The sequence below is a fragment of the Lotus japonicus genome, chromosome 1 (assembly GCF_012489685.1).
Source record: "Lotus japonicus ecotype B-129 chromosome 1, LjGifu_v1.2".
NCBI lineage: Eukaryota > Viridiplantae > Streptophyta > Magnoliopsida > Fabales > Fabaceae > Lotus > Lotus japonicus.
The window spans coordinates 46,116,116-46,260,294 of NC_080041.1; the positions used below are offsets into that span (position 1 = coordinate 46,116,116).

Genomic DNA, 144,179 nt, shown 5'->3' on the forward strand with positions numbered 1-144,179 from the left:
ATGCCAAAATAATCCTCCCCTTGAACTTCCTCCATTAATGTTATCCTATACTAGCTTTCTACTACTAACCTCAAAATTATTTTAAATGAATTTATTATTATTTATTTTGTATGATTTATGGAATGTCATAGAGTACACTTAATATTAAATATGATATAACCCAAAAATATTATACATAAATACCAAAATAATATCACAATATCACAAACATGTGATGCAAAAGAAAAAATCGACTAATGTCAATAAAACCCCCATTTCTATCTCTTTCCCCTTGAATGTCCTCCCTCAATGTTAGTTTTTAACTTTCAACTAATTTATTATTATTTAGTGTATATGATTTATGGAATACCATAGCGTAAACTTAATATTAAATATGATATCACAAAAAAAATATACAAATCTACCAAAATAAATATCACAAACATGTGATGCAAAAAGAAAAGGAAAACCATCTCTATCTCTTTACTTCCTTCATCGATGTTAGTCTTATAACTTTCTACTATTAACCTCAAAATTGTTTTAATTGGTTTTATTATTATTTAATTCATTTGAGTTATGGAAGGTCATAGGACAAAATTAATATTAAATATTATATCACCTAACCCTTCCTCTTGATCTTCCTTTATCAATGTCATTCTATGAACTTATACTATTAACTTCAAATTGCTCAAAAAAACACTATTAACTTCAAATTATTATAAATAAATTTATTATTATTTATTTCAAGGGTTATAAACCTCGAAAAGATAAACTTAATATTAAATAAGATCTTTAAAAAAATCCAACTTCTATCTGCAAAGTACAATAAAATTGTTATATCAAAAGAATAAATCCAAAACATCAATTAGATAAACAAGGACAAACAACAACAAAAAAAGACAAGTACACTCATAAAAAAACCTACAACAAAAAAACACAATTTTAAAAACATATATTAACACTTCGAAAAAAAACCTAACTATCACAAAAAATATTATTTTTTCTCTTTTTCATATGAATAAATAATTTTAAAAAAATATAAAAAAACACAATACAAAATAAAAAAGAATGTCCCCGTGCAACGCACGGGTAAAAAGTACTAGTAATTGCATAAAAGATGTTTTGACTAAGAGTAAAATCAAACTAACATCATTCCAAATATAAAAAGAGAGTCAAAATAAAAATAGGTAAAGAGAAAAGCAAAACCCAAAATAGAACGGAGCCATGGACGTCCGGAGAAGCTGTCACCTCCTCCATGGCCCTGACACCGGCCCTCAAGGGAATTGCCTCCAAGTGTCCCAAAGGTTTTTTATTAGGTTTAGGAGAAAAGAAAGATGAAAAAGATCCAAAAAATAGGTCAAAAACGGAATTTATAGTGATTTTCGTGTTCTGTGCGTTTTTGTCTTTTTCTGCAGCAACTGATGATCTGGTGCGGTTAGGTGCACTGTAACACGGTGCACCCTCACGAATATGGAGCGTTGATGAAAATCAAACGTGTGTTGCGTGTCTGGCGTATGGCTTATGGTGTACCGCGACGCACCGTATCGGAGTCCCATGGATCTGGTACGTTCCTCGCCTGGACTTAACAAGTGGCGCGATCTCACCGTAGGTGCACGGTAATCTTGTGCACTTGCGCCACACAGGATCTCAGCGTCCATATATATGTTTTTTCATGATTTCTTCATTTTTTTCACTAAATCTTCTTCTAAAATAAAACAAATAAAAATAGATAAGAGATAAAATAAGATAGCACCTTAAAATAAAATTATATAACCCTAAATTAAAGTAAATAAATCCTAATAATATATAGAAAATAACATAAAATATAGAAAAATACTAAAACTAAATAAAAATATTAAAATGCATGAAATAAGTCTAAAGTGTCATAAAATGACTAAAATATCTTAGATAATATATTAAAATTCATGCAAATAAACTAGAAAAATAGCCTTAAATCCCGGGTAATCACTCCTTAATATATATATATATATATATAGATATTTTTTATTTAATTTCCCAAAAAAGTGAGGAGTACTTATTAATTTGTATAAAAAAATAAATGGATTTTTACTACTAAATAATTGACATATAATAAATCAATTGTTTTCAAATGTAATCAGACAGTCAACAAAGCTTAGCAAAGTAGCCTTTTCAGCTTTTTTCTTGTAACAAAAGAGTATCCTTTTCAAATAGCAAAAAATGAATTTTCAATTAAAAGATGGATTTTTGTTAAATTTTGTACAAATAAGTTGAAACAAACTCAATCGAATGAAATTATTTACTAGAAAGCAAATGTTGTGATAGATAAGATAGAAGATAAGAAAGTGGTATTTCATTAGTGTAGCAAACACAAAGGGGATTTAGGCTTACGTTTGTTAGTTTCATTACAAAGCGAGGAGGAGCGCAGAAGTATATATATGGTTTTAAGCAAAGCTGCTCTTTGTCATTCCATTTTTTTTGCTGTCGAGATCTAACTTACCAACCCTTCCTAAATGACTCATGGCAACCCTCCTGTTCCAAAGCAAGTCATAACATAATTCAATCCCTTTTGAAACTTTGTTGCCCTCTTGTTTCCTTACAAAACATCTATTCAAAGCGTGGAGGAGCACAGGAGTATAAATATGGTTTTAAGCAAAGCTGCTCTTTGCCATTCCATTGTTGTGTTGTCGATATCTAACTTGCCAACCCATCCCATAAATCCCTAATTCTCCATACATGTCTTCTGCTGATTAGAGTAAGTATTTCACACCCTTCTTTTCTTGTCAATTCATAAAATTTATTTCGTGTTGACAATATTTGATTTCCAATTTTCAGTTTCGTCGTAATGAAAAGTTTGTAATCGTACACAGATGGGTAATCTCCTTTCTCTAATTCGTTATGTATGCCACAACGGGTGGCTATTGTCGTTATGTATGACACATCCTTTTTGTGCTAATAGGTCGCTTCTGACTATTCCTATTGTTGCAAGTAAGCATGATTGTCAACTCTGTTAAGTCCATTTACATATTTTTACTTGCCCGTTTAGATATTTAAGTTGGTTTGTTAAGTCCCTTTAACTATATTAGACAACCAATGCAACTTTTTCTCAAATGGACTTCTGTAAAGTAAACTTAGTTTCTATTGTTTCCGACCCCTTCGCTATAGTTTTCTTTTTCCAAACCAAGCCTCACTTTCTCTATATAAGGCAGTGCAATGACAATAGACAATTCACACATCTCACTCAACTACTTGTCACTAAGAAACAATTGTACTCAATAGAATTGTTGGCTGCCACTGACAATGTGATGTCTCTTTTCCCACCAAGGCACAACTAGTATTTCAATTCAAATTTAGAGTCATACATATGTGGACCTTACTTTTGGAGGATTGAACTGAGTCACCTTCAAAACTGGATATGGTTTTCTTGGACCATGATGTACATTTATCATTGCAACATATTGTTAGTTTTTTTATATTTCAAACAAACCAATTTTTCTTCTCAAGCACTCTAAATACTTATCTTATATTCCAATCTAATACATGTAGGGAGAAAAAATACAAGCTTCATTGGGAGAAGGGAATGATCAGGAAATGAGCTAACATATTGTTGAAGGAAATGTGTAATCTCATCACATTTTGCCACATTTGCCCAATAATGGATTATGTCATGCCACTAAGCACCCCTAAAAGGTGTTGTTTAGTGGGAAGACTAAAGTTGTTCCAGTAGAGGGTGATTTGATACCAAGGTGGAGGTTATCTTTATCTGACCGAGTGCATGTTGTTGATGTCGAAACTGAAAATTTATTTAGTAAGTCTATCTAAGTTTGGCTACTTAATACATGATATTATACTAAATTTCAAAGTTCAATGACAATTGTTTTGAAAGAATTTTGTTGTGTGTTTTATACCATGGTTTTGCTTATGTTTTGATTGTGAAAAGCATATATGATTGGGTTGTTGACTGCTATGTCTCCTAAAAGAATCTATACATAGGATTAGAGAGTCATGAATCTGTTAAGTTCAAACGCTATATATATCGTCTATCATATTTTGCATGTACCTAAATAATTATTTTTAGCCAACACGATTCTCCTGGTAGAATTGTGAACCCAAAAAAAAAACTATCTACGTTAAAAGAACTGGGCTGGAGGCCCAACAACTTAACACACACACACACTCTTTTAACATAGGAAATTTTTTTTTTGGGTTCACGATTCTAGCGGGGTAATCATGTTAGCTAAAAATCATTCTCCATACAATTTTCTCAATATGTGTGGGATTTCATCAATCTCACATCATCCATAGTAAAAATTGACAAGTCTGTGGAAAAGTCACTTACTCTAGAGGAACACCAAAAACTCTTTAAGGAGGAGAAAATGATATTGGATTACACCAATGATGGCCTTGCTGAGACTAGGGGTGTTCATAACCAATCCAATCCAATTAAAACCGAAAAACCGATTCAAAAAAACCGAAATCCAATCAAACCGAAAACCGAACAGATCCAAAATCAGAAAAACCGAAAATTTGTATTGGATTGGATCAGATTTCGGATTTGATTATCAAAACCGAATCAATCCAATCCAAACCGAATATTTGACAATACATAAAACATGTTCAATATTTGGACAACATCAATAACTTGAGTTTATCACTTGAAATGCAAATTCTCTCAGACATTCTGCAATTGTCCAATTTCAAGCTCGCACACTTATGCCAATGAAATATTTTATCGGTGGAATAAACGTATTTGCTTATCAGTTTTATAATAGTTTATAATAACTATTTCTAAGAGTTATATTTTTTTGCACCACCCCCCTCCACCACTTTCCCGCCACCTTCCCAACCCTCTCCGACGACACCGCTTCCACCTTCTTCCTCTCCAAACGCATCGTCTTCCTCATCACCCCACCGCCACTCCGACCAACTGAACCCCTAACCCCCTTGCTGTTCCAAATCGGCCAAGACAACGATGGAACTCGCCTCTACGACCCTTTCTCTTCTCATTATGATTCCCCCGTCTCTTCCTCGTGTGTTCTCAACTTCTACAACCTCCTTGTCCTCGATCTCGGTTTCCGGAGAGGCTTCAACTTTGCTCACCATTCAGATTTTTAGAATTATACATATTTTACACTAATGTCAATAATAGATTGTTAATAAAAATTTGTTTATATTATTTACTATTTTTTAATATTATTATAAATTAAAATTATTTTAATTTTAGTTATTAGTCAATTAATAAGGGTGGGTCCAATTTAAAGGTAAAAACTTTTCCACTTCTAAAATTTAATTTATATGGGCTATATATAATATATAAAATAAAAAAACTATTTTTAACATGTTACTTCATTTTATTTGTAAATTAAAATATAAAATTGCAAAATAAAATAAACTTACTTAATTTAGAGCCCAACGTTTGTCATTTCCCCAAATTTGGTCTCTCACCTAATTGTATTACATTGATGTTAATAAAAATTCAAAACTTACGCAGGGTGGCATCAAAACTTACCCAAGGTGGCATCAAAACTTACCCAAGGTGGCATCATAATTCAAATTCAAAATTCAAACTTACGATTCTTTGTCGCAACTCTTCGACGATTCGTCTTCTCTTCAGCGATTCGGTGGCATAAATCTTCAGCGATTTGTCTTCTCTTCCTCACATTCGTCTTCTCTTCAACGATTCAGTGGCATCAATCTTCTTTGCTATGATGACAACTGATTCTCTCTCACAGGTATTCGATCACTCCATAATTACTCAGAACCAGGTTTATTCCACTACGTGAGTCTGTTCAATTAATTTCCAAAGGAATGCATGTTTGAAGAACTGGCCTTTTCTTGTTTCTATTTCTGTTATGTTTTGAGTTTTAATTACAAAACTATCACATTGGATTCATTTTGTTTCCTATTTTCACATTGTAATTTTCATTTTGTTTACTGTCTCTGAAAGCTGAAAATGAAGCTATGTTGTTTTTATTTATAGAGACTGATCTGTGACTTTGTTTGATGATCTGATATGTGACTATTTGATGGAACTCATTTTCTTTTTAGAATTTTGTTAGTAGTTTAGTTTTGAATGCGCAAATAGTACATGATGTGCTTGTTTATCCTTATAGACGATGCTTCAGAAAGGCGTTGAATCCTTGAGTCTTCAATAGAAGCCGTTTAGATAGTACAATTAGAATTTGTGCTAGTTGAATGTATTTAAAAAATTATTTGCACCGTGATTGTATAGTCAATAAACATGACTAGTACAATTATAATCAGTGTTGTATTTATGTTGGTGTAAATAAATGCAGTGGTTGTTACTGATGAGTTAGGTCATTTATCTTTCAATTCATGATGGCAGTGTGTTGTGATTTGAAATGTATTACGATTGTTTGAACCCTAATGGAAATGGTTGTTTGGATAATTTTGAGAATATGAGATTTTACTGTTTTTTGAGTGGATTTGTATGTGGTCTACATACCATTTTGTTCAAAGAGATTGGATGATTTTGCAGTGGTTTCTTGATAATATGATGGTGGTTCTGTTTTCCTGTTAGCTTTGCCTTTAGTTGTTTACTTGAATTAGGATCTTTTCGGGATAGTTCCATTTAGAATGCATGTTTGAAGAACTGGCCTTTTCTTTTTTCTATTTCTGTTCTGTTTTGAGTTTTAATTACAAAACTATCACATTGGATTCATTTTTTTTTCCTATTTTCACATTCGATTTATTTTGTTTCCTATTTTCACATTGTAATTTTCATTTTGCTTACTGACTCTGAAAGCTGAAAATGGAATCGAAAATGAAGCTATGTTGTTTTGATTTTATAGAGACTGATCTGTGACTTTGTTTGATGATCCGATATGTGACTATTTGATGAAACTCTTTTATTTTTAGAATTTTGTCAGTAGTTTAGGACTGAATGCTCAAATAGTACATGATATGCTTGTTTATCCTTAGGCGATGCTTCAGAAAGGTGTTGAATCCTTGAGTCTTTAATAGAAGCCATGTAGATAGTACAATTAGAATTAGTTCTAGTTGAATGTATTCATAAAAATTATTTGTACCGTGATTGTATAGTCAATAAACATCACTAGTACAATTATAATCAGTGTTGTATTTATGTTGGTGTAAATAAATGTTGTGGTTGTTACTGATGAGTTAGGTCATTTATCTTTCAATTCATGATAGCAGTGTGTGGTGAACTGAAATGTATTACGATTGTTTGAACCCTGATGGAAATGGTTGTCTGGACCATTTTGCGAATATGATATTTTACTATTTTTTAAGCGGATTTGTATGTGGTCTACATACCATTTTGTTCAAAGAGAATTGATGATTTTGCTGTGGTTTCTTGATAATATATTGGTTGTTCTGTTTTCCTGTTAGCTTTGCCTTTTGTTGTTTACTTGAATTAGGATCTTTTCGGGATAGTTCTAGTTAGAATGCGTGTTTGAAGAACTGGCATTTTCTTGTTTCTATTTCAGTTCTGTTTTGACTTTTAATTACAAAACTATCACATTGGATTCATTTTGTTTCCTATTTTCACATTGGATTCATTTTGTTTCCTATTTTCACATTGTAATTTGCATTTTGGTTATTCTGAAAGCTGAAAATGGAATCGAAAATGAAGTTATGTTGTTTTCATTTCAGATCTGTGATTTTGTTTGATTATCTGATATGTGACTATTTGATGAAACTCATTTTCTTTTTAGAATTTTGTTAGTAGTTTAGGACTGAATGCACAAATAGTACATGATGTGCTTGTTTATCCTTATAGACGATGCTTCAGAAAGGCGTTGAATCCTTGAGTCTTCAATAGAAGCCGTGTAGATAGTACAATTAGAATTGGTGCTAGTTGAATGTATTCATAAAAATTATTTGCACCATGATTGTATAGTCAATAAACATCACTAGTACAATTATAATCAGTGTTGTATTTATTGTAAGATCAAGTTTTGATCTAGTAGTACAACTCTATGTTTTGATGATTACAAGTTAACCTTTTGATATGAACAATTATGGTACTCTAACGTGTTTTTCTGAGTGTGCTATTTACAGGCTCTGACCTTGATTCAGTCTCACACAAATCAGAAGCACTGTGCATAAAGAGTGACCCAAGCAACGCTTTCGCATTCTCCATGTTCATTCTGAACAGTGGAAAAGCTTCAGAAGATCTAAAGTAAATCAAACTCTGATAAGGACTCAGCTCACTTAAAGCTCTGATGATCCAGAAGATCTGACAACCAAAAGACTCTGAAGACTCAGAAGCTCTGATGGTGTAGAAGACTCTGACAATCCAGACTCTGAAGAGTGAAGACTCTGATGTCCAGAAGCAAGAAACTCTGAAGACCATGTACTTCCCTCTGAGTTCAGAATCAGAAGATACAACGGTCAGAGGATCTGTGCTTTCCCTCTGACTCTGATCAACCGGCTTCACAAGTTCCAATACGAAGCGCTCCTCTGATCAGAAGTCTACGAGGTAAAGGTCAAGTCACTATCCAAAGTACAAAAGCAAAGTGTACTATCCTGACGACCTACCTAACATCCTCAGCCACAACAGAAGCTGGAATTTCCAGAACTGCCCTCCAACGGTAGCATTTCCATGCAACGTTCAACCCTAATCCTTGGAGTATAAATAGTGACTGAAGATTGAAAGAAGCGGCTAGAAGCATTTTACACACGCGCAAGAAATATTCAAATCCTTCTAAGCTTTCTTTCATCCTGAATTTCATTGTGTTTACTATAAGCTTTTTAGAAGCACTTTCTTTGTAAACAAGAACCTCATATACAGTTGTATAGTTTTCCTTTAGGAGATCAAGGTTGATCGGATCCTAGAGAAGACTAAGAGAGTGAATCTTAGTGTGAGCTAAGTCAGTGTATTGTTAGTCACTTGTATGTTTCAAGTGCAGTTGTAACACATACCTGATTAGTGGATTGCCTTCATTCTAAGAAGGAAGAAATCACCTTAACGGGTGGACTGGAGTAGCTTGAGTGATTTATCAAGTGAACCAGGATAAAATCCTTGTGTGCTTTTCTATCTCTCTTCTTTAGCACTTTGTTCTCGAAAAGATTTGTTAAAATCTTTTAAGGTGGAAGTTTTATCTTGAAAACGTTATTCAAACCCCCCCTTTCTACCGTTTTTCATACCTTCATTTATGTTGGTGTAAATCAATGATATGGTTGTTACTGATGAGTTAGGTCATTTATCTTTCAATTCATGATGACAATGTTGTGAACTGAAATGTATTACGATTGTTTGAACCCTGATGGAAATGGTTGTCTGGATCAGTCAAAGCTAGTTGAGAAGTTTGCAGATTTAAGCATAAATGTTTCTGACAAAGGCAAAGCTCTAGAGGAAGTTGAGCCAGAGGAAGATGAACCAGAAGAAGCTGGTCCCTCTGATTCACAATCTCAGAAGAAGAGCAGAATCACTGCGGCTCATCCTAAGGAATTGGTTCTGGGCAACAAAGATGATCCAGTCAGAACCAGATCAGCCTTCAGACCCTCTGAAGAGACATTGCTTAGTCTGAAAGGATCAGTGTCCTTAATTGAACCTAAGTCAATTGATGAAGCTCTTCAAGACAAGGATTGGATTCTGGCCATGGAAGAAAAATTGAATCAATTCTCCAAGAACGATGTTTGGAGCTTAGTGAAGAAGCCTGAGAGTGTCCATGTAATTGGAACAAAATGGGTGTTCAGAAACAAACTGAATGAGAAAGGAGATGTAGTCAGAAACAAGGCAAGGCTAGTTGCTCAAGGCTACAACCAGCAGGAAGGAATAGACTACACAGAAACATTTGCTCCAGTAGCAAGACTAGAAGCAATCAGACTGTTGATCTCCTTCTCAGTGAATCACAACATAGTTCTTCATCAGATGGATGTGAAGAGTGCCTTCCTAAATGGTTATATTTCAGAGGAAGTCTACGTTCATCAACCCCCAGGTTTTGAAGATGAAAAGAAACCAGACCATGTGTTCAAATTGAAGAAATCACTCTATGGTCTGAAGCAAGCTCCCAGAGCATGGTATGAGAGACTCAGCTCATTCCTTCTGGAGAATGAGTTTGTAAGGGGTAAAGTAGATACAACTCTCTTTTGCAAAACTTATAAAGATGATATCTTAATTGTGCAAATCTATGTTGATGATATTATATTTGGTTCTGCTAATCAATCTCTATGCAAAGAATTTTCTGAGATGATGCAGGCTGAATTTGAGATGAGTATGATGGGAGAACTTAAGTACTTTCTGGGAATACAAGTTGATCAAACACCAGAAGGAACATATATCCATCAGAGCAAGTACACTAAAGAACTTCTGAAGAAGTTCAACATGCTGGAATCTACAGTGGCCAAGACTCCAATGCATCCTACATGCATTCTGGAGAAAGAAGATGCAAGTGGTAAAGTTTGTCAGAAGCTTTATCGTGGTATGATAGGATCTCTTCTATATTTAACTGCATCTAGGCCAGATATATTATTTAGTGTTCACTTATGTGCTCGTTTCCAATCAGATCCAAGGGAAACCCACTTAACTGCTGTTAAGAGGATCCTAAGGTATCTGAAAGGCACCACTAACCTTGGCTTGATGTATAAGAAAACATCAGAGTATAAGCTTTCAGGTTATTGTGATGCTGATTATGCTGTAGATAGAACAGAGAGAAAAAGTACTTCTGGAAATTGTCAATTTCTGAGAAGTAATCTAGTCTCATGGGCAAGCAAGAGGCAATCAACCATTGCACTATCCACTGCAGAGGCAGAATATATCTCAGCAGCAATATGCAGCACCCAGATGCTCTGGATGAAACATCAGCTGGAGGATTATCAGATCCTTGAGAGCAATATCCCAATCTATTGTGATAACACTGCTGTAATATCATTGAGTAAGAATCCTATCTTACATTCAAGAGCAAAGCACATTGAGGTAAAGTATCACTTTATTAGAGATTATGTACAGAAGGGCGTACTTCTTCTGAAGTTTGTTGATACTGACCATCAATGGGCAGATATCTTTACAAAGCCCTTAGCAGAGGATAGATTTAATTTTATTCTGAAAAATCTGAATATGGACTTTTGTCCAGAGTGAAGATGGATTTGAACCTCTGACTATGATACTTCTTGATCAGAAGATGTCTAGTCCAGAAGGTAACTCCATCAGAGTGTATGTACCCATTGGTGCTGACTCTGAAGCTGAGGCAGTAACACGTGTGTCAGTATCTCTGATGCATAGTTCCTTGTACCCGTGTGACAGTCTGTCATAATGTGTGTAGATGTGCTTCTCTCCTGTGTGTGATACGTGTATTTACTGTTACTATGATGTCTTTAATTTTTAACCGTTGATTTTAATTTGCTTTTTGAATTAACAACGGTTATTTGTCAAAACCCACTATACACACACGATCTCCTACACTATCGGTTTTACTCTCTCTCTCTCTCTTCAGTTTTTCAAAACCTCTCACCCACGATCTCTCTCTCTCTCTCTCTATTCATCATCTTTATCTTCTACCCAAAACCTTTAACCACTCCAACAATGGTGAGACAAACCAGAAACGAAGCTGCCGAAGCAACCAGGTTCCCTCACATGGTAGTGGGTCAAGCTACAGGCCAACTGGGTCCTGAAGCTCCTGCTCAAGGTCAAGGTCAAGAGCAAGTTATTCCGATTGCAGAACGGGGCTGTGCCGTTCATTGTGTGTATGCTCCTGAAGAACTTCAAGTACTGGCAGAATGGAGATTCGACCTCGACAATCTTGCTGCAAATGGGTATGATCTTCGTCTTGAAGTCCGTGTTCAAGGCTGGGAAAATTACTTCAACAGGCTTCGAGGACCGGTGTACGACAAATTGGTCAAGGAATTCTGGAAACACGCTGACTGCGATGACAGTCAGGTGGTCTCCCACATTGCTGGTAGGAGGATCATAATTACTGAGAAGTCATTCGTGAATCTGCTGGGTGCAGAGACTGCACATGGGTATCGATTCCAACTCACTGAATCGAAGCTGAAACCCAAAACGAAGGATGAGACCAACAAGGCCCTGTACACCACATACAAACCGGGCAAGACTGATTACAAGGTGGTGGATCTTCATCCCAAGCTCAGAATTTGGCATAAGATTTTGCTGCACTGTATCAACCAGAGGCCAAAGGGCAGTTCCCCAGATTACATCAACTTCAGCCAGAAGGGGATGTTATTTTTCATCCAAGACAAGCAGAAGATCTGCCTTCCCTACTTCCTGTTCTCTTACTTAAGGAGTGTATCAAGAAGTCTAGAACTACTGCCTCCATCAAGTCAGCAATCAAATATATCCCTTTTGGGAGATTGCTATCAGATCTCTTCATTGAGAGCAACCTTGTGCAAGACATGGTCAATACTGGATGTTGTTGAGACTGACGTTTAGCTCCTTCTTCTCCAGAATCTCTTAGGTTGTCTTGAGCTTCTCTTCTATGGTCTTCCTTTCTTCCAGTAGCCTCAGCTCAAGCTGGCTGAGTTCTTGAACTTCTTCCACGAAGGCTAGAAATTCCTTCAAGTCGTTCTTCAGCTCTGGACGAAGGTCCTCCTCAAGCAGTGTCCTCGTTAGCTCTGATATGGTCGTTGTACCCTCTGGATGCCTTATGTTCAGGAACAAGTCCTCCTCAAAGGCCTTCCTTCTGAGCTCCTCAAGTGCTTCCATGTATGATGCCATTTTTTTTAATTGTTCGAGTTGTGAAGCTTACCCTCCTTCTCCATCGCTTTATATAGGCTTCACTTTCTCTCTGAAAGTTAATGCTTCTACAGTTTCTCGAGGTTAAGTTCCTGGTAACTGACCCCTTTCATTACTTCCTTGGCCGGTGGTAAACGTTCTTCTTTTGCATTAACTCTTCTATTTATTTTGCCTAACTCTGATTCATGCATCATTTTATTTTTCTTCAAACTTAGACCTTCTCTAAGGGGGAGTACCTTGTACTTCAAGCTAAGTTTTTCACACCCCATGCTTTTTGCTTATGACAAAAAGGGGGAGTACACCCAGTTTTTGATGTGTAAGCTGTGTTAGTGTGATTTATTTTTTTCTTTTGGAGAATTTAAGAGTTCCACCTTTATGACCATAGATGTGTCACTGGGCAAATACAAGGAATACATTTCACTTCTTCTGAAGTGATTTTAGTTTGACTCTGATACCCAAGACTCTGATACCTTGTCTGTTGATTATGAATACTTATGCGCTCTGATTATTCCATTTCATCTATGTCATAAGTTTTTCACTCTGAACTCTTATATTATTTAGCTCAGAATCTATACTTTTCTAACGTTTTCATCAAGTATTAGATTCAGGGGGAGCTAAGCTCAGAATCAAGCTGTGACTTGAATTCAGAATGAGCAAGATAAACTATTCACATCAGGATAAGTTGTAGGATCACGCGCTTACCACTACGCCAAAACCAATTGGTGTTAGTGAGGGCGCAACGTTATTTCTTATAGCGTAGCAGAAGCGCCCCGTTTCGAATGCTACCTGCAGGCAGGATGCTGGCCCACCTGGACCCAACAATCCCCCCCCCCCAGCACCTGCCAGCCAAACTAGCTGCACAGCATGCCTTCTGTGGGATTCGAACACGGGACCTGGCTCTGATACCACTTGTAGGATCACGCGCTTACCACTACGCCAAAACCAATTGGTGTTAGTGAGGGCGCAACGTTATTTCTTATAGCGTAGCAGACAGCGCCCCGTTTCGAATGCTACCTGCAGGCAGGATGCTGGCCCACCTGGACCCAACATAAGTCCTATTCTATATCCCTAAACTCTGAGTGAATTCAGTTTAATATTTAAGAATTGTTCATTAAAAATCTTAGTTTTGTCATCATCAAAAAGGGGGAGATTGTAAGATCAAGTTTTGATCTAGTAGTACAACTCTATGTTTTGATGATTACAAGTTAACCTTTTGATATGAACAATTATGGTACTCTAACGTGTTTTTCTGAGTGTGCTATTTACAGGCTCTGACCTTGATTCAGTCTCACACAAATCAGAAGCACTGTGCATAAAGAGTGACCCAAGCAACGCTTTCGCATTCTCCATGTTCATTCTGAACAGTGGAAAAGCTTCAGAAGATCTAAAGTAAATCAAGCTCTGATAAGGACTCAGCTCACTTAAAGCTCTGATGATCCAGAAGATCTGACAACCAAAAGACTCTGAAGACTCAGAAGCTCTGATGGTGTAGAAGACTCTGACAATCCAGACTCTGAAGAGTGAAGACTCTGATGTCTAGAAGCAAGAAACTCTGAAGACCATGTACTTCCCTCTGAGTTCAGAATCAGAAGATACAACGGTCAGAGGATCTGTGCTTTCCCTCTGACTCTGATCAACCGGCTTCACAAGTTCCAATACGAAGCGCTCCTCTGATCAGAAGTCTACGAGGTAAAGGTCAAGTCACTATCCAAAGTACAAAAGCAAAGTGTACTATCCTGACGACCTACCTAACATCCTCAGCCACAGCAGAAGTTGGAATTTCCAGAACTGCCCTCCAACGGTAGCATTTCCATGCAACGTTCAACCCTAATCCTTGGAGTATAAATAGTGACTGAAGATTGAAAGAAGCGGCTAGAAGCATTTTACACACGCGCAAGAAATATTCAAATCCTTCTAAGCTTTCTTTCATCCTGAATTTCATTGTGTTTACTATAAGCTTTTTAGAAGCACTTTCTTTGTAAACAAGAACCTCATATACAGTTGTATAGTTTTCCTTTAGGAGATCAAGGTTGATCGGATCCTAGAGAAGACTAAGAGAGTGAATCTTAGTGTGAGCTAAGTCAGTGTATTGTTAGTCACTTGTAGGTTTCAAGTGCAGTTGTAACACATACCTGATTAGTGGATTGCCTTCATTCTAAGAAGGAAGAAATCACCTTAACGGGTGGACTGGAGTAGCTTGAGTGATTTATCAAGTGAACCAGGATAAAATCCTTGTGTGCTTTTCTATCTCTCTTCTTTAGCAGTTTGTTCTCGAAAAGATTTGTTAAAATCTTTAAGGTGGAAGTTTTATCTTGAAAACGTTATTCAAACCCCCCCCCTTTGTACCGTTTTTCATACCTTCATTTATGTTGGTGTAAATCAATGATATGGTTGTTACTGATGAGTTAGGTCATTTATCTTTCAATTCATGATGACAGTGTTGTGAACTGAAATGTATTACGATTGTTTGAACCCTGATGGAAATGGTTGTCTGGATCATTTTGAGAATATGATATTTTACTGTTTTTTGAGTGGATTTGTATGTGGTCTACATACCATTTGTAAGACCAAGATTTGGTCATGTGGTACAACTCTATGTTTTGATGATAACAAGTTTATTATTATGTATGAACAATTGTGGTACTCTAACGTTTGTATGTTTAAGTTTAGACAAACAGACTCTGACTCTGATTCAAAGATGATGTACTAATCAAAAGTTGAAGACCAAGAGTAACCAGCACAACGCTTCTGCAAATAACTACGTTCTTCTAAACGGTAGCAAACGCTTCAGACGCTCTGAAGATTAAAAGCTCTGATGTGGACTCCGAACGATCCAAGCTCTGAAATTCTGAAGACCAGATGTTCTGAGGAACGGTCCAGAAGCTGAAGACTCGAAAGTTCTGAAGTTCAAGAGTAAGCAGGCTCTCAAGACCAGAAGCACTTCATGCTTTGAAGGCCAGATGTTCTGATGAACGGTCCAGAAGCAGAAGTTCTGATGATCTGAAGATCCAAGCTTCCCTCTGACTCTGATCACATAAGCTTCACAAGTTCCAACATGAAGCGACGCCCAAGATCAAGAGTCAACTAGGCTGAGGCATTATCATTGTCATTCGTACAAAACCTAATGTACTATTCTGACTGCCTCACCTACGACGATCAGCCACAACATGCTCTAGAAATTCCAAAACTGCCCTCCAACAAATGGATTCTCTCAACGGAAACATAACCTAAACCTTGGAGTATATAAAGGGCTAAAGACAGAAGAAAGAGACTAAGAAAAACCATTGCATACTCAAGAGAAAATATTCAAACTTACCAATCTTTCTTCACTATTCTTATTTGTGTTTACCTCTGCTTGTTTAGAAGCAACTCATTGTAAAGAAAACCTTTTATCAAACGATTGTTTGATTTCCTTAAAGGACCAGGTCGGTCAGGAGCCCTGAGAAGACTAAGGTTGTGAATCTTAGTGATAGCTAGTTCATTGTATTGTTAGTCACTGAGCAAGGTTGCTAGTGCAGTTGTAACAATCATTGAATAGTAGATTGCCTTCATTCTAAGAAGGAAGAAATCACCTTAACGGGTGGACTGGATTAGCTTGAGAGATTTATCAAGTGAACCAGGATAAAATCATTGTGTGCTTTTCTCCTTCCCTTAACTCTTACATCTTGTGATCTTTAGTCCGAAAAGATTATCCTTAATCTTAGAGGGAAATTTTTAAAAGCTAAAAACCCCATTCAAACCCCCCCTTTCTAGTGTTTTTCATACCTTCACCATTTTGTTCAAAGAGATTGGATGATTTTGCTCCAGTTTCTTGATAATATGATGGGGGTTCTGTTTTCCTGTTAGCTTTGCCTTTTGTTGTTTACTTGAATTAGGATCTTTTCGGGATAGTTCCATTTAGAATGCATGTTTGAAAAACTGGCCTTTTCTTGTTTCTATTTCTGTTCTGTTTCGAGTTTTAATTACAAAAATATCACATTGGATTCATTTTGTTTCCTGTTTTCACATTGGATTCATTTTGTTTCCTATTTTCACATTGTAATTTTCATTTTGCTTACTGTCTCTAAAAGCTGAAAATTGAATCGAAAATGAAGCTATGTTGTTTTCATTTTATAGAGACTGATCTGTGACTTTGTTTGATGATCTGATATGTGACTATTTGATGAAACTCATTTTCTTTTTAGAATTTTGTTAGTAGTTTAGTACTGAATGCGCAAATAGTACATGATGTGCTTGTTTATCCCGGTAGTAGCCAATTGTACTATTGTGAAAGTTAGCTTTGCAAATAGTACATGATGCTATCAGTACTAAACTAGTCCTATTGAGGAGAATCGGTATTTGATAGCTAGCGCAAAAACCATTTTGGGGATGCTTGAGGTATCAGCATAATTTTCACTGCACATTACTTTCAATCGTGGGAGAATACAAAAGGCTTTACCTGTTGGTTATCTTGATGCAACCACACTTGCTGATTATCTTGTCAAGAAGGTAATTCACATTTTTTATTGGCCGCATTTTGTTTGTGCTAAAACTATGGTCAATAGTTAGCAGTTGTAAATTACATGCGCTTTTACCATTCTGTCTATTTTTAGGATTAGATATAACCTTACCGTTTTATTATGCATTAAGAGGTGATGGAAAATATAAACATATTGCACTTTTTGTGACTAGCTTATAACATCTCTGACTTATTTCTAGGTTGAATTGGGTTCATGTTTCACCTTTTTAGCTTTACAAATTTGCCAGATTCTTACATATTTACTTTTGCGACTGAGAGTGCCATTCAGAACGTCTCATGAGAGCAGGGGCTCCATATTTTACCTTCATTTGTTTCTGATTCATTTCTACTGCTCCAAAACTAAACCGCACTTCCTATCAAGCTCTCAACGTCGTGCTGCATTCACTGATTCTGATCGGAAGTAGGGAAAACATGGTGGAAAGGATTAACAGGTTATCAGATGAACTCCTCTGTCACATTCTCTCATTTCTCCCAACTGAACAAGCAATTGCCACTAGTGTTCTGTCAAAGAGGTGGTTGCCTTTGAAGTTGGAATAGTTTGGGTACCAAAGACTATTTAAAAAAATGAGAGGCCCGTCAGATTCATCAAATAGGCCAGGATGAGCCCAACGACAAAAAATAAGAAGAAGAAGGCAACAGACCAGCCAAAAAACTCATGAAAAAAGAAAAGAAAAATATAAAAGGGAAATAGGATGGGCCAAAAGCCCGTAACACAATCACTCCCTAACCCTGAACCTGACAAAAAAAAAAACGTAAACCCGACACCATCAACAATCAAGCTTCCGGTGGCCTGGGTTCACTCGATCGCTTCTTGTTCACGGCTATCTCTCAGGTGTGTTCAATTCTAAATCACTCCCTTTTGCATTTTCTTTCAATTTCTTCTTTAGGTCACATTTGCTTCAAACTTCATTTTTTTCGTCTTGTATCAAAATCATTGAATCGATTGAACGGTGCAAACGAATGACTATGATGACTTTCTAATTTGACTTCAGTTCTCAGTCAAGAAATTACCACACAGTCAACTTTCCGTGTCAAAGATCTGTGAGTTTTTTTTTGCTCTATCCTTGCTTTTGTTTGACCAATTTGATAGCTTTATCAACTGGGGTATGATGCATTGACATTTGAGAGCTTTATTACTAGGTGGGCAAGTAGATAAGTGAGTCCCTGCCATGATCATGTTTGAATCAGCTTATTTTTTGTATACAGAAACTTTTTTTTCATTAGAATTGATTTTAGCTCAATGTTAGATAAATTTCCAAACATGCTAACAATCAATGAGCATTGCATCTTATGCTAAGCCAAAATAAGGCAGCACCTGTTGATTGATCAAAGGAAGGGACTAGTTTAGTACTGATAGAATTGTTTCTGAGGTTGCCAACTCCCTTATTGAAAAGGAGATGAAGAAAATGAAGAAAAAACTGCATTCAAAGAGATTCCAGAAACATGTTTCATTTGGATTTGCTCTTGTTTGTTTGATTTTGGTAGTATGGGGTTATTTTAAGGGGAGGATTTGATGTAAGTTGTACTGATTTGGAATTGTTTTTAATTTTATTCAGGGACTTAATGTTAATTATGACATGTTATTTTTTTTATTACACGTGATTCATTAAACGTAAAGAAAAATAGCAAAAAGACATTAGGGAGGGTCCTTCTCAAAGGAGACAACATAACTTGGATGATGAACATGGGGAAGTGATGATAAACACATTTGGACAGTGGAAAATCCAACAAGAATCCAGATTTTTCTTCCCCGTTTTAGTTTAATCATTATTTCTGCCATTAGATAAGTACTTAGTTGTGCTGCTTAAGATGTTGGTTTGTTGATCCACTTGACTATATGCCTTCATTATGCCTGTGTGTGTGGCGTCCCTCTTTCACAAGTGACGTATTCGCCGAACTCCTATCACTTATGAATGAGCGACCCGATTTTTTTGTGTGCTGTATTAGTATTACCCTTTCTAATTACGCATCGATTCGGAGACCACTTACGACCTTTCACAGTCGTAGAGTTCCCCTCTAAGCTTTTCAGATGGATGACCGTATCCTAAGAAAAGCAAGTTAGCAACAGATAAAACATCAAACACGACTTTGTGCAAGGGTGAGTCAAACACGACTTTGTGCAAGTCACATGTCAAACAAATAAACGATAAAGTTCAAGATAACATACTATTAAAAACAAGCATGTTAACAAGCACATACAAAATCACACATAGTATGAGGTTTCACCGCCTTATACCTTTGTCTTTCGAATTGACTTCTCTCACTACTTCTTTGCGAAATGGTGAGTTCATCGCCAACCTTTTTATTTATGTTTATCATGTGATGAGTACGTTTTTATAGGGCCCGAAGCCTTGGATTCTTTAATCTTTGGAAAGTCGTCTCGGGAACATGGACACTCCTTACAGTCCACTCTTTACCGGACATGATCGCTCAGTAGCTCACGGACAGAAATACACAACTTCGCGACCCTTGGTACGTTGCATCAGGCCGGCCCTCCGGACCCTGTCGGTAGCTGATGGAGAGGTAGAGTCATTGTGTAAGTCCCGGGTCTATTCATCTCTGAACAAGACCACCGTTGGCGTCTCTGTATTCCCACTCTCATCAGTGGTAGTGACAGCACTTTCCTACCCCTTGTCGCTCCACGAGTTCGTTTACAAACATCATCCATCGCCCCCTTATTCTTCTTAATAGTTTCTAGCAGTTAGAAACAAACATCTGTACCTTACTCTTCAAGTAAGTACGCCTCAATATGATTGGAGGCGAGATCCATGGGGACCAAGTAGTTGGGTTTTAAGGTAGGAAATACTTATTCATTCCGGTAATGGTTATGTACTTTTCATAATTGATTTAATAAAAGGGGTTGTCACCTATCGTCTATTAATTTCATTTTATGATTATTATTATCTATCTCCCTAAGGTAATTCCTAGCATGTGACGGGTAGGTCAAGTCTCAAAACTAAGTAACAATAACACATTAAGCCGGTGAATTATTTCCCTGTACCCTCCTACCTCAGATGTTTTTAATTATTATATTGTCATAAGACAAATCCTTTAATCCGGCCACTAGGACAATTTCCTAAGTATCACCATATCCCATGGTATACTTTGTCTCCTTTCTAATAATGCAGCAATACAACATCCACAAGCAATTCACATATGAATCACAAGCAAACATTCAGCATCACTTCATAAAATTCAACAGTAATTGTAAACAAGCGAGTAAATGATAATATGTCTACTATCGCTTTAACGGTTACTTATTCGTCATGTACCAATACAAGGTCTTGTCCAACTCCCCTTACCTGTGACTCAATGGTTTTTGGAACTCAAGAGCCTGATTCTTCACTCTTTGCATCATGGATTATGGTCGGGTTATAATCCATTAAGCCAAAAATATTAAACTAATTCATGGACTAATTTTATTTTCTTTTTATTACCCTTCTACTCTTAGACTTAATCAATTCCCCTTGCTGACCTGATCATGTTATTTTACTCAGCTTCTTAAGTCAATAATTACTTCTAAACTTCTTAACTTAATCCTTAAGCCATTTGTGCTAAAATCACTTATTCATTAACTTACTTAACTTAACTTTCTAATTCATTATGCTAGCCTACTGACCTCTGACTTATGGTTTTTCATTATTCTATTTCTAACACCCCTAACTCATAATCAAGTTCAGAATCACTTAATTAAGCTGATTAATCTAGCTTAAGTTCAAATTAATCCCAAGTTTACTTGCAAATTAAGAAATTAACAAACTAAGCTAAAACTAACTTCTGATACTCTATTCCTATCGTTTCCAACCTTCTGAATTCATCTAGACCATTTTCAGAAGCATCTGAGTACTGTAACTACCTCAATTTGCCAATTTTCCAATCGGCTGAGGTGAAATTAGGGTTTTTCACCTTAGAGCTCTATCATCGTTCCTACCTATCCTAAAAGGCTCTACCGTGTTCCAGAAGCATAAACTAATCAATTTGGCACTCTAATTCGAGGCTTGAAGCTCAACCCGATAGCATGCTCGAGCTTGAAAATTCAAATATTGGTTCCACTAATTCATGTTGATTCAAGGCTCTAAACTAGTCTAAAGCTTCCTAAAAATGTCCTAACATGCTTAAGGGTAGGTTTTGGATTGAAAACAACGTGAAAATGAGGGAGTTACAGAAACTCACTCGCCGGAGAAGACAAAACTCGCCGGAGAAGATGATCGGAGATGTCTAAATCTTCACCGTCGTGATGTTCTGGGCACTGGGACTTGATCTACAGGTTATGGTGATGAGTTTGGTGCCAATGGGTGTTTCTATGGAGGTCTGGAGCGCGAGGAAAGTCAAGTTTCAGGTCGGAGCACTCGCCGGATTCTGGGAAATGCTCGCCGGAGTTGCAGGTTGCTCTCGGTTTTGGGTTTTTCTTGCTCAAAACTTCACAAAACTAACCCAGATCGAATCCTCACCCTCTCAGGAACTCATTGGACCAAAAATTACTCTCTAACACTTAGTAATTTGGGAGAATCGAAGAGAAGAAGCTTGTGAAGCTCTTCTCGGTCTCTCACTCACTAAGAGCTCTCTTGGCACTATCTAAGGAAGCTAAGTGTTGGAATGGAATGTCTGAGGCTCAAGAGGTTCGAATGGTACCATTTTATAAGCTGTAAGTGGCTAAATTAAGCAAATCAAGATTAAGAGCTTAACCACGTTGCTCCACCTATGGAATTGCATGCAAGCTGATTATCACAAGGTTCCAAGGGCTGCTGCAGGTCTGAACACGTCCAGGCATCATTCAGGAGGGGTTTATGGGAACTAGAAGTCATCATGGTGCTTACTATTGATGAATAGTAGTGTGTCATCATGGATGAATAGTAACCTAGGGCACCGACATCTTATTGCTCCTTCTCTGTCTCTCCCTTCATTCTTGCATATCAATGTGTGTTCTTCTTTTTCAGTTTCTAAATCTTTACTTCCATTCAATTTCTTGGATATTAATCAATGCTCATTTTGTTTTCCCTTGGTTCTGAGTTGCTCAATTGGGCTTCTATGTAAAGCTTTCGGCCTTATCTGTATGTTTTAGATATAGAGACCCAATTTGTTTAAGACATCGAATGAATATTTTGATTCTACACCTCTGCTGCAGTTAGAGAGGCATTTTACTTGTATCAGTGCAGGAAGCTCTAAACTCCACATCTATTTAAGGTTAGTTTTGAACTTCGAACTCTATATTCTATCTTCTGCTTGGAGACTGATATCTTTATTTATACTCTATATTCTATTTACGTTTAGATTGTTGTGCATATGCTGTAATTTTCATCTACCAATAACTGAATTTTGTTTTCTTTCTTTGTATTAATTTTACTGATTTTATTTTCATTGAGCATTGATGCTGCCATATGCTTATTAATTCATGGTAAATCTTGGCTCTTGGATCTAATGGTTACTTCTTATGAGACTTGAAACTTTATATTATAGAGAATTTAATGGACACTTTTTATGAGATTTTCGAATTATAGAGAAATTAATGGTCACTTTTTATGAGATTTTCAAATTATAGGGAAATTAATGGTCACTTTTTTTATATAATTTATCATTTGAAATTTATAAAGAATCAAGAACATGAATTTCAGTCCCAGTCCAATTGTAACTATTTTTCGTTAAAAACTTTTGTAGCCGTTAATGTGGCGGTTTTAAACCGCCAGAAATGTTCGTGGCATGTAAAACCAGCGGTCGGGTTAAAACCGCCACAAAAACGGTTGTGGCATCCGGGAAGGTAGTGGGCACGTTGACCGCCACGTAAGTGTTTAGTGGCGGTTATAAACAGCCAGAAATTGATAAAAAGACCGCCACTAAAAAATAATTTTTTTGTAGTGAATATAAATTAATTTTAAAATAATATTATTATTAATTTAGTTAATTTTTTTATTTATCGCGTGTCACAATTAAGTGAAAACCAATTAACTTAATCATCCATATGTTAGTTTTTTGTTTTGTTAAAATCATTGATATACTTAAGTTGTCCAATTCAGTAACTAATTGGATATATGATTTCATGTATTTTATATTTGGGGTTCATATATAGACAATTTTTTTATAAGTCGGGACCTTAGAGCCAGTTGATACGTCAGAAGATTTTTTGAAGTTCAGCTCTATGGATTATCTTTGCCATTTCAATTGTGATTCTTATGTTAGAAGAATGATCATCTGTTTTTAAGCGTAAAACTTCAATTTCTATTAAATATATAAATATGTCTTAATAATCAATTTACGTAGCACTTATAAACATTTAAAGGGCTCTCTCTACTTTTAGTTCACATCTAAGAGTGGTGGTGGGCATAAGATTATAGATACAAGCATGCTATTGAAAATTTTATTCATATGAAAACTGAAAAGTATGTCATCTCATTCCCAAGGAGAGTGATCTGGACCTAAAAAAGAGTTTGTATTTTTATCTGTCTGTGTGTTTCAAATGAGTTTGGGTTGAGTTTATTTTTATGTACTTTGTAACAGGCACACTAACTGTTGCTTTTAATGATTGATTCTTCATTTGAGTAAGCTATTTAGCTTGTCTTAGTTCAGAGTAGATTAGAGCATCTAACGTAAATGTTTCTAGCACTCCCCAAATTTTGAAGGCAGTTTTCTTATTTGGGCTTCGCTGGACATCTTTTTACAAAACTATCTTATGTATCTTTTAGGAAGATGTGTAAGTTGTGTTAATTATTTTATTTAGAAGCTTATAAAAAAGAGGAGGGATCAAGTTATTCATATGTTCAAAGTTACCCCACATATTAATTTGAAAAATCCATTGAATTAAAAATTTCAAATGAGTAAATCAAGACTACAAAATTTCATAAAATTTTAAAACTATTTCACACTTCATTATACGATTTAAATTTTATGGATAATATAGTTTTAAGATGTAAGTAAATATTAAATATGAGATTACATACCTAACGAATTTATGATTTTACTCAAATTTGATACATATAATTATTACGATAGTATCTATCTATGTATCTATCTATCTATAAACTATATAAAGGGAAAGTTTGTGCAACCTTGGTGGTAAACCTGTCATTCAACAATTAATTCCAAAAACTATGAAGCTTGACCATGGATATTTTAGTACAAATGTATTTTATTTCACTTAGATTGAATCTTAGCCGTCCGTTTCATAGCAATCTCATTGTCTTTTTGCATTCCCAAATGCATTCACTAAATTTAATTGTAAAAATCAATGCATTCATTCATATGGGGTCCTAAAAACCTTTGAAGAAACCTTCAATATTCTTCAGTGTTTTTAAACCATTCATCTTCTTCAAAGCTTAAACTACAAGTATAAATACCCCTTTGCTCCGTAGTTTTTTTGCCATTTTTCTTACCTTTATCTTTGTTTTTTATATGGTTTAGAGTAGATTCGGTAATAGGCACTTCAAGCTTGATCAAACTCCCAAACGGTGAATGATTTTTCACTGTATCTTTTGTTTTTTCCTTCTATTATATCATTTCTTTGTCTTTTGCCAATTTTTTAGAAAGTGAGTGTTGTAAGATCATTGTTTGATCAGTGGTTGCATCTCTATGTTTTGATGATTACAATTAAGGTTTGTGATGATGAACAATTGTGGTACCCTAACGTTTGTTTTTTTAAGTTGTGACAAACAGGTTCTGAATCTGACCCAAGCCTATTCGTTCAGAAGAAGAAGAACCAAGGGTTACTAAAAAGAAAGCTATTTAATCTATCTTGTTCGTTCTGAACAGTGGCAAATACTTCAGAAGCTCTGAAGATGGAAGCTCTCAAGAAGATCTGAAGAACTCAAGTCAGAAGTTCTGAAGACCAGATGTTCCAGTGGAACGGTCCAGAAGCAGAAGACTCAAGTTCTGAAGACTTGCAAGAAGTTGGTTCTGAAGATTCAGGCTATTCTAGCTCGGACGATAAGAAGTTCTGAGGAACTCGTTCAGAAGCAGAGGTTGCATGGTCAGAAGACTCCAAGCTTCAATCTGACGATGATCAGAAGCTTCATCAACGTTCATCTGAAGCTCCTTCATCACAAGTCAACTGGTTAATTATTCTTATCTGATTCTATGCACCGTCCATTTAGTAACTCACATGCCTTTATGATTTGATAAGTTTTATGCATGATTTTCTGTTACCTTTTTTCCTTATAATCTCCGCAATCCCTCTTCTCCATCACAACGCAATTCACTTCCTTATCATTCTGTTCCATTCTCCCTAGTTCAAGAATGACTTCTGTCGACTTAATTTCTGAACTCAAGACTTTGGTATTTGACCAAGTCTTTCCATGGAGTGTGAATCTTTCTTCCTCTCAGATCTCTCAAGCTCTTGAGAAGATTGAGTATCTTCTGACCTGTTGGCTCACTTCTCATCAGACTCACTGTCTTCAGAACCTTCAAGATGTTCTGAATGATCTCCTCCGTCTGACCAATCGCCAGGAGGACATCGAAGCTCAGCTCCAGGGCATTTGCATGCTTCTGGAATATGAGGAAGATCATCATGACGCGGATCCAGAGGCTGTCCAGGAGAATGTTGCCTTGAAGGAAGATTTGGCTACTCAGTTAGCCTCCATTGATAAGGACATTCGTCCTCTCCATCTTCACCTTCTCTCCATGAAGAATTCTCGAGCTTTTCTGTGTGTCTAGGCTTAGTCTTCTTCTTTCCTCTCGATCCTTTGTACTTTTTCTCCAATCAATAATAATACCCTATCTTATTTGCATCACTTCTGTGTTATTGCTATTGTTGATTGTGTTTTTCACTCTTTTTGATTATGACAAAAAGGGGGAGTACATAATAAATTGGTTTTGATAAATTTTTATATTACATAAAACCAGTAGAGGAGAATAAGTATCAACACTTATATCACATAGATAATGTCAAGCGTCTCAGATAAGGAATACATTTTGAACTAATCTTGCTTCTAACGCTTTATTCCAATTATATCTGGACAAGACTCTATGTTATTATGTGAGATACGCTAAGTTCTGAAACCATCACTTCTGATGAGTATACATCTCTTCAAGCGTAAATTCTGATCACATAACCAGACTCCGAATCTAGAATCTTCACAAATTCATCAAGTCATAGATTCATGGGGAGTCAGGGGGAGACCCTAGCTCAGAAACAGGTGCTGTCCCAGACTCAGAAAGAGCATAGCAAACTGTTACACAAGGATAAGTTTATTCTCTGATCTTTTCTCTCTTGTGTATTCAGTTTATTGTGTAAAAATTGTTTATCAAAATACTTGTTTTGTCATCATCAAAAAGGGGGAGATTGTAAGATCAAGGTTTGATCAGTGGTTGCATCTCTATGTTTTGATGATTATAATTAAGGTTTGTGATGATGAACAATTGTGGTACCCTAACGTTTGTCTTTTTAAGTTGTGACAAACAGGTTCTGAATCTGACCCAAGCCTATTCGTTCAGAAGAAGAAGAACCAAGGGTTACTAAAAAGAGAGCTATTTAATCTATCTTGTTCGTTCTGAACAGTGGCAAATACTTCAGAAGCTCTGAAGATGGAAGCTCTCAAGAAGATCTGAAGAACTCAAGTCAGAAGTTCTGAAGACCAGATGTTCCAGTGGAACGGTCCAGAAGCAGAAGACTCAAGTTCTGAAGACTTGCAAGAAGTTGGTTCTGAAGATTCAGGCTATTCTAGCTCGGACGATCAGAAGTTCTGAGGAACTCGTTCAGAAGCAGAGGTTGCATGGTCAGAAGACTCCAAGCTTCAATCTGACGATGATCAGAAGCTTCATCAACGTTCATCTGAAGCTCCTTCATCACAAGTCAACTGGTGAAAGGACAGGTCGCTATCACAGTACAACGTCGTACAAGTCTCAGTTTGTCCGCCACCTACCTTGTACAGCCTAGCAGTCTGATATTACAGAATTGCCACTCCAACGGATAAACCCTAGCAACGGCTACATCACAAGTGTTGGAGTATATATATAAAGGCTGAAGAAAGAAGAAATTGGCTAAGAAACTCTGCTGAAAATATTCAATATATACGAACCATTCTCTTAGCATTATTTCTTCACTGTTCTTAAACTTCTGAGTTTACTATTCGCTTGTTAGAAGCACTCTTTGTAAACCCGAAACCTTTTACATCATATTGTAAAGTTCATCAAGAGACCAAGGTTGGTCGGATCTTGAGAGGACTGAATCAAGGTTGATTCAGTATTTAGCTAGTCTTAAGAGGATCGGTAGATCAGCTTCTTAAGAGGATACTAGTGAGAAAATCAGTGTACTATTAGTCACTTAGCAGATTGCAAAGTGCAGTTGTAACACTCATTGATTTTAGTGGATTGCCTTCATCAGAAGAAGGAAGAAATCACCTTCACAGGTGGACTGGATTAGCATGAGCTTTTATCTCAAGTGAACCAGGATAAAATACTCGTGTGCTTTACTTCCTATCTTTCAGCACTTAGTTTTTATCTTTGAGTTTTGAAAAAGCCAAAAAGTATATCCGAGATTCAAAAACTCTATTCAAACCCCCCCTTTCTAGTGTTTTTCGCACCTTCAATTGGCATCAGAGCTCCGGTTCTGATTTTAACACCTAACAGTGTTCACTGATCCAGAACCTTGTGTGAAAAACAAGCAATGGCCCAAGCCAATACTTCCGCTGACAACAACAACAACAACAATCAACTCAGAGCACCAATCTTTGATGGTGAAAAGTTTGAGTACTGGAAAGATAGAATAGAATGTTATTTCCTTGGCACTGACCCAGATCTCTGGGATATGGTCATTGAAGGCTATACTGATCCAGTAGATGCTTCAGGTGTGAAGATCCCTCGTTCTAAAATGACTGACGCTCAGAAGAAACGTTTTAAGGATCATCACAAGGCGAAGTCCATGCTATTCAGCTCAATATCATATATTGAGTATGAGAAGATCTCTGACAAAGAAACTGCAAAATCCATCTTTGACTCCTTGGTCATGACGCATGAAGGAAATGAAGAGGTCAAGGAAACCAAGGCTCTTGCTCTCATACATCAATATGAGCAGTTTAAGATGGAATCTGGTGAAACCATTGAGGAGATGTACTCAAGGTTTCAAACTCTGATTGCTGGAATCAGAGTGCTAAACAAGGGCTACTCTACTGGTGATCATGTCAAGAAGATTATCAGAAGTTTTCCTAAGGAGTGGAGAGCTTTTGTCACTGCACTGAAACTCTCCAGAAATTTGAACTCCTTGAAGTTAGAAGAGCTCGTGAGTCATCTCAGAAGCCATGAGATTGAACTCAAAGGAGACAAGCCTCAGAAGAAAGACAAGTCTATTGCTCTTAAGTCAAAGTCTGACAAAGAAAAAGCCTATCAGGCAGAAGAAGAAAATTCATCTGAAGAGCTGTCAGATGCGTCTGATGATGAAGAGCTGTCTCTTTTCACAAATAGGTTAAGCAAACTCTGGAAGAACAGACATAGCAAAGGCAAAGGACCAAAGAAAAGTTCAGGAAGATATGAATCTTCATCTGGTCAGAAGAAGTCATCTGGAAAGGAAGTCACTTGCTTCTAGTGCAAGGAATCTGGGCACTACAAAAGTGACTGTCCCAAGCTTAAGAAGGATAAGAGACCAAGAAAAGTCTTCAAGAAGAAAGCTCTCATTACCTTTGATGAAACTGATTCTGATGAAGCTGAATCAGAAGAAGATGAAGCTGTGGAGGCTCTAATGGCTACCACTAGCAGAGGTGCTGGAGCTTCAGAAGATGATTCAGACTCTGAGAATGATGATGAGGTATTCTCTAACTTTTCTCTATCTGAGTTAAGAACTGCCTTATCTGAAATAATGAAGAAACATGATATTCTGCTAAATAAGCATAAAGAGCTCAAAAAGAAATATGCTGCTAAAACCAGTTCTATAGAAGTTCATGAGAAGTCAGTCTCTGAACTCATGGATGAAAACTATATTCTTGTTAATGACAATGCTGTTCTTCGTGCTAAAAATGATGTGCTAGAAGATCAACTTGCATCATCTGATGTTAAGTATGAGACAAAATATGAGAAAGCGTTTCAAAAGTTCCTTGCAAAGGGCATAGACAGAAGTCTTATGGCTTCAATGATCTATGGCATGAGCAGAAATGGGAACAATGGCCTTGGCTACTTTCAATCCATGAAAGATAAGTCATCTGAGCCCAAACGCGAACCCTTGCATAAACATTTCGTTCCCGCTGGCACTGTCATTCCAGAAAAGGTTACACCAAAGGTGGTGATACCAAAGGGGAGGTTTAAACTTGATATGTCTAAATATTACACTCAAGCTCCTCTGCATTATCCTCCTGTTGCACCTAAAGTTCCAAGAACTTCTGGGAAAACTAACAAGAAAGGACCCAAGATATGGGTACCTAAAACAAAAATTATTCCTGTTGCAGACATCTTATGCAGCTCAGTTAAGACACCTGTCATGGTACCTGGACAGTGGATGCTCGCGACACATGACGGGCACAAGGTCTATATTCCAAGAACTGACACCGCTTAAGTCAGGAGGGGACGTTGGCTTTGGAGGAAACAAGAAGGGAAAAATTATTGGAAAAGGTTCCATAGGAGATGGAAAAATTCCAGTTATCAATGATGTACTTCTGGTGGAAGGATTATTTCACAACTTGCTCTCCATAAGCCAAATTGCTGACAAAGGTTACGATGTGATCTTCAATCAAACCGGATGCAAAGCTGTTAGTCAAACAGATGGATCCGTTTTATTTTCTGGGAAGAGAAAAAATGATATTTACAAGATCAGATCTTCTGAACTGCTATCTCAGAAGGTCAAGTGTCTCATGTCAGTTAATGATGAGCAATGGATCTGGCACAGACGTCTAGGACATGCAAGTCTCAGAAAAATTTCTCAACTTAGCAAGCTAAATCTCGTCAGAGGATTGCCTCATCTGAAGTATTCATCAGAGGCTCTATGTGAAGCTTGTCAGAAGGGTAAATTCACCAAGAAGCCTTTTAAAGCAAAGAATGTAGTATCTACAACAAGGCCCCTTGAGCTACTTCACATTGATCTCTTTGGACCAGTGAAAACTGAATCCATTGGAGGAAAGAAGTATGGGTTAGTCATTGTAGATGATTATAGCAGGTGGACATGGGTAAAGTTCCTAAGGCACAAAGATGAAACACATACTGTGTTTACCAACTTCATTACCTAAGTTCAGAAGGAGTTTCAATCTTCCGTGATTACTGTTAGAAGTGACCATGGTGGAGAATTTGAGAACAAAGCTTTTGAAGATTTATTCAACTCTCAAGGAATCTCCCATAACTTCTCTTGTCCTCGCACTCCTCAACAAAATGGAGTAGTTGAAAGAAAGAATAGAACTCTTCAGGAGATGGCTCGCACCATGATGCAAGAATCAAGTATGGCCAAGCACTTCTGGGCAGAGGCAATCAACACTGCATGCTACATTCAGAACAGAATCTCCATTAGACCAATTCTGGAGAAAACTCCTTATGAGCTATGCAAAGGAAGGCAACCTGATATTTCTTACTTCCATCCTTTTGGAACTTGTTGCTACATGCTCAACACCAAGGAACAATTGGGTAAATTCGATTCTAAAGCTTTAAAATGTTATTTTCTTGGTTATTCTGAAAGATCTAAAGGTTTTAGAATTTATAATATTATTCATCAAACTGTTGAGGAATCTATCCAGATTAGATTTGATGATAAGCTTGGCTCAGAAAAGTCAAAGCTGTTTGAAAGATTTGCAGATTTAAGCATTGATTGTTCAAAAGCAAATCAACCAATGAAAAGCCCAGAGGATGTTGCTTCAGAGGCAGAAGCATCTGAAGATGTTCCCACAACTTCTGATCAACTTCAGAAGAAGAAAAGAATAGTTGCTTCTCAACCAGAAGAACTGATCATTGGCAACAAAGATGCTCCCGTCAGAACCAGGTCTATGCTCAAACCTTCAGAAGAGACTCTTCTGAGTCTGAAGGGATTTGTGTCTCTCATTGAGCCGAAATCAGTTGATGAAGCTCTTGAAGACAAAGGCTGGATTCAAGCAATGCAAGAAGAGCTAGATCAGTTCACCAAGAATGATGTATGGACCTTAATGCCTAAACCTAAAGGTTTCCATGTCATAGGAACCAAGTGGGTATTCAGAAACAAGCTGAATGAAAAAGGAGAAGTAACAAGAAACAAGGCAAGACTGGTAGCTCAAGGCTACAGTCAACAAGAGGGAATTGATTACACTAAGACCTTTGCTCCTGTAGCAAGGCTTGAAGCTATAAGGCTACTGATTTCCTTCTCAGTAAATCACAACATCATTCTCCATCAGATGGATGTCAAAAGTGCCTTCCTCAATGGCTACATTTCAGAAGAAGTGTATGTCAAGCAACCTCCAGGCTTTGAAGACAACAAACATCCAGAGCATGTCTACAAGCTCAAGAAGTCACTCTATGGATTGAAACAAGCTCCCAGAGCGTGGTATGAAAGGCTCAGCTCCTTTCTTCTACAGAATGAGTTTGTAAGGGGTAAAGGTGACAATACTCTTTTCTGCAGAACCTATAAGAATGACATTCTTATAGTTCAGATTTATGTTGATGATATCATTTTTGGTTCTGCTAATCCCTCCTTATGCAAGGAATTCTCTAAGTTAATGCAGGCTGAATTTGAAATGAGCATGATGGGAGAACTTAAATACTTCCTGGGAATTCAAATAGATCAACGACCAGGAGTCACCTACATCCATCAGAAGAAGTACACCCTGGAACTTCTGAAGAAGTTCAACATGAGTGACTGCAACATCTCAAAGACTCCAATGCATCCAACATGCATTCTTGAGAAAGAGGAAGTTTCCTCTAAGGTTTGTCAGAAGCTCTATCGTGGAATGATAGGCTCTCTTCTTTACTTAACTGCATCTAGACCTGATATATTGTTTAGTGTGCATCTCTGTGCTAGATTCCAATCAGATCCTAGAGAGACTCACTTAACTGCTGTTAAGAGGATCCTCAAATATCTGAAAGGAACTACTAACCTTGGCTTGATGTATAGAAAAACATCAGAGTATACACTTTCAGGTTTTTGTGATGCTGACTTTGCTGGAGATAGAGTGGAAAGGAAAAGCACTTCTGGAAGCTGCCACTTCCTTGGATCAAATCTTGTCACATGGTCAAGCAAGAGACAGAACACAATTGCTCTATCAACTGCAGAAGCAGAATATGTTTCAGCTGCCACTTGCTGCACACAAACCATATGGATGAAGAATCATCTAGAAGATTATGGCTTGTCTTTGAAGAAAGTTCCCATCTACTGTGACAACACAGCTGCTATTTCACTCAGCAAGAATCTCATTCTACACTCAAGAGCAAAGCATATAGAGGTAAAGTATCATTATATTCGTGATCATGTTCAGAAGGGCACTCTATCATTAGAGTATGTTGATACTGACCATCAGTGGGCAGATATCTTTACTAAGCCCTTGGCAGAAGATAGGTTTTTATTCATTCTTGAAAACCTGAACATGGATTTTTGTCCAGAGTAAGGTTTTCTTCAGAACTTCTGACCATGGTACCTCTGAAGTCATCAGATGTTACCCTTTTCAGAAGTTACTCGATCAGAAGCACTTAACCCACTGGTTAAACTTCCGTGGTAGACAACAATACACGTGTCACTTCATTTGTGACATAGTTCCTTGAGTCGCGTGGTATATCTGCTATAATGATGATGTCTACTCTCCTCTACTATGCTATTTTCAGACTATATATTTTATAACCGTTGATTTTGCCTTTAATTTCTTAGAAAAACTGTCAACGGTTACCATTAAACCCACTATATGCACTGTCACACACGATCTCCCACTCACTTACACTTACGATTTTGAAACTATTCGTGTGCATTGCATTCATTCATATTTCTTCCTCCAACATTTCCCCTTTCTCTCTGAACCCTAAACCTCCATCTCTAAGAATCATGGGCAAATCAAGGAAACCTAAGGCGAATGTTTCTGCTTCTACCACACAAACTGCCAAAGATCAAGAGAAACAAAGATTTGAGGAAGCACAGAAGATTCTGAATGCACCAAATGTTGTCACCTGTGCAAAGAAAGTGGAAGAACTGAGTGTGTGCTGCGAAGCAAGAGTTGATTTTGATAATCTTGCTCAACATGGGTTTGATATTAGGAACCAAGTCGAGTTGCAAGGATGGTCTGGGTACTTCAACAGGCTCGTTGGTCCAATCTATCACAAATTGGTTGTCGAGTTCTGGAAGAATGCAGTTTGCAACGACTGCTACGTCGTCTCCCATGTACTGGACAAGAAAATTGTGATCTCTGAAGAATCTATAGCAAAACTGCTGGGTATGGAGTTTCAGCAGGGAAAAAGGATCAAGAATGTTGAAGCAAATGTTGCTGGAATGAGGACCGTGGTCAACAAGGCGCTCTATGATAACTGGTCTTACGAGAAAACCAAGTACAACATTAAGGACTTAAAGTCTGAGATGAAGATTTGGCAAAAGATCTTCATGCACTGTATTCACCCCAGAACTGGAGGAACTGATTACCTGAATGCAACTCAGAAGGTAATCATGTATTACATTTCAACTGGTGAGCTTATTTGTCTGCCATTCCTACTTTTCAATTATCTGAAGGAGTGTGTTGAAAAATCAAGGACCACAACTGGTTCTGAGAACAAAAGATTCATCTCTTATATTCCGTATGGAAGGCTGCTGTCAGACATCTTCGTCCAAAATAAGCTTGTCAAGACTCTATCAGATCTTGGACTTCACGAAGATCTGGCCATGACAGTTGGTGATGCTCTCAATGGCACAAAGCTGAAGAAAATGCAGATCATTGAGAAGATTAAAGTTGCTCCCAAAGAAGATACCTCTGATGAAGTTCGTGGGAGAAATTACCCCATTGATGACTTTCCCATTTGGTCCAAGAAGGACAATCCAGCATGCATTCTGGAATATGTAAGGATGCTCAGAAGACAAGGAGATCCTATCACCCTTACAGAATTTGTTAACACTCTTCCTGAAAGTCATCCTAAGCTGACTACCAGGAAATCCAGGAGAGCAACAAGCAGCAAGCCCTCAGATCCTAAGGGCAAAGGGATTCTGATAGAGGAACCTGCAAAGAAGAAGGCTGCTTCCAAGACTGTGATCATCAGGGAACCATCCCCTGAAAAGCCTTTGAAGAGAACCTCAGATCAACAACAACGAATGTCTGATTCTGAAAGCTCAGAAGACACATGGGTAGACCCCTCAAGTGAGGAGACTGAAGATGAAGACAGACCTCGGGCTAAGAGACGCAAAATCATTCTTGAGGAAGAGGAAGATGAGCAGGATGACCATGAGATCATCCAGAATGTGATTCAGGGTATAAGAGACTCCTCAGAGGCTGAAGAATCCACAGATTCTGATGAGGTACACTTGGTAAGAAGAAGAAAGCTGCCTCTGAAAGGTCCCCTTCAGCAGAAAGAGACAGTTGCAGAACAAGCATCTGAACCAACTTCAGAAGTACAGAGAGAAAGAAGATCTAAACGCACTTCTGATCCAGCAAGGGCTGCTAGTCTCACCAGAACCTCACCCATCAGAAGCCCCAGTAAGGTAATTACTGAAAGCATTAATTCTAATTCTGCTTTAGTAGTTATACCTGAACAACCCCTGCCTATATCTACTTCCATGCCTACCTTAACCCAAACAGCACCCACTCAACCTGAAACACAAACTCACACACAAGCTGAACCTCAAGCTCCTACTTCAACCATCCAAACAGCTACCACAGCCATCCCTTCCATTCCAATTTACACCTCTTCCACATCCATCCCATCTGAACCAGTACCTCCTTTCAATTCCTTCATTCAAGGCATTATTCAAAGTGAGGCAACTCTAAAAACCTTAGTTGAGCAATTCACTCCCAAGCCAGCATCCACTCCACACACCTTTCTCATAACCCAAACTGGTGAGATCCCTGCTGAGAAAGAAAAGGAAGATGATGATGTCCAGATCCTTGAGCCGCCTTTCAATGTAAAGCCTCTTCAACAAATTGCTTCCAATTTTGAAGATCGGATTCCAGATGCTGCTGAGACCTCCTACGTGTCTTTGTCTAACTACTCAGCAGTCAACTCACAGGATCTGAGTTTCACTTCACCTGAGAAGACTGTCACCTCAAGGCAAAGGCCAGATACTATTTCTGAAGCTGAGTATATGGATGAATCAGATCACTCAGGCGTAGAGAAGGTTCATGAGATTGGTTCCACTCTCTCAGAGAACATGGATGAATCAAATGCTTCAAGTTCCAATGCTGCCAGAACTCCTCAGCCTGTTCTGACCCTGGCCACCTTTTTCCTTCCTCAGAATCTTCCTCAACTCATTCAGGAGTTTTCTGAAGAGGCCACCAGAAGGCTGAACTGGCTTTATCAGGTAACTGATAATCAGTTTGATGCTTCCTTTGTTGATAGTCTATGGTCTGCATTTGAGAGATGGTCAGGAGGCAAAGGTCATGAACTTCAGAAGAAACTTAGCAGGGAGAAAAGACTAAGAGTTCATGATGCATCCGAAAGGGCCTATGCGCAGAGGCAGAGAGTGCTACACAAGGTCTGTGAACCCTTGAGAAGAGCTATGGCTGAAAGACCATGTGTTGTCTCTGAATGCACCTCAGAAGATGCTGTGATGGTATCAGCAGAGGAAGAAGAAGAAAGCTCAGATGGCATAGTCATTCTGGAAGATGCAGATGCTGATGAAGTTTAGAAGCAAGGGCCAATTCAAGCTGCTATTGCAATGTCATCAGAGGCTGAAGTTGCTCCTCATGTTCAAGCTCCAGAAGTTCCTACATCTGATCCAGCTCCAGAAGTTGAAGTTCTTGCTGCCCGCATTGACAGAATTCAGAATGATCAGCAGAGGTTATTTCAGATGGTTGAGGAACAAGGACGTATTCAGAATGAGCAAAGCAAGCAAATTCAAGAGTCCTCAGGCAAAATGGAAGCAATCATGCAGTACCTAATGGCCAACCTTCCCTCCTCTTCCAAGCCTTGAATTCCTCATCTCTATCATGCATACATTTAATTGTTATGACTGCATTTATTTTATGTTGACAGTGCTTAATTATTCTTATCTGATTCTATGCACCGTCCATTTAGTAACTCACATGCCTTTATGATTTGATAAGTTTTATGCATGATTTTCTGTTACCTTTTTTCCTTATAATCTCCGCAATCCCTCTTCTCCATCACAACGCAATTCACTTCCTTATCATTCTGTTCCATTCTCCCTAGTTCAAGAATGACTTCTGTCGACTTAATTTCTGAACTCAAGACTTTGGTATTTGACCAAGTCTTTCCATGGAGTGTGAATCTTTCTTCCTCTCAGATCTCTCAAGCTCTTGAGAAGATTGAGTATCTTCTGACCTGTTGGCTCACTTCTCATCAGACTCACTGTCTTCAGAACCTTCAAGATGTTCTGAATGATCTCCTCCGTCTGACCAATCGCCAGGAGGACATCGAAGCTCAGCTCCAGGGCATTTGCATGCTTCTGGAATATGAGGAAGATCATCATGACGCGGATCCAGAGGCTGTCCAGGAGAATGTTGCCTTGAAGGAAGATTTGGCTACTCAGTTAGCCTCCATTGATAAGGACATTCGTCCTCTCCATCTTCACCTTCTCTCCATGAAGAATTCTCGAGCTTTTCTGTTTGTCTAGGCTTAGTCTTCTTCTTTCCTCTCGATCCTTTGTACTTTTTCTCCAATCAATAATAATACCCTATCTTATTTGCATCACTTCTCTATTATTGCTATTGTTGATTGTGTTTTTCACTCTTTTTGATTATGACAAAAAGGGGGAGTACATAATAAATTGGTTTTGATAAATTTTTATATTACATAAAACCAGTAGAGGAGAATAAGTATCAATACTTATATCACATAGATAATGTCAAGCGTCTCAGATAAGGAATACATTTTGAACTAATCTTGCTTCTAACGCTTTATTCCAATTATATCTGGACAAGACTCTATGTTATTATGAGAGATACGCTAAGTTCTGAAACCATCACTGCTGATGAGTATACATCTCTTCAAGCGTAAATTCTGATCACATAACCAGACTCCGAATCTAGAATCTTCACAAATTCATCAAGTCATAGATTCAGGGGGAGTCAGGGGGAGACCCTAGCTCAGAAACAGGTGCTGTCCCAGACTCAGAAAGAGCATAGCAAACTGTTACACAAGGATAAGTTTATTCTCTGATCTTTTCTCTCTTGTGTATTCAGTTTATTGTGTAAAAATTGTTTATCAAAATACTTGTTTTGTCATCATCAAAAAGGGGGAGATTGTAAGATCAAGGTTTGATCAGTGGTTGCATCTCTATGTTTTGATGATTATAATTAAGGTTTGTGATGATGAACAATTGTGGTACCCTAACGTTTGTCTTTTTAAGTTGTGACAAACAGGTTCTGAATCTGACCCAAGCCTATTCGTTCAGAAGAAGAAGAACCAAGGGTTACTAAAAAGAGAGCTATTTAATCTATCTTGTTCGTTCTGAACAGTGGCAAATACTTCAGAAGCTCTGAAGATGGAAGCTCTCAAGAAGATCTGAAGAACTCAAGTCAGAAGTTCTGAAGACCAGATGTTCCAGTGGAACGGTCCAGAAGCAGAAGACTCAAGTTCTGAAGACTTGCAAGAAGTTGGTTCTGAAGATTCAGGCTATTCTAGCTCGGACGATCAGAAGTTCTGAGGAACTCGTTCAGAAGCAGAGGTTGCATGGTCAGAAGACTCCAAGCTTCAATCTGACGATGATCAGAAGCTTCATCAACGTTCATCTGAAGCTCCTTCATCACAAGTCAACTGGTGAAAGGACAGGTCGCTATCACAGTACAACGTCGTACAAGTCTCAGTCTGTCCGCCACCTACCTTGTACAGCCTAGCAGTCTGATATTACAGAATTGCCACTCCAACGGATAAACCCTAGCAACGGCTACATCACAAGTGTTGGAGTATATATATAAAGGCTGAAGAAAGAAGAAATTGGCTAAGAAACTCTGCTGAAAATATTCAATATATACGAACCATTCTCTTAGCATTATTTCTTCACTGTTCTTAAACTTCTGAGTTTACTATTCGCTTGTTAGAAGCACTCTTTGTAAACCCGAAACCTTTTACATCATATTGTAAAGTTCATCAAGAGACCAAGGTTGGTCGGATCTTGAGAGGACTGAATCAAGGTTGATTCAGTATTTAGCTAGTCTTAAGAGGATCGGTAGATCAGCTTCTTAAGAGGATACTAGTGAGAAAATCAGTGTACTGTTAGTCACTTAGCAGATTGCAAAGTGCAGTTGTAACACTCATTGATTTTAGTGGATTGCCTTCATCAGAAGAAGGAAGAAATCACCTTCACAGGTGGACTGGATTAGCATGAGCTTTTATCTCAAGTGAACCAGGATAAAATACTCGTGTGCTTTACTTCCTATCTTTCAGCACTTAGTTTTTATCTTTGAGTTTTGAAAAAGCCAAAAAGTATATCCGAGATTCAAAAACTCTATTCAAACCCCCCCTTTCTAGTGTTTTTCGCACCTTCAAGTGTGTCTATCAACGTTTGAGCTTCTAATTTAGAATATCATAATTTGGTTTTTGTTAATTTCAGGTTCAAACTGTGCCGGTGGAGAAGAGGATAAATTAGATTTTTATAAGGGAACAAGTAAAGTAAGACACATGTGTAAAGAAATCATGATTTGAAATTATCTAATAAATTTGTATTTCTTTCCTTTAAACTTGTTCCTTCATGAACATTGAGATGAGGTATAGTATCTAATGTGCAAGGAACGTGATGTGAGATTCCTAAAGAGAATGAAAGCGTAACCGCTTAGAGAGAGAGTGTAACTGAATTTCAAGTTTTTATTTCTCAAATGAGCTAAGAGCCCTTTACAACTGGTATTCCTCTCCTATTTATAGTTGGGGGAGTTTGGCTTAGCGCCTCTAAATCATTCTAATGGGCCAGTTGGGCCTCCGGGATGAAGGCCCAAGTCCCTGGTCCGCTCCTCGCCTTAGGCCAGCGCTCCTGGGCGAGGGACCCTGGGGTCTCGTGTAAGGCCCAAGTTTTAACGCTTTGGATAAGTGAATAAAATAAAAGAGTTATTTGATTAAGATAAATTTGGGAAGGAAAGAGGTTCAGGAAAAGTCCAAGAATGTATCGAAAAACCGAAAGAGTTATAGCACAACTAACATACGCTTAATCCTAGGTCGAAGGTATTAGTGAATAGTTAATTTACGCTTTAGGACACGATGGAAACTAATTCCAAAAATCCTCAGAGAAATGTTAGAACTTCTCTTTTCCGTCCTTAAACAACCATTTCGATGCGAAATCCTGGAAAGTACGAACGTCAAATTCCAATTCTCGGGAGTTTGCCGAAACGGAATCCCTGATAGTTCGAAAAACCTAAGATCGACAGACGATGAAGACTTTTTCTATCCGGAAACTCAAATGAAGATTCCACCCGCTTTCTCCTACTTCTCTCATCATTCCTAATCTTTCTTCAGAAGGAAGTTTTCTCATCCGACGATCACTGCAAAAAGTAGTTTTTCGGGATAAACCGACTTACACCGACTTATGCCGATTTTGGATCTTTTGGTTTAATTCCAAGAATCCTGTTTTGAGTTCTGGAATTCTGTCGCCAGAACCTATCTTAGAATGCGCAGAGGAACGCGTAGGAAAAATCGGAATCGCAAAAAAATCATTTTTCCGTTTTTTTCCAAAACCTATAAATAGCTTGAAAATTAGATTTTTTGCAAAAAAAAAACCCATTTTCCCCACCCCCAAAACCGCGAGTTCCTAGAGAGAGAGAGAGATCCGGATCTTCGTCGTTTCTTGCCCGTTTGCTTCACCGATCGTCACTAATCGAAGACCTCGAGGTAGGTAATCTATACTCTCCTTCGAATCGTCGTTTCTGTCCATTTCTCCTGCGACTTTCTGAGTTCAAAATTTTGAGGTTTTTGAAAAACTGTTCAAATCAGCTGATTTCAGCGTCTAAACTTCTTCCCTGCATGCTCCTGAGCGTGTTCTGCGGATTAGATTTTGTCAAATGTCGACGAAATGCCGCCGGGATCAATTTCTACCCTAAATACCCATTTTTCGGCAAAGTCGCAACCTTTACGCTCTAATCTATCGACTTGGCTTAGTGCTAGTAGGATTTGTCGTCATAAACGTCGTTGTGGACGTCCCCATCCAATTTGTTTTTCAAAAATCCAATTTTGAAATTCTGAGCTAAAAATAATGACCAAACTGCCCCTATATCAGTTTTCGATCCGAAAATTTTTCCGAGCTTAGAACCGTCTTAGTTACGGCGTATGTTAACCTAGGAACCAAGTTTGATCGAAGAAAAATCGACCCTCCCAATTAAGGAAAGTGGCCGAGAGCTATACCAAGGGGGGAGGAAATCCGACTTTTTCGAAAACTTGTCTTAACGCGTTAGATTGTCGTACCACAGAGTTTGTAATGTACCGTGTAACCCTAGGACTTATTGCTTGCTGAGTTTCTGATTCAATGTGTTGATTTCTGTGATTTTGGCTTAAGGTTCTTTTGAGGAGTTTCCTGGAGATCAAGGCGAGGAACGTGAAGGAGGTTGTGAGGAAAACGCTGGAGGAGTTACAGGTGAGGGCTACTCTCTGAATTACTAGATAATGCTTTAGGTGTCGATGAAATTCGACTTGATTTATGTGTTATGCACCTAATTGCTAAATGTCTGAAATGATTTCTGAGGCTTCGGCCGAACTTGTTGAGTACTTGATGCCATGATATTGTGTGCTAAATGATTCACATGCTACGTGCTACATGGTTAACTTAGGATGTGTTGGAATATGCTGTTTATGCTTTTGACTGAGCTGTTTTATTTATGCTATTCCACTTGTACCTGAGATTCTGAGGAGTGAGGATTACGGGCAGGTCATGCCAAATTTTTATGAGATTTTGAGAAAGTTTTAAAGGACGAACGGAGTTCGGACCTTGTTATGTTTTAATGGATCGAGACCTTCTCAGGGAATTATTTGAGATTATGGGATCTCTAAAAACTCTTAGGAAGTATTATAAGATTAAAATGAAAACTATTTTATCACGGAAAACTCATAAGACATTAATCAATTTCTAAATCCTTTGAACAATAATGATACCCTTAGATAAGAGCTTAGAGCATGAATATTAGTTTGGGAAATATGAGAAGTGTCGTCGAGTCCAAGTCTTGAGGAAACTTACAAGTTTCCGAGTATGCTTATACTTTTTCGCTCGATGAGCAGTTTAATGTTTGGCTATCTAAAGTTCAGCCGGAGACTATAAGTTTCCAAGTACTTCGGTACCTTTTCGCTCGATGAGCAGTTTATTGATTGGCTATCTAAAGTTTAGCCGGGAACCATGAGTTCCAAAGTATCTTCTTCTTCTTTTGATTAATTCATTTTGTCGCAGAATCGACGTTTGCCTTAGTGTAGGTTTTTTTAGAGACAATAAGTTAGCTAGAACACGTGACGACGTGTCGAGTGAGGTCGGAGACGTTGTTTGGCTAATCACTTGCATTCATGCACTCATTTTGAGGTTAATACACGGCGGATTACCGGACCTCGGTGGATTCCAAAATGGTCATAAGACCCGGATTTCCATATTTAGGACACTACGATGGTCCTCAGTAGCAGACGGAATGGCAGACCTACGGGTTTACTGCTGATCTGACTACTTTTGTGTGGTGTAAGAGACGCCCGAGCGGAATGGTCCCACTTTGGCCGGTGTTAGGGCTGACTCGATGGTGTCCATCCTTCTTCCGGAATGCATTTTGTTACCCAGCATTGCATTTCATGCAACATACATGCTGACTTAGTTGCTGAGTGTGATTGGTACCTGTTTATCCTATTTGAGGCATGCTACTTGTTATTATGATCTTTTATATTCATTGTGAAATATGCAACCCTAGGATGTTATCCCTAAACTTATAAGCCTGAGAGGCTAAATAATTATTATCCTATATATCTGGTTTTATTATTTATATAATTCTTTGGAGTTGACCCTCGCGTCTTTTGTGTGTGTTTGGGCGGACTACGCCATTGTCAGTTGAGTATGGCGGACCGGTTCACGATGGTTCACCCTTCAGGGGAAACTAGGTTGAAGAAGCTTGATCAGGAGGACTACGGTTCAGGGGTGGTCGACCCCGCTGGCCACCGAGCGACTTACTCGAGATGGGATTAGTGTAGGAGTAGTGTCGATGCTCTGACCGTCATGCTTCAGTTTTGGGGACAGGGTAGTTTCCTACCGGTAGCTTTTTGTGTGGTTTCCTATGGAGATCACAGAGAGCTGGTTGGATTTAGGGGGTCTTTTCTTAGGCCGCTGGGCCAACTTGTTCTCAGATTTTGAGGTTTAGTGTTGCGGACACAGTATTTTTACCTTGGTTTGTACTTTTGCCTACGGGCGTTACTCTCTTTTACTTTCCGTCACTGGAGGTTTACTCGTGACGTGGTTTACAACTTACAGTGGGGGCTGTAATCATATTGTATATTAGTTATGTTATCTTCGTTTTAGAGTTTCATCTCTTTCTGTCTTTACTTACATTATCAAAAAAAAATAATTCACGTTTTTCCGCTTAAGTTATTTCTTTGGTTACTAAAGTGACGCCACCGAAATCGGGGTGTTACATTGTGGTATCAGAGCTTGTCGAGTCTTTCGGGAGTCTTTGGGGAATAGGTCTTCTGTGCTAGGTTGTGTGACTCTGCAAAGAGTAAAAATTGATTGTCTGCCAAGCGATTTCTCGCTTAGAATTGATTGAAGTTATTGCTTGATCATATTGTATAGTTGTGCCAGAGACTATCTTGTGATGGGTACTAACTGTTTGTTTGACTAAGCATAGGATGGTAAGCCCTGACAGGATGGCAAAGGCAATAGCTACCATGATTGAGGCAATGATGAATCAGGCTGCTGAGGACGCTTACAGACGCGCTGAGGAGGCTGCACGTGAACGACCTCAACCGCTAGTCGAGGCGTCCAAGTACCAGCATAGTGGATTGGATCGAGCTGGAGCTGGAGGACCAGTGAGGTCAGATCCACAGGAGTACCGGCAGTGGAAGCCATACCAGCATCCCGAGGGAAGAGACCCTACCCCAGGATCACGCAAGTTAACGACCGCAACTAATTTCCAGGAGGCTGTGACATGCTACCGTTGTGGGAGACTTGGACACTACGCCTTTCAGTGCCCAATGACTGGACCAAAATGCTGCAAGTGCAAACAACGTGGACATTTGGCTGTAAACTGTAGGACGTTCCAGGCAGGACCGTCTGACAACAAGATGAAGGGCAAGCTTCCTGCCATGGTCAGAGGGGAAAAGAAACAAGTGTCATGTTACAGATGCGGGGAGATTGGGCACTACTCCACGAAATGCCCGAAGGGGAAGCCGAGGTGTTTCAAGTGTGATCTACCAGGACATCTGGCCAACAACTGCAAGACACCCAAGGTTGAGCCGTTTGTTAACACCGTAAGGGGAAAGCGCCCTGCTGCTGAAGGAAGGGTTTATATCATGGACGGTGAAGGAGCCGAGGGATTAACCAGAGGAGAGCGCAAGAACGATGGTAACCTTCTAACTATTCTTTCTCATTCTAGTATAATACGCTTCATTACTCTCGTAGCACATGTAACGCACCTATTTTACTTATATTGTTTAAGCATTGACTTTATAGTTATTACGCCTAATAATACTTTATTTGACCGATGCTCGTGTTTAAACTATAGAAGTTACACGAGGTTTAGAATAACACGTTAAGCCTAGAAAGTAGTTTTGCACCGATGCGTTTAACAAGAAGCTAGAAGCTGAAGGATGAATCTCAGGGAGATTCCTTATGGATAGTATATGTATGATGTCGAGAGCGTGTAGTTCCGTAGCGGCATCATTGAGGATTTAATATCAAGATCTTTGTGACTGCTGGATGTTAAGAACTCATTGACTGTTCCAGTGGGTTTTTCTAAATCTTCACCTTCGATGTATTAGGCCTGATCAACTTAATATTGAGGGGGTGATATTCGGAATCAGAACTGGCAATGGACTTTGATAGATGGATTGGTAAGATTAATTTGATTGGATCGAGGTTTAGTGGAGTCGGGAAGTAAAGTTTTTGTTAAGTAATTGATTTCCTTTGGGGAGGAGTTATAGTTTAAGAAATGGATATTCATTTAAGAAGTATTGAAGAATTAAAGGACATTTGAGGTCCAAACGTGGTGAAAGTTTAGGTTTTAAGTCTATGAATTCTTGTCTTAAGTGCGTAGGACTCAAGGTTTGTCAGGTTTTGATCGAGAGACTAAGTATCGGATTGATGGGAGGACGATCTAGTGACGGAAATAAAGAGTTAGTATTAAGATTAATACTTGAGGTTGTTATATGTGGACAAATTTCTTAGAGTCTAAGAGTGAATGGAACTTTGTTATGGATTCCGATATTGCATGCTGGGGTTAGCAAGTGAATTTCACTAAGTTAAGTGAGGATTTAAGGGTTAAGATTGACCTTGGGAGGTGAAAATCATGTTCGAATCAGAGGTTTAGTGGTGTTGGCATTAATGATTGTAGTTAAACCTCCGAATGTTGAGGGATCGGATGATAAAATGACTAGTTAAGTTTCCTGAGGTACAGCTATGGTTTGATCTTCTAGGGAATAAGTTCGGATTTGGGGGGAAGTGTTAAGGATTTTAGGTAATTGTAAAGTGGGTTGTGAATAAGTGAAGGTTGGTTTTATGGTTCAAGTAAGGGAAGTCTCGAAAAAGTGGAGATGACAATAATGGATTGTAAGATATTAAGATGGTGATTAGCTTATAAGTTGCTGATGAATGGATGTTAAAAGGGATTGGGTCTAGCGATGCACAAGGTATTAAGATTCACGTCGAGTTTTACTTTGAGTGATGACTAAGTAGAAGATTGATTTCATGGTGCGAATGAGGATAGTTACGAAGTTGGAATCGACGTTAATGGACTAGTAGATTCCAAGGGAATAGTTCGTCTATGAGTTATAGAGCGATCGAGTTAAGTTTTGAATCATGAGTGGAGATCACGAGGACCGGTTGAACATTCACTCTGGAATGCCAGAGGTGTACTGAGTTTAAGCAGAATTTTTGGACGAACAAAAGTAAAGGATCAAGTGGTTAAGGTTGTGCAATTGCACGTAGCGTCAACCAATGTTATTTCCAACATAGAACCGACACGAGTGGTCGAGCAGGACGACATAGAGCTTAAAGTACTTGTTTGACCAGAAGGAGTTGAACATGAGACAACGACGCTGGATGGAATTTCTCAAGGATTACGATTTTACCTTACAATACCATCCTGGAAAGGCTAATGTCGTTACTGATGCATTGAGCAGGAAGATGCATATCTCATCAATGATGGTTAAGGAGCTGCAACTGCTGGAACAATTTTGAGATTTGAGCTTAGATGTGAGAGCATCTGAGGGAGAACTGAAGTTTGGGACGATCAAGATCACCAATGGATTGATGGAAGAAATCCGAGACCAACAGTTACAAGATGAATTTTTACTCGGAAAATAAGAATTTAGTAATTCAGGGTAAGGACCCGGAATTCAAGGTAGGGAGTGACAATATCCTGCGATGCAAGGATAGAGTGTGCGTACCTAACAACCCTGACTTAAGGAGGTTGATTATGGACGAAGGTCACAAAAGCAAGTTGAGCATTCACCCTGGAAGGAAAAAGATGTATCAGGACTTGAAGGTGAATTTTTGGTGGCCAGGGATGAAGAGACAAGTGGCAGGATATGTAGCTGCATGTTTAATCTGTCAGAAGGCGAAGGTGGAACATCAGAAATCTTCAAGTATGCTACAGAGCTTGGATGTACCTCAATGGAAATGGGATAGCATATCGATGGATTTTGTCGTGGCGTTGCCAAGAACTCAAAAAGGATATGATTCGATTTGGGTAATCGTGGACCGATTGACTAAGTCGGCTCATTTCATACCTGTGAGAACTACGTACAACGTGGAGAAGCTATCAGAGATATATAAAGCTGAGATTGTGCGACTTCATGGTGTGCCAACAAGCATTGTTTCCGATCGAGACCCGAAGCTTACTTCACATATGTGGAAAGCTCTTCATGAGGCTTTGGGGACGAGGCTGAGATTAAGTTCTGCTTATCACCCACAGACTGATGGACAGACTGAGAGAACTATCCAATCATTGGAGGATTTGCTACGAGCTTGCGTGTTAGACAACAAGGGCAGTTGGGATACCCTATTGCCACTGATTGAGTTCACATACAACAACAATTTTCATACGACCATAGGCATGGCACCGTATGAGGCTTTGTATGGCCGCAAGTGTAGAACGCCTTTATGTTGGTATCAAGATGGAGAGAATTTGTTAGTAGGACCGGAACTTCTGCAACAGACAACTGAGAAGATTAAACAGATCAGAGAGAAGATGAAGGCTTCTCAGAGTAGACAGAAGAGCTATGCAGATCAAAGGCGCAGAACCCTGGAATTCGAAGAAGGAGATCATGTGTTTCTGCGAGTTACCCAGACTACAGGAGTTGGTCGAGCAATCAAGTCAAGAAAGCTGACGCCAAAGTTCATTGGACCTTATCAGATTACTCGTCGTGTAGGACCGGTAGCTTATCAGATCGCACTACCGCCTTTCCTATCAAACATTCACGGTGTATTCCATGTGTCACAACTGCGGAAGTATATTGCTGATCCGACGCACGTCATCGAGCTGGATGACATTGAGTTGAAGGATAACTTGTCTTTCGAGACACCGCCAATCAGCATTGGTGACACAAGGGTAAAGCAGTTGAGGGGTAAAGAGATCGAGTTAGTGAAGGTTATTTGGAACAAGGACACCGGCGATGCAACGTGGGAGCTGAAGGAAAAGATCAAGGAACAGTATCCAGAACTTTTTACTGACCCTTAAGTTTCGAGGTCGAAACTTTCTTTTTGGAGGGTAGTAATGTAAGGCCCAAGTTTTAACGCTTTGGATAAGTGAATAAAATAAAAGAGTTATTTGATTAAGATAAATTTGGGAAGGAAAGAGGTTCAGGAAAAGTCCAAGAATGTATCGAAAAACCGAAAGAGTTATAGCACAACTAACATACGCTTAATCCTAGGTCGAAGGTATTAGTGAATAGTTAATTTACGCTTTAGGACACGATGGAAACTAATTCCAAAAATCCTCAGAGAAATGTTAGAACTTCTCTTTTCCGTCCTTAAACAACCATTTCGATGCGAAATCCTGGAAAGTACGAACGTCAAATTCCAATTCTCGGGAGTTTGCCGAAACGGAATCCCTGATAGTTCGAAAAACCTAAGATCGACAGACGATGAAGACTTTTTCTATCCGGAAACTCAAATGAAGATTCCACCCGCGTTCTCCTACTTCTCTCATCATTCCTAATCTTTCTTCAGAAGGAAGTTTTCTCATCCGACGATCACTGCAAAAAGTAGTTTTTCGGGATAAACCGACTTACACCGACTTATGCCGATTTTGGATCTTTTGGTTTAATTCCAAGAATCCTGTTTTGAGTTCTGGAATTCTGTCGCCAGAACCTATCTTAGAATGCGCAGAGGAACGCGCAGGAAAAATCGGAATCGCAAAAAAATCATTTTTCCGTTTTTTTCCAAAACCTATAAATAGCTTGAAAATTAGATTTTTTGCAAAAAAAAAACCCATTTTCCCCACCCCCAAAACCGCGAGTTCCTAGAGAGAGAGAGAGAGATCCGGATCTTCGTCGTTTCTTGCCCGTTTGCTTCACCGATCGTCACTAATCGAAGACCTCGAGGTAGGTAATCTATACTCTCCTTCGAATCGTCGTTTCTGTCCATTTCTCCTGCGACTTTCTGAGTTCAAAATTTTGAGGTTTTTGAAAAACTGTTCAAATCAGCTGATTTCAGCTTCTAAACTTCTTCCCTGCATGCTCCTGAGCGTGTTCTGCGGATTAGATTTTGTCAAATGTCGACGAAATGCCGCCGGGATCAATTTCTACCCTAAATACCCATTTTTCGGCAAAGTCGCAACCTTTACGCTCTAATCTATCGACTTGGCTTAGTGCTAGTAGGATTTGTCGTCATAAACGTCGTTGTGGACGTCCCCATCCAATTTGTTTTTCAAAAATCCAATTTTGAAATTCTGAGCTAAAAATAATGACCAAACTGCCCCTATATAAGTTTTCGATCCGAAAATTTTTCCGAGCTTAGAACCGTCTTAGTTACGGCGTATGTTAACCTAGGAACCAAGTTTGATCGAAGAAAAATCGACCCTCCCAATTAAGGAAAGTGGCCGAGAGCTATACCAAGGGGGGAGGAAATCCGACTTTTTCGAAAACTTGTCTTAACGCGTTAGATTGTCGTACCACAGAGTTTGTAATGTACCGTGTAACCCTAGGACTTATTGCTTGCTGAGTTTCTGACTCAATGTGTTGATTTCTGTGATTTTGGCTTAAGGTTCTTTTGAGGAGTTTCCTGGAGATCAAGGCGAGGAACGTGAAGGAGGTTGTGAGGAAAACGCTGGAGGAGTTACAGGTGAGGGCTACTCTCTGAATTACTAGATAATGCTTTAGGTGTCGATGAAATTCGACTTGATTTATGTGTTATGCACCTAATTGCTAAATGTCTGAAATGATTTCTGAGGCTTCGGCCGAACTTGTTGAGTACTTGATGCCATGATATTGTGTGCTAAATGATTCACATGCTACGTGCTACATGGTTAACTTAGGATGTGTTGGAATATGCTGTTTATGCTTTTGACTGAGCTGTTTTATTTATGCTATTCCACTTGTACCTGAGATTCTGAGGAGTGAGGATTACGGGCAGGTCATGCCAAATTTTTATGAGATTTTGAGAAAGTTTTAAAGGACGAACGGAGTTCGGACCTTGTTATGTTTTAATGGATCGAGACCTTCTCAGGGAATTATTTGAGATTATGGGATCTCTAAAAACTCTTAGGAAGTATTATAAGATTAAAATGAAAACTATTTTATCACGGAAAACTCATAAGACATTAATCAATTTCTAAATCCTTTGAACAATAATGATACCCTTAGATAAGAGCTTAGAGCATGAATATTAGTTTGGGAAATATGAGAAGTGTCGTCGAGTCCAAGTCTTGAGGAAACTTACAAGTTTCCGAGTATGCTTATACTTTTTCGCTCGATGAGCAGTTTAATGTTTGGCTATCTAAAGTTCAGCCGGAGACTATAAGTTTCCAAGTACTTCGGTACCTTTTCGCTCGATGAGCATTTTATTGATTGGCTATCTAAAGTTTAGCCGGGAACCATGAGTTCCAAAGTATCTTCTTCTTCTTTTGATTAATTCATTTTGTCGCAGAATCAACGTTTGCCTTAGGGTAGGTTTTTTTAGAGACAATAAGTTAGCTAGAACACGTGACGACGTGTCGAGTGAGGTCGGAGACGTTGTTTGGCTAATCACTTGCATTCATGCACTCATTTTGAGGTTAATACACGGCGGATTACCGGACCTCGGTGGATTCCAAAATGGTCATAAGACCCGGATTTCCATATTTAGGACACTACGATGGTCCTCAGTAGCAGACGGAATGGCAGACCTACGGGTTTACTGCTGATCTGACTACTTTTGTGTGGTGTAAGAGACGCCCGAGCGGAATGGTCCCACTTTGGCCGGTGTTAGGGCTGACTCGATGGTGTCCATCCTTCTTCCGGAATGCATTTTGTTACCCAGCATTGCATTTCATGCAACATACATGCTGACTTAGTTGCTGAGTGTGATTGGTACCTGTTTATCCTATTTGAGGCATGCTACTTGTTATTATGATCTTTTATATTCATTGTGAAATATGCAACCCTAGGATGTTATCCCTAAACTTATAAGCCTGAGAGGCTAAATAATTATTATCCTATATATCTGGTTTTATTATTTATATAATTCTTTGGAGTTGACCCTCGCGTCTTCTGTGTGTGTTTGGGCGGACTACGCCATTGTCAGTTGAGTATGGCGGACCGGTTCACGATGGTTCACCCTTCAGGGGAAACTAGGTTGAAGAAGCTTGATCAGGAGGACTACGGTTCAGGGGTGGTCGACCCCGCTGGCCACCGAGCGACTTACTCGAGATGGGATTAGTGTAGGAGTAGTGTCGATGCTCTGACCGTCATGCTTCAGTTTTGGGGACAGGGTAGTTTCCTACCGGTAGCTTTTTGTGTGGTTTCCTATGGAGATCACAGAGAGCTGGTTGGATTTAGGGGGTCTTTTCTTAGGCCGCTGGGCCAACTTGTTCTCAGATTTTGAGGTTTAGTGTTGCGGACACAGTATTTTTACCTTGGTTTGTACTTTTGCCTACGGGCGTTACTCTCTTTTACTTTCCGTCACTGGAGGTTTACTCGTGACGTGGTTTACAACTTACAGTGGGGGCTGTAATCATATTGTATATTAGTTATGTTATCTTCGTTTTAGAGTTTCATCTCTTTCTGTCTTTACTTACATTATCAAAAAAAAATAATTCACGTTTTTCCGCTTAAGTTATTTCTTTGGTTACTAAAGTGACGCCACCGAAATCGGGGTGTTACATCTCGCCCAGTCCAAAACTTTCATGCTTAAATTTATAAATTGTTATTTTATTGGGTGAAGACTCAACTTGCATCATTTTTTGACGCGACTTTGAAACACAAAAATAACAATTTGTGTTCGGAATTTGGTTTAAATAATCAAGATGAAGGAACTCTTGCTTCCATAGTCGAAAAACTTGGAAGATAAACTGAATTGCCTAGGAAAATGCATGCTATGAAGGGTAGTTGCTGCAACAGTTACGATACGATTGCTGAGGATGACCAAACTTCCAATTCATGATTTCTATCTTTACATGATGTAGTATCTATTCCTTTACTCTTCTTATACTTTTTTTATCCTTAAAAAATTAATATCATTGTCTCTCATCCATATATCGTTCTAATATGGGCAAGAATTTGAGTTAAGTATTTCAAGTGATTTGTTCTATTGGTAGCGAAAAAGAATGAGAGATATCCAACTGCAACGAAGACACATACATCTTTAGAAGTGTGGATTAAAGAAGAATGAAATAGACGACGGTTGAAGACCTCAACATTGTTCATCAAGGTTTTGTAAGGTCGTGTAAGAAGATTGAAAACTCCGGTGGCTCATAAAGTCTCATAGTGCAAAGCATGTTATGAAAACCATAAAAGTATGGTAGACAAATAAACAAAATTGGAGGGGTAGTGATGCAGAGAAATGTTAAAGCAACAAGTGCATCGATTTGAATTACTTCAAACAAATGTTAAATCTAGAAATTTTACTTAAATCTGATAGAAAAATGTTCAAGTTCATTGGTATACTGTTTCTTTTTATTTATATTATTAGTAATTATAATAGTAAAAGTTGTACATATTAATATGTATTCCAAGTTTGCCCCCAAGGTTGCACAAACTCTCCCTTTATATAGTTTATAGATAGATTAACATAATAGAAATTTAACACTAAAATTGAAACACAATGAGTTGAAGAATATTATAGAGAAGTTGATTGAAACTAATGATTTATCAATGTCCTTAAGTAATGAGGCATATGTGAATTTGTTTAGGGTGTTCTTTGTAAATTGAAGTTAAGTTTTGTCTTTAAACCTCTTTGCATAAAAGAATTTGATATTTTGTCTTAAAGAAGTTTAAAATTTATTATGACATAGGGTTGATACATTAAGGGACTAGATTATATATGTTTTGAGGGTTGACATCTGGTTCTATACATTTTTCTCTTCGAACAAATAAACTTAAATTTCTTAATATTTTTATTTGATTTAAGGCAATAATTTAGTGGTTAATGCTTTTTTATTTACATTTGGTGATTGTTAGTGGACAATGTTTATTTGCTTTCCCGATCTATTTTGTCGAGAGTCCAACGACCTTGTGCATTGCACCACTACATTAGATTGATTGACAGCTCATGAGCTAAATAGAATGAACTCTATGTTGTTCCAATTTTAAGGAAAATATTTTAAAACACATATTTTGTTTCAAATAGATAAAATAAATAAATAAATTATTCTATGAACTATTGCAAAAAATAAATAACAGACCAAGACATATAAATATAAATAATATTTTTAAATCTAATCATAAATTGATAAATTTATGAGTCTTAGAACTTGAAACAAAGTCATTTACATGGAATTTGAGTGAAGCTTGCAAGTGGATTGTAAAGGGGCATAAGTTATAAAATTGAAGTGCATTCAATAAATTTATAGTGTATAGAATACAAAATTTTCAAGTTCCATTATATATTAATAATTATAATAACTGATGTCATAGTTAATCTTAATATATGGCACTCACTTTTTTTATTGTAGTGGTAGGATGGACTAAATAATAAAAATGAGACATGCGAAAATGTTGAAATTTTTTTAAAATTATAAGAATAATATATGAAACATGATTAAAAATAATTTAAATATAGATATGAGATAGTATCAATAAAAAAAAATTCCCTATCCCTTCCTCTTGAACTTCCTTCATCAATGCCATTCTATAGACTTCTACTATTAATTAAAAATTACTTTAAATAAATTTATTATTATTGATTTTCATGAGTTATGAAATTCGAACAAGTACTTATATTTATATTTATTTATTTATATATAATATAAAGGAGAAGTTTAGCAATCTCGAGGGCAAAATAGTCTATCAATAAACAATGTTTCATATATTTATTTTATCTATGAGTTTTTAAGTAATTATACATATTATTTCATTGGTGATTTTTCAGAACCGTTTGATATTTAGCAAACTTTTAATCTCAGTCGTTCGATATTCCTCTTGAATTTCCTCCATCAATGTTAGTATATAACTTTCTACTATTAAGCTCAAAATTATTTTAAATCAATTTATTATTATTTAGTTTATATGAGTTATGGAATGTCATAGGTCAAAATTAATATTAAATATGATATTAGTTATGAATTTCATAAGACACATATTATTAGTTTAGGTTTGTTGAAGTATTAATCAACTAATAATTAATATTAATAATAAATCTTAAAAGTTAAAGGTCACTCAATAAAAAAAAAACTCGTCTATCACTTCCTCTTGAACTTCCTTCATCAATGTCATTCTATAGACTTCTACTATAAATTTTTTTTAGATAGGAACTTCTACTATTTTTTTTTTTGGTACATCGGAAAATAGAAACTTCTACTATTAATTGAAAATGACTTTAAATAAATTTATTATTATTTATTTCATATGAGTATGAAATTCAAAAAAGTATACTAAATACTAAATAAGATCTTACCAAAAGAAAAAATGACTATCAATAACCCTTTATATAAACCAATAAGTGTCAATACTCATTCAACATATGTACTTCACATAAGCTTTGTTGATGTATTTGCTTTTTTTTTCAAAGGCTCAAGTTTCAAGACATTTTTCCAGGTATATATATCCAACTATTGATTTACTAGCCTAGAATTTTTACGTGTGTTCTAACATGCTTTTTATTTCATGATGATTTTCAACTTGATTTCATCATGTCAAATTGGAACACCTAAAAATTTATATTCTCTCTGATTTTCTCAACTTTTTTTATGTAGGATGACTCAAACAATTTGTGTACTTCATGTGAGGGAAACAAAGGATTAAAAAAAAATCTGAAATTGTTAATAATATTGAACTACTCTTAATCGTTGAAAAGGTGTTAAATTTATTTGTTTTCCCCAATTCAAACTATTTATTTTTACAATAACAAAGTGAGTTTCTAAAATTGTAGTTTTTCAAATGCTACAATTTAGTGATACACTATGTGTATGACAAGTTTATGCGATTCAACATTTTATGGTTCAAGCATCTGCTAGAAAATAGAGAGTTACAAAGCACAAATACAAGATTACTTGAATGAACATCTCAAAAACTGAAGAGGTTACAAGTGACATCATTTTCATGTAATCGATCATCTCTGAAGAAACCAAGGTTTATAGTGATAATTTAATATGGACTTATACTATTAAATTCAAATTATTTTAAATAAAATTTATTATTATTTATTTCATATAAGTTATGAATCTCAAAAAGACAAACTTAATATTAAATAAGATCTTACATAAAAGTACTACTTCTATATGTAAAATACAATAAAATTGTTATATCAAAAGAATAAATCCAAAGCATCAATTAGATAAAAGATGACAAACAACACAAATAAAAAAATAAATACACTCATAAAAAAAATCTACGACAAAAAAAAACGCAATTAAAGTCATAAATTAACACTTCGACAAAAAATGCCTATTTATCACAAAAAAATATTTTTTTTCGTTTTCATACGAATAAATAATTTTAAAAGAACACAATGAAAAATAAAAAAGAACGCCCCCGTGCAATGCACGGGTAAAAAATACTAGTTATATAATTCAATAATTAGATTCCTCAAATGCTCCTAACTTTACTTTCTTCAAAATTTCACTAAATATTAGAAATGACATTATTTGTACATTGAGCTTATTAAAATAATTATTTACATGTCAATTAGTGGGACCTGCAAGAATTCCAACCAATTAATAAGATAGTATTGAAAATTGAGTGTTAGAATGAGTGTTGTTTGCCTTACGCAATTTTTATCATTAGCATAGGTTTAGTCTTGCAACATAAACTAAGGATAATAATGTTATTGTAAAATAATTATAATAACACAGTTAAAAGCCTATATATATAATAGTAAATATAACAGTTAAAACGAGTGAGAAGTGTGATTTGCTTCATTCATTTTAACAAATTGTAAAATTATTTTTTTGTGCATCGCACCTGTTTGAATTTTAGTAGTGTTATGTATAAACTATTTGAAAATAGTAATCCAATTCCTTTTATATATACAAAAATGAAATTTCTACTTTTTTTTTTTTTTTTGAAAATGAAAGATATATTAATAATAAAATAGCCTGATCCAAAGAAGCAAAACAGGAAAAGTACAAGTTACATGAGGCTGAGAAACAAAAACCCACCACCAACCCGTAAAATGGCACAAGCGAATTCCCCAGAGAGAGCCTCATTAAAACCTTGCTAGGAAAAAGCCAATGGGATAAAAACCTAGCAAGGAAAAAGAGTACCACAATCTTGGGAAGCCATTTCACAACAAGATTCAAAAGAAAATAGCCCCTACAAGCATGAAAAAGCTAATATAGCGTAGCTGGGAGAAGTACAGGAAATTAAAGATCCCAGAAGAGCCAGACTATACACATGTTCGTAGTGCAACAAACATCAGACAAGAACAGCACCATAATACAGCAACAACAACAACAAAACCGCACCAACAAGCTTATTATTTTCGGAATTCAGCAACAGCAACAACACCAGCATTGTTATAATTTTCGAATTTCAGCAACAGCCAACAGCAACAGCAACAGCACCAGCCAACAGCAACAGGAATTTCAACAGCAACAGCAAAATAGAAACAGCAGCAACAGTGATAACAGCCAACAGCAACAGCAAAAACAGCAACAACATTGTTTACTTCAACAACGACATCAATTACAAAAAATCCATTTGCATCCGTCAATCTACAACTCAGCAGCAAGTTCAGCAACCAAGAATCTATAGAAGCTACCAAATGCACCAATTTGTTCTTCAGCTTATATTAGATTTCCTGCAGCAAAAAGAAAACTAAAACAGTGAATTGCACCAATGTATCTAGCACCCTGAGAATAGCCAAACCGGTTCCATACAATAGCAACCTTGCTTGGCCAACTCATCTTCCTCTACATTCCCTTCCTGTAATATATGATTCACTCCAATGCACTTGACAAGTGGCATCAAGTAATCAATCATGTTCAACTCATTTGTCAGCTTCCAAGGTCTCTCTGCTTTTCCCCTCTCACCCAACCAACTGCAAGAATAGAATCACTCTCCACTTCCACTGAAAAAATCATGTATTGCTGACAAAACAGGAGAGCATACAAAATGGCTAAAACCTCAGCCTCATCAGCTCTCTGAACCTCAACTTTCCTTGAAAATTTACCTATCACACTTCCCCCACTATTCCTTAGAATTCCACCAATTCCAGCACTGCCAGATTGAAAAGACCCATCAACATTAAACTTTAAATTCATACCGTGAGGAGGTTTCCAAGGTACCACTTGACGAACACCAACCTTCCCTTGAATATCGATTCTTGTAAAACCTCTAGCAAATTGATCTGCCCCATATGGACAATCCTTCCACCATGCTTTTATCCAGGTGAACATCATAAATATATGAGACTCCCATGCTTCCTCTGCATCAAAAAGTTTGTCATTAAAAATCACATTATTTCTTGCCAACCATAATACCCAACACAGCGCATAGGGAAATGAAATTTCTACTTTTATCACACATAAAAACCTTAATGCTCTACTTTATCCTCAATTTATATTAATCAAATATCTCATATTTTCCTTGTTAGTGTTCACTTGCATTTGTTAATGGTGAATAAGTTACTTAATTTAAGTTTATTTTCTTGCATCATGTGGAAATCTCTCTCTACCCAAAAAATAACATATCTCAATTTCTACGATTTATTTCATTATTTTTACAACAATGCGTATTTTAAGATTTTTTGTGAAAATTTTCTTCATAATATGTTAAACATATATATAACGTATAATATAAGCATACATAAACCATATTTTTTTACAAAGATCATGTATCGCGTACCCGACACTACCGTATTCATGCAGCTCCCATGGACACTTGTCACATCTCCTTCAAACTATTCAGGGAAGCAGGAGAAAAAGAAGTACGTGACATTGCCTCCCCATCTTCGGTTCTCCTTTACACCATCAGCTCCAAAGTATAAGTTCCTCCCTTTCTCAGTTATGCTCTCTCTCTCTCTCTCTCTCTCTCTCTCTAACTTTCAAAATTCATTCTTTGAAATTCACCACTTGATTTTGATAGCTTCAAAAGTGAAATTGATTTTTTATCAATACTAAACCTACAGATTTGACTATTGATTTTATTGCCGAATCCATTGCATCAAACAATTTCAATTTAGGGAATTATGGAAGGTTAGTAGTATTTTTGTGCAAATGATTTTTGATTTACAAAATTACTAATTATGTTAATGTTCAGACGATTTAGACTAGGGGTGGCAAAATAATTCATGAGTCCATATCCATCAAATCCATCCATACCCATCCACATAAAAATATAATTTATATGGTTTAGAGTCAATTTTTGAGTTTTCGGCCGATTTTTGGGTTTAGGGACTGATTTTAAGGTATAGCGGTGATTTTTTAGTTTAGGGCCCGATTTCTTAGTTCTTAGTCAATTTTAGGGTTTGGGGCCGCTTTTTGAGTTTTTAACCGATTTTAGGGTTTGTGGCCGATTTTAGGGTTTAGGCCCGATTTTTTTTAGTTTTTAGCCAATTTTAGGGCTTGGCGTTGATTGGAACCAATTTTAGGGTTTCAGGCCAACTTTAGGGTTTTGAGCCAATTTTAGTCTTTATAGATGATTTTAGAGAAATTAATTTTTTATAAACTTTTTTTTGTTATTTAAAAAAACTAAGTTATTTGGATGGATTGGATATCTATATCCATCAGTTTAAAATTGACTAATGGATGGATTGGATGAATTTTTTTAAAACAATTTAGTGGATCCTAATGGATTATTTGGATCCATCTAATCCATTCATTTGCCACCCTTAATTTAGAAATCAATGTTCCTGCTCCAGTCGGTGCAGCAAATTCAGACCAGGTATGAGTTTGAACTCTTAGTAGAAGATTCAGTACAAATACTTAGGTTCTTGGCAATGGTTTTTCCCCTTAAAATCGATGTGGCTAACTTGTAATTTGTAAGATTAGTTTTTTTTGAGCGTCGATCTTTCCGGTGAGTTTTAATAAGGTTAATACTTAATCGGTTGGATTCGATGGATATTCGGATCAAATATAATAAATATTATAAAAATATATTTGAAATAAATAATCAAAACATATTTAAAAAAATCATAAAAATTAGGATTAAAGGTCTATGTATTGTCGGTGTAAATTTTATTTACACAGTCATCCAATTGAATTCCGTTACATCAGAAATATATGTTTTTATTTTAATTAGAATTTAAAATGAAAGTAGTTATTCCTCCTACATGACATACAGTGAGTGGTTGTCAATGTAAAACTTTTTTACATTAACAGTGCGTATCCATTATGGACTGGGCGGGACATAAAGACCTCCATGCCCGCCCAAAACAAGCAATCAGTTGGAAGAAGGAAGCAATGGCGGGAACTGGAGAAATACCGAGGATTCTCGCCCCCTTTAAGTGGACCCGCAAGCCAGCTGGAAGATTCTCTTGGATTTGTCCTATGTGCGTAGGGATTTGGGCCCTGGTGGTCAGGCCCAAATGTAGGAAAAGGCCATGTCATGACCATACCCTCTATAAAAGGGAAGGTCATCATCACCTTGTACTAGGAACCTTTTGACAATTAATGAGAATATTCTCTTTTATTACATCTTTGCTATTTTAGTGCTCTGCTAGGGTTTGCTTTTGATACTTTTCTTACTTAAGCTTACCTTAGAACGCAACATTGGCGCCGTCTGTGGCTCTAACCTAGATCTACAAGTGACGTAGAAGGTGAGAGTTACGATTCATGGAAACTCGTTCGTGCGGTGTGGGTCGCCGTGACCATCGCCGGAGAGGTGGTGGTCGCCGGGGTGGACGCGGCGGCGGTCGAGACAAAAATCGTGTAGTGCATCAAGAACAAGAGCAGGAGGCTTCCTCGGACGGTGTTCACTCGGTGGCGCAGTCACCCACGTCGTTGGTAAAACTAGCTTCGGGCAAGCTTTCAGATCTAGTAGCCAAATCAGATCCAGGAGTCAGGCGACGATCAACGCCGCCTGCGTACATAAACTTAGAAGATCTTAAGAACAGCGCTCCGAGGAAAGCGCAGGAGGTGATAACAGGTATCACGCCAGTGGCTTTGAAGCAAATCCTGAACACCTTGCAAAAGGTACAAAGCCAGAATGAACAGTTACAAGCCTAGGTGGAATATTTAAACCAGATGCGAGATTTTAAGCAGGGACAACGTCTCGAAGTGGAGGACGTTGTTGAATTTCAACCTTTTGTTCCCTCCATCACAAAGGTGGACATACCAAAACATTTGCAAACAATGGCATTAGACGCCTTCTCGGGCGATTCTGATCTCATGGAGCATTTGAGGTACTTTAACTCCAAAATGGTTATTGGTGGGGCGACGGATGAGGTGAAGTGCAGACTGTTGCCATCAACATTCAAGGGAATGGCGATGCAGCGGTTCATTAGACAACCGCCTTTCTCAATTGACAATTTTATGGACTTGTCCACTAAGTTCTTAACTCAATTCTCCGCCAACAAAACTACAAAAGCAACTATGTTTGATCTCATCAGCATACATCAGCAGCCAGGAGAGAAGCTAAAGACCTACATGGCGCGCTTCAGCAAGATGGCTGTTCAACTTGAGGAGGATAACCCGGATGTATGTTTGGCGTCTTTCAAAAATGGCCTTAGGGCGGGAGATTTGAATCGAGATTTAACAAGACGACCAGCGCGTGACATGATGGATCTTCGCGCTCGAGTTCAGGAATTCATCTTAATTGAGCAAGACGATCAGAAAAAGAAAGAAAGGGAGGAGGGAAGGAAAAACTTCCAACCCGGCGTGGTTGCGCAGGACAAACCCAAGGCTGGAAAGGATACAAGGCTAGCTCAAACTCCACGCACACCAAGGTCTGGCCCATATCAAAACTCCAAACCTGGATTCCAGAATACATGGCATAGAAAACTTCAAGGCACCACCACAGCTCCGACTAGTCAACATGTTGCCTCGCCAAATACGGTACCACTTACTAAACTAAATGCACCCCTAAGTGCCATATTGAGGGCAGTAGGACAAACAAATATTGTGCAATATCCGCCGCCACCTCGGCGACCACCAACTAATGTGGACATAAACAGATGGTGTGAGTACCACAAAACGCTGGGTCATACCACAGATAGTTGTTGGAACTTGCGGCGGGAGATTGACCTGCTAATTAAGGCTGGACATCTGGCAAATTTTGTTAAAGATGCAGCAACGCCAGAGGCCGCCAAGGTAACTCAAGCGGACAAAGGAAAAGGAAAGGAGGTAGTAGACGAATTGGGCGACCCTGTAGGAGAATACTCATCCATTGCAGGAGGGTTTGGAGGAGGCGCGATTTCTAGCAAGGCCAGAAAGCGTTATGTGGCGGCAGTACATTCTGTGCACGAAGCATACTAAGGCGAATGTTGGTTGAATCACTCTCCAATCACATTCACCCCTCAAGATTTTGCACAAGTGATTGCTCATGACAATGACCCGATTGTTGTAACAATCAGAGTTAACAATTACATGACGAAGAAAGTGTTCTTAGATCAGGGATCTTCGGCAGACATCATTTATGGTGATGCCTTTGATCGCCTTGGGCTAAAGGAGTCAGATTTGAAACCATATAAAGGAACACTGGTGGGGTTCATAGGAGATTGTGTCAATGTACGAGGATACGTGGAAATACCAACAACCTTTGGTGAAGGGGAATTTGTTTAGAAATTTCAGGTCAAATACCTAGTATTGGCGTGTAGAGCTAATTACAATGTACTTTTGGGGCGGGACATTCTTAACAAGCTATGCGTTGTGATTTCAACCGCTCATTTAACTATTAAGTACCCAGCCTGCAACGGGAAGATTGGCGTCCTCCGCGTGGATCAGAATGCAGCAAGAGAATGTTACCTAAGAAGTGTGGCACTCTACAGGCGAAAGGCCGCCAAAGATAGCCACCGTATCACAGAAATTTTTCCACAAGAAGGGTTTACTTTGGACCCAAGGGATGACGCTGATGATTTCCGCCCACAACCTTTGGAAGAAACTAAATCAGCGCAAGTCAAGGATAAGGTTTTAAAAATTGGCAGCAGTTTGACAAAAGAACATGAGGAAAGGTTGATCACCATTTTGGGTGATAATCTAGATCTCTTTGCTTGGACAATTAATGACGTACCAGGGATTGACCCCAATGTGATCACTCATAAACTGGCTATACGGCCAGGAGCGAAACCAGTCATCCAGCCAAGGCGAAGGATGAGTGATGAAAAAAACAAGGCGGTGCAAGTAGAAACTGAAAAGTTAATCAAGGCCCAATTCATTCGCAAAGTACAGTACCCAACCTGGCTCGCCAACGTAGTGATGGTCAAGAAAGCTAATGGGAAGTGGAGAATGTGTACGGATTACACAAGCCTGAACAAAGTGTGTCCTAAAGATTCGTACCCTCTTCCCAATGTTGATAAATTGGTGGATGGGGCTTCGGGAAATGAACTTTTAAGTCTCATGGATGCATATTCTGGGTATAATCAAATCATGATGCATCCTTCAGACGATGAAAGTACGACATTCATGACTAATCAGACGAACTATTGTTACAAAACTATGCCTTTTGGTTTAAAAAATGCGGGAGCTACTTATCAACGTCTCATGGATAAAAATTTTGCGAACCAAGTAGGAAGGAACATGGAAGTATATGTAGATGATATGATTGTCAAATCCGCCAAGTCTGGCGACCACGGCAATGATCTTAAGGAAGCATTTGCTCAGCTAAGAAAATATCGTATGAGGTTAAATCCCAAGAAATGTTCATTTGGGATTCAAGGGGGAAAGTTTATGGGATTCATGATAACATCAAGAGGGATAAAGGTAAATCCAGATAAAGGCAAGGCGATCTTGGAGATGAAAAGCCCAACAAGTGTCAAGGAGGTACAACGGTTAACAGGACGCATGGCTGCCTTAGCACGTTTCTTGCCAATGGCAGGCGACAAAGAAGCTCCGTTCTTCACTTGTTTAAAAAAGAATTCGATGTTTCAATGGACTGAGGTGTGTGAACAAGCTTTTACTAAATTGAAAGAATCATTAGCAACATTACTAGTGCTATCCAAACCCACGCTAGGCGTTCCTTTGACGCTCTACTTGGCAGTTACAGATAGGGCGGTCAGTACGGTATTGCTTCAAGAAGAGGGGAAAAAGCAGAAGGTTATCTACTTTGTAAGTCATACTCTGCAAGGTGCTAAATTGTGATACCAAAAAATCGAGAAGGCGGCTTTGGTAATTCTAAAAACGGCGAGACGTCTTAGGCCATACTTCCAAAGTTTCCAAATCAAAGTTAAAACTGACGTTCCCTTACGACAAGTGCTCCAAAAACCTGATCTGTCAAGGAGATTGGTCAGTTGGTCATTCGAATTGTCAGAATATGATAAATAGTATGAGCCAAAGGGGCAAGTTACAATCCAAAGCTTGATTGATTTCGTGGCGGAATTAACACCCACGGAAGGCGAGAAAACTCAGGGAGAGTGGGTCCTGTCTGTTGATGGATCCTCCAATGATACGGGAAGTGGGGCAGGAATAACTATTGAAAGCCCGGACAAGATGGTCATCGAACAATCTCTGAAATTCGAGTTTAAGGCGAGCAACAACCAATCAGAATACGAGGCACAAATCACCGGTTTAAGGCTCGCCATTGAATTAGGCGTTCAGAAATTGTTCATCAAAGGCGACTCACAGCTGGTTGTTAAACAGGTAAAAGGAGAGTATCAGGTAAAGGATCCACAACTTTCCAAATACTTGGAAGTGGTGCACAAGCTAATGATGGAAATAGAGAAGATCAGGATAGAACATATTCCAAGAAGTCAAAATGAAAGGGCGGACGTGCTAGCAAAATTGGCCAGTACGGGGCGATTGGGCAATTATCAAATAGTTATCCAGGAAACCCTTCCTCGCCCCAGTATTGACTTAGTGGAAGTAAAGTTAAAGGCGGTAAAGGCGGTAACGGAAGGCGAGCCTTCGTGGATGGAATCAATCAAAACTTTTCTCCAAAATCCAAAGGATGATAATTTGAACACAAAAGAAAAGCGTAGGGAGGCTAGTTTTTACACGCTGGTAGGCAATGAGTTATATCGGCGGGGAATTATGTCTCCTATGCTCAAATGTGTTGACATGAGAGATGCTCAGGGAATCATGGCAGAAGTTCACGAAGGAGTATGCTCTAGTCATATAGAAGGGCAATCATTGGCAGTAAAGGTATTGAGAGTAGGATTTTACTGGCCAACAATGATGAAAGACTGCCTGGAATACGTCAAGAAGTGTGAAAAGTGTCAAGTTTTCTCTTACTTACACAAAGCCCCGCCTGAAGAGTTGACAACCATGATGGCACCTTGGCCATTTGCTATGTGGGGGACTGATATTTTAGGACCATTCCCAGTAGCAAAGGCACAAATGAAGTATATAATTGTGGCGGTTGATTACTTTACCAAATGGATAGAGGCGGAAGCAGTGACGACAATTACGGCCGCTAAAGTCAGGAACTTTCTATGGCGACGAATTGTGTGTAGGTTTGGGGTCCCCATGGCCTTGGTAATGGATAATGGGACTCAATTCACAAGCAATTTCACAAGAGAATTTTGTGCAGATATGGGAATTGAAATGAGATTTGCATCAGTAGAGCACCCTCAGACAAATGGGCAGGCAGAATCAGCCAACAAGGTCATTTTGAAGGGCTTAAAGAAAAAATTAGATGAGGCGAAAGGCCTTTGGGCGGAGGAGCTTCCAGGCGTCCTGTGGGCATACAACACGACTGAACAGACAAGCACGAAGGAAACCCCATATCGTTTAACTTATGGAACTGATGTCATGCTCCCAGTGGAAATTGAAAACCAAAGTTGGCGAGTAGCTCGGTTTAATGAGGACGACAATGGGGAGAATTTGATAGCAAACTTAATCATGCTGCCTGAGGAACAACGGAAGGCACACTTAAGGAATGAGGCGGGAAAGGTGAAAATTGCAAGGAAGTTCGCAACAAAGGTGGTCCCAAGAAGTATGAGGGTAGGAGACTTAGTGCTTCGAAAGAAGACTATACCCGACAAGAATAACAAACTCTCGCCTAATTGGGGCGGGCCTTACAGGATAATTGGCGATGTTGGAGGTGGAGCCTAAAAATTAGAACAACTTAATGGTCAGAAGATTCCACGAACATGGAACGCCTCACATTTGAAGCAGTATTTTAGTTAAGTGGAACAACAAAAATGAATGAAGCCGCACTCTTTTTCCCTTTCTCAGGAAAGGTTTTTAATGAGGCGGCATAATGTAAAAATGAAGGGACAACAGTTCCCATGTTTTGAAAAGTAATGAAAAGATCATTCCAAGAGAATACTTATTGTTGATTCATATTATGAATTTATGCGACGTAAGTCGTATCAAAGTATAAAGTACCGCGAGTAATCCTTTCGGAATAATAAAGTATCGCCACTGAGTATTAAAAGCCTTGGCAATTCTAGTGGCAACTAGAAACCAAGCCTCGTCGAAAAAAAAAACGACTAAGGTACATAAACCTAAACATTGATAAAGCTCAGTAACTAACAACGACAAAGTAGCAACATAGTTAAACTGAAACGAACTTCATTGAAGATAGAAAAGGGTGTGGCCCATACATACTTTTAATGACAAAAAGGGGCAAAGCCCAAAACAAGGCTTGGCCCATAAACAAAATAAACAACATAAAACAACAAAGATCAAGCTAGATTTTCATTGTTGGCGTTGTTGTCTTGGCTTGTAGCAGCTTTGGGGTCCTTTTCCCCTTCATCTCCATTCTTGTTCTCGCCATGACCGTCTTCACCATTTTCTTCCTCAGACTCACTCTCAGAGTTGAATTGAGGGAGGAGGTCAATATCAACATCATCATCGCCAACTACCTACCCATCCTTAATCTCCTTCAAAAACCCGATACGGGAAAGGTCAAAGCCGGGTTCGACAACACTGATTTGCTCTTTAGCTTTGAGAAAGCCTTGAGCAAATTGAATGGATGCACGCCCAAGAATGGAAGCATTCAGGCGTTCATACTTCTCCTCCATCTTCCGGCACTTAGCCTGAGCAGCAGTATGTTTGACATTAATGACTTCCTTCAAAGACTTAGTTTTTTGAAGGAGTAAGTCAGAAGTCGCCAAGTCCTCAGTTAACTTAGCACATTTTTCCTCGAACGACTTCAGGTGCTTGTTGGCAGTTTCGGCATCGACCTTCGCTCGCTCATACGCAACCTTCCAATCAGCCGCCTTCTTCTCAAGACGATTCTTGGCCGCATGCAAATCCTTCACATAATGAGCCATACCCGCCACAGTACTGGCGGCAGAAAGAGCATGGTGAATGGCCATGGAAGCAATATTGGGGGGACCTTGACCAGAAATATCTTTGTGGAGCCTGTTGTCAAAGGTTAGATTCATAAAATCCAATCCGTTGAAATGAGGATCAGACAAACTCAGCAGGGTAGGGAGAGCCTCGCCTCCAATGGCTGAACTAGAGCCAACATGGGCAAACGGAGTCAGCGAGCGGTTAATCAGTGCATTTGGATCTCCCCGGAGTGGCGGGACACTATCATGTCCCTTCTTTTTATCTACCGGTTTACCTCTTGAGGCTAAACCGGATTGATTTAGAGTCGTCTGGTGCAAGGGTTTGTCACCAGCAGCTTTTTCAGTGGCACCTGAAGTTTTCTGGCGCTTAGGCTCTCTGATATTATCTGAGTCCGAGGTACCTTCGAGTTTTTTCTTCTGCTCAGCATCGGCAGCTCTTTTTCTCGCCGCCTCAGCAGATTGAGCGAGATACACTCTTTCATCTTCAAAGGGCTGGCATCGACCTTACCTTTACCCATCGTGGCTGCACAAGAAAGTATCACAGTTAAAAGTGAGGAATGAATGAAAAAGCAAGTTATGTGTAAAGATCATTAACTTACTAAAAAATTGATTTAAGGTGCCAGTTTTTGACGCCTCAATCAACTCATGACCAGAGAATACCGGCAATGAACGAAGATAATCAGCAACCCCTCGCTCGGAATCGTCTAAGGCGTCATACGAAACAGAGATTTTTCGGCGAGGATTTTTTGTCCAGTAAAATGGGAAGAGAGGACAATTGTTGGAATCCCGGAACACGTTCTTTATTTCAGGTGACTCAACAACTTTAAAATACTTTTTCTGCCACACTTTGTAATGACTTTTGAGAGCAGTAAACCGACTCATTTTCTTGCGGGCTAGGAAAGGAACCCACTTCACGGAAGTAGGTTTTTTAGTAACAGATTTATAGAAAAGAAAAAACAAAGGGTAGGTGGGCGTGAAGCTCAGATGATCACACAAGATTTCGAAGCAACGGATGAAGCCCCAGTCATTGGGCTGGAGTTGGCAAGGCGCTACATTCAGAAAGGACAAAACATGACATATGAAAGGCGAAAAAGGAAGTTTCATGTTCAAATCAGTAAAAAAATAACCATAAACGTAAAAGAAATCGGGCGACTCATCTGACGAGTCTTTTCGCAAAAGAACACAGTCATCCTCGCCACATGGAAGAACATTCAGCTGAAGGTCCTCATTACATGACGTGGCGGGATTTACCTTCGTAAACCCTTGAGCAGATATTCGAAGCGAATTAATGCTCCTAATACTACCCCAGATAGAACGCCACAAACATTTATCTTCAACCAAATGTGCATTTGTTCGCCATTCAGGCGAGGATAAACGTTCGTTGGAAGAAAGGACAAAATCGACAGAACCGGCTGGCCCGGAATCCTCGTGAATGGAAGGCAAGGAGTGAATTTCAATAACAGAGGGGGCAGAAATTTCCCCGTCCGTTGAAGGTGAAGAAAGCTCTAAGGAAGAAACGCTAACACTATTCAATGACATGCTGGGTAATTTCATGAAAGTTAAAAGAGGAAGATGAACAGTGTCAAGAAAGAGAAAGAAAATAAAATGAGAAAAAAGGATGTAAAGAACTCACCGAAGGAAGGGATGAGAGATTGGGTAAGGAGAACGTCGGCTAAAGGAGAACACCGCGCAATGACGACGGCCGGAGTAAGCAAGGATTCGCCGGAGTTCAAAGAGGAGAAAGTGAGAAAGTTTCAGAAAGTAAAAAAGTGAAGAGGTAAAAGAGGTTTTATAGGGGAAAAGAGGAGAGAGAATGAGTGGGATAAATAGCGAAGCGTCGTGAGATTTGAAATTTAAAAAATTTTAAAAAGGTGCGAAGCGAAAAGGTATAACTCCTCGAGACACACAAATAGAAACTGCATTCATGGCAAATGATGACGAATCCCGGAAAACAAGGATTGTGTGTGTCATTGGAAAAGACTTGATTGACGGTTGAGACAATGGCGACGTATCTCTATAAACACAAAGTTGGCGATATAACAACAAAACATAACGAGTGGCGGCATATCAACGAGTACGAAAAGTGGCGATATAACCATAAACGTGAAAGGGGCAGTGTAGAGTAACCAATACATTCACAAACAACTTCACCAAAAATCACTCAATGAATAATGGAGGCAGGCGACGAAATAGCATACTGAAGACATTTCGACTCAATCTACCTGAGCCTTATGTTTTGGGGGCATGTGGACTGGGCGGGACATAAAGACCTCCATGCCCGCCCAAAACAAGCAATCAGCTGGAAGAAGGAAGCCATGGCGGGAACTGGAGAAATACCGAGGATTCTCGCCCCCTTTAAGTGGACCCGCAAACCAGCTGGAAGATTCTCTTGCATTTGTCCTATGTGCGTAGGGATTTGGGCCCTGGTGGTCAGGCCCAAATGTAGGAAAAGTCAATGTCATGATCATACCCTCTATGAAAGGGAATGTCATCACCTTGTACCAGGAACTTTTTGACAATTAATGAGAATATTTTCTTTTATTACATCTTTGCTATTTTAGTGCTCTGCTAGGGTTTGCTTTTGGTACTTTTCTTACTTAAGCTTACCTTAGAACGCAACACATTAAATTTTAAAAATTATTTCAATAATAAATATTTAATATAAATATAGTTAGATATTTAAATCAAATATAATTATTGCTAATCTGTTGGGGAATTTTTAGAGCTCATGATCGTTTGTTTTTTCGTGGTTGTTTGGTGGCCTTTGTTTGGTTTGTCGGGTTTCTCTCTTTTTGGGGCTGTTTATAGCGTTTTGACTTTGATGATTAGCCTTTTGTATCACTAATCATCATTTCCCCTATGTATTCATTTGAGATTCGCTCTCAAATCTATTGATATATGCATATACATATATATAAATAATTATCCTTTTATTTTCAAAAAAAAAATACATTTGAGGTAAATATGTCCTTTTACAAAAAGTAGCATTTTCTCTTCTCTCTTTATATGCAACTAAGTGAGATGAGAGACTACTCAGCACTCTCCTTAATTCTCTTTACTTTTTATTTCTTATCAGAACAAACAACCTTTAAAATATACAATATTTCTCATATGTTTCTCTCTACTCATATTTTCTCTTTTTTATTTTTTATTTCTCAATTTCTCTTCTAATTAAACAAAACAAAAAATATAGTAGTCATGCGTTTTTGGAATTGGGCATTGTGATGGGAAATTCAACACAAAAAGCAACAACTCTAACAGAGCAATGCACAGCGGATAATCAATTTCTCCAACTTGTTGAATCTGTGAGGAGCAACAACAAATAATGCAGCAACTAAAATTCACAATAAAAAGGACACCAAGATTTTTAACGGATGCCAGTAATAGAGCTCCACTATGATCAAATTAGGTTACAAGAGAGTCTCAAAATATACAGCATAAATCGTGCTTAACAATTGGCCAAACAACAAAGCAAAAACCAGAAAGTAGAGAACTAAGAAAAACCAGATTTTTGAAATAGCATTGCCACTGTTCGAGGCCAATTTCTCCCACTACAGACAAGTTCTCGCCGATCCAACTATCCAGATTGAAGTACCACGAGTCACGAACCTGCTGACAAAATTTCAACCCGATCCGACAGTGAACGAAGGAGAAATCGCGAATTTAGTGCAGCGGCTCTGTTCTAGCGGGAATCTGTTTTCTTTCTTTCCTCTCTCTTTTCTCTTTTCTTCTCTTGGCAAATCAGACCTCTCTCTCAACCCTAGTTGACCCTTCTCCACTTGTTTAAGTAAGACAAAGTGGACTTATATATTTGGGCCTTTCTCCACATAGGAAGGGAGCCCAAAACCCCAACACATTGGACGACACAATGAGCACGCAAGTGGCAACATTGTAAGCATGCCATCCATATGTGAGGACTATCAACATTGTAAATTAATCATGTTTTCGATAACCCCAATGCTGCTAAGCAAAAAATGTTAACCTTTTCCTAATTTCCTGAGTATTCCTTTTGATTACTAATTTATGAACCAAAAAGTAAGCAACTCGCTTTGCTTCCAAAAAGTCATTTTCATGTTCAATTGTCTAAAATTGTGATGTTAGAAAATAATAGAATATTAGATTAGAATATTTTTTAATTATTTAAATAAATCTAAACCTGATTACATGTATATTACATTGGTAAATAATTAAAGAATATTCTAATCTAAAATTCTATTATATTCTGAGTTATGATATATACACACCTCTCCACTTCTTTTCCACCTCCATTCTATTTATTTATCTCTTCTTTATCAATCAAATCACATATCACATCTTTACTTTCTCTCTCCTTTCTTCCTATCTCTCTCTTCTTCCACCTCTCCACACCTCAAAAGTGAGGTGTGAAGATATAATTATCCATTATATTCTAACATGTGATGTTTATGGAAACTCATAAAAGGATATAACACTTGTGTCTAAAAACAATTATGAATTCCGATTTAACTTAAGCTGCTTATTTAGGGTCCCAAGACAAGGGCTTTTAAGGTGAGATAGAAAAGAAGAAAATTACAGTTGCTTAAGAGCCAAAAGAAGAAAAAGTAGAAACGTCTCATTAAAACCCTACTAAGAGAAACCCCAATGAAGGAAAAAGAGTAACACTTACTAGGATTAAAACGAAACTTCCAAAGGGTGCTAAGATACAGAGAGCAAATTAAAGTAACATCACAAGCCAATGCCCCAAAAGCCAATACAGGACTGCTTGACATAGTGCACCACTAATTGCCATCAAGATAAACTCCACAAAGCAGTATATGCATGTTACTCCAAGAAGTGTTTAACATGATATCCACATTAGCCGAATCCCACCCAATCAAGCCGCAACGTCTATACTCCAACACGCAGCCAGCATAATATTAGTGCACACCATCACCTTCATTATCCAACTTTGCCATTTGAATTGTTAATACCCAGTAAACATACTTGAGCCATAATTCAGTCAAGCCGCAAGCTAGTACCCTCCCCAAGGACGCCATCAATTCTTCAAATTAAACCATGCATGTTGTCCCACTGTCAAGCTTTAAACCTTCAGCAAAAAAACCAATCTCATTGATGCATAGCATATTAAGAGGATAATATGACCCAACAAGCAGCCACATTGTAGAAAACCAGATAGTAGCAGAAAGCGTACAAGCCAACAGATCAAAAACAAGTCACCATACCAGTTACTTTCTATTTTCTAAGAGCCGCAACTTAATAAGCATGAATACTCTCTATCATCAACCCAGCAATAACCGACTCACACAGTAAAGGAATGAGTAGAAAATGTCAATGAGACAAATATCATGGATTTAGAGAACTGCAAAACATGCAACTGGATCTCCTAACCAATCAGAAATTGTATGATGGAACCTTCTATTTTTAGCTTTTAACCGCAACCAAGCTTTATTCCTAGCTTGATCAAAAATCTGCTCCGGATCCACAAATTCCAGACGAAATATCACCCCATTTCTAGCAATCCATAGCTGCCAAATAACTGCCATCCACTACTGCAAGGCCTTTGTGATCTTCATGAAAGCATGACTCTTAGCATGAGGATATTCAAGTCAGCTGAGCAAGGGGGTATTGGATGAGATCATTTGGAATACCCTTGATTGACTTGATCATCTTTAGCACGAGACTTTTGATCATCATTGTTGCATTTAACAATGTTTTTGAGTTTAGAATTAGAAACTCCTTCTTCTGAACGACGGTTTTGATCCTCAGGATTTCGTAGCGGCTGCAAAACTTTTCTCGACAGATTTAGAGAATCATGGGAAGCTTGAATCATATGTTCTTTGTTGCCTCTGATTTGCTTCGAGGTTTTTAGCTTGTTTCCCTTTGAAACATGCCTATTTTAGAAAGTTCTCTCATTTGATCTTCTTATCAGCATGAGCAATTTTCTTCAGTGAGGGCGGGCGCGCAATGAGGTTGAAATCTTCAGTTGAGTCTTGTCAAAAAACTTTCTTCAGCTTGGTGCAAATGATCAACATACAGTATGTGCACATAGTTGAACTTCAACATTTATATCTTCAAAGTATTCTTGAGAATCAGATCTTTCATTTGAATGCTTTCTTTGAAGGTCTTCATCTCCAGGCTGCTCCCAGTATGATCTTTAAGATTCCCTTTAGTCGGGCATACGATCAAGAGATTTCTTCTCCTTCGATGATGCTTCTGAGGATGATCTTTTCCTCCAGCAAGTACCTGCAAAGTATTTCAAACAACTAGTATAAAAAACTTGTAATCGCTTTGTTGTTAATCATCAAAACTTAGAGGATTGAGATAGTGATCCTTCAGGATCCAACAAGGGTGTGAAACCCAGTATGCATCAACTTAATGAACTTGAATGGTTAGGTCATGGTGCTTGTAACCTAGTAGGCACACAGTCCTTCAAGTCATAAGAGTTGAGCTTAATGGACTTGAATGACCAGGTTAGAGTGCTTGAAACCCGGTTGGTACATAGCCCTCCAAGTCTCAAGCGTCAAGCTTAATGGAGTTCGGGTTAGTGTTCTTGAAACCCGGTAGGAAACCTCCCGTCAAGTCCTAAACATGAAGCTTAACAAGCTTAAGTGGCTGAGTTACTCTTGGACAAGTTACTGAACCTAAACTCGAGATTAAGTTAGAACGGGAAAAATGAACCGACGCTTAAAGTACTTAAAAAATCTTGTTGTTTAAGTTGCAAAGATACAATCCTGCGTATAAGAGTTTTGATTAATAGAGCTTGGAAGGTTTCCGAGGTTCATATCCCCAGAAAGAATGCAGCAGACTTCTTGGCCGTCAGACTTCTAGAGATGGCTTCGCTCGCCTTCTTTGGAAGTCTCCACCTCTACTGTTATTGCTTCCCTTTGTTTTGATGTTGTAGCTTAATTCCGTTCCTTTTAGTCTTGTTCTTGTAATAAAAAAAAGCCCCTAATTTGACCAACCACATATATTTAAGGGCTAAATGAACTATTCAATCCAATAAAAACTAAACGATCAAGGCAGACCGCAGGATCCAAAAACCAATAATCTCAATATGAAATTTAAAAGTTAACATGCTCAGTCGAATAAATAATAAGCTAATTCCAACCTGTAGAAAATATATAATAAGATACAAATTGAAATTTCACTCAAATTTTATTATTCTATGGAAAAAAAAAAGAGTAAAATGATAAGTATAACCAAATCCTCTGCCTTTCCCAATAATTTATATCCCTAGAGCCGCACATGTCAACAATTTACTTCGCCACACCATTGACCAATGCATCAGATTTCCCCCCAGATGGGTTTAGTTCATCCCAAGCTTCAATCCATGTGACCATGGCATCTGCAAGCTTGTTGAAATACTCATCAACCCCACCAAGTTTTGCCTTAACTTGCTTGGAGAGTTCAACATAGCATGCCTGCACAGTTGTGCAATCCTTTGGAAGTGAAACAGATTGGAAAAATGGGATCAGCTCTTCCTGCCAGTAAATCCCTTTGTACTCCTTCTTAAGGTTCACAAAAGGGTTGCTAGCTTTGCTGTGCCATATGTAAGGCAAACCTGTCTTGACCCCAAGTCCCAAATGATCACTTATGACCTGCATAATCAACAAAAGGAGTCTCTATTTGAGTCATCACAAATCACAAGCACTGAGGAGTGAGTGAGGAAATTTAATAGAAGTTGAGGAAAAATGTGAGTACTTCAAAAGTCCCTAGTCTCACATTGCCTAAGTTAGAATCAGCTTCTCTTTTTAAGAATCAATTCTGAAATTTATAAGCTAATGGGCGTGGATCTACAGGGGATATTGTGGTCCCATTAATATTCTCATTTCTCTTTAAATACATTACTTCAATATCTATAGTAATATAAAGGCTTAATTGCACTTTTGGTTCCCCAACTATTGCCTTCCTGCGAAAATCATCCCCACACTTCACAATTAGCAAAAAACGTCCTCCAACTATACATGTCGTTGCACTTTTGGTCTGTCGTTTGTCTTCCTTGAGAAAACTAACGTGAGTAGCTGATGTGGCTCCCTTACGCGTGTCTCACGTGTCTTTCTTCAGAGAGCTTGATGACTGGACAAGTCACATGCTTCTCACGTGACTCTTAAAGAACTTAATGTTATTTTTCTAAAACAATAAATTTAAATATATTGTCTTTCACAACTCAAAATTCATAGATCTGTCATGCTTAAGGAAAACTTCTACCTAAAGTTGATTCTGGTTTTAGAAAGGATTTCCAAGAATGCAGTTAATAGAAGTTAGGATTACCTTCATGCACCACCCAGCCCACATATCATCATAGCGCCCAAGAGGTTGCCCATCGCCCATGAGTCCAAAGTACATCGCAGGACCAATTAGTTCACGGTTGAAGGCCAAATTCATACCACACATGGGGAAGAGGGTTCCCTTTGGAATTGTCATGACTGCATCCACATACCTGACAAAGGCATTGAAACATGGTATCATCAGTAAACTACATTCGAAAACAAGATGTGACCTTAACAGAAAAAAAAAATGAAATGCTGCAAATGTTGCTGCCAATTAGATACCTAGTGTTTCTTTCTAGAGGCTTGACAAGCTGAGTTGGGGCATCATAATCAGGAATGTTGAGCCAGAGGCCATGAGAAATTGCTGTTGGGACACCTTCACGCAAACTGAATGGATACCCGCGAACAAAATCAGTACCTTCTCTGTAAGGATCATAGAGAGTGTTGAAGAAAAATGGGGTTGATGGGGTCAGAAGGTTCTTAATGTGTTGCTGCAGGGCATTAATTTCAGCGCCAGATGGATCTTTCGCAACCTGAAAACAATTGAGAAAACAAAAAATAGATAACTCAGTCCAGGGAAGGATCTGACAATAAAAAACCACTTTCATAACACTTCAGAGTTCAAATTAACAAATCAAACAGCTACAATATGACTGATCCCTAACATGCAGGGTTTTAAATTGCGTTTGTGGCTTCTGTTGCGTAACGGAATTGGGACAAATGCAGGTTGATGAGGCCACAATTGCGGTCGTGATGCCAATGAGAAGGCAGCAACACCCGTTACGTTGTGGCCACAATTGCAACCGCAATTTAAACCCTGCTAACATGGTTTCATGTTCCATGTATGAATTTGGCCCAGATCTTATGTTGCCGATCAATTTCGATAAAATCCATTAGAAATCAAAGCATCAAAGAGAAAAAGCAGAGATCTGAAAATCTAAATGATGTCTAAAAAGGAATATTATTATCCCAGAATTATGACGAAATTACCAAAAAGAATATTATTATTATTTATTTTAATTACCCACATTGCCATGGTTTACAGAACTAGACCAAGGAAATAACATAGATCATGTCAGTTTCCAGCAAAGATATCAGCATATATCACACTAAGAATCAGTTTGGTTCACCACTAGAAAATGTGAAAACCGAGAAAAATAACATATCGCTAGATAGTTTTGTTTATAAGTGACAAGTTACTACTCTAAAACCAAAACATATTCGGTCAGTTTGCTGACGAATCACTTCCTCTGAGAAGGTTGTGTGTTCGATTCTCGCTGCTGATGTGAGGGTTGTGTTGGTGGGTATATGTAAGTAGTCTATAAGCGACCTATAGATCCAGAGGTATGCCTTGACCATAGTAGTGACCGGTGCCGAAGTGCCCAACTCACCCAAACTTTTTCTTCATCGAAAAAGTTGTTACTCTAACAAGAAGTACATTTGGATGTGTTATTTTTTCAAGTTTCAAACCAAACTAGCTCTAAAAAATCACCTACCCGTTTTCTGTAACCTCAACGAAATCACTCCAATGATAATTTTGTTTTACAAAAATGATTGGTAAAATGCAAACAGTGGTGCGCTATTCTTTTATTCAATTAGATATTAACATCTTCAATTCATCCCTATAACAACACACAGAAAATAAAACAACAAAAAAAACATAAACATTGACATGCATAGAGAATTAGAGACCAACTTTGACTATTAAAAAAAAATATCACAAAAACAGAGGAAATTGATCAGAAGGTCCACATGGAGATCTAGTTGAGCGATGTGGGACTTACAAAGCAGTCATCATCGATGGTGAAGATGTACTTCTTTTTGGACATCAAGAAGCCGAAGCATCTGCAAGCAGAGTCCTTGAAGGAAATGCAAGATGCTTTAGGACCCAGAATGCGGTTGATGTCATTGCGATTGTAGAGCTCATAGTCGAAGCCCTGAGGGACCTTAATGGTCTTGGTTGGATCACCGTCCTGCACGATGATGAGATGGTAAGGCTCGAAGAATGCCCTCCACATCTCCAAGAAATCAAGGTTGCGGATCGTGGGGATCACGATGTCGAGCTCGTCCTTCAGAACGGGAGTTGCTGATGATGCGCCTGACATGGTTGATGGGTTGATTGTTTCTCTTTGCTCCCTCAGATTGCAGGTTTTGTAGACTCAATGGAGAGAGAGTGTGAGAGAGAGAATGTTCTTGTTCTCCTTGTTGCTGGTGATCGGGTTGGACGAGGAGTGATGTTGTTTTGTGTTGTTGTCGTTGTGTTTGCGGGGTTAGAGGGGGTTTTGTTTTGTATTTGAAAGTTGAAAGTTGAAACCAATGGAACTTGCCACATGCCGGCAGGGGGGCATGCGTGAGATGCTCAATCGAGAGAGGTGAAATTGTAATTAGGAGGTTGTAAAAATGTAGTTTTATGTTTGGTAAAATAATTGTTATTGTCAATGTTTAGAAAACCGGACCGATCATCAAACCGGTCGAGGCACAGGTTCAAGGTTCAAAGGTCAAATTGGGGTCAAACATGTTGATTGATTGATTGTTTCTCTTTGCTCCCTCAGATTGCAGGTTTTGTAGACACAGTGGAGAGAGTGTGAGAGAGGGAATGTTCTTGTTCTCCTTGTTGCTGGTGATCGGGTTGGACGAGGGGTGATGTTGTTTGTGTCTTGTTGTCGTTGTGCTTGCGAGGGTTTTTGTTGTATTTGAAAGTTGAAACCGATGGAACTTGCCACATGTCGGCAGGGGGCATGTGTGAGATGTTGAATCGAGAGAGAGGTGTGATTGTAATTATGAGGTTGTAAATTGTTTAGTAAAACAATTGTTCTGTGGCAAGTGTTTTAAAACTCAGTTGGTTCGGTGATTGACTCGGTAGATGTACTGAGTTAATGAGTCAATGGTCAGATTAGTTAGTTATTGGATTGAATGTTTGACTCGTGTATATTAAAAAGTAATAATAAAAATCAAATGCAATATGAAGTTAAAAGATAAAACTATTAAAAACGTTTCTAATAACCAATCTAAATGGTGTTGCTGTGGTAAAACTTACTCTCAACTTCCTTAAGGTCCCGTGTTCAAGTCCCACCAGCACCACTTTTTGAAAATAATTACATATTTTGGCTGAAGTGTCTCAAAAGTAAGCCCAATAAAGTAAAAAAAAAAGGCCCAATAAAGTAAAATATGGCTAATACTCTGACCCATTATCAACGGAAAAAAAAATGAAATGGGTGACTCGTCGGTTCAGTAAAAAACCGGCCGAGTCACCGGTTTCATCATTGAACCAGCCGAGTCATGCCGGTTCTTACCGAGCACTTCCAAGTCCGATCCGATGTGAGGCTCGGATTAGTCAGGTGACCGAGCATGTCTATCACCAACTGTGTCAAGCGCGACTGCAGCCAGCTAGAGGTAAGATCTAAATCACCTCAATCATCCCTTCTCTCACCCTAGACACTGGTCGTAGGGGGCTAGGAACAAGGCTCTAGGTTTAGTCCCTACTTACAAGGAACTTGTGATTGTCAGATCTCTGGAGACCGCAAGAAACTCAGAAGGATCCAACGGTGGAGGAGCGCTCGGATCTTTGGCACTCATGACTTCACCTCGGGCTACCCTAGCCCCTCGAACAGGTATATAAGGCTCTCCTACCAAGATTCCATCTCAGGTATTCAACATTCTAACACTTACTGAATTTAGAGTTTTTATCTCAATTGTGCTTAAAAATTAAGAGACCACTTAGCTTGAAATTATTTTAGCCAGTTTTGTTTTCATTATTATACTCTACCTTGTGTTGTGATAAAAATAGGTTGAGTGCAATGGATTGATTAAAATGTTTTAGCGATAAAGAACATAAATCAAACAAGAGCAACACAAGAGATTAAATCCTGGTTCACTCAATATTGGTGGGCTATGTCCAGGCCTTGGTATCAATCAAGTTTTTCACTAAACAAGTATTCAACAGGACTTCTCCAAACAAGTATTCGACAGGACTTCTCCCAACAAGTATTTGACATGACTTCTCTTAACAAGTATTATACAGGACTTCTCCTAAATTCGAAAGAATTTTTGCTTCTACTTTGGATCTCTTCTCGAAGAGTGATATAGAAAGTTTAAGAACAAATTACTCTTTTACAAGTGTATGAATTTGACACTAACAAGCTCAAGAGTATTTCAGAGAGAGGATTTGACTCTTCGGTGCTCTGACTCTAAACGAAGAAGATTCTTTCGACTTTTTGGCTTGTTGCTTGAATGCTTAGAAGATCGAAAGAATTGCTGTGTTTTCCAGCCTTGAAGTCTTTTTTATATACTCCTTCATGTAGATTATTTGACATTGTATCTCCTTGTTGCTTGATCGTCCATGCTCTTGCAACATAAAAACGATCATATGCTTTGCATTTAATGCTCTTGCTCATTGTTGTACTTTCTGTAGAGAAGATATTCAAAAAGGTAATCCGATTGTTATGTAGGACTTCTCAAGCAGTGGACCTTTCCCTTTAGAGTGAAAGTTTAGGGATGGTAGATAAGTGTCTGATTTGACTTGATATGATAACGTTGTATTTTCACCTTTTCTTCTTTGTGCAACTCGCTTCTGTAGCTCACATGATAACTTCTCTTTCCTCGAGTCACTTATCACTTAGGACTTGCTTCAATTTCTTCAACGGACCTTTCTTTCTCCTTCAACTAAGTGTAACGGTCCTTTTCATTGACTGGTCAATTTATCTTTGGACTATGTAAGCTTCAGACCATACTTGTGCATTAGGAACAATAGGATATATGGACGATAAATCCTCTTTTTTGTAACATCTCATTTTTCCTCCATTAATTTAACAAGTTTTTATTATTATTATTATTATTATTATTATTATTATTATTATTATTATTATTATTATTATTATTATTATGTATTGTTGTTGTTGATGTGTTGAATTTAAAAATTAAAAGTGGAAGAGAATATGATTGTAGGGTAAATAATTATTTTCGTAATCAAGGTTTTGAACATCAAAAGTCTTATTATGAATTTGTTAGGAATAAAATTAAAGAAAATTCAAATAAAATATAATAGTTTGACAAAGTGATGAAAACCCAAACCTCATTCACACACACCTTGACTAATTCATAGATTTGATTAATTAAGCTGCAATCAGAGGTATTAAATGGTGATTAAGTGCATGGATCAAGACACTTGTCTTCATGGTGTAGAGACAAGTCCAAGAACACTTGTCCTTATGCATGAATCTTCATAGGCACTTGTCATTCAATCCCTTCATCTCTTGGCCTATAAATTCAAACCTTCAGAACCTCTGATGATCAAGCCACGCCCCAGACCTGACCTGAACCTCAGAGCAAGAGAGAGAAGCTCTCATATCTCTCTTAAAGTCCCTAACTTAGCCATTCATTCATCTTCTTTGTTCTTCACAAAAACCATCTCAATTCTTCCGAAAAACCTTCCAATTATGTTTCGGGGCATGTGAGGGTCGAATCTGGAAAGTTTGGAGAGATTCTGGGCACGAAATGAGTGATTCTGGGCTGTCTTCATCGAGTTCATCAGATGAATTTCCCTGCGAGTTCACCGGAATGTCAACTACTTTAAACGCGTTTATCTCTCTCGTCCAGCGTCCAATCACGAAGATTCAACCACCACCGTTCCTATCTCAGAGAGACGAATCCATCCCAGTACCCTGTTCATCTCCGGCGACGATTTCCGCCGCATACGCCGCCGCCGGTTCGTCTTCTCCGGCGAGCTTCTCGCCGGAGTTTTCCAGAATTTTCTAGACGCGTGTTTCATGTTCTTTCATGCTTTCCAAACTCAATTTTAGCCGTATTCTTACAATTTGGGACATGAAAAACATAGTTTTATAGGCTGGGCATGTGAATTTCGAATCAAACCAAAGTTTGAACATGTCGGGGAACTTTTGGGTACCTAGGGCTGTCTAGAACGTTTAAGGTCCTGTTAAAATCGTATGTATGATGCTGGAATGATGAGGAACATAACTGGACAACTAGAACAGAGCTAGAGCAAAGGGATCATGGTTCCACCATGGCCAAAACCTTCAAAAACGTGAAGGAACCTTGCTCCCTGAACTCTGAACTCTTTTTGAATGATGTTGATTTCAGTATGAATTGGACCATATAATATGAATAGGACAAGCTAAAAGTTATGGGGATTTGACCATGATGAATTTGAACTTAAAATGACATAAAATGGAGATTTCAAGGATGATTTTGATTTAGGCTATGTCTCAATCTGACTTTTGGTACTGGACAGATTCTAATTAATTTAAAATTGACTCAGATCTTATTAAGCTTTGATAATCTTGATTAATTGGATAATTAGTGATTAATTTTCCTAATTAAATTGATAATTTCTAACAAAATTTAATAGTAAAGTGCTAATCTAAGTTGATGGTGTAATGATTAACTAAAGTGAATAATTAATCCAAGTATGTTAGGGCTAATTAATTGAAGAACTTGTTAGCTTTTGTTAATTTTGATTGATTGTCTAATTAGTATTTTACTTATCTAGTTAAATGGATGATTATCAATTCTTAATCATGAAATGGTAATCTAAGTAACATCAAAGTGTTTGTGCAATGAATGAGGACTGAAGTGAAGAAATAACTTAAGAGTATAAGAAGTAATTGGTAAGGAAAGATTAAGGAATGACCAGGTTAACCTAATCAAACAAATTAAGGGTTTATGAACTAAAATCCTTACTTTTCCTCATGCGTTATAAGGTTGTGAGTTTAAGAAAGATGAAGGGATAAGTATTAAAAAGGAGTGATAAATAAATCACTTTTTTATGAAGTTATAGACTAAATGAGTCGTAACTGTAATTCTATGCAGAAGAAACTCACAAGGATTGACGGAGACAGTAATCATTGAATACTAAGGTAAGGGGGGAGAGGTCACCAACCATGATGGGAGAATAATACGAATAAATGAGTATTGGACCCTCCTAGGTCCCTTGCCGGTTGTTTGTTGTGAATTTGCCTTAACTTGTATACTTTATGTCGTTGATTGACTATGTGGTTAAGAAGATTGGAGTGATATTTGTCTCTTCATGATTTATCTGATTTGGAATCATAACCCTGATTGTCTTGATAGATTAGCCTTGGCTCTGTGAGCAAGGTGATGTTGATAGCCTTGGCTCCGTGAGTAAGGTGATGTTGATGGATAAGTCTTGGCCATGTGGGCGAGCTTATGTGACCCTCTGGCTCTGTGAGTAGAGGTATGATTGATGATTTGGTCCTTGGCTCCGTGAGCAAGAATGTATGTGCACACATGATTTCTCTTGGCTCTGTGAGCAAGAATGATACTAAGGGATTCCCTTGGTCCTGTGGACAAGGTTTGCTTTGGCTTTGTGAGCAAAGCCATATGATTCTTATGCCTGATTACTGTTGATCTTTTTATGTGATCAATTGTTGTTTATGTTTTGCTCATTTATGTTAAGTTATTCCTTGATAGGATTGAGTTGGACTGCTTCTCACCCCTCTATTGAATGTTGTGCTTCTTTTTCTTCAATACTTTAGCAACAGATAATGAAGCAGTGAAGATAGAGCACTAAGGTTCGCAGTAAGAAGATAGACGAGCAGAGTAACTATTAGCAGGAGTAGCTTATGTGAAATATATCTAGAGATGTGTAGTACTTATAGCTGGTTGCTAGTAGCCTGTAATATAAATAAAGGGATAGAACCCTTTATCAGCTCGTTGTGGCCGACTTGTGAGATCTGGTGTATTCTCTTTCCTTTTGGTGTGTTTATGATTGATGTTAAGTATGACTAAGATGAAAATGGTGTATGATACCTAATGCTTATGCTTAATAGTAATGTGATGTTTGTGTGAAAATATTTAGCATGTTCTCCCTGATTGGTAGTTCATCTTATATTATGATAATAACTTGATAATAAAGATGTAAGTGGGAAGGGATGATTCGGGTCACTTATCACTTAAGACCTGCTTCAATTTCTTCAACGAACCTTTCTTTCTCCTTCAACTAAGTTTAACGGTCCTTTTCATTGACTGGTCAATTTATCTTTGGACAATGTAAGCTTCAGACCATACTTGTGCATTATAAACAATAGGATATATTGACAATAAATCATCTTTTTCGTTTTCACTGACTTTTGAACGATGGGGAGTATAAACGTTGAGTTCCATGAAAAGTCAAAACATAAGATCCTTAAAGAAATTTGTGCATTTCATGATAAGACAATTAATACTCAAACATTCTCAAAACATGAGATAGGAGATTTATGAATCTAACGGTTGAACTTTACAAGTTTTACCTGAAAGTTATAATACAACCTCTTGAGGTTTCTCCTTTTTTGCCCATGCTTGTTTTATTGATTTGATTGATTGATAAGAATCCTATGAATTGTATCTTATTATTAGATTGAGTGAATTCTTCCTTTGCACCTTTGAGTGATGGTGAGTTGTGTTTTCTTATATATGTTGATCTCTACACTGAGTCTTTGAAAAATGTAGTGATGATTTGTATGCTCTGATAGGAGGAGATTGAACTTTTAAGCATACTTTTATTTTCCCTTTCTATATGAAAAATGATCCTTTCTTGATTATGTTAGTTGTGTGGTGGTGCACATCATTTTGATAGTCTAAGTGAAAGTCTGCTTGAGGACAAGTAGTGTTAGTGTGGGGAAGGTGATGTGCGTCTAAATTATATGATAAATACCTTGGTTTTACTATCATTCATGCCAATTTTATGCATTTACTATTCAGAACTCATTTTCTTTTAAGTGTTTTTGTACAATGCAAGTATAAAGAGCAAAAAAATAAAAAGTACTGGAAAAAAAGTGGAGTTTCACGTGCATGGTCATTCTTGCAAGAGGCTAGGTTCATGCTCAAAGTGTTTTTATCGTGTTTCTTGACTCTCATGCAGTGTTTTCAGTCCTTTTAGAGCATATTATGTATCTGGAATCTCTTTTCTATTTTTATTGATTTTCTTGGATTTTTAGTGATTTTTTATGTTCTTTCTACAATTTTTTTATATGTCCTGTTGGTTAACTATGACTTGTACTTGAGCTTGATTGGATTAAGGTTATAAGCTAGGTATGAAGCTGAGGCGTTCGGGAAGCTAGAAAAGGAAGAAGGTTGCTAAAGAATGGAAAAACATATGAAGATTTGCTGAAAAGGGAAGAAAAAGCAAGAACTGGAACTGAAGGACCCAATGCATATGCGCTGGATACCCACACACACTCACGAATCCACTGTTGCCCAGCACATCTCCCCTCGCTAGAGAGCCCATCAGCGCCAACTCTTTGTTGTCAAGCGCATCTGCGCTAGTAAGTCAGTGAAGCTGCACTACAAGCTTTTATATTCACATTAGTTTTAGGTCTTTAAACTCTTTATTGCTTTGAATTGGGAGTAGCTGCAATTTTGGAAACCTTTTGGGAGATTCAGGAGAACCTTTCTGGAATCATAAGTTTGATTATATCTCTTGTATTTTCCTGTTCCGTACTAGAGCTTACTTAGGTATAAAAAGTATACTGTCTAAAACCCTAGCAGAGCACAAAATGGAAAGATGATGTAAAATATCTCATTAATGATCAAATAGATGTCAGGTATAATGTGAGGACCCCCTTTTATAGTGGGTGTAATCCTTATCTAGAATGTTCCTACATTTGGGCCTCACAACCGAGGCACAAACCCTAGTGCAAATAGGACAAGAAAGAAAGAATCTAACAGCTGGCAGGGGACCACAAAGGAGGCAGGTGTCCTCTTTATTTCACGTGACTGTATCTCGTCGTGTTTCTAGAGCGTACATGGCAGGCAATAGACTGAGCGAAGCCCGTCCGGTCCATTTCCCTGTGAATATGCTCGACTAAACTCACTCTGTACTAGGGATTGATCTAGTTTTCTCTCAATCTATGTTTTAAATTACGTTTCAATAATATATATATCTATATATATATATATATATATATATATATATTTAAAGCAAAATATATTGAAAAAAAACGTTGAGAAATAACCCCTCTCTACATGGGTATAGTAACCAAGGGCAAAAACCCAACCAAACATAAAAACCATAAGCCCTGGACTGCCAACCCTTAGCATAAACATATGCTTTAACATAAATGCCTAACAAAATTACCCCTTAACCACAACGACAAGATCGACCAAAACAGAAACCAACAACCAAATTCAAAGCCGGAAACTTATGCTCTGTTTGGTAGAGTAGAGAGAGATAGAGAAGAGAGAGTTTGAGTAGAGTGAAATATGTGAGAAATAGAGTAGATTTTGAGGTTGTTTGGTATGATAGAGATAAAGGAGAGAGAGAGATGGAAAATAATGAGGTGGAAGAAAGAGAAAATTTGACTTTTGATTAAAAAACATTTTTTTATAATAAAGATGTCAGAATGCATTTAGTTGCGGTTCTACCGCCACTAAATGCTAAGAAAAGGACAAAAAATATAATAGTGGCGGTTTGGAACTGCCACTAACTGCACTGGAATCAAAAAAAAAAAAACACCCCCACGTGAATCTCTTCGCAAAACGCGAAGAGATAAAAAAGTGGGATTTTCCTACCCCCTCTATCTCTCTCTCTCTCACCTCACTCTCTCTCCCGCCAAACAAGGTAACTTTCCCTACCCTCCCTCTATCTCTCTTCTGTTGGTGATTTTAGAATCATCAATGTATTTTAGTAGTAATGTGATCTACTATAGGCTGATGCAATTACGCGTTAGGCTCGGAATCGAGTCAGGTTAGTGCGAAGTGCACGCTCGGTGAGCCAACGCATAATTGATCGCGAATACGAACCGGGGTCCAAGGGGCGGAGCCCCTGGCTTGGAAAGTCGTGACTTATTTTCAAACAGTTGTGATCATTCGTGCAACCTCTATATAAGGTTACTTGCAGCCTAAGGAATTCGACACAGAAAACCAGAAACAGAATATCTCTACTTTCTTGATCTGTTCTCTTGTGCCAAGAAACAGATTGATTGTCAAGTATTATCCCAACAAAGATTTCGTGAACCCAGGCAATTATAGGGTCGAAATAATTTGTTCGGAAAGTGACGCTCACGATTCTTGACTTTATCCAGGATTATCACAACCAGATTTCTAACAAACGAACAAATTATTTACTGATAATCATGGCTGGAGAAGGCGCTGTCAAGGAGATGACTACTAAGTTTGGGAAATTGGACAAGTTTCAAGGACAAGACTTCAGGCGTTGGCAGAAGAAGATGCATTTCTTGTTGACAACGTTGAAGGTGGTATACGTCCTGTCTACACCGATTCCTGAACTTCTGGAGGAAGAAACTGTTGAAAATATAAGAAGCAGATCAAAGTGGGAGAATGACGACTACATATGCAGAGGACACATTCTTAACGGTATGTTTGATCCTTTATTCGATATTTATCAAAATGTGGAATCTGCAAAGGAATTGTGGGATTGTCTTGAAGCCAAGTACATAGCAGAGGACTCATCCAGTAAGAAGTTCTTGGTGACTGATTTCAACAATTACAAAATGGTTGAATCAAGGTCTGTAATGGAACAATACAATGAACTTCTACGAATTCTTGGACAATTCACACTGCACGGATTGAAGATGGATGAAACAATATCTGTCTCAAGTATCATAGACAAGTTACCCCCTTCATGGAAGGATTTCAAACACAATTTGAAGCATGGAAAAGACGAACTGTCTTTGGTCCAACTTGGAAGTCACTTGCGCATAGAAGAATCTCTAAGAGCGCAGGAGAGTGACAAGGGAAAAGGAAAAGAAGTTGCTGGTCCCTCGGTTAAAATGATCGAGGAGGGTAGTAAGAACAATAACAACAAAAACAAAGGAAAGAAACGTGCTTTCAAGAACAACAAAGGAAGTTTCGGTTCTAACAAGAATCCGAAACTAGAATGCTGGAAGTGTGGTAAGACAGACCACTTCAAGAGGGATTACCGTTCTGGAAAGAAGCATGATAACGCGAATGCAAGTGGTTCGGGAAACGGGTCTAAGGACCAATCCCAAGAACAAGGTCAGAAATCAATTCATAACTTGAATATTTTGATTAAACATTCAGTTTCATTAATTTCTGAAGCATTTTATGTGCAGGATGATGCTATTGCGTGGTGGATTGATTCTGGCGCCACAACACATGTTTGCAAGGATCGTTTCTGGTTCAAGACTTTTGTTCCAGTAGAAGATGGATCTGTCCTCTACATGGGAGATCATCACTTTGATCCTGTTGATGGCAAAGGAAGCGTGGTGTTAGAATTCAGTTCTGGAAAAACTATTACTTTGTTTAATGTTTTGTATGTTCCTAAACTACGTAAGAACTTAGTTTCTGGTCCTGTATTGAATAAGCTTGTATACAAGCAAGTGTATGAATCCGATAAATATGTATTATCGAAGTTTGGTGTGTTTGTAGGATTTGGATATTATAATAATGGAATGTTTATGATGAATTTGAACGGTGTTCCTAAAGATTCTGGTTCTATATTTATGTCTTCTTTGAATGTTACCAATTCATCTTTATGGCATGCTCGTCTAGGACATGTACACTATAAGAGAATGCATGAAATGTCTAAAGATGATTTAATTCCTGTGTTTGATAAAAATATAGAAAAGTGTAAAACTTGCATGTTAACAAAGATTACTAGGCAACCTTTTAAAAGCATAACAAGGAAATCTGTCATACTTGAATTGATACATAGTGATTTATGTGATTTGCATGCTACTCCATCATTAGGACATAAAAAGTATCTTGTCACTTTCATAGATGATGCATCTAGATTCTGTTATGTTTATTTGTTGCATTCTAAAGATGAAGCCTTAGATAAATTTAGAGTTTATAAAACTGAAGTTGAATTGCAACAGAATGTGATGATTAAAACATTACGTACGGATAGAGGTGGTGAATATTATGATCCTGAATTCTTCCAATCCGTAGGAATCATTCATGAGACTATGGCACCTTATACACCTCAACAAAATGGTGTGGCTGAAAGGAAGAATAGAGTTCTTAAAGAAATGGTGAACGCCATGTTATCCTATTCTGGTTTGAGTGAAGGGTTTTGGGGAGAAGCCATGTTAACGGCTTGCTATTTGTTAAATAGGGTTCCTAATAAAAGGAACAAGACTACCCCATATGAACTTTGGTATAAGAAACGACCCAACTTAACATTTCTACGTGTTTGGGGTTGTAGGGCCGTGGTTAGACTCCCGGATCCTAAAAGGAAAACTTTGGGTGAAAAGGGTGTAGCTTGCATCTTCGTTGGATATGCTGAACATTCCAAAGCCTATAGGTTCTATGTTATAAAACCTAATGACTCGGTTTCTATTAACACAATTATAGAATCAAGAGATGCCATATTTGATGAGAATTGTTTCTCTTCTATACCTAGACCAAAGGACCTTATATCTAAGTCGGATGAACCTATAAAGGATGATCATTCAACTGATGTACCAAGTAAGACACTCGAACCTCGGAAAAGCAAAAGAGCTAGAAAACCTAAATCTTATGGTTCTGATTTTCAATTATATTTAGTTGAGGGATCAAAGGATAAGATTGATAATCAATACTATTATTGCTATAGTATAGAGGAGGATCCAAGAACGTTTGATGAAGCTGTGAAATCTCGAGATTCTGCTTTTTGGAAAGAAGCAATTGATGAAGAGATGAGTTCTATCATGGAAAATAATACTTGGGTATTATCTGATTTACCACCAGGTTGTAAACCATTGAGTTGCAAATGGATTTTCAAAAAGAAGATGAAAGTCGATGGTACAATTGACAAGTTTAAAGCTAGATTGGTAATCCAAGGCTTTAGACAGAAGGAAGGGATTGATTACTTCGATACCTATGCTCCAGTTGCTCGTATCACTACTATTAGATTGTTGATTGCTTTAGCGGCTATTCACAATCTAGTGATCCATCAAATGGATGTCAAAACAGCATTCCTGAATGGTGATTTGGAAGAAGAAGTGTATATGAAGCAACCTGAAGGATTTGTAATGCCTGGTAATGAGCATAAGGTGTGTAAGCTAGTTAAGTCGTTGTATGGGCTGAAACAAGCTCCGAAGCAATGGCATCAAAAATTTGATGAGGTTGTTTTGTCTAGTGGTTTTATTCTAAACCAAGCTGACAAATGTGTATATTGCAAATTTGATACATCCGGTAAAGGAGTTATTATTTGTCTATATGTGGATGACATGTTGATCTTTGGCACGGACCAAAATCAAGTTGATAAAACAAAGAATTTCTTGTCATCAAAGTTCTCCATGAAGGATATGGGAGAAGCGGACGTTATTCTTGGTATTAAGATTAAACGGGAGAATAAGGGGATTGTAATTACGCAATCTCATTACATTGAGAAAATACTCAAGAAGTTTAATCATGAAAGTTGTTCTCCGGTTAGTACTCCCATGGATCCGAGTGAAAAACTTATGCCAAATACAGGTAAACCTGTGGATCAGCTCGAATATTCAAAAGCTATAGGCTCTTTGATGTATGCTATGATTAGCACTAGACCGGATATTGCTTATGCGGTTGGAAAGTTGAGCAGATTTACTAGTAATCCTAGTAGACATCATTGGCATGCGATAACTAGGGTATTCAAGTACTTGAAGGGTACTATGAATTATGGATTGTCATATGTGGGATTTCCTTCGGTGTTAGAGGGTTATTCGGATGCTAGTTGGATAAATAATGTTGAAGACTCATCCTCTACAAGTGGTTGGGTGTTCTTACTTGGGGGAGGTGCCATCTCGTGGGCTTCCAAGAAGCAAACATGTATAACTAGTTCTACAATGGAATCTGAGTTTGTAGCATTAGCTGCTGTTGGTAAAGATGCGGAATGGCTAAGAAACTTGGTATATGAGATTCCATTATGGCCTAAACCGATATCACCAATTTCTATCCGTTGTGATAGTGCTGCCACATTGGCCACGGCTTATAGTCATATGTATAATGGAAAGTCTAGACACTTGGGTGTTAGACATAGTATGATTAGGGAATTAATCTTGAATGGGGTGATATCCATTGAGTTTGTTCGGTCGCAACAAAACTTAGCTGACCACTTGACGAAGGGGTTAGCTAGAGACTTAGTGAAGAAGTCGGTAATTGGAATGAGATTAAGGTCCATTTAAATCTACTAGCTATGTTATACCCAATTCCCTTCTAATACAACGTTAGAAGCTGAATTCAATGTGGAGAGATCATAGTTAGAGATTGGAGCACTTGTGTTTATCTTCCCAAGGTATGTGCTCAGACCTGCAAGTAATGGCTAGGTTGAAGTATATCTTCTTAATGGTTCTTTTGAAAAATTGTAAATGCAGGTGCAAGATTAAAAGGATCACCTATGTAAGCATGAAGTTTTGCCGCTTCAAGAAGCTTGGACTTGGCTTCCTATATGCTTATTAATGGATTAGGACACATGGCTTGTAAAGTGTCAAGTATGAATAGTAGAGTGTTGTAGAAACATATGTGTACAATATCTTTAGATATTCAAATGGGTTGACGGGTTCAATCTTTAAAGACACCCCGATTCTCGAGTATTTGGAATGTGTATTTGTACTAAAGTGGAAATTCAATCGCAAGATATTTTCATTTATGCATTTGTTTGATCGTTATATCTGTGTGTTATAAATTTGTATATATTTTCTTATACAAATTGAGTAGATCAAGGATTACACTAAAATGGGGGGGATTTGTTGGTGATTTTAGAATCATCAATGTATTTTAGTAGTAATGTGATCTACTATAGGCTGATGCAATTACGCGTTAGGCTCGGAATCGAGTCAGGTTAGTGCGGAGTGCACGCTCGGTGAGCCAACGCATAATTGACCGCGAATACGAACCGGGGTCCAAGGGGCGGAGCCCCTGGCTGGGGTCCCGCTGGCTGGGGTCGTGACTTATTTTCAAACAGTTGTGATCATTCGTGCAACCTCTATATAAGGTTACTTGCAGCCTAAGGAATTCGACACAGAAAACCAGAAACAGAATATCTCTACTTTCTTGATCTGTTCTCTTGTGCCAAGAAACAGATTGATTGTCAAGTATTATCCCAACAAAGATTTCGTGAACCCAGGAAATTATAGGGTCGAAATAATTTGTTCGGAAAGTGACGCTCACGATTCTTGACTTTATCCAGGATTATCACAACCAGATTTCTAACATCTTCTTCTCATCTCTCTCTACCCTAACTCACTCCTACCAAACAGAGTGTTAGTGAAAGAGAGCAGCTAAAAATCCCGAGAGAAAACCATCAAACCAAAGAGGCAAAAGAGCAGACAGGAGCGGCGACGAAACAGGACCGACGAGAGGCACACCGAATAAGAGACCACAACCCACAAACGAAAAAACCCCAACAAACAAGGCTTAACAACTCAGATCTACCATGTCTCACTTGACCTGAAGCAAAAAGAGCAAAAATGAGCGCCTCTAAAACCAAACCAGCAATACAAAGTGTCTCAAACTCAAACAGAATCCATCGAACCCGACACATACACTCCACAAAACTGCCCTGCCTCACCAAGGCTATGAAATAGCCACTACAACCTGTGGATTGACCTGGAGGAGAACCCATCCACACCCAAAAAACACAACAATACATGCTGCCACGAACTAAAACGCACAAAGAAGGATGGAAGAACCAGCAAGATCGATCTTAGCCCCTGACCATGGAAGAAACAAGCCCAAACCCACCTACAAACAACGCTCAAGCGAGAAATGACCACCCCAACCTCTGTTTTCCCTACCTCCACTCTCTAGTGGACCAGAATCCGAGAGGGATGCAACGGAAAAGAGAGATATGAGAGCGGCAAACCATTAGACGAAGGGTAGCGGCGCGCGAATGGCGTGAACAAAGGCTGGGAACAAGGAACATCACCAGCACGGCTCCTGACCACCTCAAGATCCACTGCAGTAGCCTTGCTGAGGCCACCGAAAAATGCGTTTGTAGAGAAAACCAAACCACCAAATAACAAAACCCACTAGCCATACACCCAACCACAAATCTGTAACGATCTGTGCAGAGCAAGGGAAGAACGCGAAGAAGCGAGTAGGCGACAGCGAGAACGGTAGAACGTGAGCGGCTGAAGAAGCGCAAGAGCAAGGGGGCGTGGAAGTACGACGGCCGCACTCAGGGAAACGAGGGGTGCAGTGCTGAAGAACAGCTGAAGCAACGTCCATTTAGGAAAAAAAACAAAAAAACATAGGGAAAGAAGAAAAACCAAGCACAAGGATGACAGAGGAGAAAGTGAGGGGTTGCCGCCGCGCTGGCGCAAGGAGCGGCACGACGGCCACCCAACCAAACCCTAGATCAGTCGAGAGAAAGAAGGAGTTTAGAGAGGGAAATTATTTTAGAGAGAAGTGGATTACGTGTTTTGTATATATATATTTAGCATGTTCTAATCTTTCAGAATAATTAACTTATATCTAACATATTTAGCACGTTCCTACTTCCCCATTAGACATAATCAATTCCATGACTCCCTCTTAGGAACGGTTGAAACCAGCCTGAGTAATGGACCAATCTTTTTCAATTGCTTTCCAGATCTAACTGTCAGTCTGGAAGACAAAAACATCCTTGACGTTCTCTTCCTAAATATCAAGCTTCACGGCCTTGATATGAAAGAAGATTCCATACCAATCTCTTTGATCTACAGGGTTCAATAAAAGGTAATGAACTCTATCAAATCTTATTTCTTGCGAACCAATTGTGAGAAATCCGGAGAAACAACTCTTTTCCTTACAGATTATGATAAGGCAAACGTTATTGTTCCCAAAACCATCCAATGGAGTGATATCACCCTTCCAGAGAAATGGTCTTTGGAAAAGGCTACTCCAGCCCAACCTGTTGAAACTCCTGAGTTTCGTGAAATCGTCCAACACCAATCTGGTCAAGTAGATCTTATCTTTGATAGAAGAAATTCCTTCTCTATCCCTAGATCTATTAGGACATCCTCAAATGATTTCCAATCTGCCATGTCCAGAAGATCTTTTTCTATGACTAGAAGGAACCAGCCTGAGTCTAGCGCTCGACCTTCCTTCTCACATGACGGATCTACTATCCATTTGGCTGGATATGTCAATACCACTCCTGTCAAGACTACCTATGACAAGGGTGATGAAGATCATCAATCCAACTTATCTCCAACGTATTCTTCTCTAGAAACCCCTGGAGAAACTTCTGATTTCATAGGAGCAATCACTACTGAATTTGTCATCGACAAAGAAAGTATCAAAGCAGATTTCTACTCTGACCGATGGACTAAGCAAAGAAAATGGTTCTTTGCAAAGTATCAGGGTGAAAAGAGAAAGAAGATCCAAGAAAAATTCTACGGGTTCCTTGAAAAAACCCAGCAAAACATCTTCTTTTTTGAATGGTTTCAAGATTATGCCAACAAGAATTGGAAATCTTACCCCTTCCAAATTGACATGGTTAAATGGCAGCATAAAGATGGAAAAGAAACCCTTTCTAACCTGCCACCTAAAACTCCTTTCCTTCTTAAAGGAGCTCAATCTACACCTGTCCTAGCTTCTCCCTTCAAGACTAGAAAAGAAGAAGGGGATGTCACTGGAAAAGACATCAAAGAACTCATGGAGCAATCCAATTACACCAATAAGTATCTTCAAATTCTTGGAGAATCCCTAGTACAGGATTCCTCTTCCAAGAAAGGAAAAGAAAAGGTCAAGATTGAACCTTCCTCTTCTAATCTTGATATCCCTAAAGGATGTCAACTTGAGAAACCCCTTTTCAAACCTTTTCAAATCAGTAGCCGTTCCAAACACTCGGCTCAAACTCTTCGAGCAAAAAAGGAATCTGACAATGAGCTCCTCCAAAAGGTGGTAGAGCAACTTCAGCTTCTCAAACAAGTTATTCCTGAGACTCCGGAACCTTCTGAGACTCCGGAACCTACTCCGGAAGCAGTTTCTAATCCCACTATTACTGCTCCTCCTCCTCCAAAAACTCGTACTTCTACTCGTAATACCTCTACTTCTCTAAATAATATTGAAGATGGTAAGGTTGAGTCTGATTCTGATATTCAATCTGACGTTCAATCTATCAAAAGTATTCCTGTCAATACTGTCATTCACAATTCTAAGAATCAGTGGAGAAAAGAAACCAAGCTCTACTATCCTAGAGCTACTGCTCCTGATCTTCTTTTAGAAGAATCTTCAAACTTCAAAAGCTTCAGTGCCAACAATGTCTATGAATGGAACATTGATGGTGACAATGAGTATGGTATCACCAAAATATGACTATGGTAGCCACTGCCTATGTTACCGCCAACAATTGTCCTGAATCCCTTATCGTTGAAGTCTTGGTTGCTGGTTTCTGTGGCCAGCTCAAAGGTTGGTGGGATAATTATCTCACTCAAGACGAGAAGGATCAGATCTTGACTGCTGTCAAGACTGATGAAGAAGGTAATCCTATCATGGAAGATGGCAAATTCATCTCTGATGCCGTCAACTCCTTAATCTTCACCATAGCCCAACATTTTGTTGGAGATCCTTCCCTCATCAAGGACAGATCTGGTGATCTTTTGTCCAATCTTAAGTGCAAATCTTTGGGTGATTTCAGGTGGTATAAAGATACCTTCCTAACCAGAGTTTACACCCGTGAAGACAGCCAACAAGCCTTCTGGAAAGAGAAATTCCTGGCTGGTCTTCCTAAATCTTTTGGCGACAAAGTTCGTGAGAAACTTAGAAGCCAAAATCCGGGGGGAGAAATCCCATATCACACCCTTAGTTATGGACAGCTCATAGATATCATTCAAAGAGTTGCTCTCAAAATCTGTCAGGATGACAAAATCCAACAGCAACTCACTAAGGAGAAGTCTCAAAATCGCAGGGATTTGGGTACTTTCTGCGAACAATTTGGAATTCAAGGTTGTCCCAAGAAACCCAAACCCAGAAAGCAAGATCCTCCTCCCAAACAACAATGGAGAAAGAGATCTAGCAGGAATGATCATAGGAAACCCAAGCCTAGATCGAAACCCCAATCTTCGCAAATTCCAAAGAATCCTCCTGAGACTAGACCCTCTCAAGGAAAAGATGTTACCTGCTACAACTGCGGCAAGCCGGGCCATATTAGCAGGTATTGCAGACTCAAAAAGAGAATCTCTGAGCTTCATCTTGAACCTGAAATTGAAGACAAGATCAACAATCTTCTCATTCAAACTTCTGATGAAGAAGAATCTAATCCTTCGGATTCTGAGGTCTCTGAAGACCTAAATCAAATTCAGAATGATGATTCTCAATCATCATCTTCCGTCAATACCTTGTCTATCAACACTTTGACCAATGAACAAGATCTTCTCTTCAGAGCTATTAATTCTATCCCTGATCCTGAGGAAAAGAAAATCTATTTGGAAAGCCTCAGATCTACTCTTGAAGATAGGCCTCCCAAAAGTCCTATAACCACCAATAAATTCAATCTTAGAGATACTTTCAAGCGTCTTGAGAAATCTACGGTCAAGCCCGTTATTATTCAAGACCTTCAATTTGAAGTCAATTCCCTCAAGACTGAGGTCAAAAGTCTCAAGCAAATCCAAAAAAGTCAGCAACTTATTTTGGAGAAACTGACTAAAAATTATGAAGAAGATGATTCTTCTATACCTGATTCCAATCCTGCTCCTAACAACAATTGCGAAGACTTTCTGGAGAATATTAACCAGGTCACCATTCAGAAATTCTTTATCCATGTTAAAATCCTCATTGGAGATTTTGTTCTCGAAATCCCTGCCCTCTTTGACACAGGGGCAGATTCCAGTTGTATCTCGGAGGGACTCATTCCCACCAGATATTTTGAGAAAACAACTGAGAAGCTCAGCGCTGCTGAAGGATCTAGACTAAAGATCAAGTATAAAATCCCCTCAGCTATCATAAAAAATGGTAGTCTTGAAATCGAAACTCCATTTCTGTTAGTCAGAAATTTGAGTCAAAAAATCATTATAGGGACCCCTTTCATTAAGAAACTCTTCCCCTATAATACTGACGAAAATGGCATCACTGTTCAGCATCTTGGACAACCTATCTTGTTCAAATTCTCTGAACCTCCCATAGATAAGACTTTGAACGTCATATCCTACAAGGAGAAGCAGATCAACTTCCTCAAGGAAGAAATCTCTTACAGAACCATTGAGGAAGAATTGCAACAACCTTCTGTTAAATCAAGGATTGAGGATATTTTGGAAAATATTCAATCCAGCATCTGTTCTGATCTACCCAACGCTTTTTGGGAAAGGAAGAGCCATATGGTGGAACTTCCTTATGAAAAAGAATTTTCAGACAAACAGATCCCAACCAAGGCTAGACCTATTCAAATGAATGAAGAACTTCTTCATTTCTGCCAAAAGGAAATCAATGATCTCCTTGAAAAGAAACTTATTCGCAGGAGTAAGAGCCCTTGGTCCTATGCAGCCTTCTATGTCAACAAACAACCTGAGATAGAACGAGGAACCCCTAGGCTGGTTATTAACTACAAACCTCTCAATCAAGCCCTTTGTTGGATTAGATATCCTATCCCCAACAAGAAAGATCTCTTAGCCAGACTGCATGATGCTAAGGTCTTTTCAAAATTCGACATGAAATCTGGATTTTGGCAAATCCAATTGCAAGAGAAGGATAGGTATAAAACTACTTTTACTGTTCCTTTTGGGCAGTGTGAGTGGAACGTTATGCCTTTTGGGCTAAAGAACGCCCCTTCTGAATTCCAAAGGATTATGAACGAAATCTTCAATCCTTATTCCAAATTCACTATTGTCTACATTGACGATGTTCTAATCTTTTCCCAAACTCTTGATCAACATTTCAAACATCTCAATACGTTCATCTCTGTAATCAAAAGAAATGGCTTGGTTGTTTCCAAGACAAAAGTCAGTTTGTTCCAAACCAAAATCCGATTCCTTGGTCACAATATCCACCAAGGAACCATCATTCCGATCAATAGAGCCATCGAGTTCACTGATAAATTCCCTGATCAAATCATTGACAAAACCCAATTACAGAGATTCTTGGGTTGTCTCAATTATGTTGCGGATTTCTGTCCTCAACTCAGTACCATAATCAAACCCCTTCATGATAGACTCAAGAAGGATCCTCCACCTTGGTCCGATATTCATACCAATGTGGTCAAACAAATCAAACTTCGTGTCAAGAATCTCCCTTGTCTTTATCTCCCTAATCCTCAAGCTTTCAAAATTATTGAAACTGATGCCTCTGATATTGGTTTTGGTGGCATTTTGAAACAAAAGGTTTCCGACAAGGAACAAATTATTGGTTTTACTTCAAAGCATTGGAACCCTGCTCAGCAGAATTATTCTACTGTCAAAAAAGAAGTTTTAGCAATCGTTTTGTCTATTTCAAAATTTCAATCTGATTTGATCAATCAAAAATTCTTGGTCCGGGTGGACTGCAAATCTGCCAAAGAGATTTTACAAAAAGATGTCAAAAACTTAGCTTCAAAACATATCTTCGCCAGATGGCAAGCTATTTTAAGTGTTTTTGACTTTGAAATTGAATATATAAAAGGATCTTCAAATTCTCTCCCTGATTTCCTCACTCGTGAATATTTGCAGGGCAGATCATAAGATGGCCTCCAAAGGCTCTTCCTCATCCAGAGGAAGAGGCAGAGGTTCTCACAAGAACAAAGGTATTACAATTTCTGACTTAATCCTCTCTGGGCCCACTGCCCATCAATCTGGACCCACTGTCCAAAATCAAAAATCTGAGCCCACTGCTCAAAATCAATCTCCCCAACCAAAACAAACCAAAGCAGATTATGCTTTATCAATTCCAACTCTCCTTGCCCTCAAACAAGCAGGCCTGGATAATGTTCCTCAGGGACTCATCAATTTACCCAAAAAATCCTGGGCTAGCATGACAGAAGAAGATGATGACCTTCAATCTCTCCAAGCCATCATTGATAAAACCAAAACCTTAGCAACTCATTGCGGGAAAAAACCCGTTGTTGCTCAACCCAGTCAACCCAACCAAAATACCGGTTACCTAGCCAAAATAAACTCCAAATTCCAAACTTTTATTGAACCAGAATGGTGGGATAGCTCTGGAGGAGTCAGCCTTGCCAACAAAATTGGCATTAAACTCTTCCCAAATCACCTTGATCCCATTCACCCAAACAAATCCCAAATTTTCTATGAGTTTATCCTTATAGATACAAACAGTGTAGAAATCAAACACTTTAGGGATAAATCTGATAACTCCCTTATCACTCATTCTACACTCCAAATTCTCCGTGTCCTTCGTCCCACTGACTTTGGACCTAATCCAAATGGTTACAAAAAATTCTCTCAGAACTTTGACCCTGTAGGTTTCAACTATTGGGACTATATGAAAGCTTGGGAGAATACAATCCTTGGTCTACAAAATCAGAATTTCAAACACTCTTGGCTCATTTATTTTAAATGGTCCAACAAATATTCTTTTCCAAATTGGTTTCACTCTTGGTGGGATTTCTTTGGACCCACTACGGAAATCTTTCCCTCTGAAGTTCTTGAGGGTTACAATCATTTTTTAAAGCATTGGAATAAAGATTTAAACAATTATCCTGATTGTTTGAATTTTTACACAATCTTTTCCCTTTCTTGGGTATTTGCCTGGCGTTATGGTCTCAAGACAAAAGCCCAACCAATTCTCCACAAACAACCCTTAATCAAATGGTGGAAGGTCTTTGATGCTTCCAAAGCTCATAAGGAGAATGTCAATCAGTGGTTTAAGTCTAACCAAAAGTGCCTTAAGCATGCCAATCCGCAATCTAGTCTCTTGCTCAATCAAAAGGCCCACATCACAGCGGCCCTTGCAGGAGCTTCAACAGAAGAAGACTTGCTGAAGAATCTCCAAACAGCTCTGCAATTATTGAAAGAAAAAGAGCCAAAGGAGCAGGCCTCATCCTCAAAGGCCCCTCAGCAGAAAACTTCCTCACAATCTTCTTTCGGGTCAGATCTTGTCCCGGAAACACTAGAATCAAGTGAAGATGACCTCTGCTAAAGCTTTGTCGTCTTTTATCATTATGTTTTGTAATAATTCAATCTCAATTATTGTATTCCACTGTAGCAACAGTAGAACTTTTTACTGTAGCAAATAGTGCCCGTCAAATAGTACCGTCTACCGGAACTATTCAACCGGAACTATTCAAACAGTGACCAAATTTTTCTTTAAATAGGCGTCTTCTGAGCTTTGTTAATCAGAGTTTGGCATAGCCTAGATAGAGAGTTATAGAGAGAGAAAACACTGAGAGTCCTTCTGTAAGTTCTCTTTCAGTTTTCCTTTCTTCAATCTTTTCAGTTTTTCAGTTTTTGTAACCTATGTTTATGTAATATATTTCCTCCAGTTTTATTATTCTGTTTATGGAAGGCTGAGCCTCCTGTTTTAATTCCTGTCTTTTAATTTCTGCAATTTTCTGCTAGAAGCCCCTCCGTGGTGGCGTCCTACTTCTCTTCTTAATCCTCATCTCATCCCCCTCCTTCTGCTTCCGACCCCCTCTTGGTATCAGAGCCTGATGGGGAAGTAGGAACATGCTAAATAGGTTAGATATAAGTTGTTTCTCTGTTCTGTTCTTACATAATTAAGCACTATGGTCGGGATCTGGACTGGTAATACACTTTTGAACTAAACTAAAATGAAAGCTCTTTTGAACATCTTCTAGGATTATTACTATTCAGACTTATGATCATCTCTGCAGCGGAGGCGTTGAAGGCAGTAAGTCCCTGTGTGGCAGTAAGTCTATATTGGCCATACCACAGACATGTTATTAAGTTATGAATATTTTTAATGTCCTTGTTTAGTTTCTTTTAGTGGTGGCTTAAGTCTGATCCAGATCTATACTGCTCAACTATTAAGAACAATACAGAACATAACTTATATTTCTAATTTATTTATCTGTTTCTATAGAACCAGGTGATGGCGATGATACTTACGGGTGAGGAAGATCTATCTTTCTTGATGCTTCGCTCTTTCTCTTCTAAGCTTTCTTTCAGATCTTCCCAACCCTCTTCTTCTTCTATCGATCATCCTCATCAATCCAATCAATTATCCAAATCTGTCTTCAAAGAAGAAATTCATTTTGAAGATATCAATCAAGATCTTGACAACTGGGAAATTCCAAAAATTTCTCATGCTGAGATCTACAAACCAAACGGATCCTTTTTCAAACGATCAGATTCCATTATCAAAACCGTTGAGCAAACCTACAAGCTCAGATCTGATGATGAAGAAATCCATCTGCTTTCCGAGAAAAGCATCAAAGAACATATCAGCAAGAACTTCAACTATCTTCATATAGGTAGTGTTCAAGTTGGTCTTAAACCCCTAACCAGGAAATCTCTTGACATCGCTGTACTCCTTTGTCTTAGGGATGTTAGACATAATCAATTCCATGACTCCCTCTTAGGAACGGTTGAAACCAGCCTGAGTAATGGACCAATCTTTTTCAATTGCTTCCCAGATCTAACTGTTAGTCTGGAAGATAAAAACATCCTTGATGTCCTCTTCCTAAATATCAAGCTTCACGCCTTGATATGAAAGAAGATTCCATTCCAATCTCTTTGATCTACAGGGTTCAATACAAGGTAATGAACTCTATCAAATCTTATTTCTTGCGAACCAATTGTGAAGAATCTGGAGAAACTACCCTCTTCCTCACAGATTATGATAAGGCCAATGTTATTGTGCCCAAAACCATCCAATGGAGTGATATCACCCTTCCAGAAAAATGGTCTTTGGAAAAGGCTACTCCAGCCCAACCTGCTGAAACTCCTGAGTTTCGTGAAATCATCCAACACCAATCTGGCCAAGTAGATCTCATCTTTGATAGGAGAAATTCCTTCTCTATCCCTAGATCTATTAGGACGTCCTCAAATGATTTCCAATCCGCCATGTCTAGAAGATCTTTTTCTATGACTAGAAGGAACCAGCCTGAGTCTAGTGCTCGACCTTCCCTCTCTCATGACGGATCTACTATCCATTTAGCTGGATATGTCAATACCACTCCTGTCAAGACTACCTATGACAAGGGTGATGAAGATCATCAATCCAACTTATCTCCAACGTATTCTTCTCTAGAAACCCCTGGAGAAACTTCTGATTTCATTGGAGCTATCACTACTGAATTTGTCATCGACAAAGAAAGTATCAAAGCAGATTTCTACTCTGACCGATGGACTAAGCAAAGAAAATGGTTCTTTGCAAAGTATCAGGGTGAAAAGAGAAAGAAGATCCAAGAAAAATTCTATGGGTTCCTTGAGAAAACCCAGCAAAACATCTTCTTTTTTGAATGGTTTCAAGATTATGCCAACAAGAATTGGAAATCTTACCCCTTCCAAATTGACATGGTTAAATGGCAGCATAAGGATGGAAAAGAAACCCTTTCTAACCTGCCACCTAAAACTCCTTTCCTTCTTAAAGGAGCTCAATCTACACCTGTCCTAGCTTCTCCCTTCAAGACTAGGAAAGAAGAAGGTGATGTCACTGGTAAAGACATCAAAGACCTCATGGAACAATCCAATTATACCAATAAGTATCTTCAAATTCTTGGAGAATCCCAAGTGCAGGATTCCTCTTCCAGGAAAGGAAAAGAAAAGGTCAAGATTGAACCTTCCTCTTCTAATCTTGATATCCCTAAAGGATGTCAACTTGAAAAACCTCTTTTCAAACCTTTTCAAATCAGTAGCCGTTCCAGACACTCGGCTCAAACTCTTCGAGCAAAAAAGGAATCTGACAATGAGCTCCTCCAAAAGGTGGTAGAGCAACTTCAGCTTCTCAAACAAGTTATTCCTGAGACTCCGGAACCTCCTGAGACTCCGGAACCTACTCCGGAAGCAGTTTCTAATCCCACTATTACTGCTCCTCCTCCTCCAAAAACTCGTACTTCTACTCGTAATACCTCTACTTCTTTAAATAATATTGAAGATGGTAAGGTTGAGTCTGATTCTGATATTCAATCTATGAAGTCTGACGTTCAATCTACAAGAGTATTCCGGTCAATACTGTCATTCACAATTCTAAGAATCAGTGGAGAAAAGAAACCAAGCTCTACTATCCTAGAGCTACTGCTCCTGATCTTCTTTTAGAAGAATCTTCAAACTTCAAAAGCTTCAGTGCCAACAATGTCTATGAATGGAATATTGATGGTGAAAACGAGTATGGCATCACAAAAATCCTCCAAAATATGACTATGGTAGCCACTGCCTATGTTACCGCCAACAATTGTCCTGAATCTCTTATCGTTGAAGTCTTGGTTGCTGGTTTCTGTGGCCAGCTCAAAGGTTGGTGGGATAATTATCTCACTCAAGACGAGAAGGATCAGATCTTGACCGCTGTCAAGACTGATGAAGAAGGTAATCCTATCATGGAAGATGGCAAATTCATCTCTGATGCTGTCAACTCCTTAATCTTTACCATAGCCCAACATTTTGTTGGAGATCCTTCCCTCATCAAGGACAGATCTGGTGATCTTTTGTCCAATCTGAAGTGCAAATCTTTGGGTGATTTCAGATGGTATAAGGATACCTTCCTGACCAGGGTTTACACCCGTGAAGACAGCCAACAAGCCTTCTGGAAAGAGAAATTCCTGGCCGGTCTTCCTAAATCTTTTGGCGACAAAGTTCGTGAGAAACTTAGAAGCCAAAATCCGGGGGGAGAAATCCCATATCACACCCTTAGTTATGGACAGCTCTTAGCTATCATTCAAAGAGTTGCTCTCAAAATCTGTCAGGATGACAAAATCCAACAGCAACTCACTAAGGAGAAGTCTCAGAATCGCAGGGATTTGGGTACTTTCTGCGAACAATTCGGAATTCAAGGTTGTCCCAAGAAACCTAAACCCAGAAAGCAAGATCCTCCTCCCAAACAACAATGGAGAAAGAGATCTAGCAGGAATGATCATAGGAAACCCAAGCCTAGATCAAAACCCCAATCTTCGCAAATTCCAAAGAACCCTCCTGAGACTAGACCCTCTCAAGGAAAAGATGTTACCTGCTACAACTGCGGCAAGCCGGGCCATATTAGCAGGTATTGCAGACTCAAAAGGAGAATCTCTGAGCTTCATCTTGAACCTGAGATCGAGGACAAGATCAACAATCTCCTCATTCAAACTTCTGATGAAGAAGAATCTAATCCTTCGGATTCTGAGGTCTCTGAAGACCTAAATCAAATTCAGAATGATGATTCTCAATCATCATCTTCCGTCAATACCTTGTCCATCAACACTTTGACCAATGAACAAGATCTTCTCTTCAGGGCCATTAATTCTATCCCTGATCCTGAGGAAAAGAAAATCTATTTGGAACGCCTCAGGTCTACTCTTGAAGATAGGCCTCCCAAAAGTCCTATAACCACCAATAAATTCAATCTTAGAGATACTTTCAAGCGTCTTGAGAAATCTACGGTCAAACCCGTCACTATTCAAGACCTTCAATCTGAAGTCAATTCCCTCAAGACTGAGGTTAAAAGTCTCAAACAAATCCAAAATAGTCAGCAGCTTATCTTAGAAAAACTGACTAGAAATTATGAGGAAGATGATTCTTCTGTACCTGATTCCAATCTTGCTCCTAACAACAATTGCGAAGACTTTCTGGAGAATATTAACCAGGTCACCATTCAGAAATTCTGCATCCATGTCAAAATCCTCATAGGAGATTTTATTCTCGAAATCCCTGCCCTCTTTGACACAGGGGCAGATTCCAGTTGTATCTCGGAGGGACTCATTCCCACCAGATATTTTGAGAAAACTACTGAGAAGTTCAGCGCTGCTGAAGGATCTAGACTAAAGATCAAGTATAAAATCCCCTCAGCTATCATCAAAAATGGTAGTCTTGAAATCGAAACTCCATTTCTGTTAGTCAGAAATTTGAGTCAAAAAATCATTATAGGGACCCCTTTCATTAAGAAGCTCTTCCCCTATAATACTGACGAAAACGGCATCACTGTTCAGCATCTTGGACAGCCTATCTTGTTCAAATTCTCTGAACCTCCCATAGATAAGACTTTGAACGTCATATCCTACAAGGAGAAGCAGATCAACTTCCTCAGGGAAGAAATCTCTTACAGAACCATTGAGGATCAATTGCAGCAACCTTCTGTTAAATCAAGGATTGAGAATATTTTGGAAAATATTCAATCCAGCATCTGTTCTGATCTACCCAACGCTTTTTGGGAAAGAAGGAGCCATATGGTGGAACTTCCTTATGAAAAAGATTTTTCAGACAAACAGATTCCAACCAAGGCTAGGCCTATTCAAATGAATGAAGAACTTCTTCATTTCTGCCAAAAGGAAATCAATGATCTCCTTGAAAAGAAACTTATTCGCAGGAGTAAGAGCCCTTGGTCCTGTGCAGCCTTCTATGTCAACAAACAAGCTGAGATAGAACGGGGAACCCCTAGGCTGGTTATTAACTACAAACCTCTCAATCAAGCCCTTTGTTGGATTAGATATCCTATCCCCAACAAGAAAGATCTCTTAGCCAGACTGCATGATGCTAAGGTCTTTTCAAAATTCGACATGAAATCTGGATTCTGGCAAATCCAATTGCAAGAGAAGGATAGGTATAAAACTGCTTTTACTGTTCCTTTTGGGCAGTATGAGTGGAACGTTATGCCTTTTGGGCTAAAGAACGCCCCATCTGAATTCCAAAGGATTATGAACGAAATCTTCAATCCTTATTCCAAATTCACTACTGTCTACATTGACGATGCTCTAATCTTTTCCCCAACTTTAGATCAACATTTCAAACATCTCAATACGTTCATCTCTGTAATCAAAAGGAATGGCTTGGCTGTATCCAAGACAAAGGTCAGTTTGTTCCAAACCAAAATCAGATTTCTTGGTCACAACATCCACCAAGGAACCATCATTCCTATCAATAGAGCCATCGAGTTCACGGATAAATTCCCTGATGAAATCATTGACAAAACCCAACTACAAAGATTCCTGGGTTGTCTCAATTATGTTGCGGACTTCTGTCCTCAACTCAGTACCATAATCAAACCCCTTCATGATAGACTCAAGAAGGATCCTCCACCTTGGTCCGATATTCATACCAATGTGGTCAAACAAATCAAACTTCGTGTCAAGAATCTCCCTTGTCTTTATCTCCCTAATCCTCAAGCTTTCGAAATTATTGAAACTGATGCCTCTGATATTGGCTTTGGTGGTATTTTGAAACAAAAGGTTTTTGACAAGGAACAAATTATTGCTTTTACTTCAAAACATTGGAATCCTGCTCAACAGAATTATTCTACTGTCAAAAAAGAAGTTTTAGCAATCGTTTTATCTATTTCAAAATTTCAATCTGATTTGATTAATCAAAAATTCTTAGTCCGTGTAGACTGCAAATCTGCGAAAGAAATCTTACAAAAAGATGTCAAAAACTTAGCTTCAAAACATATCTTTGCCAGATGGCAAGCTATTTTAAGCGTTTTTGACTTCGATATTGAATATATAAAAGGATCTAACAATTCTCTCCCTGATTTCCTCACTCGTGAATATTTGCAGGGAAGATCATAAGATGTCCTCCAGAGGAGGATCCTCCTCCTCCCGAGGAAGAGGAAGAAACAAAGAAAAGAGCAAAGGTATTATAATCTCTGACTCTTTAATCTTATCTGGGCCCACTGCCCATCAATCTGGACCCACTGTCCAAAAATCTGAGCCCACTGCTCAAAGCCAATCTTCACAACCAAAACAAACCAAAGCTGATTATGCTTTATCAATTCCAACTCTCCTTGCCTTCAAACAAGCAGGCCTGGATAATGTTCCTCAGGGACTCATCAATTTACCAAATAAATCTTGGGCCAGCATCGCTGATAAAGATGATGACCTAGATCTCCAATCCCTCCAATCTTTTATTGAAAGAACAAAAAGCTTAGCAACTCATGATGGAAAGAAACCAGTTGTTGTTGCCCAATCTAGCCCAGTTACCCAATCTAACCCAAAATCGGAATATTTGACCAAAACTATCTCCAAATTCCAAACCATGATTGAACCAGAATGGTGGGACCATTCAGGAGGGAACCTCGCCAATAAAATTGGTACTAAACTTTTCCCTGGTTATCTTGATCCAATCCACCCAAACAAAACCCAGAGATTCTATGAGTTTATCTTGGTTGATACAAACAGTGTGGATATTAAGCATTTTAGGGATAAAAATGACAACTCCCTAATTACCCACTCCACACTCCAAATTCTCCGTGTCCTTCGTCCCACTGACTTTGGACCCAATCCAAACACCTACAGAAAATTTTCCCAGAATTTTGACCCTATAGGTTTTAATTATTGGGATTACATCAAAGCTTGGGAATTTACAATCCTTGGCCTGCAAAACCAAAATTTCAAGCATTCTTGGCTCATTTACTTCAAATGGACCAACAAATATTCCTTTCCAATTTGGTTCCATTCTTGGTGGAGCTTCTTTGGGCCAACTACTGAAATCTTTCCCCCTGAAGTTCTGGAGGGATACAATCTTTTTCTGAAACATTGGGACAAAGAGTTTAACAATTATCCTGATTGTTTAAACTTTTATACAATCTTTTCCCTTTCTTGGGTATTCTCTTGGAGGTACGGTCTTAAAGCCAAACCCCAACCAATTCTCAACAAACATGCCCTTATCAAGTGGTGGAAGGCTTTTGATGCTTCCAAAGCTCACAAGGATAAAGTAATTCAATGGTTCAAAAACAACCAGAAATATCTCAAGCATGCAAGTCCGCAAACCAGCCTCTTGCTAAATCAAAAGGCCCACATCACAGCGGCCCTTGCAGGAGCTTCAACAGAAGAAGACTTGCTAAGCAATCTTGAATCTGCTCTTCAATTATTGAAGGAACCAATTAAGCAAGCCTCATCTTCAAAGGCCCCTCAACACAAAGTCTCCGAGCCATCCTCTCTTGGGTCGTCAGATTTTGTCCAAACCACAGAATCAGATGATGATGACTTCTGCTAAGTTTGTCATCTTGTAATCATTTTTATTCTGTAATAATTCAATTTTTGTACTGTAGCAAATAGTAAAATTGACTTTTTACTGTAGCAAATAGTGCCAGTCAAATAGTACCGTCTACCGGAACTATTCAACCGGAACTATTCAAACAGTGCCCAATCTTTTCTTTAAATAGGCTCATTCTGAACCTTGTTAATCAGAGTTTGGTAGAGCTTAGATAGAGAGTTTAGAGAGAGAAACACTAAGAGAATTCCTTCTGTAAGTTCTCCTTCAGTTTTCCTTTCTTTCAATCTTTTCAGTTTTTAAGTTTCAGTTTTTCAGTTTTTAAGTTTCAGATTTGTAATCTATGTTTATGTAATATATATCTTGTTCAAGTTTTATTTTTCTGTTTATGGAAGGCTGAGCCTCCTGTTTTAATTCCTGTTTTTAATTTCTGCAATTTAATTTTCTGCAAAAAGCCCCTCCGTGGTGGCGTCCTACTTCTCTTCTTAATCCTCATCTCATCCCCCTCCTTCTGTTTCCGACCCCCTCTTGGTATCAGAGCCTGATGGGGAAGTAGGAACATGCTAAATAGGTTAGATATAAGTTGTTTCTCTGTTCTGTTCTTACATAATTAAGCACTATGGTCGGGATCTGGACTGGTAGTACACTTTGAACTAAACTAAAATGAAAGCTCTTCTGAAAACCTTCTAGGATTATTACTATTCAGACTTATGATCATCTCTGCAGCGGAGGCGTTGAAGGCAGTAAGTCCCTGTGTGGCAGTAAGTCTATATTGGCCATACTACAGACATGTTATTAAGTTCTGAATATTTTTAATGTCCTTGTTTAGTTTCTTTTTGTGGTGGCTTAAGTCTGATCCAGATCTATACTGCTCAACTATTAAGAACAATACAGAACATAACTTATATTTCTAATTTATTTATCTGTTTCTATAGAACCAGGTGATGGCGATGATACTTACGGGTGAGGAAGATTTATTTTTCATGATGCTTCGTTCTTTTTCCTCCAAGCTTTCGTTCAAATCTTCCCAACCCTCTTCTTCTTCTATAGATCATCTTCACCAATCCAATCAATTATCCAAATCTGTCTTCAAAGAAGAAATTCATTTTGAAGATATCAATCAAGATCTCGACAACTGGGAAATCCCTAAAATCTCTCATGCTGAGATCTACAAACCAAATGGATCTTTTTTCAAACGTTCAGACTTCATCATCAAAACCGTTGAGCAAACCTACAAGCTCAGATCTGATAATGAAGAAATCCATCTGCTTTCTGAGAAAAGCGTCAAAGATCATATCAGCAAGAACTTCAACTATCTTCACATAGGTAGTGTTCAAGTTGGTCTCAAACCCCTAACTAGGAAGTCTCTGGACATCTCTGTTCTTCTTTGTCTTAGGGATATTAGACATAATCAATTCCATGACTCCCTCTTAGGAACGGTTGAAACCAGCCTGAGTAATGGACCAATCTTTTTCAATTGCTTTCCAGATCTAACTGTCAGTCTGGAAGACAAAAACATCCTTGACGTTCTCTTCCTAAATATCAAGCTTCACGGCCTTGATATGAAAGAAGATTCCATTCCAATCTCTTTGATCTACAGGGTTCAATACAAGGTAATGAACTCTATCAAATCTTATTTCTTGCGAACCAATTGTGAGAAATCTGGAGAAACTACCCTCTTCCTCACAGATTATGATAAGGCCAATGTTATTGTGCCCAAAACCATCCAATGGAGTGATATCACCCTTCCAGAAAAATGGTCTTTGGAAAAGGCTACTCCAGCCCAACCTGTTGAAACTCCTGAGTTTCGTGAAATCGTCCAACACCAATCTGGTCAAGTAGATCTTATCTTTGATAGGAGAAATTCCTTCTCTATCCCTAGATCTATTAGGACATCCTCAAATGATTTCCAATCTGCCATGACCAGAAGATCTTTTTCTATGACTAGAAGGAACCAGCCTGAGTCTAGTGCTCGACCTTCCCTCTCTCATGACGGATCTACTATCCATTTAGCTGGATATGTCAATACCACTCCTGTCAAGACTACCTATGACAAGGGTGATGAAGATCATCAATCCAACTTATCTCCAACGTATTCTTCTCTAGAAACCCCTGGAGAAACTTCTGATTTCATTGGGGCAATCACTACTGAATTTGTCATCGACAAAGAAAGTATTAAAGCAGATTTCTACTCTGACCGATGGACTAAGCAAAGAAAATGGTTCTTTGCAAAGTATCAGGGTGAAAAGAGAAAGAAGATCCAAGAAAAATTCTACGGGTTCCTTGAAAAAACCCAGCAAAACATCTTTTTTGAATGGTTTCAAGATTATGCCAACAAGAATTGGAAATCTTACCCCTTCCAAATTGACATGGTTAAATGGCAGCATAAGGATGGAAAAGAAACCCTTTCTAACCTGCCACCTAAAACTCCTTTCCTTCTTAAAGGAGCTCAATCTACACCTGTCCTAGCTTCTCCCTTCAAGACTAGGAAAGAAGAAGGTGATGTCACTGGTAAAGACATCAAAGACCTCATGGAACAATCCAATTATACCAATAAGTATCTTCAAATTCTTGGAGAATCCCAAGTGCAGGATTCCTCTTCCAGGAAAGGAAAAGAAAAGGTCAAGATTGAACCTTCCTCTTCTAATCTTGATATCCCTAAAGGATGTCAACTTGAAAAACATCTTTTCAAACTTCTGATGAAGAAGAATCTAATCCTTCGGATTCTGAGGTCTCTGAAGACCTAAATCAAATTCAGAATGATGATTCTCAATCATCATCTTCCGTCAATACCTTGTCTATCAACACTTTGACCAATGAACAAGATCTTCTCTTCAGAGCTATTAATTCTATCCCTGATCCTGAGGAAAAGAAAATCTATTTGGAACGCCTCAGATCTACTCTTGAAGATAGGCCTCCCAAAAGTCCTATAACCACCAATAAATTCAATCTTAGAGATACTTTCAAGCGTCTTGAGAAATCTACGGTCAAGCCCGTTACTATTCAAGACCTTCAATCTGAAGTCGATTCCCTCAAGACTGAGGTCAAAAGTCTCAAGCAAATCCAAAAAAGTCAGTAACTTATTTTGGAAAAACTGACTAAAAATTATGAAGAAGATGATTCTTCTATACCTGATTCCAATCCTGCTCCTAACGACAATTGCGAAGACTTTCTGGAGAATATTAACCAGGTCACCATTCAGAAATTCTTTATCCATGTTAAAATCCTCATTGGAGATTTTGTTCTCGAAATCCCTGCCCTCTTTGACACAGGGGCAGATTCCAGTTGTATCTCGGAGGGACTCATTCCCACCAGATATTTTGAGAAAACAACTGAGAAGCTCAGCGCTGCTGAAGGATCTAGACTAAAGATCAAGTATAAAATCCCCTCAGCTATCATCAAAAATGGTAGTCTTGAAATCGAAACTCCATTTCTGTTAGTCAGAAATTTGAGTCAAAAAATCATTATAGGGACCCCTTTCATTAAGAAACTCTTCCCCTATAATACTGACGAAAACGGCATCACTGTTCAGCATCTTGGACAACCTATCTTGTTCAAATTCTCTGAACCTCCCATAGATAAGACTTTGAACGTCATATCCTACAAGGAGAAGCAGATCAACTTCCTCAAGGAAGAAATCTCTTACAGAACCATTGAGGAACAATTGCAACAACCTTCTGTTAAATCAAGGATTGAGGATATTTTGGAAAATATTCAATCCAGCATCTGTTCTGATCTACCCAACGCTTTTTGGGAAAGGAAGAGCCATATGGTGGAACTTCCTTATGAAAAAGAATTTTCAGACAAACAGATCCCAACCAAGGCTAGACCTATTCAAATGAATGAAGAACTTCTTCATTTCTGCCAAAAGGAAATCAATGATCTCCTTGAAAAGAAACTTATTCGCAGGAGTAAGAGCTCTTGGTCCTGTGCAGCCTTCTATGTCAACAAACAAGCTGAGATAGAACGAGGAACCCCTAGGCTGGTTATTAACTACAAACCTCTCAATCAAGCCCTTTGTTGGATTAGATATCCTATCCCCAACAAGAAAGATCTTTTAGCCAGACTGCATGATGCTAAGGTCTTTTCAAAATTCGACATGAAATCTGGATTTTGGCAAATCCAATTGCAAGAGAAGGATAGGTATAAAACTGCTTTTACTGTTCCTTTTGGGCAGTATGAGTGGAACGTTATGCCTTTTGGGCTAAAGAACGCCCCTTCTGAATTCCAAAGGATTATGAACGAAATCTTCAATCCTTATTCCAAATTCACTATTGTCTACATTGACGATGTTCTAATCTTTTCCCAAACTCTTGATCAACATTTCAAACATCTCAATACGTTCATCTCTGTAATCAAAAGGAATGGCTTGGCTGTTTCCAAGACAAAAGTCAGTTTGTTCCAAACCAAAATCCGATTCCTTGGTCACAATATCCACCGAGGAACCATCATTCCGATCAATAGAGCCATCGAGTTCACTGATAAATTCCCTGATCAAATCATTGACAAAACCCAATTACAGAGATTCTTGGGTTCTCTCAATTATGTTGCGGATTTCTGTCCTCAACTCAGTACCATAATCAAACCCCTTCATGATAGACTCAAGAAGGATCCTCCACCTTGGTCCGATATTCATACCAATGTGGTCAAACAAATCAAACTTCGTGTCAAGAATCTCCCTTGTCTTTATCTCCCTAATCCTCAAGCTTTCAAAATTATTGAAACTGATGCCTCTGATATTGGTTTTGGTGGCATTTTGAAACAAAGGGTTTCTGACAAGGAACAAATTATTGCTTTTACTTCAAAACATTGGAACCCTGCTCAGCAGAATTATTCTACTGTCAAAAAAGAAGTTTTAGCAATCGTTTTGTCTATTTCAAAATTTCAATCTGATTTGATCAATCAAAAATTCTTGGTCCGGGTGGACTGCAAATCTGCCAAAGAGATTTTACAAAAAGATGTCAAAAACTTAGCTTCAAAACATATCTTCGCCAGATGGCAAGCTATTTTAAGTGTTTTTGACTTTGAAATTGAATATATAAAAGGATCTTCAAATTCTCTCCCTGATTTCCTCACTCGTGAATATTTGCAGGGCAGATGATAAGATGGCCTCCAAAGGCTCTTCCTCATCCAGAGGAAGAGGCAGAGGTTCTCACAAGAACAAAGGTATTACAATTTCTGACTTAATCCTCTCTGGGCCCACTGCCCATCAATCTAGACCCACTGTCCAAAAACAAAAATCTGAGCCCACTGCTCAGAATCAATCTCCCCAACCAAAACAAACCAAAGCAGATTATGCTTTATCAATTCCAACTCTCCTTGCCCTCAAACAAGCAGGCCTGGATAATGTTCCTCAGGGACTCATCAATTTACCCAAAAAATCCTGGGCTAGCATGACAGAAGAAGATGATGACCTTCAATCTCTCCAAGCCATCATTGATAAAACCAAAACCTTAGCAACTCATTGCGGGAAAAAACCCGTTGTTGCTCAACCCAGTCAACCCAACCAAAATACCGGTTATCTAGCCAAAATAAACTCCAAATTCCAAACTTTTATTGAACCAGAATGGTGGGATAGCTCTGGAGGAGTCGACCTTGCCAACAAAATTGGCATTAAACTCTTCCCAAATCACCTTGATCCCATTCACCCAAACAAATCCCAAATTTTCTATGAGTTTATCCTTATAGATACAAACAGTGTAGAAATCAAACACTTTAGGGATAAATCTGATAACTCCCTTATCACTCATTCTACACTCCAAATTCTCCGTGTCCTTCGTCCCACTGACTTTGGACCTAATCCAAATGGTTACAAAAAATTCTCTCAGAACTTTGACCCTGTAGGTTTCAACTATTGGGACTATATGAAAGCTTGGGAGAATACAATCCTTGGTCTACAAAATCAGAATTTCAAACACTCTTGGCTCATTTATTTTAAATGGTCCAACAAATATTCTTTTCCAAATTGGTTTCACTCTTGGTGGGATTTCTTTGGACCTACTACGGAAATCTTTCCCTCTGAAGTTCTTGAGGGTTACAATCATTTTTTAAAGCATTGGAATAAAGATTTAAACAATTATCCTGATTGTTTGAATTTTTACACAATCTTTTCCCTTTCTTGGGTATTTGCCTGGCGTTATGGTCTCAAGACAAAAGCCCAACCAATTCTCCACAAACAACCCTTAATCAAATGGTGGAAGGTCTTTGATGCTTCCAAAGCTCATAAGGAGAATGTCAATCAGTGGTTTAAGTCTAACCAAAAGTGCCTTAAGCATGTCAATCCGCAATCTAGTCTCTTGCTCAATCAAAAGGCCCACATCACAGCGGCCCTCGCAGGAGCTTCAACAGAAGAAGACTTGCTGAAGAATCTCCAAACAGCTCTGCAATTATTGAAAGAAAAAGAGCCAAAGGAGCAGGCCTCATCCTCAAAGGCCCCTCAGCAGAAAACTTCCTCACAATCTTCTTTCGGGTCAGATCTTGTCCCGGAAACACTGGAATCAAGTGAAGATGACCTCTGCTAAAAGCTTTGTCGTCTTTTATCATTATGTTTTGTAATAATTCAATCTCAATTATTGTATTCCACTGTAGCAACAGTAGAACTTTTTACTGTAGCAAATAGTGCCCGTCAAATAGTACCGTCTACCGGAACTATTCAACCGGAACTATTCAAATAGTGACCAAATTTTTCTTTAAATAGGCATCTTCTGAGCTTTGTTAATCAGAGTTTGGCATAGCCTAGATAGAGAGTTATAGAGAGAGAAAACACTGAGAGTCCTTCTGTAAGTCTTTCAGTTTTCCTTTCTTCAATCTTTTCAGTTTTCTTGTAACTTATGTTTACGTAATATATTTCCTTCAGCTTTATTTTTCTGTTCATGGAAGGCTGAGCCTCCTGTTTTTAATTCCTGTCTTTTAATTTCTGCAATTTAATCTTCTGCTAGAAGCCCCTCCGTGGTGGCGTCCTACTTCTCTTCTTAATCCTCATCTCATCCCCCTCCTTCTGCTTCCGACCCCCTCTTGGTATCAGAGCCTGATGGGGAAGTAGGAACATGCTAAATATGTTAGATATAAGTTATTTCTCTGTTCTGTTCTTATATAATTAAGCACTATGGTCGGGATCTGGACTGGTAGTACACTTTGAACTAAACTAAAAATTCTTAGTCCGTGTAGACTGCAAATCTGCGAAAGAAATCTTACAAAAAGATGTCAAAAACTTAGCTTCAAAACATATCTTTGCCAGATGGCAAGCTATTTTAAGCGTTTTTTACTTCGATATTGAATATATAAAAGGATCTAACAATTCTCTCCCTGATTTTCTTACTCGTGAATATTTGCAGGGAAGAACCTAACATGGCCTCCAGAGGCCCCTCCATAAATATATATATATATATATATATATATATATATATATATATATTATAGGCTAAAAAACACTTTTGGCCCCTGATGTTTCAAGTTTGTGCAAATTCTGCCCCTATCTATTTTTGTCGATGTTTCTACCCCTCATGTTTTCAAACAGTGCACCGTCTACCTCTCGTGAGAGGTAGACGGTGCACTGTTTGAAAACATGAGGGGTAGAAACATCGACAAAAATAGATAGGGGCAGAATTTGCACAAACTTGAAACATCAGGGGCCAAAAGTGTTTTTTAGCCTATATTATATGAATAGAATTTTCGTTCATGAATTCATTCTCCTTTTCGTTTGAATTTATTGCGCATAGGTTGTTAAGCTAATCTCTATTCAATTGGAAAATTTGTATATTTTATGGATTTAAGGAAGAATTAGACCAGGGTCTTTGCACCTTAGAGATAAGGACAACAAATTGTGTCATCGAAAAATAGCTCAAGTGGTAAAAGCTAGGAACATAAGGGTTATGTAGAATGAAGGGTGAAGGGTCTAGGGTTCGAACCAATGTTTGCAGGACCGGACCGGTCATTGAACTGGTCAAGACACTGGTTTAAGGTTTAAAGGTTGGACCAGGGTCAAACCGAGGTTGAACCGGTATTAAATAAATAATTTAATTTTAATATTCTTGTGGAATATAAACACTCAGTTTTTTTTTAGGTAAGGCATATAAACACTCAGTGATATTAAAATATAAAATCTATGACTTTGTATATTCAAATATAATTTTTTTTTGGCATAATTTGTAATATATAAATAAGATTAGTAAAAAAGAATGCAAAATAAAAAAAATTATACAAGTTACTACGTACAGTGGCTTTTGGTTTCATTTAGTTGCTTTTGATTTCTTATTTGAATTATGTATACACTGTTTCCAATATTTTGTAAATGAAAAAATTGAATGCAAGGCTAGCTGTCATCATTTTCTTAGTCATAAAGCACATCTTGGAATATGATAAGGAACTCGTGGGACGCTAATATACCACCAATTCCAATTGCAACCATTTTCATTCATCTACCATTTAGACGATGTTGCAGCAAGGCCACCGATTGTTGTTGCTGGTTGTGTAGTAGAAAAAATCTAAGGTGGATTGATGACTTGTGGATCTGTCAAAGCCAAAGGGAGTGTGAACTCGTAGATCAGATCTCACACAGCGACGTCGTGAAGCGGCGAGGAGGATGACCGGAAAACTTCAACAGTTTTCACACTGATTTTGGTCGGTTTCACCTTTTTTCCACCGGTTCTAACGGTTCTTCACCGGTTTTCGTCTCCTCCGGTTATAGAAGAGGACCGAACCAGACAAAGCCCCGGTTCCAGGTCATACTGGTTCGACCGGCCGGTCTGGTTCAGTTCTGCAAACACTGGTTCGAACCCTGAGGATAACTAATTTACTGACATAACTTACAACTAACATTTGTCTATAAAAAAAAAGGACAACGAATTGTCTATGTCAGCCTGAAATTGAATTCATCTCTAGTCTATTAGGATTAGATGCTAAGAAATTGATTATCATTAATCAACTAGAAGGGACACTTAGCTAAGGGATTGGTAAGTGGACAACTAGGCAAAGCACCGAGGGCATAGATAATTGAGTTCATATTGTATAAATGATGTGGGTATGGACATAGAGAGAGGTTAACGAAATCGGATTCCTAGTGTGTTTTCTCTATAAAATCGATTAACCTTGTACTTTTATTTTTTCCGTTCTTTCACAATGAATTCAATAAATTTAGAGTATAACATTCACAATTCCTGAGGTTCTATGTTTTTATTACTTCGGGCAATCTATGCACTTACAGATGCGCTATCAATACACTCTTAATTACCCGAGGTATTAGGATTAACTGACATTTACTCTCAACTTCCTACGAAAGCAGTAATATATCTCAAGGATACCTCTAAGCGCTTCACACATGTTTTCTTAATCAACTTACGATGAAGGTTTTCTTGTGAGTAAGTGCAACTAGATAGAACGATTATCATTAACTTAACCCGTGAGTTAATTACTTTAGGAGGGTATGGTTGACACAATAGTAAATAAGATACATGTAATAAAGAGGGGGTAGATTGTCCAATTGCATTGTAGTCTCGAGTCTTTTAATCCTGTCTCGTTCTAACTTTAGTTATCTGCGCTTACTCGTACACGCACACCACCATAAACAACTCAACTATTGAATTACATAAACTATGAACACTAGGCTAGTTTTCCACCTAGTCCCTTCATTCAATAACTACAACTTACATCAATATATTACTTGAGAGATAGAGTGAACTTTATTTTATAGCATGTGTTATTTTAGACACAACAATACTCACAAAATGATAAACAAAAACTCATAGAAAGGAACAAAAAACTTCACCCATTAGATATCATAAAGCCAAATAGTTAATTTCAAAAAATAAAACAATAACTACCTAGCTCAGGTTTCCCTTCTTGGCAAAATAACAAGAAAATAAAATAATAAATGACAAAATCATAATATATTTTGGTTACATGAGAAAAGGTGAAAAATGATAATGTTCCACCCAAGAATATAGAGATATGGTGTAGTACCTATAGTGAAGGGATTTCCATGAGAGATAATCTAGAGAGATGAATGTGTAACTGCCTAGAGAGAGAAAATAATCACTTAGAGAGAGAGTGAGTAACTGAATTTAGAGTTTGTTATTGAGAAATGAGCTAAGAGTCCCTTACATGTGGTAACCGCTCCCTATTTATAGGCTAGGGGCTGGGCCTCGTAAGCTAACTATCCGTATTGGGCCGGTTGGGCCTCGTGAGGGAGACCCAACTCTGGCCTTGCGTGACCGCCAAGAGGCGGGTAGCCCTAGGGAGCTCGCCCAGTCCACAAGACATCGAGCTCGAAGCATGAGAGCTAAGTGTGTCTTTAAAAATAAAGTTACAGATACCAAATAAGTTAGCCTAAGTCAAGTCTACTGAGGAATGCAGTAGGTCGCCAACATGGCCCGAGGTGTATACAAATTTTCCTAAGTCCACAAGTCCACTTGTGGCGACGAAGATAAGCTCGCTTGCTTTGCTGCTTTGGCGAGCGCTAGTTAGTTTGGAGTCTTGGCACGTGAGGGCCACGCGTGATGTGTTAGTTGAATTGCAAAAGTCAGCGAATCTTCAGAATCTCAACCGCTGCTCTCGAAACGTCCCCTCAAATCATAATAAAGCCTATCCTTTCAGATTTAAGCCAATCAAACGCTGTAGCTTTTATTTAATGCGTCGTTTGTTCTTCCCGAAAATCTGCGCCCTTCCAAAAGGTAATCATTTCTCTCCGTCATCATGGGGCACGATTCTCCTCTACTTCCCCGCGATCTTAACCAACCATCCACATGAGATCCACACGCGTCCTTCCCCAACAGTCACCCCCTTCCTATAAAAACCTTATTCCTTCACCATCTGCCACTTTCGAAACCTCCACTCTTTGCGTCCTTACTTGCACCCAAAAGTCTCTCAGCGAACCATCGTCCCGTCAGTGTCGCTTTTCATCCTCTTGGTCATCCCCCACCCTTAACTTTCCCTGGTGAGTCTTCTGAACTCCCTTAACTACTTTACTTTACCTCGAAACCACTTTCCTTCTTTCCGTTATGACTTCAAAACGCCGGAACAAAAGCTCTTCTCACGGCGTCACCGTAGCTACCCCTTTGTGGTACAGCCCGGCACCAGACGACCTCCCTCCGCCTGGTGGGGTTTCCCTTAAGTCGTCAGAGATCCCTGATTTTCTCCTTAAGTCCTACGAGTCTTTGCCCCTTCCCCTTAAATCCGGTTGACCGGCGGGATCCGTCGACCAACCCTCTGATTATGAGAAGCGGGTCTCAATCTCTGACCTTTCTTCAAAGATTGGAGGCTTTTGTCATGAAAAGCCTCTCGACAACATTCTCGTTATGGTGGTTGTACGGTGACCGAGCGCCCCTGGTTTCGTCGCGCGGCGAGGGATGTAAGCAACTTCCAATTCTTCTACGTGTACTGTAAGATCAAGTTTTGATCTAGTAGTACAACTCTATGTTTTGATGATTACAAGTTAACCTTTTGATATGAACAATTGTGGTACTCTAACGTGTTTTTCTGAGTGTGCTATTTACAGGCTCTGACCTCAACTCAATCTCACACAAATCAGAAGCACTGTGTATAAAGAGCGACCCAAGCAACGCTTTCGCATTCACCATGTTCAGTATGAACAGTGGAAAAGCTTCAGAAGTTCTGAAGTTATACAAACTCTGATGTGGACTCAGTCACTAGAAGTTCTGAAGATCCAGAAAGTCTGATAACCAAGAAACACTGAAGGCTCAGATATTCTGATGGTGTAGAAGACTCTGAAGATCCAGAAGCTGATTAGTGAAATTATGATGTCCAGAAGCAAGATACTCTGAAGACCATGTACTTCCCTCTGAGTTCAGAATCAGAAGAAACAATGGTCAGAGGATCTGGGCTTTCCCTCTGACTCTGATCAACCGGCTTCACAAGTTCCAACATGAAGCTTTCTCCTGATCAGAAGTCTCCTAGGTTTAAAGGTCAATTCGCTATCCAAGTACAAAAGCAACTGTACCTTCTTGACGACCTACCTAACAGTCTCAGACACAGGAGAAGCTGGATTTTCCAGAACTGCCCTCCAACGGTAGCATTTCCCATGCAACGCTCAACCCTAATCCTTGGAGTATATAAAGAGGCTGAAGACTGAAAGAAGTGGCTAGAAGCATTCACATACGCGCAAGACAAATTCAAATTCTTCTAAGCTTTCTTTCATCTGAAATTCATTGAGTTTACTATTAGCTTTTTAGAAGCAAATCTCTTGTAAACAATTCTTTGATAAACAGTTTGTTTAGTTCCTTTAGGAGATCAAGGTTGATCGGATCCTAGAGAAGACTAAGAGAGTGAATCTTAGTGTGAGCTAAGTCAGTGTAATTGTTAGTCACTTGTAGGTTTCAAGTGCAGTTGTAACTCTTACCTGATTAGTGGATTGCCTTCATTCTAAGAAGGAAGAAATCACCTTAACGGGTGGACTGGAGTAGCTTGAGTGATTTATCAAGTGAACCAGGATAAAATCCTTGTGTGCTTTTCTATCTCTTATCTTTAGCACTTAAGTTCTCGAAAGATTTGTCAAAATCTTTAAGGTGGAAGCTTTATCTTGAAAACGTTATTCAAACCCCCCCCCCTTTCTACCGTTTTTCATACCTTCATGTACGAGTACATGTTCACCGACTTAGAGATAAGGCTTCCTTTTTCTCCCTTCATCTGCTCAATATTGCGCGACATCAACGTCGTCCGCTGCCAACTGCATCCTAACAGTTGGGCATTCTTGCGGTGCTTTGAAATTCTTTGCGACGCCATCCATCGTGAACCGTCGCCCGCTCACTTCTTCTACTTTTACGACGTGGTCGCTCAACCCTCGCAATCGCCCACATGGGTGTCCTGGAAAGTCAGGTCCGACCGCAAGCGCTTCAACCCTTCTGGTCCAACATCAAAGATACCTTCACCCATAAATACTTCAAGATTGGTGCGTCCCACGAGTACCCCAAAGCTTTCACTCAGAGAGACGGCACCGCCCGCTTTCCTTTTTCTGGACGGACAAGCCTGTCAGGATTGCTGACCCGCCAGAAAGCTCCTTGACCAAGGAGGATAAAATCATTATCAGCTTCTTCGCCAAGCTTTCGATCTTAAACTGTGCTTACGTCATTGAGGAAGCTAAAAACTCACTGACCCCCAAATATTTAGGTCGCCAGATTCCCCCGTTTGTTTTTCCCATGCTTTTGTTACTCTTATTCTTTAGTCGCGTTTTACTGATTTTACCTCTTATTTTTGCTGAACAGAAAACATGAACTTCACCAGCGTTGACCTCCTAGAAGCCTTTGAGAAGAAGAAGGTCGCCCCCTTTCCCCCGCAGTTTAACATGGAGGGCGACAAAAAGAAGTGTCCTCACGAAGATGACAACAGTGATGCCTGCTCATTGCCGCCTAAGAAGAAAGCTCCTCACACTGCCACCCCTGATCAGGGAAAGCCCAACCAGCGAGCTGCTACAACGGCTGACGCTGCCACCTCATCCTCTCAGGTAACTTTCGTTTACCTTTGTTTGTAATTTTGACCTGTAATTTTGACCGCCCTTTGGGGCTAACTCTTAATGAAAAACGGTCGCTATTTTGACTTCATTTTTCTGACGTTCTTCTTGTTTTCTCGTCGTGTCCGATGTTGCCAGTTTGCATGTTTTAAACTTAAATCTGAATTATGTTTTTAACGACAAGGAAAGTGTGTAGGGTTTAACTAGGACTTGTGCTTGGTTTATTTGAACCTAGACTTTGTTCACACACTTTTCCCGTAAGAGCAGGTGTGGCCACACCAACTCTACTTGGCGAGGACTTACGGTGGCTAGGGTTCCAATGGCCATTCGGGTTGCCCGAGGTTGGCCTAGTTAAGTATGCTCACCCTTATACGGGGAGACTTTTTAGATAAGAAGCTTATCCCACACGTCGTCAATGGGTAGCAGCGATTGCGCCGGACTTTCCGGAGCGATCCCCAGACATCATGGTCGTGTTGGGATCGCCACCTTTAGGGAAGTTTTCCCACCGAGCAACCGTTACAATTTAGTTGTTTTGTAGGAGTATTGCTGAGAATATCCTTTTATATTTGATTGTAATAAGTGTTTTTACATTTTTGAGGGATGCATCATTAAAAAACTCTCGTGGTGGAGAAAAAGAGTACATCTTTATTTTTAGTCATAATTTCTTTTGCTCCGAACTAGCCATGCTGAAACCAAGTCCCTGCTCGTCCCACCACGTTGATTCTTTAGTCCTTCATCACCAGTCAGAGCACCTCGCCATGCATCCCATCTTTCAGCCTTGAAGTACTTGCCACCCAACCTGCCTCCTCTTGGAACCAGTCCTCTCGCCCGTGTTTTCTGTGAAGAAACTGGTTTTTACCAAGCTTGAACTTGTCTTTAAGCTGTCAGGTTGGCTTGAACTTTGTCAGCCATGCCGCCTCCGAATGTACCATTTTCTCCTTTCCTTTGCTCTTCAGGCGGTCCTCCTGATGCGCTGCCCTTATCTTTCCAGATTTTCCCTGACTGTCGCCCTTTTGAACACCCTTCCTATTTCTTTTACCTCTGCTGCGGGGATTCCGGAAAAGCGTCGCCGGCTTCTGGGGAATTAGCCCCTTCATCTTGGGCGGTTCCCACTTGGCGTCCTTCTCGCTCCAGTCGAAAAAGTCCTAATTTTCTCGCAGCAGCTTCTCCAGACGACCCTCTTGCTCCTCTGTGAGTCGAGGCCCAACCGCCAGTACTCCCCTTGCAAACTTAAACATTTCAAGGTCCCAGAACCAACTCGCCCCGCGCTCCTTAGTGTGAGGGCTGGCGAATTGCTCGCTTTTATCTACCCTCCTTTCTGCTCCTCCCTCATGTCGGCTTGCTCTGCGCCCGCCGTTCCATGCGCCCGTCAACTTTCCCTGTCTGCTCGTTCCGCCTAGTCTTGCTCTTGAGTGCCCTCTAAAACCTCAATTTCGTGGCACCTGTGACCTGCGGCAGCCCCCTTCTTGCCATATAGACTCAAACAAGTGTTATAACATTCCCTCGACCGCCGCTGATCAACTGTCAGCTTTCCTACCTTACCGTTGTCTAGTGGATACTTCACCGCCAGGTGAGCCGTTGAAATTATCGCGCACAGGCGATTCATTGTGTTCTGACCCATGATGACGTTGTGCGATGCTACCACCTGCAAAACCAAATACCTTACTCGCAGAACCTTTGCGTTGTCATCAATGCTAAAGATCGTATCCAGATCCAGGTAGCCACGCACCCAAACTTGCTCTCCTGAAAATCCCACCAAAGTACCTGTGTACGGTGTCAGGTCTCGATCCGTCAGCCCGAGTTGGTCGACCGCATCGCCGTAGATTATATCTGCTAAACTGCATTGATTCAGGAGTACTCGCCTCACATTGAAACTATTGACCCTTACCATAACCACTATGGGATCATCCTTGTGAGTTTTAATCCCTTCAAAATCAGACAACGACACTACTATATCTGGATGCTGAAAGCCAAACAGAATCTCTTGTACCGAACTCAACGCCTTGACGTGCCGTCGCCTTGCCGCCTGAGAGTCACCCTCACCACCGAAGCCCCCAGAGATTGTATTAATGGTACCAATTGGCGGTTCCAGTTCTTTGTTGAAGGTTTCCTCAGCTCCCTTCTTCCCTGTCGCCAATGTCTCCTTCCGATCTCTCGTCGGGGTCGTGCGACGGTCGTCTTGTCGGCGCTCGTCCCATTGGCAATCACCCTGCTGACGATCGCCTGGATCATACTTTTGTGAGCGTCCTGCCTTGAACAAACTCATAATTTCCTTCTTCAGAGTGAAGCAGTCGTCAGTGTCATGGCCCGCCGAGCGGTGGTACTCGCACCATTTAGTCTTGTCTACCGCCGCTCATGGCGAGCGCGCCTCTTGCTCAACTTCCGCAACTGCATGCGTTGCTTTCACCTCATGAAGAAAATCTGTCAAATGTGCGCTCAGGTCCTTGTTCGCCTCCTCTCGCCAGTGTGATCGTTGCTGCAGCCAAGGGCGACGACGCTCAAAACTCTCTTTCTTCGGATATAACTGCTCCTTAACGTACTTCTCTAACGACTTACTTTTCTTCTCCCTTCACTTGCTGCTTTCACCTTTTTCTCGTCCTTGCCCGTCCTTCTTCATATTTGTCTCCTTCACTTGTCCGCCATATTTCTCCTTCTTCGCGCGCTTTCTATTGAACGCGTCATCCTCCTCGTCTAAAATGTAGGTGTTTGCTCGCGCACGAATCTCCGCCATGGAATGAGCTGGTTTCCTACTTAGCTTGTTGTTCAGCATTCCAGGTAACAGTCCGTTCTTGAAGGCTCTCGCATAAGCGTGCGACTCTAATTCCTCGATCTTGACAGACGCTGCGTTGTACCTTGCCACATACTGCTTTATAGTCTCTCCTTCCATCTGGCGAACGTTGTACAGGTCATCAATCGTGATCTGCTTGAGCTTGCTCGCGGAAAACTGAACAAGAAATTTTGAGGAGAATTCACGGAAGTTTGTGATAAATCCACGAGGCAGAGTAATGAACCATTCCATTGTTGTTCCTTTGAACGTTGACGGAAACATCCGGCACTTCACTGCGTCCGAAGCCGCACTGATCACCATCTTCATGTTGAAACATAGGAGGTGATCCTTCGGATCCGTCTTTCCGCTGTAGGATTCCAAGACGAGATTCTTCATGTTGTCCGGAATTGTAACTTCTCTCACCACTGCCGAGAAAGGCTCAAACTCCGCTACAGCCTCCGCCTCTCGCACTCCCTCGTCCTGCTGCTCATGGCGGAGGTAGTCAAGCTGCTCTTGCAAATAGTCATTCCGCTGTCGAATTTTGTCGACGTTGCAGATCAAACGCCGCCAATCTCTATGAGTAACCGGCCTCTGAGGCTGCGGGGATCCATTTTCCGTAAGGATCGGGGAATTCTCCGAAGATCCTTGCTGTGAAGGTGAGGATGGCGGAGTAGGCAGCGGAGGCGTTGGAGAAGGAGGATGAGGAGAAGGCGATGGAGGTGGACGAGGAGTCAGTTACTCAGACTGCTCATGACGCACCTCCTCGCGACGCGGTCTTCCCCTCACTCGACGCGGTGGTGAACCGCGTCCCTGCTCCTGCGTCTCGCTGCGTCGTTGACGAAGAGTTTCCATCAAAAATCAACCGTAAACGGTGAAATCAAACCGAAAACCACTAGAAATTGAAGAATTCAACAGAATTTCAAACTTCTCTCGATCGTAAAGCAATCCACGTAGTCTGGGAATCGAAATTCACCGGTCCCCACAGACGGCGCCAAATGTTCCAGCTAAGAACATAGAGATAGGGTGCAGTACCTATAGTGAAGGGATTGCCATGAGAGAGAATCTAGAGAGATGAATGTGTAACTGCCTAGAGAGAGAAAATAACCGCTTAGAGAGAGAGAGTGAGTGAGTAACTGAATTTAGAGTTTGTTATTGAGAAATGAGCTAAGAGTTTCTTACATGTGGTAACCGCTCCATATTTATAGGCTATAGGCTGGGTCTCGTAAGCTAACTATCCCTATTGGGTCGGTTGGGCCTCGCGAGGGAAGCCCAATTCTAGCCTTGCGTGACCGCCACGAGGCGGGTAGCCCTGGGCGAGGCCCCCTGGGGAGCTCGCCAAGTCCAGATAATATAACATGATGTAAGAGATATCATACCATTTTAAAATGACCAAAAGTAGATAAAAAAACATATTGTAAAGAAAATTATAAAATAATATTGTAATCAATAATTAAGAAGATTAATGTATTTATCTTTGCAAAATAATAAATGACAATAAGTAAACAAAATGTCATTAATAATATTTATTTTTCATGTTTCTCTTATTTGAAATATTTTATTGAAAATGTATCGTTTAAATAATGAATGACAAAGTAATAGTGCAAAATAAGAAATTAAAAATAAGAGATATCATAACTTATTTTAAATGACCAACAAATCATAATGCAAAATATTCAATAATATGGTGTTTGTTACTACCATATTGATTGATTCATAATTTTTGATAGTTTGTTATATATTGAAAAATATATAATAATAATAATAATAATATATGAGCACAAATTGATTGGTTATTGTAATAGGAAATTAAAAATTCAATAAATTAATGATAAGACCAAAACTGAAAAAAATTTACTTTTGATCCAAATGGAAAGTTAAAAATACCTAATAAGATAATGAAATTTGAGTGAAAAATACATGTATTAAATTTTCAAGAGTGAAATACATCTAATGATTAAATTTTTATCAAATACATACTCACAAAACGATAAAGAAAAACTCACATAAAAAAAATCAAATAATTCACCCATTAAAAATAACGAAGTCAAGTAGTTAATTTCACATAAAAATTTGAAAAAATCAAATAATAAGTACCTAATGTTTCCCTTTTTGAAAAAAATAACAAGAAAATAAAATAATAAAAGACAAAATGATAATGAAAAATGATAAATGAAAACTAAGATATATTATACTATTTTAAAATCGCTGAAATTTGAAATAACACAAATGTAAAAATATCAATAGCATAATGACCTAATCAATAATTAATAAAAATAATGTATTTAACTTTTCAAAATAATAATTGTAAAAAATAAAATAAAATAAAAATAAAAAAATATTTATTTTCAACTTTTCTCTTACTAGAAAAAGAAGTGAGAAAATATAACTTTTAAATAATAAATGACAAAGTAATAATATAAAATAACAAATAAAACTAAGAGATATCATACCTTTTTTAAATGACCCACAACTCATACTTTGAAATATTCAATAATAAGATAACGTAACCTACTCAATAATAATTAAGAAGATTAATGCCTTTATCTAAATAACAAAACTTGAAATAAAATATTTATTTTTCTTGTTTCTCTTATCAAAATCAAAATAAGAGTGGAAATGTACCTTTTAAATTTGCATAAGAAATGCCCCAAGAAATTCAAAGATTAGAAAGACATTAAATTTGCATAATAAATTCCCAAATAAATATAGGTCGTCCTTTCTTTTATAAATATGGTATTGGCGATTAAAATATTTATTAATTCATAATTTGAGAAAGTTTGTTATATATTGTAGAAATGGATAATAATGTATGATGCATAAATTTGTTGATTACCACCGGCAGGGTTTGACTAGGCGAGACCCCTGAGGCCCTCGCCCAGGGAGGCTTGCCTCAGAGCGACACAAGAGCCAGGGAATTGGGCCTCCCCTCGAGAGGCCCAACCGGCCCACTGAAGACAGTAAAGGGCGCCAGGCCCAACCCCTAGCCTATAAACAGGGGGCGGTTACCAAATGTAAAGGACTCTTAGCTCATTTTACTAAATAACAAACTTAAAATTCAGTTACACTCCCTCTCTAAGCGATTACACGCTCTCTCTCTCTAGATTCCCTCATTGCAATCCTTTCACTCGAGGTACTATACCTTCTTTCTATGTTATTGGCTGGAACATTGCGAGACCCCTGGAGCTCTCGCCCAAGGAGGCTTGCCTCAAGGCGACACAAGAGCCAGGGAATTGGGCCTCCCCCCGAGAGGCCCAACAGGCCCACTGAAGGCAGTAAGGGGCGCCAGGCCCAACTCCTAGCCTATAAAAAGAGGCGGTTACTAAATGTAAAGGACTCTTAGCTCATTTTACTAAATAACAAACTTAAAATTCAGTTACACTCCCTCTTTAAGCGGTTACACGCTCTCTCTCTCTCTCTAGATTCCCTCATTGCAATCCTTTCACTCTAGGTACTATACCTTCTTTCTATGTTCTTGGCTGAAACATTTGGCGCCGTGTGTGGGGATCGGTAGATTTCGATTCCCGGACTACGTGGATTGTGATTTTGGTTCAGAGAAGTTTGAAATCTTGTGCGATTTTCTCTGATTTTCGTGTTTTTGGTTGAATTTCTGGTTCGCGTTTGAAATCTGATGGAGACTTGCCGTTGTCGACGCAGCGAAACGCTAGAGCAGAGGCGCGGTTTACCACCACGACGTGTGAGGGGAAGGCCGCGCCAAGAGGAGGTTCGTCGCGAGCAACTTGAGCAACCGACTTCTCCTCCACCTCCACTGCCTCCTCCTTCTCCAATGCCTTTGTTACCTTCTCCACCGTCCTCACCTTCACAGCAAGGATCTCCGACACGCTCCCCGGAGGTCTCAGGAGGTGGATTGTCGTTGCCTCAAGCTCCGATCACTCACAGAGATGGGAGACGCTTGATCCGCAACGTTGACAACATATGGCAGCGGAATGATAACTTGCAAGAGTAGTTAGATTACTATCGCCTTGAGCAGCAAGATGAAGGAGAGCGGGAAGCAGAGGCTGTGGCGGAGTTTGAGCCATTCTTGGCGGCGTTAAGGGAGGTAGCCATACCTGACAACATGAAGAATCTTGTTCTAGAGACGTATAGTGGAAATACTGATTCGAAGGATCATCAGCTTTATTCCAACACAAAAATGGTGATAAGTGCAGCTTCTGATGCGGTGAAGTGCAGGATGTTCCCGTCAACATTCACAGGCACAGCGATGGCTTGGTTCACGACTCTGCCTCGTGGATCCTTTATGAACTTTCGTGATTTCTCGTCGAAATTCCTCGTTCAGTTCCTTGCAAGCAAGATCAGGCTGGTCACAATTGATGATCTGTACAACGTTCGCCAATCAGAAGGTGAAACTCTGAAGCAGTATGTAAGGCGGTACAGTGCGACGTCTGTTAAGATTGAGGAGTCGGAACCGCAAGCCTGCGCGCGCGCATTCAAAAATGGCCTACAACCGGGAAAGCTGAACAACAAGCTAAGTCGGAAGCCAGCTCGCTCGATGGCGGAAGTACGAGCTCGGGCGAACACTTAGATCCTGGATGAAGAGGACGACGCATTCAAAAGGAGGCGCGCAAAGGCAGAGAAAGATGGCAGTCAAAAGGACATATCGCCGGTAAACAGGCAGGGTAGGGAGAAGGGGGAAAGCAGCAAGCGAAGGGATAATAAACCAAAGTCGTCAGACAAGTTTGTGAAGGAACAACTCTATCCAAAGAAGGAAAGCTTCGAACGCCGGCGCCCGTGGTCCCAGGCTGACTATTGCCGGCGAGAAGGATCAGGCAAAAGTCTGAGCATGCATTTGACAGAACTACTCCGGGAAGTAAAGGCAACGCATGTGGTCGTGGAAAGCGAAAGGGACGTTAATCCGCCACGAGTGGCGGTGGACAAAACCAAGTGGTGCGAGTATCATCGCTCGACAGGCCATGACACTAGAGATTGCTTCACGTTGAAAAATGAAATTGAAAGGTTGATCAGGGCGGGTCGCTCACAATTGAATGATCGTGGTGATCGCTGGCAGGGCGATCGCCAACAGGGGAATCACTACAAGGGAAACCGCCAACAGGATGATCACAGGCGGGATGACCTTCGTCAGACGCCAGCAGTGGACAAAAAGGAGACATTGGCGACGAGAAAGAAAGGAGCGGAAGAAACCTTCAACAAGGACCTCGAACCGTCGGTTGAGACGATCAACACAATCGCAGGCGGCTTCGGCAGAGGCGGCGACACGCCGGCTGCAAGATGCAGGCATGTGAGGGCGGTGAGTTCAGTACAAGAATTTTCAACTCCATTTGGTTTTCAGCACCCGGACATAGTGATATCGTCGGCCGATTTTGAAGGGATTAAAACACATAAGGACGATCTCGTGGTGGTAATGGTAAGGATTAATAGTTTCAATGTACGAAGAGTGCTCTTAGATCAGGGTAGTTCTGCAGATATCATCTATGACGATGCATTTGACCAGTTGGGGTTAACATACAAACACCTAATGCCATACTCAGGGACTTTGGTAGGCTTCTCGGGGGAACAAGTCTGGGTGCGTGGATACTTGGATTTGGACACAATTTTTGGTGTGGACGAGAACGCAAAGCTCATGCACGTTAGGTATTTGGTTTTGCAGGTAGTGGCATCGTACAATGTTATCATTGGTCAGAACACGCTGAATCGCCTCTGCGCAGTGATATCGACAGCTCACCTGGCGGTGAAGTACCCACTGATCTACGGAAAAATAGGAAAGATCGCGGTAGATCAGCGGCGGGCGAGGGAATGCTACAACAACTGCCTTAGTTTATGTGGGAAGAAGGGAGCCAACGATGGGCACATATGTCACGAGATTGAGATCTTGGAAGGCGATCAAAGTCAGCAGGGCGAACAGGACCGGAGCCAAAGCGGCGCGAGAAGGCGGGGACGGTGGACTGGTGAAAGGTTTGGGGGTCCGGGGAGCAACCGGAATCAGGAAAGGCCAGATGATAGGACAGGAAGAGATGGGCAATTCACGGACATTTGTGCGGAGGAGCGCTGGGCAAACGTAATTGCGGACTTGGAAATGTACAAATTCAGTAGGGGAGTAATGGCGATTCAACCCAGGCTCACAATTAGTCAGGAAAGACGCATGGAGAAGTTGGTGGAGGACAATTTTGACCTCTTCAATTGGAGTTAGAAGGACGCGGCGTTCTGGGGATTACCCAGGTTCAAGAAGCCAACTCTTTTGGGCACTCGACAGGAGGGGAATGGAGAAAAGGAGGCATTGATGCAAGGTGCGGTTCGGCTAAATCTACAGCGGGGTGGTGGCGAACGTGGCGAGTGGGAAAGTTCGAACAGCCCTGGGCTGAGCCGAAGAAAGTAGGGGAACGGAGCCAAGAGCATCGCCGCGGGAGCAAAGGGAAAGAGAAGGCGGGGTATTGGAAACCAGTAAGGACTGCGATCTTCAAACCTTCAGGGGCGGCACGGCACGACAAGCAAGGAAACAAGTTGGGAAAGAATTCCTTCTACCATAGGGCGGCCGGGCAAGAAGACCGGTCTCACAAGGGTAAAGATTGGCAGGCAAGCACATCGGGTCTGAAAGATGAGGTGATTGGCACGATGCTCTAGTCAGAAAGGATCACTACGGGGAGAGCGGAGTAAATGCAGAGCAGGAGCAGTGGCGTGACGGGAAGGAGTGTAGCAAGGACAAAAATAAAGATATACTATTTTTCTCCATCACGGGAGTTTTTTAATGAGGCATCCCTCAATAAATGTAAAATCCTTTTTACAATCAAATACAGAAGGATATTCTCAGCAATACTCCCAACTTACAACTGAATTGTGACGGTTGCCCGGTGCGAAAAATTCCCTGAAGGTGGCGATCCCAACAAGACCTTGATGTCTGGGGATCGCTCCGGAAAGTCCGGCGCGACCGCTCCCACGTTGGCGACGTGTGCGGATAAGTTTCTTATCCCAAAAGCCTCCCCAAAATATGGGCGAGCACTCATAACTAGGCTAAGCCTCGGGCAACCTACATGGCCATTGGGACCCCAGCCACTGTAAGTCCTCGCCAGGAAAAAACTGGCAATGCCACACCCGATCTTACGGGAAAAGCGTGTGAACAAAGCCTCAGTTCAAAACTGAGCAAAAGTCCTAGTTAAAACCTGGCACATGCCCAAGGTCGCCAAACGTAATTCAAACTTAAATCGTAAAACAAGCGCAAATGCAAAATGGCAAAGCGATAAGCAGAAGGAGACAGAAAGAGTTGCGATAAATTCTCATTAATGGTTAGCCTCCACGGGCGATCATAATTACAAAGGTGGTAACGAAAAGTAAATACGAGTGGTCAGACTACATTGATATTTTCTTTTTCTCTTTCATTTTCAGCAGCCAAGAAGTACTCCGCGTTGAAGCCTGGTGGTTCGTTCGGGCCGACCAAGCCTTCAGGGGTGATTCTCTTGAAGGCCCCCTATCTCTCTAAGGTCTAGCCCTTTGTAAAGATGCTGGATCTGGGCCATAGCAAGAAAGAAGTCGCGGCCGCGCTCTTCCACAGCCTCAGTAGCAGCTTCAATCTACAGCTTCGTTCTAAGGGCTTTGGCGTCAGAGGATGCCTGGGCCTCCGCTTCCGCGATAAAGTTGTCTTCAGCCTCTATATGGGTTATCGCCGTGGCAAGGGCCTCGCTCGTCGACAATAGTTCCCCGCGTAGGAACGCAAGCTCTTTATCCTTGGCAACGCAGGTTTCCTTACCCACAACGATCGCATGGTCCCGAGCGTCCAAATCCTTCTGCTTATCGTCGAGTTCATCTTCCAACTCTTTAACTCTCCCCTCGGAGGCAGACAAGTCAGACTCGCGTTCTCCCATTTCGACGCCCAATCTTTTCAGCCTGGTCACCTTGTCCGCCACCTGGGCCAACTACCTATCGCGCTCGACGTACGCCGCAAGCGTGGCAGTGCGGTACCCCTCCTCTTTCTGGCGAAGCTCTTCAACCTCGGTGGCGGTGACCGAATCCCTGAAAAACTTAGCAAATAGGCATCCAGCGCGAAGAAGGCTCAAGATGGCTTCTTGAGCCACGCCATCAAGATTGGGATTTTCTGCCTCCTTTGAACTCCCAAAGAAGGGGTCGGTCAACATAAAGTCGACGACGGTGAATTGTTGATCTACTGGGGAATTCTCTTTCTCCTCGATGATCAAGTGGTCAGGGGCATGAGAAGAGTGACGAGGGGAAAGCAGGGGTGACGGCAGGGCGACAGGGGCCTGGTCCTCACCGTTGCCACTCATTGGGCGAGTAGGGGAGCCCTGGGGTGAGCTCACCTCGACTTGTTGAGCCGAGTGATCAGAAGAAGGGACTGGCTGAGGGGCGACCGAGGCGGTGCCCTCGGGCGCGGCCTGGCTGATGAGGGTCTCCTTGGGGGCGGATGATGTTCTCGCCTCGCCTTCTGGATTTGGGTTGCTCTCGGCAGCCGGGCGTCGGTGGGAGATGACGGTCTCGCCAGATTTGGGTTCCTTGGTCTTCTTCTTTTTCTTTTTTAACAAGGGAGCGACGATCTTGCCCTTTCCATCCAACGATGGCTCGCCAGTTTCGGCTTCTTTGGATTTGCGGGATTTTTTCTTCGGTGAGGGAAGAATAGTATCATCGACGGCACTCGGCGTTGGCCCACCAGACTCAGGAAGGGAGGTCTTGCCGGCGGCGCCCGGCGTGGGTTCACCGGATTCGAGAAGGGTTGCCCCGCTTGCAGTACCCGATGTTGACTCAACAGGTGCGGTCTTACAAAACTCTTTGGTTTGCTTTTTCGGTGATGGAATGGCGGTCCCGACGTCAGCACCCAACGCGGCAGTGCGTCTCCTCTTACCCCCGCCAGTGTTGAAAGTGGCAGGAAACTTAATCACTTTGGCAGCAAGGGCACCCTCCAAATCGACCTTGGTGAACTTCATTTCTCCTGAGAACGGAAGAAGCAGGAAAAGCAAGAACAAGTGTTAGTAAAGGATACAACAGGGAAAAATAATGGTGCGATGTAGGAAAGAAGTCAAACCTAAGAGTGAATCAAGGGTGTTCTCACGAGCGGCTGCAAGCAGTTGCGAGCACTCGAGAATGGGAAGGCTGGCAAAGAAGCTGAGAATGATTTTGTCTTAATCACTCAGCGACACGTCCGAGGGCGACAGAACGATACAGGGATTTTTGGTCCAGTAAAAGGGGAACTGGGCAGTTCCGTCCCGTAGGGTGAAAGCTTCGGGATATGTGGGATGCACGACCACGCGGAAGTACCGGCGTTCGGGCCCCATCTTGACGTTGCTTTTATAGGGGTTAAGGCGATGTCGACCCGTGCGGGATTTCAGAGAAACCCAGGCTTGGGTATTCAGAGACTTTGGCTCCACGGCATAAAAGTAGAAGAAATGCGCGACCTTCGGCTCAAGGCCGACGGCGCCACACAGAATCTCAAAACACCGGGGGAAGGCCTAGGCGTTTTGATGCAGATGGCATCGGGCGACGTTGATCTCCCTCATCACTTGGCGTAGGAAGGAGGAGAAGGGCAGCTTGATCCCTAGGTCGAGGAACAAGTACTCATAAACATAGAAGAAGTGGGGTTTCTTCGCACCATGGTCAACTGTGCGGCGCTGCCAAGGGCGGCGGGCCGTCTCTAAGACAGATTAATCGGAAGCCTGTTCGGAGGGCTGGCAGATGGCCTCCTGAGTGGGAACCTGGTCTATGAGCTCAGGAAGGGTGGCGAACACACGATGAGCTCCTCGCCGAGGGGAAACCCTCCTGGAGGAGGTGGACTAACCGGGGGTGGAGATGCAGGGACAGAGCCTTGGGTACGGGAATATTTCTGGTGATGGCGTTGGGAAGTCATTCTGTAAAAGGTGAAAGGAGAAGGGCGGGGGCACAGGGATGAGAAAGTGGTGTTAAGGGTATCAGCTCTTTGAAGGAATTGGGGAGCAAAAGTAAGGAAGCAGGGTTCAAGGATTCTGAGAGTGGCAAATGATAGGGGAAATGGGTTATTTAGAAGGATGAAGGAGTAACGGTTGGGGTCGCGTCCGCGTGTGAAGGTAATGGGAGATCATGTCCCATGATGACAATGTGAAATGATTACTTGGGAAGGAGACACGTGTTTTGGAGGAGTGGGAGTGACGCATTAAATGGGGAGTCACAACGGCTGAAGCTAATTGGTTTGAATTCAAAATTAACAGGCTTTATCATGATTTGAGGGGATGTTTCGAGGATAGCGGTTGAGATTCTGCAGATTCGCTGACCTTTACATTTCCTCAGCATATTACGTGTGGCCCACACGCGTCAAGCCACCATGATTCGCGGCGATCACAGCTGCAGCTGGGCGAGAGAACCAAGCGTTGTCGCCACAATCCTACTTGTGAACTCGTGAGTTCAGAGGGACCCGTAAAGTGAAATCAAAGTTTAGCTTTACCTACTGTGCCATGTTGGCAATTATTCTTGATAGCTAGGCCTTAACATTAGTTAGTTTTTCCCATGCTTGTCGCCCCTGTTATTAAAGATACTCTTAGCTCTCATGCTTCGAGCTCGGTCTCTTGTGAACTTGTGGACTGGGCGAGACCCCTGGTGTAAGACCCGGATTTTCGGAACAAGTTAATTTCCGACTCACGCGTGGAATCAGTGTAAGCGTGACAGGAGGTTGATATTTGAGAAAGATTAATGAAGAAGAAAGTTCAGGAATTTCTCGAGGAATGTGGCGTTGTTTCTTTCGGAGCTAGTGCGAGTCGTCTGCACACCTGCCTTATGGCGAGCATGTCCAGAATAGGCTATTTCGCTCTTAAAGCAACGTTTTAAGTGAGATTTCGAACTCTTGGAAAATTTAAAGTTTCTCTTTATTTTTCCATCGACCAGCGTTTCATTTCGGAACTCTGGACTGTACGCACGATAGGTTTAACTTTTCGGATGTCCGCCGACGCTAATTTCTTTGCTTCGAAACCTTAGTTTTGAGCGAAGCATGAAGACTTTTTCTATTCGGGACACCTAACGAAGATTCCGTTCACGATGCCAGACTTGTTTCAACATTTCCAATCTTTCTTCTGTTGGAAGTTTTGTCGTCTGAGCATCACAGCAAAAAGTAGTTTTTCGGGACAGACTAACTTACACCGCTTTTGGCGTTTTGGATATCGTTTTTCCCAAATCTTAGATATTTGTTTTGAGTTCTGGAATTCTGACGCCAAAATCTCTCTTAGAATTCCACGGTCATCGTGCTGCAAAAATCGGAATCGCGAAATTTTCATTTTCCCGGGATTTCGCCCGCCTATAAATAGGCGAAAAAGCAAAATATCTTCCATTTTCCTCCATTAGTGGCCCAAATTCGTGGAGAGCAAGGGGGAGGAGATTTTCGCGAAAACTTGACCAATCTTCGCGTAGTTCGTCCCTACTTCTAGGTATCGAGGTAACTAACACGAATCTTATCTCTGATTGTTGTTTCTGTTGCGTTTCTGACGTCGTTTCTGTGCTCTAAGTTTTGAGCTTTTTCTAAAATTGTCCGATTTCTTCGATTTCTTGGTTGGGTTATGTTCCTTACGTTCCCCTGAGTCTAAAACCTCTGTCAGTAAACGCTTATTGTGATCCAGTTGTCCAGGATCTGAAAAACTGTTTCAAAACCCTTTTTGTCTCACATTTCGAAACTTTATTGTCGAGAAGTCATAATCTGACTTCGTGCCTTTAGGATTAGTTGTTACATATGTCGTGAGGATCATTGCTGTCAAATTTGTTTTCCGATCTGATAACTTTGAGGTTTTGAGCTTTTATTTTGGACCAAAATGCCCCTGGATAGCCGTATTTCGACCCGTTTGTCCGAAAATTGTTCTGACAGTTTATTTGCCTTAGTTTTACCCTAAAACTACCTTGTGAAGTGATTTGGTCGAAGAAAAAGAGCTGAAGCCCTTTTTCCTTTAGGGTCGTGGGCTATTCCTTTAAGGGGGGGAGTTTTTCGGTTTCGAAAACTTGTCTTTTCATACCCGATTGTCTTATTCTGAAGCTTTAATGCTTTGTCTATCGTTTATGTGTTGTATTGCGATCGAGCTAATCGATTTTGTTTGGATTCTGCTTTGTTTTCTCCGAGGTTCAGTTGAAGGAACTTTAGGAACTTCAAAGCAATTGAGTGAAGGAGCCTTTGCTTGTGATTGCGAAGCTGGATCAGCTCGAGGTTAGGGCAACTTACATATATATTAGCTATGATTGCATGATAGGCGTCGATAAATTCGACTTATGCTTTGCTATGATATTGATTATGATGATGGTTTATTGTTATGATTGTTTTCATAACTTATGATGTGATGTTGTGTTGAATTGAGCGTTTTGACGCGACTTCGGAGTGGAGATTCATTGATCTGGTGATCTTTGATATTTTGGGTTGGATGAGCAACCCTAGGCAAGTCCAAATGAGGGGTTTGAGACCTAGCCTGGTTGGTATTTGTTGGTTTACTTAGACTTTCCCCGGGAAACTTCTTTTGGGTGGTTGGTTTTCGGAAAACGTAGAAGGATTAGAATTTCGAAAACTAAAGACTTGGGAAACCTAGATTTTGAGAAATAAACTCATAACCTGACTAATCTGAATTGAAATCATTTTTATTAATGTTTAAGTATAGGAAAACTGAAGGGGAAAATATTTACGAAAGACGGGGAAAAGTCGACCTTTGTTGTGAGTTATTGGAATTGGGGAAAGCCACTAAGGTGAGCTATGGTGATGATTGAAAGTCACCGAGTACTTTACGTACTCTTGTTGATGGGGTTGTGTTGTATTGACCGACACTAATCCCTTGGGTTCTCTTGTTGTTGAGCGGTGTTGTATTGACCGACACTTAGCGCCCTTGTTGTTTGGGCTGTGTTGTATTGACCGACACTAGACCCTTGCGTATTCTTGTTGGTGGAGCTGTGTTGTATTGACCGACACTTACTCCGAGTTGTGTTGTATTGACCGACACTAACTCATGGGTTTGTTGAGATTGGGTTGTGAGCTAAACACTTTCGTGGTAAGGGCGATTCGTTGTTTGGCTAACCACGTTGCATTCAATCGGGTGAATAACGGGAATGTTCACCTGTGCATATCATGGTGAATAACGGGAATGGTTCACCTTGCATAAATGATGAATAACGGGAATGGTTCATCATATGGTGAATAACGGGAATGGTTCACCAAGGATGAATAACGGGAATGGTTCATCCAGGATGGATAACGGGAATGGTCCATCCATAGTGAAGAACGGGAATGCTTCACTTGTGGCGAACAGGAACGCGTCACAAATCCGGATTCATATTGTGCATTTCACGCATACATTCATGCTGACTGAGACTGTGTGCTGTTTGTTTATTGAAGCAATGTTAGAGCCATAACATGCTAGGATTACTTATATGCTTATATAACAACTTATATATATACCCTGTCACATGTTGAGTGTATATGTACTTATTGCTGTGAGTTGACCCTAGCGCCTTGGCTTTGTTTGTATGTTTGTGTTTGGGCGGTCGGCCTGCTGCCAGATGTCGATGGCCGACTGGTTCTCGGTGGTCTCTCCCTCGGGGGGGGATCAGATATGAGCTGCAGGATCGGGATGCCCCACCGCTTGGGTGATCGATGTTGCTGGTCACCGGGCGACGTATCGGGGAAGGGTCATGGAGGACCGGACTGACGAGCGTGGACGTCTGACGAAAGGAGTTCTATGGCGCATGGAGTTGAGCTTCAACTTGCCGACTTCAGATCGTTGTGGGTTTGGCACTGGGAGGTTAGGTTTGGGCAGGCGTCATGTTTTGTGTAGAGCTCTGATTCGTTTTGCTTTTGGGATCGGGTAGGTTTCCGACGCATGACTTTTCGTGTGGTTCTCTTACTGAGGGATCACAGTGAGTCAGTTGGACCATAGGGGTCTTTGCTTAGGCCATATTGAGGCCGACTTTCTCCTAGTGGTTTGTAATTATAATTTTCTCACTTACACTTCTGGGTCTGTATATATTTGCCTACGGGCACACTGCTTTGGAGTCACTGCGAGTGCGCGTGACATGGAGTGCAGCTGAGGCTGTACATGTATATATGTTGTATATCGGTTAGTTTAGTAGTTGGGTTTTGTTTTTATTTCTTTATTGCTTTTATTAAAAGGAAACAATCAAAAAAAAAAATTACCTGTTTTCCGCGTAAAGATTATTTTTGGTTACTAAAGTGACACCTGGAAATCGGGGTGTTACATTGTGGTATCAGAGCTTAGTCGAGTCTTTTGGGAGTCTTTGGGGAATAGGTCTTCTGTGCTAGGTTGTGTGACTCTGCAAAGAGTGAAAATTGATTGTCTGCAGAGCGAATTTCGCTCTAATTGTTTGCGTTACTACTTAATCGGATTGAGTGGTTTGTCTAGTGCTACCGTATGGCTAGTACTAATCGGACGTTTGATGAGATATAGGATGGTGGACCTTAACCGGATGGCGGAGGCAATAGCTACACTGATCGAGGCAATGATGAACCAGGCTGCGGAAGACGCTTATATGCGCGCTGAAGAGGCTGCACGTGAGCATCACCAACGATTGATGGCGACGGCGATGTATCAACAAAGAGGAATGAACCGAACAGGAGCTGGGGGACCAATAAGGTCAGGATCTCAAGGCTACAACAGAAGGGAGAGCTACCATCAGTGGGGACCGTATCAGCGTTTCAAGGGAAGAGATCTTATCTCAAGAGTCTACAAACCAACGACTGCTGATACTGGAGGGGAGCCAGTTGGTTACAAAGGTGTGACATGTACTCGTTGTGGAAAGTTTGGGCATTTTGCTAACAAGTGCTCAGTGACTGGACGGAGATGCTTCAAGTGTAATTGAGAGGGGCATCTAGCTGTGAACTACAAGACACCCCAGGAGGAAACGTCTGATAGTAAGATGAAAGGGAATGATGCTACCGAAGGGACAGGAAACAAGACTTCGGGAAGAGCAGTGACGTGTTACAGGTGCAGGGAAGTAGGGCACTATGCTAGTAAGTGCAAGATCAAGGGAAAACTATGCTTTAATTGCAACCAACCGGGACATTTCTCCAGAGATTGTAAGGCACTCAAGGGCGAATCATCAAGGAATGTTGGGAAAGGGAAACAACTTGCTACAGAGGAAAGGATTCATATCAAGGAAGGAGCAAGAGTTGAGGAGTCGAACGAGGAAGAACGTGGGAACGATGGTAATATTTTAACTGTTCTCTTATTCTAGAATAACTTACTCCTTTATCTTCGAAACGAGTGTGACGCGCCTAACTTGTATTTACTACTTAGACTATGATCCTATGATTATTATCCCTAGTAGGACCTTATTCGAAGTTGCTCGTGATTTAACTATAGAGGTTACACGAGATCTAGAATAGCACGCGGAGCTAGGGAGTTGTTTTACCGAGGCATCGATAAGGAAGCTAGGACCTCAGGGGAATTCCTTATGGGTACGATACGTAGGATTTTAGGGCGTTTAGTTTTGAAGCGGATTCGATGGAGGATCTTTCGGCAAAAGGATTCATTCGACCAAGTGTATCACCGTGGGGAGCGCCAATGCTTTTAGTCAAGAAGAAAGACGGAAGGTCGAGATTGTGTGTGGATTATCGACAACTGAACAAGGCGACGATCAAGAACCGATACCCGTTGCCGAGGATAGATGATTTGATAGATCAATTAGGAGGGGCTGCCGTATTTTCCAAGGTAGACTTGAAGTCAGGCTACCATCAGATCAGAGTGAAGACTGAGGATATACCGATGACTGCTTTCAGAACACGCTACGGACACTATGAGTACCTAGTGATGCCGTTTGGAGTGACGAATGTACCTGCTGTTTTCATGGATTACATGAACCGCATCTTTCAGGAGTTCTTAGATCGGCGTGTGGTGGTGTTTATTGAGGACACATTGATCTATTCGAAGGACGCAAAGGAACATGAAGGACATTTGCGCCAAGTTTTACAAGTGTTGAGGGAGAAAAAGCTGCATGCGAACCCTTCCAAGTGTGAATTCTGGCTGGAGGAAGTCAATTTCTTAGGCCATGCTATCTCGAAGGAGGGCATAGCTGTGGATCCGGCGAAAGTGGAGACTGTTTTGGCTTGGGAGCAACCGAAGATGGTGACAGAGATCAGAAGTTTTGTGGATTTAGCTGGATATTATAGACGCTTCATTGAGGGATTTGCCAAGATTGTTGGACCCTTGGCTCAACTGACGAGGAAAGATTAACCTTTTACATGGATTGAGGGTGTGTGGTTCCGTAGCAGAATCGTTAGGAACTTGATATCAGGATATTTGTGGTTACTGGATGTTAGGAACTCATTGTCTGTTCCAGTGGGTTTTTCTAAATTTCCACCTTCGATGTATTAGGCCTGATCAACCTAATATTGAGGGGGTGATATTCGGAATCACAGCTGGTTATGGACTTTGATAGAAGGACGGGTAAGATGAATTTGAATTGATTGAGGATTAGTCGGATTTGGGAGGAAAGTTCGTGTTAAGCACTTGATTGTGAAAGATTAAGATTTAAATCTTTGGAATTCGATGAGTGTCGTATAGACATTGATTGGTTAGTTCGTGTGATTACTCCAAGTAGAGGTAGACTAAGTCAAGAGGTTTAATGCCGGAAAAGTATTAAGTAGTTTCTCGGAAGTTATGAAGTCATAGGTTATGTGATTACTGAGTGGAATTGTTAGAGACTAAATAAGTTGAATGTAATCAGGTTTTAGATGATAGCTTGATGGTAGCGAGATTGAGAAGAATTAGCTCTGAACTAGATTGTTATAGTCGAGTTCGAGGAATAAGTTTTGCTAAGCGTTTGATTAATATGTGGAGACATTATAGTCTTAAGAGATGAATTTTCGCTTGAAAAGTGTTGAATTAATGATTAAGTTGGAGAAAGAAAGTTTTAGCATAAGTTGAATACTTGAGGTTGTTGATATGGATTCCAAGGAAATATGCTAAGATTACTAAGTGAGATTTACTAAGTTGGATTGAAATCTTAGGGTTAAGATTGAATCTTGAGAGCCGAGAATCACGTACGAGGAGGAGATCTTATGGTTGTAGGTGTGACAATAGGAGTTGAATCTTAGAAGATTGAAGACCTGAAGGTGAGTTTCGGGTTAAGACCATTGAGGTGTAGTATAAGAGAGATCTTGAAGTAAGGGAATTCTGGGTTGTGTGGAGTGTTAAGGTCGGTGATCGATTGATGTTGATTATGAGATTGCGGACATAATGACCATGTGATAAGACTTGAATGATGTTAGCATAATAAGTTGTGAATGTGAAAGCATGACGACACTGGTCAGGTCGTTTGGGTAGTGAAGGAGCTATAGTTTTTAAGAAACGGATATTCATTTAAGAAGTATTGAAGGATTAAAGGTCATTAGAGGACCAAACTTGGTGAAGGTTTAGGTTTTAAATCTATGAATGTCTGTCTAAGGTGTGTAGGACTTGAAGTTTGTCAGAATTTGATTGAGAAATTAAGAAGTTGATTGACGAGATGGTGATTGAGTCACAAAAAGGAAGGTGTTAGTATTAAGACGAATATCTGAGGTTGTTATATTTTGACGAGTTTCGTAGAGTTTAAGAGTCAATGGCTAGTTAAGTCCCTTGAGGTATAGTTATGATGTAATCTTCTAGAGGATAAGTCTCGATTTGTGCGAAGGGTTAGGGATTTCAGTGAGTGTAAATAGGTTTGAGTGAGGGAAGTTTCGAGGAAGAAGACGGTAAAAACGGATTGTTAGATATTAAGAGGAGGATTATCTTATAAGTTGTTGATAAATTGATGTTGAAGGGGGATAAGATTAGTGAAGGACAAGGAATAAGGACATAAGTCGAGTTTTAATTCGAATAGTGACTAAGTAGAAGTTTGATTACTTGGTGTGTGTAAAAATAGTTACGAAGTTAGAGGTGTTTTAATGGACTAGCGGTTTCCAAGGGGGAGGATTCGTCTAGAAGTTATCGAACGAACAAGTGGAGTTTTGGACTGTAGATAAAGATCACGAGGACAAGTTGAGTATCTACTTTGAGATGACAGAGAGGCACTGAGTTTAAGAAGAATTCCGGACGACCGAAAGTAAAGAAGTAAGTGGCTAAGATTGTGCGACTTCACGGAATGCCAACCGGTATCATTTCAAGAAGAGATCCGACGCAAGTGATCGAGCCAGACGACATGAAGTTGAATGATGGTTTGTCTTTTGAGACACCGACAGTTAGCAGTGGGGATAGAAGAGTGAAACAGTTAAGGGGAAAACAACTTGCTTAAGTAAAGGTTATGAGGAACAATGACACGGGCAATGCTACAGGGGAATTGGAAGACCAGATCAAGGAACTGTATTCCGGACTTTTCTCAGAACTCTGAGTTTCGAGGACGAAACTTTCTTTTTGGAGGGGAGTATTGTAAGACCCGGATTTTCGGAACAAGTTAATTTCCGACTCACGCGTGGAATCAGTGTAAGCGTGACAGGAGTTTGATATTTGAGAAAGATTAATGAAGAAGAAAGTTCAGGAATTGCTCGAGGAATGTGGCGTTGTTTCTTTCGGAGCTAGTGCGAGTCGTCTGCACACCTGCCTTATGGCGAGCATGTCCAGAATAGGCTATTTCGCTCTTAAAGCAACGTTTTAAGTGAGATTTCGAACTCTTGGAAAATTTAAAGTTTCTCTTTATTTTTCCATCGACCAGCGTTTCATTTCGGAACTCTGGACTGTACGCACGATAGGTTTAACTTTTCGGATGTCCGCCGACGCTAATTTCTTTGCTTCGAAACCTTACTTTTGAGCGAAGGATGAAGACTTTTTCTATTCGGGACATCTAACGAAGATTCCGTCCACGTTGCCAGACTTGTTTCGACATTTCCAATCTTTCTTCTGTTGGAAGTTTTGTCGTCTGAGCATCACAGCAAAAAGTAGTTTTTCGGGACAGACTAACTTACACCGCTTTTGGCGTTTTGGATATCGTTTTTCCCAAATCTTAGATATTTGTTTTGAGTTCTGGAATTCTGACGCCAGAATCTCTCTTAGAATTCCACGGTGATCGTGCTGCAAAAATCGGAATCGCGAAATTTTCATTTTCCCGGGATTTCGCCCGCCTATAAATAGGCGAAAAAGCAAAATATCTTCCATTTTCCTCCATTAGTGGCCCAAATTCGTGGAGAGCAAGGGGGGAGGAGATTTTCGCGAAAACTTGACCAATCTTCGCGTAGTTCGTCCCTACTTCTAGGTATCGAGGTAACTAACACGAATCCTATCTCTGATTGTTGTTTCTGTTGCGTTTCTGACGTCGTTTCTGTGCTCTAAGTTTTGAGCTTTTTCTAAAATTGTCCGATTTCTTCGATTTCTTGGTTGGGTTATGTTCCTTACGTTCCCCTGAGTCTAAAACCTCTGTCAGTAAACGCTGATTGTGATCCAGTTGTCCAGGATCTGAAAAACTGTTTCAAAACCCTTTTTGTCTCACATTTCGAAACTTTATTTTCGAGAAGTCATAATCTGACTTCGTGCCTTTAGGATTAGTTGTTACATATGTCGTGAGGATCATTGCTGTCAAATTTGTTTTCCGATCTGATAACTTTGAGGTTTTGAGCTTTTATTTTGGACCAAAATGCCCCTGGATAGCCGTATTTCGACCCGTTTGTCCGAAAATTGTTCTGACAGTTTCTTTGCCTTAGTTTTACCCTAAAACTACCTTGTGAAGTGATTTGGTCGAAGAAAAAGAGCCGAAGCCCTTTTTCCTTTAGGGCCGTGGGCTATTCCTTTAAGGGGGGGGAGTTTTTCGGTTTCGAAAACTTGTCTTTTCATACCCGATTGTCTTATTCTGAAGCTTTAATGCTTTGTCAATCGTTTATGTGTTGTATTGCGATCGAGCTAATCGATTTTGTTTGGATTCTGCTTTGTTTTCTCCGAGGTTCAGTTGAAGGAACTTTAGGAACTTCAAAGCAATTGAGTGAAGGAGCCTTTGCTTGTGATTGCGAAGCTGGATCAGCTCGAGGTTAGGGCAACTTACATATATATTAGCTATGATTGCATGATAGGCGTCGATAAATTCGACTTATGCTTTGCTATGATATTGATTATGATGATGGTTTATTGTTATGATTGTTTTCATAACTTATGATGTGATGTTGTGTTGAATTGAGCGTTTTGACGCGACTTCGGAGTGGAGATTCATTGATCTGGTGATCTTTGATATTTTGGGTTGGATGAGCAACCCTAGGCAAGTCCAAATGAGGGGTATGAGACCTAGCCTGGTTGGTATTTGTTGGTTTACTTAGACTTTCCCCGGGAAACTTCTTTTGGGTGGTTGGTTTTCGGAAAACGTAGAAGGATTAGAATTTCGAAAACTAAAGACTTGGGAAACCTAGATTTTGAGAAATAAACTCATAACCTGACTAATATGAATTGAAATCATTTTTATTAATGTTTAAGTATAGGAAAACTGAAGGGGAAAATATTTACGAAAGACGGGGAAAAGTCGACCTTTGTTGTGAGTTATTGGAATTGGGGAAAGCCACTAAGGTGAGCTATGGTGATGATTGAAAGTCACCGAGTACTTTACGTACTCTTGTTGATGGGGTTGTGTTGTATTGACCGACACTAATCCCTTGGGTTCTCTTGTTGTTGGAGCGGTGTTGTATTGACCGACACTTAGCGCTCTTGTTGTTTGGGCTGTGTTGTATTGACCGACACTAGACCCTTGTGTATTCTTGTTGGTGGAGCTGTGTTGTATTGACCGACACTTACTCCGAGTTGTGTTGTATTGACCGACACCAACTCATGGGTTTGTTGAGATTGGGTTGTGAGCTAAACACTTTCGTGGTAAGGGCGATTCGTTGTTTGGCTAACCACGTTGCATTCAATCGGGTGAATAACGGGAATGGTTCACCTGTGCATATCATGGTGAATAACGGGAATGGTTCACCTTGCATAAATGATGAATAACGGGAATGGTTCATCATATGGTGAATAACGGGAATGGTTCACCAAGGATGAATAACGGGAATGGTTCATCCAGGATGGATTTCATCCAGGATGGATAACGGGAATGGTCCATCCATAGTGAAGAACGGGAATGCTTCACTTGTGGCGAACAGGAACGCGTCACAAATCCGGATTCATATTGTGCATTTCACGCATACATTCATGCTGACTGAGACTGTGTGCTGTTTGTTTATTGAAGCAATGTTAGAGCCATAACATGCTAGGATTACTTATATGCTTATATAACAACTTATATATATACCCTGTCACATGTTGAGTGTATATGTACTTATTGCTGTGAGTTGACCCTAGCGCCTTGGCTTTGTTTGTATGTTTGTGTTTGGGCGGTCGGCCTGCTGCCAGATGTCGATGGCCGACTGGTTCTCGGTGGTCTCTCCCTCGGGGGGGGATCAGATATGAGCTGCAGGATCGGGATGCCCCACCGCTTGGGTTATCGATGTTGCTGGTCACCGGGCGACGTATCGGGGAAGGGTCATGGAGGACCGGACTGACGAGCGTGGACGTCTGACGAAAGGAGTTCTATGGCGCATGGAGTTGAGCTTCAACTTGCCGACTTCAGATCGTTGTGGGTTTGGCACTGGGAGGTTAGGTTTGGGCAGGCGTCATGTTTTGTGTAGAGCTCTGATTCGTTTTGCTTTTGGGATCGGGTAGGTTTCCGACGCATGACTTTTCGTGTGGTTCTCTTACTGAGGGATCACAGTGAGTCATTTGGACCATAGGGGTCTTTTCTTAGGCCATATTGAGGCCGACTTTCTCCTAGTGGTTTGTAATTATAATTTTCTCACTTACACTTCTGGGTCTGTATATATTTGCCTACGGGCACACTGCTTTGGAGTCACTGCGAGTGCGCGTGACATGGAATGCAGCTGAGGTTGTACATGTATATATGTTGTATATCGGTTAGTTTAGTAGTTGGGTTTTGTTTTTATTTCTTTATTGCTTTTATTAAAAGGAAACAATCAAAAAAAAAATTACCTGTTTTCCGCGTAAAGATTATTTTTGGTTACTAAAGTGACACCTGGAAATCGGGGTGTTACACCTGGGACCCTCACCTAGAGAGGCTTGCCTCAGGGCGACACAAGAGCCAGGGAATTGGGCCTCCCCCCGAGAGGCCCAACCGGCCCACTGAAGGCGGTAAGGGGCGTCAGGCCTAACCCCTAGCCTATAAACAGGGGACGGTTACCAAATGTAAAGGACTCTTAGCTCATTTTACTAAATAACAAACTTAAAATTCAGTTACACTCCCTTTCTAAGCGGTTACACGCTCTCTCTCTCTCTAGATTCCCTCATTGCAATCCTTTAACTCTAGGTGCTATACCTTCTTTCTATGGTTCTTGGCTGGAACAAGGGTGGTTCTGTCTTGCCTTAGTGCTTGTGGCCGTGTCTCCCACTCATTGTTACCAAAAAAACAAAAATTTGTTGATTATTATAATTTGAAATTACGGATAAATGGTCAATAACAAAAAACTTGAATAGAAAATGTGAATATTTTCTTGATCCAAAAAAAAAATTCAATTCGAGAAAATCAAATATTAATGACCTCATGTTTCCTTTCTTGGAAAAATAACAAGAAATAAAATAGTAAATGACAAAATGAGAAAAAAAAGAGATATCATACCATTATAAAATGACCAAAAGTTGAAAAACAAATGTAAGAAAATTAATAACATGATAATC

At 39.7% G+C, this 144,179-nt stretch overlaps 5 protein-coding genes and 1 long non-coding RNA gene across 6 annotated transcripts; 4 read left to right on the plus strand and 2 right to left on the minus strand.

Annotated features, from left to right (window-relative positions):
* The first annotated feature begins 59,074 nt into the window (after nt 1-59,074).
* Nucleotides 59,075-60,304, plus strand: LOC130736827 (uncharacterized). Its single transcript, XM_057588610.1, has one exon. The coding sequence runs from the start codon at nt 59,075-59,077 to the stop codon at nt 60,302-60,304; it is 1,230 nt and encodes a 409-aa protein (XP_057444593.1).
* Nucleotides 60,305-60,415: 111 nt separating this feature from the next.
* Nucleotides 60,416-63,530, plus strand: LOC130736831 (uncharacterized). The gene is made up of 5 exons (XM_057588614.1): nt 60,416-60,556; nt 60,728-61,348; nt 61,463-62,092; nt 62,309-63,124; nt 63,513-63,530. Exons 1-5 carry the CDS (start codon nt 60,416-60,418, stop codon nt 63,528-63,530), a joined length of 2,226 nt encoding a protein of 741 aa, XP_057444597.1.
* An 8,703-nt stretch (nt 63,531-72,233) lies between these two features.
* On the minus strand, nt 72,234-75,781 carry LOC130733657 (UDP-arabinopyranose mutase 3). Its single transcript, XM_057585905.1, has 4 exons — nt 75,257-75,781; nt 73,755-74,005; nt 73,474-73,642; nt 72,234-72,800 (listed from the first exon to the last, which is right to left on the minus strand). The coding sequence occupies exons 1-4, from the start codon at nt 75,575-75,577 to the stop codon at nt 72,459-72,461; spliced, it is 1,083 nt and encodes a 360-aa protein (XP_057441888.1). The 5' UTR covers nt 75,578-75,781; the 3' UTR covers nt 72,234-72,458.
* Nucleotides 75,782-78,653: 2,872 nt separating this feature from the next.
* Nucleotides 78,654-81,261, plus strand: LOC130733727 (uncharacterized). Its single transcript, XR_009017584.1, has 2 exons — nt 78,654-80,799; nt 80,984-81,261. It is a non-coding gene; the product is annotated as an uncharacterized LOC130733727 (long non-coding RNA).
* Nucleotides 81,262-121,389: 40,128 nt separating this feature from the next.
* On the minus strand, nt 121,390-121,983 carry LOC130736846 (uncharacterized). Its single transcript, XM_057588624.1, has one exon. It carries the CDS (start codon nt 121,981-121,983, stop codon nt 121,390-121,392), a length of 594 nt encoding a protein of 197 aa, XP_057444607.1.
* A 3,679-nt stretch (nt 121,984-125,662) lies between these two features.
* On the plus strand, nt 125,663-127,750 carry LOC130736852 (uncharacterized). Its single transcript, XM_057588633.1, has 2 exons — nt 125,663-125,961; nt 126,160-127,750. Exons 1-2 carry the CDS (start codon nt 125,663-125,665, stop codon nt 127,748-127,750), a joined length of 1,890 nt encoding a protein of 629 aa, XP_057444616.1.
* Nucleotides 127,751-144,179: the final 16,429 nt, after the last annotated feature.

Excerpts from the sequence above, each read along its gene's own strand:
- LOC130736846 (XM_057588624.1), bottom strand. The coding sequence starts at position 121,983 with ATGAAGAATCTCGTCTTGGAATCCTACAGCGGAAAGACGGATCCGAAG.
- LOC130736852 (XM_057588633.1), top strand. The coding sequence starts at position 125,663 with ATGAAGAATCTTGTTCTAGAGACGTATAGTGGAAATACTGATTCGAAG. Across the intron at positions 125,962-126,159 it reads GAAGGTGAAACTCTGAAGCA|GAGGCGCGCAAAGGCAGAGA; the intron begins GTATGTAAGGCG and ends CGCATTCAAAAG.
- LOC130733657 (XM_057585905.1), bottom strand. The coding sequence starts at position 75,577 with ATGTCAGGCGCATCATCAGCAACTCCCGTTCTGAAGGACGAGCTCGAC. Across the intron at positions 74,006-75,256 it reads CCATCGATGATGACTGCTTT|GTTGCGAAAGATCCATCTGG; the intron begins GTAAGTCCCACA and ends AATTGTTTTCAG. Across the intron at positions 72,801-73,473 it reads GGGCTGGGTGGTGCATGAAG|GTCATAAGTGATCATTTGGG; the intron begins GTAATCCTAACT and ends TTGATTATGCAG.
- LOC130736831 (XM_057588614.1), top strand. The coding sequence starts at position 60,416 with ATGACGAAGAAAGTGTTCTTAGATCAGGGATCTTCGGCAGACATCATT. Across the intron at positions 60,557-60,727 it reads TCATAGGAGATTGTGTCAAT|TACCCAGCCTGCAACGGGAA; the intron begins GTACGAGGATAC and ends TTAACTATTAAG. Across the intron at positions 62,093-62,308 it reads AGCAGAAGGTTATCTACTTT|TATGAGCCAAAGGGGCAAGT; the intron begins GTAAGTCATACT and ends TATGATAAATAG.
- LOC130736827 (XM_057588610.1), top strand. The coding sequence starts at position 59,075 with ATGCGAGATTTTAAGCAGGGACAACGTCTCGAAGTGGAGGACGTTGTT.